At 44.9% G+C, this 144,179-nt stretch overlaps 1 protein-coding gene across 1 annotated transcript; it reads left to right on the top strand.

Annotated features, from left to right (window-relative positions):
* The first annotated feature begins 7,332 nt into the window (after window positions 1-7,332).
* On the top strand, window positions 7,333-95,424 carry LOC138520278 (uncharacterized). The gene is made up of 14 exons (XM_069632730.1): window positions 7,333-7,430; window positions 60,987-61,048; window positions 61,559-61,667; window positions 63,230-63,317; window positions 63,423-63,507; window positions 66,535-66,641; window positions 72,142-72,307; window positions 75,551-75,576; window positions 78,208-78,382; window positions 79,484-79,584; window positions 81,641-81,748; window positions 85,702-85,771; window positions 89,962-90,054; window positions 93,353-95,424. The coding sequence occupies exons 1-14, from the start codon at window positions 7,333-7,335 to the stop codon at window positions 95,164-95,166; spliced, it is 3,102 nt and encodes a 1,033-aa protein (XP_069488831.1). The 3' UTR covers window positions 95,167-95,424.
* Window positions 95,425-144,179: the final 48,755 nt, after the last annotated feature.

Below are 144,179 nucleotides of genomic sequence, written 5' to 3' on the forward strand. Positions count from 1 at the left end.
TTATTCTTCATTTTCACACACCTCAATAGTCTGGTTCAACTCTTAATTGAACCACACTCCCTTTTTGTGTGTGTTGAAATTCCCTGTCTCACTTTTATTTGTTTGTTTTCTTATTTTTGAATCAGCAGGCAATTCAGAACCGTTATTCAAAGGTGATTCATGTGCATCTGTGTTTTTATCAGTGCAGGGATTATTAAATAGTCACTTATTGTCAGAATGCACAAGATCACTCCCTTGACGTTCTGCACCTTCACTTGGCTGTTGCTTTTGAACTGCACGTAGCTTTCCTATCTGTTCAGACAACATTTTGACTTGGGCCTCTAAGCATTGAAACCTGTCCATGTCTCTGAATTCCTCTGTTTGTGGCCTGGGCTGGTGCTGGTTAAAACCCTCCTGATTAGGCCTTTTCTGGTACCTCTCAGGAAATCAGTTTCTATTTGTGTTACCTATGAATTCATGTGACACAGGAGGTGGAGAACGCGTAGTGACCATCCTTTGACCATGGTCGACTGGTGGTGGTGACTGGTTATAATGGCGAGGGATATAGTACATAGTTTGTCTTTCATTTGGTGGGAATTGTCTCCTATGCTGATTTCCATTTTCAATCAATCTATCCACATGTCTTGGTCTTTCTTGGTGGCCATGCACCATAGTATTAAGGTCAAATGTACTCTGAGTCCCTAGAGTCTGGTATGGGTCATTGTACATTTGATTTTGATTGCTATTTAGGCCTGACATAGCGGGGCAAAATCCCACGCTGGGGGAATTACCCAAATATCTAGGGCTAAGAAGCCCTATTCCTGGGATCAACAGATTGGAACATAGGAGTTTGGGGTGATGTCCTCTGTGGAGGGAGGCCCCTCTGGCTAGGTGTCATGTTGTTGCTTGTCTGAGTCTGGTCTGATTCAAGCAGCATCTTTACGGATTTTACCTCCATAATGGCTGGTGTGGGTTCTTTAGATTTTGGTTTTGCATCCTTACTCTTAGGTACTTCCTCTCTCTGACCAAACATCACATCATATAGTTTGGTCCCCTGTTCTATTATCCAGTCTAGTAGTTTTTCCCTGTCAAATTCACAAATGAACTGGGATACAGTTTCTTTTTGGAGTCCTTAAAAGTATGCAGTCTTAAATTCTACAGGATTAGGGTTAAAGGCCACACCAAAGCGTGAAAATGCTCTTTTCAAATTTTGAAGTTATTGGTGAAGGGACATATCTGGCTTCACAGTTGTAGTATAAGCTGTTTATTTGGCATCCTATATTGACTGATAAAGTGAGAATTGATGTCTAACCTCCTTCTCAAAGTCCTCCCATGACACATTTTCCTGTTCATTTAGACCCCGAATGACACTAGCATCTGCTGAATCAAGCGTTAGATGAAAGTACTGTCTATATTGTTGCATAGGTATCTGGAGAACTTTAAACATATCGTGAACTGTTTCTAAATGTTCTTGCATGCAACAATCGCCTCCCTTTTTGAATAGTTGAAACAAAGTCTTAATAGACTTCATGATTTTTCTTATCTTTATTTCATTCAAACAAGTACATGTAAGATATAATACAAAACGAAATCAACATAGAATACAGTATATCTTATCATATACATCTATTAGAAATCACCATACCCCAAGAAAATCAATAAAGAGATATTCATAAATTAAAGAAAAATATATACATTGGAGTCATAAAACATATTCTAATAATAACCAGTCCTATACAATAGATATATCCAAACTTCTTAACATATAGACAAGAAACAAGACATAGACAAATAACTACATACACACTAATTACAACAAATAAGACAAGTACTAGTGCAAATATTCAATCACTTAGAATAATCGGTCATATATTTAATGTACCATTACCATATAAATCAATAAAATATGTCCATAGAATCCAATAAGTCCCCTCTTTACCCTTTCTCCTATACATGACTAATTCAAAATCAGACTTCATGATTTTGATAGGACAACATGGTGTATTCTGGTGTGGGTCATTTTGTTGCTCATTTCTGTTCTATTGTGGTCAGGAATGATTGTAACTATTGCATAGTGATTCTTATCCCACCACTGCACTATAACCAGGTGTGGCTACAGGAACAGCTGTTGATAAATTGTTTTCTTGGACAGAGCTGTGATTGATTTCAGTTCCATTAAATGTGGTGCCTTGTCGCTTTTCCTGAGATTTTAGACTTCCTGCATTAACATGTGTTGGGCGGTAGCCCTTAAATGCAGTGGTAATGCTATAACCACCTCATTTAAGGTTCTGCCCAATCTCGAGTTGGCAGCATTTACCTCCAGCTGTAAGCTGGCATTAAATGTGCCAGGACAATTCGAATTTTCTGGCACAATTAGCGTGCGCTAATTGCGGCGAAAAATCCCCATTGGACCCAATGGGGAATTATCGTTATTGCCCAACCTGTGATTCGTCGGTAATACCGCCGGAGGGTTGGTCGGTAATGCTAATACAGTTGGGCGGAATCTCAGTTGGGATACCGCCCAACTTGTGATGAGGCCCTAAGTATTTGCTGTTGTAAGTTCTTGCACTGTCCATGAAGCTGTTCTGCCTCATGACAGAGACCAGAATTGTCATCCCTGACCTTATTGGTTATTGCTTGCACTGATCTGTGTCTGCAACTGATTAAGTGCCCTGTCCTTTTTGTAATTTTCTTCCAACAATTTGAATATCTCCTATTGCGCAGAATTCTCTGTCTTTTTCTATGTTATGTTCTCTAAGGGTTTGTATTTCCGAAATAGCAACATCTTTGTCTTGTCTTATTTCATCTAAAATCCCTTTTAAGTGGGTTAAATCTTGCTCACTCTCATTAAACTGTTTCTCTTTCTGAGCCAATTGAGTAGCTATATTGCTGAATTTAGATTGCAATTCTGTGTCTATTTAGATTGCCATTCTGTGTCTAGCTTCCTCTGTCTTAATTCTGCTTTGAGCTGCTGCACCTGATCACATTCATTGTCCAAGCTGCACTGTAACATATTCATAACTTCACTGTCATTTCCCTGCATCTTTGGGGATCTATGCAACCAAAACCACAACTTTGCACACATTCTGATAAGGCAGTTTTTCTCCTCCTTGTGGTCTGATGCTCAGAATAGCCCCATGAGGCACACCCGCCCAATGGTCCCTTTTTCAAAAATGTTTCCAATTGCCTCTTTCTCTACCTCTGTGGTAATTCTGTTCTTCCATTTTTCTGAAGACCAAGCTGCATGGGCAAAATTTTTTGTTTATTTGCTTTTATTGCACCGGAACCCACAGGCATCAGGGCTCAGAACATAAAAAAACAACAGTATAAAACAAATAGCAGACTAAACAAATAACAATGTTTTAAGATTTTTCCTAAAGACGGAAATATTTAGTTAGTATTGCGTGAGTCAAAAAAGCACACAGTACTGCACCACTTCACAGCACTAATTCAATTAATGGGTGTATTGTATGGTCATGCTTTAGAGCACAATGCCATGTCCAGTAACTGTTTTAAAGTTTGCCAATGGCCAATGTACCAAAAATGTTGGATATATATTTTGGGGTTATGCCTATCACTTTGTGGGATTTTTTTTATCATGGTGGTAGCAGTAACTTGTTGAGGTATTTTTATCGGGGTGAGACTAGATTCAGAATATTACTTGGATCACTAACAACAACACATTACTGGACTTCATTCACTCTAGTTAGAGAGCTTATGCCCCCTCCTTGCAGTATTTTATGTACACTACCCCTCTATGCCCTTGTGGCTGAGTTTCAAAATACATTGATAAACACCCACACACACGCATTCCCACCCCCCACCCCGCCTTTTGAAAACAAACATGTTTCTATCACAAAACTTGTAAGTATTTCTCATGTACATTATGTGCTACTCAATTACTGTATCATTAACTAAATCTGTTGCCGATATTTCTATCTCAGCATGGCACTGAAATCTTCCCCGGCCCCCTTGCCTGTCCTAGTTAGGGTAATTAGATCAAGGACTCACTCCACATCAAACTGCCCCCAGCTCTGGATTCCGCCTGCTTGCCAGCTCCCTGTCACCTCTGTCTCTGCCCGAAGATATCTCTCCCAGAACTTAAAGATGTTTGACCCAGCTACACCCACTCAAAGCCATTTTAATAGTTCCCTCCATCACTTGAGGGAACACCTCCCCTTGCTATCATTCCACATCACCTGATCTCCTCTGTGTTTTTCCTCATTGTACTAACTACATTTCTGAAAAATAAATGTAACGTTTCTCTTTCGCTTTCTGATTCAACAATGCTTCGCCTCAGCAGAGCGGAACTTCATATTTGTTTAACTTACTGCACAAACTCTGTCTGCACGTTTGAATTCCATTTTACAAAGCATCATGCATTTTCCAAAATTGTTTTCAGGTTATTTCCACAGAGACTAATTTGTATTAAATGTTATTAAGGGAAATGTTACTGGGGTTGGATTAGTATGTTCCTATATTAGTATTAGTTTTGACTGCAACTCAGTCAATTGAAACATCATCCTGAAACAATATGCAATTTTAAGCGTGTGCTCTGTGCATTTTCCATCAGGCGCCTTATGCATTGGCCAAAAATCTGTTTAATTCCCTTGATCCCCTATTGCAGTTCAAAACCACGCTAAGATATGTATGCTAAAATGATGAGCTACATGTTCATGCTAAAATGATGAGCTGTTTGAGATGCTAACATTCAGAGTCCCTACCATTCAGAGCCCCTACAATTCACAGTCCCCAGCTACTCCTACCACTGAAAGACATGCGGAAGCCCACTGTAGGAAGCAGTTCAGCAAAGCTGCTCAAGCAAGTTGGTAACATCACAAATGGTACTTGGGTTACCATAGCAGGTGGTAGAGATAGAAGAAAATGAAGGAGGCAGTTGGGGCAGGCTGAAGAACCCCATCTCTCTCGTACCAGTACTTGGGAAAAAACTAAGAGACAGTTGAATGAAAACCAGTGCCTGGCAGGTTAGTGAAACAGGCCTGGGTACTGCATATGATAAAACTGAGAGAAGGGTCTGGGACCCATACAAAGAAACCTTAGCCCCCCTTATCCCCCCCCCGATACTTGTGAACTGTGTTTTCTGATAAAATGATCAACAGTCAAGTCTGGCAGGATTGTGAACCAGACTTGATACTACGTTTGTGAACTGGAGAAAAGAATAGGGGAAGAGACCCCCCCCTCACCCCTCCAGATAAGCGGAAAATGTGTTTTTGTGAAGTAAGAAGATCTACAGTCACATCTGCCAGGACAGTGAACCAGACTTGATGTTATGTTTGTGAAAGAATGGGAGAAGAGATCCCCCCGGCCCCCGCACTCTCAGATACCTGGGAACTTTATTCTATTGTAATTAAAAGAGACTGGGAAAGAAAAGAAGAGGGGAGGCAATTCCACGCAAATCCTGTTGTGTTTTTATGTTGTACGCATGTGGAAGAACATCCAACATCAAGAACTTTTAAGTTAAAATAATCAATCATTGTGCATATTTGAAGTAACATCCAGAATGAGAGAAGCCTCTGTCTGGAACAAGAAGACACTAAGTTTTTCCTTAGTCTAGAGTGTAAGGGACTGAAATAGGTTTGGACACAGGATGGTTGAACATTTTACCTTCATGGACATGCTGACCGAGTCCTTAGTCTTTTTGTTGAGGCAGGGCAATCCCTCATAGGAAAAGGGCAAGGTAGGTTAAAGGTCTTTGCTAACAAACATACCACGACTGTGTCAGACTCATACTTCTGCACCCTTACACCACCCTATCGTTCTAAGCCTGTGAAAGAGCAGATTCTCCACCCTTTGAACTGAAGAGTCTATAAAATGGCCATGCCCATGTTTATCTGCTCAGTATAACTCAATTAAATAAATAATAAAAAAAGCATAGTGCACAGCTGTATGTGCTCCTGTTTACATGTTGTTTATCTATACATGGGTAGCTGTATCTATGCATTTTCCCTTTGTGTGTTGTGAATGATAATTATGTAAAGTTTAATAGCGCTGAACATAGATGATATTCATAGATCATATTTACATACAACAGCACCCAACTGAATTTGGTGCTCATTTGATCTCAGTAGGATGAAAAGCAGAGTTGGCCTTAGCGGGATTCGAACCTGCGACCTGCAGATCATGCATCAGAGATCGCACGACCTGCTGAGCTATCGCTCCGGCATGTATCCATGTTGTCTCTGTGTAGTTGCTGTAGTCTGTCAAGGATCTTAAGAATGCGGCACGTTTCTCACTGTTCGATAAACATGTTTCCTTAGGGCTTTTGGACAGCAATCATGCTAAATATATGAAAACATAGGTTGGTAGGACAGGGCTTTTGACATGCGAGGAAAAAAGAGGTGCCCGCTTATGAGTTCTGGGAGGATCACTGGCTACACGTTAAGTGCATCTGTGTCTGCATGGGTTTGTTTGTGTCTGCATGGTTTGGCTGGGGTCCATGTGTGTTTGTTGTTTTGTCCGTGTGTGTGGGTGTGTGTATGCATAACAACAAACACAGACCTATTGGCTTTGCAAATGTGTGTTTAATCACAGCTTGGTCCAACACTGAAGTTGAGGCACCACGTCATAGGGAAGACTTAACAAACATCTTAATCCTATTCACTTTGAATGTGAGTTTATATTCAGCGGGAGGGGGCGTACAATGATTTTTAATTGAAATTCAAGACAAATCTACTTGCCCTCAGCACTTCATGGGTGATACACTGTAGACTCTAATCAGGAAACTCATCAAATTGAGCAGCTCAAAGTGTGACCCGTTCTTACAGAGGCGTGTGCCCTTTTTTATACATGGTTCATTTAGCAGGGACCAGGAAATTTCAGCACTAAAAAGTAAACCGAAAAAGCACCATTTATTATTACAGGCACTTTACCATAGGGCAGGAGGCCCTTCAAGAAACCTGGAGTATGAGGTGGTTTTGCCATAGGTTCAGCTGACGAAGTGCAGGAAGATGGAGTGAGAGCTGAGAATGGGTGACCTTACAAAAGAAAAGGTCGTTCAGTGATTCTGGTCTAAGTAAGTGGGTTAGGCCATGACTTGTCAAAGACAGGTGATGATTGCATTGATGACATACCCTTTAATACTGTTTTCCCCAAGTCCATGGACAATATAGTCACCTGTGCAGGCCTGATGGAAGATTCAGACCTTCATCGCCAACAGAAGGGATTCATGTAGATATGAGACTTTTACACTGGAAAGATGCCGTACCTGGAAAAACTAATAGCAGCGCTGCTGCTATAGAGCGAATTAGTTCCCAGAATTAAGCCATTGGTGAAAGATTGAGCGATAGCTACAGAATTTAATAGAAAACAGAGTGCTGAATGGAGAATCGGATGATGGAGTTGCTGATGGAGATCATGGACCAAAGCCCCAGACCAGGCTTTGAGGCCAATGTTGCTAGCAATAGCAGCATCCCTGAGCTGATCAGCCAGCAGTACTGTGACACAGTCAATGACATGGCAGGCATGACACCACTTGTCAAATTGTGACATTGCTTTTGGCTAGCTTATACCCCTGAGCCAAAGGTAGGACTGGCACTTCAGAGCTAGCCTTGCTCACTCCAGGAGCGCATGTTTCTAGATGAGCAGACGTAAAGCTGAAGCAGAAGTGCATTCTCTACTTTAAAGGAGCAGACACAACCAGATAAGTATGTTGATGGCTCAACTTGGTAGTCGAGTTTGCTATGTATTTTTATATTTTGCGTGTTTAAGGATTTCACTTGGGGTGTTTCTGTAGACTAAGCTACCAATGTGAAAGTACAGAAAGTTTTATCACGGTGGCATTGGACCACATAAAATGGCAGATGTAAAGACCCGATAGGAGAACTGCCATGAACATTAGCTAATTGTTTGAGAAGTGCCTTTTATAGCTATCAGCATTTCTGCTGGCTTTCACCTATAGCATAAAGGGTGTGGGTGAAGCCCCCTTCTAGCAGTGCTGGATATTATGTGCATGTATGCATGGTAGGCTGGCTGGTGGGGCATGGGGTTGGCTAACAAACCACAGACTGATGGTGATGTGCAATTATTTGTTATATGCATGTGATATTAGAAACAAGGAGTGGTTATCTTTTATGAACGCTGATGTTTTTGCAGGGCTAATAGTTAGGGTATCTGCGTTCTCAAAGATCTCAGGTTTCCTGTAGCCCTGCGTGAGAAGGTCACTGAGTCCTGATTTTATTTCCACTTCGGATTCTGGGACTTGTATTTTTCTACCCATTTGAAATTTATGAAAACTACAAGTTCCAGAATTCCAATCAAAGACAGGAATGGATGGCCTTCATACTCATAGCCACGGGGAACCTGAGAGACCTGGTGTTCTGGATGTCAGTTACTGGCTAATTGGCAAGGTTCATATTTTGGCTGCATAGACTGGATCAAACCACCCTGATTCATCAGATCATCTGAGGAGGCTGAGCAAAGCGCCTGGAACAGACCTTTAGGAACCCGCTAACTATGTGGATAGCCAGAGAACATAGGATTACGTTTCCTGCACGTCACTTGAGCAGGAATTGCACTGGAACATTGCCCATTGCCCATTAACATTGCTCTGCTTCAACATATCTTGTGACTGCAACTTAGAAAATGTTCCAGCATCAGAGACATCTTTATTGGAAGCCAAAAGGAGCACGTGCCCCGGACCTCACCGAGGGCCCCAACATTTATGCCTGATGCAAAGAAGTCTTTGCTAATTTTTCTATCGAAACATCATAGATAACGCATGCCAATATATCTTATAGTTTTCTGGTGCAGTTATTAACCTGCTGGCTGTTGTTGACAAGCACATTCCTTTCAGATTAATTAATCATGTAATGCAACCTGTGTTTAGGGGAAACTGATTGTGCATCTATTATGGTATAGTACAACACCTACAGTGTTTTTCACTTTGTGGGCAATATATTGATAACTTAAATAACCAAAGTTTGAATGGATAGTGATACCTCTGAGGGTCACTATGGTCCAGAAGAAAGCGCAGTGTATTAGGCACTCAATACAGAGAACTTTGTTCTACTCTCAGTCTATGCCCCGATTAGGCCTGGTCTAACCTTTTTTTCTAACCGGCTTTCAAGATTTTCAAATCACTTTACTGTGTTTTGAATCAAGGCTGTTTTTTAAGCGGATGAGGCTGTTTTTTAAGCGGATGAACCACAGCTCGAAAACTCAAGCTGACTCCCAACCTTTCAAAACATGTCAGCATATATATGTTGGTCTGCAGCTTTTAGAGTCAGCTCGAGCATTAGACTGTGGGTAGTGCCTTTTGCCTAATGACATGGCTCTGTAAGATTCGAGAATCTTTAATCCAAAGCTCATACTTTCAAAGTCACAAAATCAATCCTTTCAAATCCCCCGTCTTCCTCAACAATGTATATACCCTCCTTATGCTTATTATTAAACAATCTTAAAAAAAGAAAGTATAATACTTCTATAAATAAGATAAAAATATGTATCTATATATTTAATCAAAAGGTTTAGTTAAGAGAGGGTTAAGGTGAGCTCATTTTTCACGACAAAACCCTTGCAACTGAGGCGGTGTAGGAAGTGATGACAATCTCGACTCATCAGTCCCCTTTAACCCATAGATGTCCACAATGATATTTTGTATATCGTTGTGAATTCCTTCTGTGATGTCATGTATATGGACTTTACAACAGGGAGGAGTGAGAGCACTTGATTTTTTTTTGCCAAGGAAACACTCCCATTTTGTCTCTGAAAATGTCCTCCCTTGAAAACAGATATACTCATACTGAAATCAATAATTTGTTTCTGTAATTAAGCAGAAAATAAAAAAGGATCAACTGAGTTATAGATCCAGGGGCCAAGTCCCCTTTCGTACCTATTGAAGTCTGTCATAATCCCAGCACCACTCCTACGGCCTATCCACTTCTCCCTCACTTCCCCCACATCGATTCAGCCTTATTGTGTCTCCATTTATATGTCGTAGATATCTATTAATTCAAGCTTGTGGTAATGCTATCAAGCTGAATGGAGGTAACTGGCCGTTGGAAGAGTAGAGACATGTGGACTCTTTTTTTTGTTGTTGTCCTTTTCGGACAATTAAAAGATTAGCCATTGATGTATTTTATTTTATTCTGTGCACGTTATGTTAACCTTAGGAAATACCAGGTTTACCAATTCTACAAGATGCTGCCCTTAGACAATGACAATGCCACCCTGCGTTTATTGCATTATTATGGGCTAATAATATGATATCAGCCTAGGCATTAGTAAAATATTTGAAGGCAATATTGTATGTATGAACTAAATTATTAATTGTTTTGAATCCCCGAGTGTTTGACATGAACATGTGTTTGTTTTATTACTGTATATCAATCATGCTTATTTACATTATTAATAGTGAGAGTACAATGTTGCTGCTATGAATTGTTTGTGCTATTTGCTTTTATGGGAATAATCCCGAAATAAAACTAATGATGATGATGGCAAAGATGAAATAACAATAATGGCATGGCAACTGCCAGGTAGAGTTACCATTGGTTCTGAGAAACGGGCAGGATTGTGCTGTTTTGCATTGGCAGATGTGTTTCTGGTATATTTAGGTGCTGCTCCATAACCTCCACTTTTCTCAGAAGTTTGATAGGTTTGGTAGATCAGGACACAGATAATGTGACTGGTAAGAAGTTTATTCATTGTATGGGTTTCACTCTCTAAAAGGGACTTTAAACCAATATATGTTCATAATTTGGGATCGATTACTTACATCAGATTGGATATGGAATTTGGATCTTACTAGCTTGTTCCAAAATGACCCAAAGATCCTCCAGGTTCTTTTGCCACTGGACAATTGGCAGTTTTCTTGCATTGCATTAAATTATTTTAGTATCGTAATAATACCATGTGCATATATCTTTTTAGATTTTAGAGTAAGCTTTGCTAGCTTGGCCATGTAAATTGACATGTGTATCCATCACCAGACCCCATCAGCTTAGTGGCTAATTAAAAAATGCCATGGCAGTATATCTTCTATAAAGACTGTGAATCATTCATAGAATGAATGTTGGCTGCTTCTCAAAAGATGGAGATTGGAAGGCCAATAGATGACTCAAGAAAGACTGTTCCCAAACTCCATGTGAATAAAATTACAGTTAGAAGAGGGACTTGGTGGGGAGCCTGAGTCTAGTGGCGATGAAGATATCTTTAAATTCCTGCAGCTGTGCTTGCTGGCTGATCCCTTTGTTTGCGTGATGTGAGAAACCAACAACACTGAGTTGCAGGATCAAGTTCAATACGTTATATTGTCTATAATAGGATAAGATGGATCAAGGCCTATAACCAAAAAGACAAGGCTTATTAGCACAGGGTCATGATGGGGGTCTAACAAAATAGGCAGAAAGACGGTTTAACTTAAAAAGGACCTAATGTCTGAGTCCAAATCCAAATTCCCTAGTGCCACCTAGGACAATCCCAATGTTCTTAAGTCTCAAATAAGATCTTACACACAACGCGCAATGCTTCTATTTCCCCAACAGTGGAACAGTGCGGCTCCTCTCCGGTTCTCCTTGTCCTTGATGACAACCATGACTCTGGATGTGACTTCATGGGCAGCATTTTTGGAATTTGCTGCGCCCATGACCTGAGTTCCACCTTTTTCCACCAGGCTCATCAGCTGAAAGAATGCAGAACATAATGGTGTCTGAACTATCTGCACAAGTTGTAGGTTGCAAGATTGAAGAGGAATCTGTGGAAGGACTGATTCTTCCAATAAACCATTAGTGAAGTTAAGTAATTTGTTCTTCTAATGGATTTCTTCATCCCCGTGCAATTACTGAGGAGAGAGCACAGCAAGAACGACCATCTACACCAGTCAATTCTGGAGCACTGCACAACCAAAGGGGGTACCTTGACTCAATAAGGAATCCAGGCAAACGTGCTTTGCAAACTTGTGCCAAGAGAACCACATGGCTGCCTGACAGATGACAAACGGTGACAAACCTCTCTGAAAGGCATAGGCGGTGACCGGGGGCATGGTAGAATGGGTCCAGTTACTTTAAACTGCACCTCTTTCACTGCCAGATTGCAGCACTCTGAAATGCAGAAAACTATCCACCTGGACAGGGCTTCCTTGGTAAAAGTTCTGCAGAGCGAAGGAGCTGGTCATCATCCTTCCTTATGTAACCCTCCAAGATGCATCGTGGCTGAGAGCTAGCTCGAGGTCAACAAAAAGAAACCCCTCCTAAGCCTTAGATGAATTAGGTGAAGGGTACTAGACAGGATTGTTACTCTTTTGGGGGAGATGTACATCCGAATCTATAAGCATTCCTTGCAGGGTGTTCTCACCAAAAACATGTTTGTAGAATCTGGCTTCAGTGATGTGGGGAAAACCCCTCACTGTTCCTGGTCCCCCGCCTATTCCCAGAGGAGAACACGTCATATGACCTGTTTATACTGGAAGGAAAATGGTCTAACTGATGGGTCCCTCTAAAGCTAAGATATAGCCCATCACCTTCTGGCAAAGCCTCTCTTGTGGGAGTCGGAGGCCTGTCTACTCAAGGCATCCATTCACTATACCAGCAAGATGGGCAGCCATCAGAGAGACATTGTTCTCCAGAGTTCAGAGCCACAGTCCATCACTTAACCTAAACAGGGGATTTGACCTCCCACTGCCTTTCTTGTTGAGCTAATAGATGACAGCTCCGCTCTGTTCTCCATCATATTCTGGTGCCAATTGCCCTACACTCGGGGCAAGGAAAGCAATCATTCTAGCCTGATGTCCCACAAACTACAGAATTACAAATTACAGAAAAGCATGTTGCTTTGTTGCTGGGTGCCATAGGCTGCTTACTGCAAGCTTGTAAGAGAGTAGTCCATGACCATTGGTAGTTGAGACCAAGGGTGCTGTAGGGCAGGGGTCTGCAACCTTTGGATCTCCAGATGTTTTGAACTACAACTCCCATGATTCCTAGCCAGTATAGTCAATTATGAGAAATCATAGGAGTTGCAGTGCAAAACATACGGAGAGCCGAAAGTTGCAGAGCCCTTCAAATATCCATTGAAGTGATCTAATTTGCTTATTGGGCATAGGTCACCCCAAAAATGCAGGATGCCATAAGACACCGAAAAGCTGAGACAGGGACTTGGCGTTGGTTCTGGAAGACCTGGACGAGGGAGGGACACTCCTGGCCAAGAGCCTGTTCAGAACCATCTCGATGAACTGGAGTGATTAGGATGGCGTGATCTGACGTGTCTTAAAGTTCAGGGAGAAGCCAAAGCTGTACAGAAGATGAGAGGTGAGGTGTGCTGCAGGTAGGCCATCCCCAGATCCGAGCTGTGGGCTCAAATGAGTTTCTTGTCTTCCAGGAAGGGGAAGAAGTAATTCCTGCCCTTGATGACATGAGCAGCTACCACCGCCAATAGCTAAATCTTGGGGCTGAGGTTTCGTCGAAGAGCAGGATCTTAAAATGGTCACAGGTGGTCACAATGATGAACTTCTGTGTTTTTGATGGATTGGCACATTGAAGGATCCAGGATAGAACCGTGAAACCCCTCTTTCAGCACCAAAAAACAAAAAGGAGTACCAATCCTTCTCCACCTACAGGGTGGGCACCAGTTACTTGGTGACCTTCGCTAGGAGCTGCAGGACCTCCCTCAAAAAAGGATCTGTGGAGTGTCAGTCGCATGAGGGGGGGATGGTCTGGGGGTGTTGGAGGAAATGGGAGACAATATCCCTTTCACATGACCCGTAACGCTCATTGCACAGAAGTGATATGGTACCACTCCTTAACTTGCAAGGCTTGCCTTCACCCCCAACTAAAGAGGTTTTGTGCCTGGGTAGCTGTGGGCATAATTGATGCATTCAATTGACTTCCCTGTCCCTATTTTAGTGGGGGAAATACCACTCCATCAGCTTTCCCCAGGGTGCCTGCCCTGTGCCACAGTTGACAAAGGAGCGGAAGGATTGGCCTTTGAAGAACACAGAAGAGGGAGAGTCACTAGGCTGTTGAACAAACAAACCTATGGATTTCACAGTTGTCTTCGGTGCTTTAAACGTCTCTTCCTGCTCATCATCTTTGGCCAAAAGAAGTTAAAACCATCAAAATGCATGCCAAACATTTTAGTCCGGTGTACAAAATGGGCGACCATTTACATCTCCCTCTGATTAGGAAGTATAAAAACAGGAAAACAAAAGGGATGATGGTTGGAAGGTTTAGAATTCATCCTAGCCTGCGGGATCGCATTTCGCGGGCCTTCAGACAATGTCCTTCAGCCTGCACAGCCATTACAGAAAGGTGAACCATATGCTAATCAGGCTTGGTCCCACCCCGAAAGAGTCAGTCCAGCCCGAACGGCATGGCGCCCTCCCTTCCGAACAGGACCACAAGCAACGTCAGAGAGGTTCTGGCCTCATTGGGCGTCATCAACGAGGTGTCCCCTAGCCTTTATATGATCAACGACCACCCAGGCCCTAACTTGCAAAAGTGTGTCTAATTCGTAAGAGTAAGGCATTCAGACAATAGAGTTAAGAAAGATGGATTGGTTTAATGTTTGTCAAGCGGTGGTGAACTCTTAACCAGACGAATTAATATAAAAACATAATTACTTACCTTATCTGTTTTCCATTAGATGTAGTACCTTCTATGGTGAAAATCTATAAAAAGAAGCTTCAGGGCTTCTAGCACCAGTTATTCTAGTTCAGTTGTGATGTCACAATGTCTGTTGCTTGAGCCAGCACAGAGCACAATTCCAGCTGTCCCTGAAGCAATTAATTAAAGCATTGAGAAGCTTTTCTAACTCCTTTCCTGTAGAATAGTTTTCTGTGATATTTTACAGCCGTTATCTGATGAGGAGCTGTTCATGGAAGCATTTGTATGTTGTGCACTGCTGGAGAGCATGAATCAGCATGGCATTACACCTTTTAAAGAACAAAACAAAACGGGGTTGCATGCATTTTTATTAAACTGCTCAAAATATTTTTCTGCATCACATTAGAGGCTGCATCTTAGTTTTTATTTTTTTTAAAAACAGTACATTTATTATGTTTCAGGAACTTAAGAAGGTCTCTTACATTTAATTAAGAGACCAGCTATTAAGGACTTCACAGTGAATGATATGATATGGTATATATATATATTATATGAAATTTTATTTTTCATAACAATCACACCAGAACCCCCCCTGAGTTCTTTGCATAGGTTACTCCATCAGGGACCCATCTTCTTCCCCACAGATCGTCATTAGGTAGCCTTCCATGTTTTACGGTTCCATCAGGGGCAGGCCAATCCACCCCCCCCTTGTCCTTACTTCCCCTCCTGCCCCATTTCTTCCTCACCTCCCCTACATAGTGCCCAATCCTTCATGGTGGTTACAGGTCATTGGATTTCAATAGGTCCTTCAACAGTGACTCCAATGTACTGTCACACCCTCCCTTTCTGTCTAAGTTTCTGCTCCCTGCTGTATCGGCAGTTCCGCTTCCCCCCCACCTACAGGCATCCACCTGCCTCCACCTGCCACATCGTAATTGCTGGGCCTTGAAGGCATTGCCACGCGATAGCTACTCGACGTTTTGGTGAGTATCATTAGGAATCGAATCATCCTATTCCGTATTCTATGTTTTTTCCCCCCTGGGAGAACTCCCCAAATACATGTTCCTGGGTTGCATTCCAGCTTAGCCCCCAGCAAATCGTTCACCTCCTTCACCACCCTTTACCAATATTTAGCTATTACTCCACAGCCCCATATCATGTGCCTGAATCCCGCTGGACCCCTGCCACACCCGGGGCTTTCATCCTGCAACTCGTTATACATTGTCCGTAGCCTGACTGGGGTCTCATATGTTCTATGCATGATGTTAAATTGGATCAGTTGGAACCGGACATTACGTGATAGCTTCCGGCCCAGTCCCCAAATCTGTACCCAGTCTTTTTCCGATATCTGGCATCACATATCCGCCTCCCATTTTTCCTTCACCTTCAGTTCCCTCTCAGGTTCCTCCTCTCATTGGGCTTTATAGATCCGTGACATCCTTGCCATGCCCCCGTCTGGACCAGCAGCACCCACATCAGTGGGCTCACTTCCGGTTCCTCTGGGATTCCCTCCCATATTTCTGCCAGCCTCTGGACCACCGTTCCATATGCCAGGAACAGGCCCCATGACAGCCGGAACCTCAGACACCAGTCCTCGAAGATAAGCAGCTTCGCTCCCTCAAATAGATTCCCCACCATTGCACTCCCCTGTTCACAAAGCCTCTGTATTACTGCCCTTCCAATCGACTGCCATAGTTTCAGATCCATACCCCAAGGTAGATTCCCATCATACAGCCCCCCAGGGCCTTATCATGCAAAGGTACTTCTTCCACGTCTCTCTCACCGCTTCAAACACTATTGACGTCTCCTTGTTGCCCATTGGATACCACAATTCCACACCTCTCTGATGTAGAGGCAGGGCCCCTATTAACCCTTTCAGATTGCCCCCCGGCTGATCCCACAGCAGCAGCGACCGATTGTAATTGCGCTTCCACAAAATATTTGCCGTAGTCTGGCAGATCCAGTCCACCCTCCGCCGTAGACCTTCCCATTATGGCTAAGGATACCCTCCTTTTCCCCGTATTCCACAATAGCTCCCCCACATTGCTGTCTAGCATTTTGAAGAAGACTTTCTTAACCAAATATGGTATATTGGTGAAAAAAGTAGAGCAGCCACGGCAAGATCACCACTTTGCATAGTGCCACTCTGCCCATCAAGGAGAGAGTCAAATCCTTCCAAAATTGAACTGAATCTCCTATATTCGAAAGCGCCCTCCCTTTGTTATGCACAAACGTCTCCTCCATTTCGTGAAATACCTGTATCCCCAAAAATGTAAAGGACTCCCTCTCCCATTTTATCCCCAACCTCGGTAGATCCTTCAATTGGCAGACCTGTAGCCCTCCCAGTGGAAACAATACAGATTTTTCCTCATTAAGACGGAAGCCGGACAAGTGACGTAAATTCTTCGGTATTTCCAATAGCTCTGGGAGGTACACCTTCAGATTTGATGCATACAAAAGCAGGTCAACCGCATATAGTGAAACTACATGCTTCAGGCCCCCTACTTCAATCCCGGCCTCCATCATTTCCTGCTGCATAAATGCCGCCAGGGGTTCCAGGGCCAAAGCAAATAGAATTGGGGAAGCCGCACATCCTTGCCGTGTCCCCCTTCCCAATTCCCATGTCCCAGACACCCAGCTATTAGTCCTCACGATTGCCATCAGCTTGCTATATAGCAGGCCAAACCATTTACAGGCATTTTCCCCAAATCCAAATTCCTTTAGCACACGAAACAGCCATTTCCACTCCAGCGAATAAAACGTTTTCATGGCGTCGAATGAGGCTATCGCCATATCTTGGTTCCGCGTCTTCACTTGGTCCATTACATGGTGAAGGCGAGTAATATTGCCCTATGTATTCCTTCCCCCAACAAACCCGCGTTGACCTGGGTGGACCAGTTGCAGCACCACCTTCGCCAACCTGGCTGCCAGGATTTTCCCCAAAGATTTTCCCATCGACATTCAGTAGGGACATTTCAGAATTACTGTAATTACTGCCTCCCTCATGGACTCTGGGAGGTGCTCCCTCTGAAAGGCTTCCTCATACACCTTCTGTAGTTGTGGGGCCAGAAGATCAACAAACGTGGAGTAAAACTCTATGGGAAATCCGTCACTGCCCAGAGCCGTGCCTTTCCACATATTACGTATTGCCCATTGGATATCCTCCTCCTCAATTGGCCTCCAATTCCTCTCTCTCACCCTTCCCTAATCTCGGTAGACATATTAACCCTAGAAGGTCCTCGACTTCCACATCCACATACCCATTTTCACTTGTATATAATTCTCTATAGAAGGCCACGAAAACGTCATTAATCCTCTCTTGAGTACCCGCTATCTCTCCCGAATCGGCCCTAATTTGGGTAATGACTCGACTCGGGCTCTCTCTGTTGATCAACCAGGCCAACAACTTCCCTGCCTTATCTCCCTCCCAGTGCAGTCAGGCATCCCGCTTGCTATTGTCAAAATGTGACGGATTGGCCAGTGTCTTATGGTAAAGCTCAAGCTTCTGTGCCAGTCTTTCCCCTACCGGGGTACCCCTTGCCGCTTCCCTATCCAATTCTGCCACCTGGGCCTCCGCCCACTGCAGCGTGTCTTCCAATCGTTTTCGCATGCCCACCGTCGTGGAGAGGCACACCCCTCTTATATTTGCCTTGAAGGCCTCCCAGAGCGACTTTCTTGATTTCACTGATCACTCATTCAACTCAAAATAGGTTCCGATCCCCTTACGGATTTCATTAATAAACACCCCATTCCCGAATACATCCCTCTGCATTCGCCATAACCGATGGGGGGGGTCTCCCACTTATTCCTAATAACTGAACCACCAGGGGGTAGTGATCCGACGGAGTATGCCCCAGATATTCTGGCCCCTCGAAGCACTGATTGTATTCCCTCCCCGTTAAGAGATCGTCCAGGCAAGAATATGACCCACGCACCCCCGAATAATATTAAAAACCCCTTTCCTCTCCATGTCTTTCCCTCCATATCTCCACCAGGTCCAGCTCCTCCATTGCCCTACGGAGTGACGCCGTCATGTGCTTCTTACTTGGCCCCCTCCCCCGAACCATCCAAGAATTCATCCAGGTGATAATTCAAATCCCCTCCCAATATGATAAGTTCTCCCTTATACGCCCCCATCATGTAAAACCAACGGGAAGTACTCCTTATCAGTATTCAGTGCATATATTAACCAAACACAATGTGCATTCTTCCCATAAACCCACTATCAGCACCATTCTCCCTATCTCCTTGATCCAGATCCCTCCTCCATTGCGAGTCCTCATTACCGAACCTATTTCCCATACTGCACCCTCCTCTTAGTTCCTCTGTTTGCCCATCACTTCCTCCCTGACTCTTAATCTTATCCCCACTAACACCCATCCCCAACTTGGTGTTTTCAACACCAACTCCTCCCCAACTCTCCATCTGCACCCCAACAACCTCCCACCTCTTTCCCACTCCCTCCCTCTCCCACCTTCCCCAAATGCATCCCATGGGCATCTCCCAAATGGGTTCCAACCCACCAATCCATTCTCCCAACCCGTATTGACAGGATGTCGCCCCCCTGGTTCCTTCCCACCTCTCACACTTTGTAGACCCCTTGACTAGCTCTCCCCACCTCCCCCTTCACTCTTGTGGGTAGCAGCCAATGGCATCAAGTCTCTAGGGGGAGCTTTACATTGCCAGCGTCTCACTGCGTCATATGTCCTTCTCTGTTGTCATACGTCCAGTGTGAAGTCCGGGAAGATGCGTAGTTTCATATTTCCAATCTAATCGCAACCTGCTTTACGAGCCTCCTGTATGATTGCATCACAATGCTGAAAATTCATACTCTGGGTCACCATCACTCTCGGTGGCCTGCCCGATTGGGGGGGTCTGCCCGGCACTCTGTGCTCTTTCCACCGTAAATAATTTCGATAAGCCCTTAATCCCGAGTACCTTCAGAACTAAGCTTTCTACGAACAGTTCTGCAACAGGGTCCCTCTTCTTTTTCCGGCCCCACGACCAGCCTGATGTTGCAGCATCTGGAGTGGCCCTTTGCATCCTCTGCTCTCACTTCTAGGGTTCTGGTCGCTTCAATCACACCTGCCACCTGGTTTTTTGAGAGTCTGGATGTCGTCCTCCACCACACTGACTCTTTGTTCCACCTCTGTGTCTCGTTCAGAAACTTTGCGGCGGTCAGCCCTAATCAGAGAGACATCCACTCCAACCTCCTTAATGCTCCTTAATGCTCCCTTCCAAGGAGGCTTTGGATGCCTGTATTGCCTCCGAAAATGCGTCCAGGGCGACACCGCACCCAGCTCCGCTTGTCGCCCACTCCTCTGCAGTTTCAACCGCTCCCAGGTGCTTCTCCGATTTATCCCTCACTTCAGCATACTTCTCCATTCTTTGTTGTCCTTTCACCATCTTGTTTCCGGGTTTGTGTCCCCTCAGATTATATTCCCCTATTTCCTGGTGCTATTAATTGCCCTGGGATAAGTAGGCAATGTGTGCCCTGTTGTGCAGTCCGGAGGCGGCCCTTTGCTCCAAATGTAGGTTATATCATATTCCTGTGCCGTGGCTATTGCTGCCCCTTGTCTGGGCGCGAATGTAGTTTGTTATGGCCTCTGTGGGGCCGGGTAAGTTCTCTACTGTATATCAGCTTCTCCTACCACTGTCAGACAGACTGTTAGCGTGGCAAGGGACCGGCTTCCCCCAACCCTGGTTTACTTATCAAAGCCCCCAGGAGGGGGGCCTTGATTCCTGTGCTCCTTAGCATGCAGCCTCTTCCCATGAGCGCTGCCAGAAGGACCCTTCCCCTATCCTCCGGTTGGACTCCCTCCGTCAGTCACTCACAAGGTGCGATCAGTGGCTTCACCGAGGAGGCGGGGTGGGGTGTCTGTGGGATCTCAGGCTGCCCTTCCCAGGCCGTGCACCACTGTGTCTATCTCCCGGGATCCCAGTATGGCTGGGGCTCACCCAACGTCACCCCGACTCTCAATGGAGGCGCGGTCTACACTGCCTACCTCAGCGCCGTTGCCAGCAGCTGCTTCCCCTTCTTACCTGCACAACTTGTGTCTTCCACTCCGGTCCAAGTCCTGGAACAGCCTCGTCTTGCCGCCAACGTGGTTGAAGGGGCAAGTTGTGGCATCCTCCCAGGCCAGCTCTGCCGGTAGCTCCTCCGGGGGACAGTGTCCGTCTTTGCTAGCAGCCGCCGGGAGCACCTCCCATCCCGGTCACTCCCCTGGTGTTCTGAGGGATATCCCGGTTCCGTTTCTCTCCCCGATGTGAGTCGTCCTGCTCATGTATCAATCCTCCAGGATTGCCACTCGTTCTTTCGATCAGGGATCCACCACCTCCCCCGCTCTGGATCACTGAACTGCGGAGGCCATTTTAGACCTGCAGTACGCGTCGCACCCATCCTCTTCTTCCTCCACATTCCGGATCAGATAAGGGATCCCAGGCTCCCTGCAGCCTATTATGCGGAGCCCATGGTGGTTCCACTTTCTTCACCTTACCAGGAGTCTTCTCACAGGGTATTCAACACAGATATTTTGCAGGATATAAGCCGGTGGAGCAGGAGCTCTCCAGAACTACGTGCTCATTGCATGCTGGCTGGCCATGCCCCCCATGATATGGTATTTATAACGTGCCTATAGACAAGTGTTTCAAGGCGTGAGGAGGCAAGGAAGGGGGAACAGAGGGAAGACAGAGACAAGGATCTTACTAGGCCTGGTGACATCGAGATCGCGTAAGTGCAGGGGAAGGGCAAAATAGCGCGGCCAGAGGGGGCAGTGCACTACATGGGATTGACAGTAAAAATAAGTAGTTTAAATAAAAGCAATAAGTAAGAAGTGCGGCCAGCTGGTGGCAAGTGCAGACATCAGGTGTCAAGTGCTGGTAGGGGACTTGTAGGGATACAGAAAACAGTCCCCAAGAGCGAGGGTTGCCAGGGGGGCAGTGCAGGTGTGCAGTTTGTGCAGTTTGTGCAGGTGGCAGGTGTGCAGGTGGCCAGGTGACCAGTGCAGTTTCAGACCGGAGTTAACAGGGGAGAGGAGGAGAGAAAGCAGAAGCAAAGAGAAAGGTTTTGAGGTGCTTCCGGTACCAGAGATGGTTCTCAAGTTGCAGGGAGGCAGGGAGGGAGGGAGGCCCCAGCCGAAGAAAGAGATCTACCACCAACTCATTGCTTGGAGAAGCGACTGACCCTGAGGGAGTTGAAGGCGGATGAGCGAAGAGCTCGAGAAGCATGATATTTAGGAAGAGAGAGTTGAAGGTATTGAGGCCCCAGAAGGCCTTGTGGACAATGCAGAGGGTTTTGAACTTAATCCTTGCAGTAACTGGGAGGCAGTGCAGAGATTTCAGTCTTGGGGAGATACAATCTCTGGGCTTGAGGCCAACGACAACCTAGAGAGAACCAGAGCTCTGGAGACCGTGAGCTTTCTGGGGAAAGGAAGAATACCTCTGAGGAGGTGCAGCTGGTAGTGAGACTTCTTAGAGACGACAGAGATGTGAAGAGAAGAGAGTGTGGAGTCGAAGATGACCCGAGGTTTTTAGCCTCACAGGTGGGAGCAGAAAGTGTGCTAAGAGGGGCTAGCCAGAGAGTGACGGAAAAGGAGGGAGTAGGTGTACCGATGAGGAGAATCTCGGTCTTACTGGAATTAAGGCAGATATCATTGGTGGCACACCACTCCTGCATAGCAGACAGACATTCAGAGATGAGAGAAGGAGAAGGGGCGGAAGGGAGCCTGAAAATTAGTTTAGTGTCATCCGCATCGCACTGCAAGTTTGGGCAGAGATCAGCAATGCTGTGGGTATGAAGTGCCAGGTATTGGTTCAACAGCCAGAGAGAGAGGGTAGACCCCTGGGGAACACCACAGGCAGAGATAGAGATAGAGAGGAAGGACCCAAGTTGAACCTGGGAGGGTCGATCGGAGAGGAAAGAGGTCTGCAAAGCCAGGGCCTGATCAGTGATACTCAGATTATCACAGAGACGGTTGAGCAGGATGGCATGGTTGACCGTGTCAAAGGCAGAATAGAGATCAAGTAAGATGAGGACACAGGGGGTGTTGGAATCGAGGTTGGAGAGCAGGTCTTCACCGATGTTCAGGAGAGCATTTTTTATACTTTTGGCAGCTCTGAAGCCAGACTGATGGTCATGGAGACAACCAACAGATTCAGTGTGAAGATTAAGCTGGGAGATGGCCAGCTTTTCCAGGAGTTTGCCCAGGAAAGGATTGATGGAGATTGGGCGATATTTAGCCAGACAGGACGTGTCGGCAGAGGGTTTCTTAATGAGAGGGTGCACAAGGGAGTGCTTATGGGGGGAAGGGAAGACTCCAGTGGTGAAGGAGTGGTTGCAGAAGTCAGCAAGAGCAGGGGCCAAGGTGTCAATGTGGTCATTGATAGTTCTGGAGGAACAGGGATGAACCTGTTTTGATGAGACTTTCATAGATCAGCCTTGTATAGAAACCTAGTCAGAGGAGAACAGGGGAAAGACAGAGGAGGGAGGAGAGGTGGCCAAAGAAGGGCCAGAGGAAGAGCAGGGAGTAGAGGGGGCTGGCGGAAGAAAGAGAGAGGAAAGTATGTCCTGAGTTTATGAGATGAAATGAGAAGCCAGGGCCGTGCAGAGGGCCTGGGAGGGGACGGCAGAGGTAGAAACTGCAGCAGGATTGGCCAGCTCCTTGCAGATTTTAAAGAGTTCGGCCGAGTTGTTAGATGCCACAGAGACGCACACTTGGATGTAGGCTCTCTTCTTGGAGCAGGTGAGAGGCCAGTTTGTCATAGGATGTACCGGAAGCACACCATTTCCTCTCAGCCACCGATCACTTGAGTTTAAGGGTGGCAAGGTCTGAGTCGTACAAGTAGTTGCACTTGGCTTTGGGCTTCAAGTGGATCCTCATGACAGGGGCAAGAACATCAAGAGTACCAGAGATAGCAGAGTGGAGCATGGAGAGGGCTGTGTCAGGGTGTGAGTCAGCCAAAGGGGGAGGAGAGGGGGAGAAAGTGGGGCGAAAGCCTCAACTGACACACGCTTCATGGGTCAGATCACCGAGAAGGAAGGTGGCAGTGCTGGAGTAGGCTTGACCTGAGGGATTGAGAGAGTGAGCTGAGAGGAAAGGAGATAGTGATCACTCCAGGAGAGAGGAGTGGTGAAAGGAATAGAAAGGGGAAGGTCTGAAGAGATCAGAACATCCAGAGTGTGCCCTACCGAGTGAGGCAGGCCGGAAGGGAGAATAGAGAGTGAGAGTCCCAGAGTTCGCAAAAGCGTCCTGAGGAAGGTCTTCAAGCATCCAGGTGGAAGTTAAAGTCTCCAAGAAGAAGTTGAGTGGACAAGACCAGGAGGAAAGAGCAGAGGTCCGCCCACTCAGAGAGGAAGGAGGAGATCTGACCAGGTGGCTGATGGATGGTAGCCGCAGTGAGGGAATGGCCAGGAGTGAGAGCCTGCAGATGAGGCATTTGAAAGAGGAGTAGGCCTGCATAGGAATGACAGAGGAAAGGATATGATATGATCGTTTATTTATATAGCGCCTATACACAATGTGTTTCAAAGCATTTCATGACTCAGGGAAGATCAGGGCTACACCTCCTCTGGTACAGTTGGACCTGGTTGCAGAGAAGATCTTGTAGCCATACGGGAGAAGAGTGTCAAAGCTTGAGACAGAGCTGGCCGTGAACCATGTCTCAGTGAGACCAAGGACATCAAGGTCAAGTTCTTCCAGGAGACGACAGATGTCAGAGGAGTGTTTGACAGCAGAGCGAGAGTTGAGAGTGGCAATATGGAGAAGGATGCCATCCTTGAAACACTTCTGGGGGAGGGGTACAAATCAGAGGTACGTCCTGCGGAGGTGTAGAAGAAGCCCAAGGGGGGGGCAGAACAGGAAGCAGGAGAGGGCAAGGTTTCCAAAGAGGAGACAGCAGGAGGAGGCAAGGGAGCCGTGCAGGGAAGAGAGGGGATAACAGGAGAATGAAGGAAATTGATGAGGCACGGGAAGCATCTATCAAAGAGGAGATTGGCATGAGGGCCTTGGACCAAGAAATTACCATTCTGGTAAATATTAACAATGACCTTAGAGGTGTCGAAGGAGGACAGGAGGGCCTCCCACCGGGTGTCACCATTAATGGGAGAAGATAAATGAGAAAGCACAGAGACCATATGAAGAGTCCATAAGTCTGACGAGGAAACGACAAAGAGGATGTTGGTGAAGGTTTGCCTAGAGGAAGCACTGGTATAGGTGACAGCGATAGGGAGGCCTGGGTTGGAGACCAGGCTGGCCTTTTTAAACTTCTTCCTACCAGAATTAGTGAGGAGAGCAGGATAGTCGATAGAGAAGCAGTTAGAAAAGCTAGGAGGGACAGAGAGCACCATAGAGTAGATGGGGAGAGGAGAGAAGAGGAAGGGGGGGTGAAGGGGTGGGGAGAACACTAGGGAAGGATGCAGGCAGATGAGACGAGACAATATTAGACAACTGAACAAAACGACAATGGCTAGACAGTAGTAGAACATTTGCTGGTGAATGCTATGCTAAGAAGGAAAGAGCCAATGATGCACTCATTTCACAATGTCGTTTAACAACGGAGACAGCACACCTAAGTCTGAGAGTCTTCTAAGTGGGAGAAAGGCCTAGGTTTCACAATGCAATTTAAATACTTTCACAATGCAATTACATAAAAACACACTTAGGTCTGAGAGTCCTGTAAGTGGGAGAAAGGCCTAGGTTTCACAATGCAATTTAAATACTTTCACAAATGTCATAAAGCTATTCCAGAGTGGCACAGGCTAACAAAACACAGTATTATTCTAGTATAGGCGAGGTTGCTATGTGGCAGGGTTTCAGGGTAGAGTGAATGCTCTATTCCTGACCCGGGGCCACTCCTACCTTACTAGTTGCTGCTGGTTTATGGCTGGCTACTGGCTTCCCCAGCTGACACCTGCAGACACTAGCTGGAGTTGCGTCTGTAGGAGCCGCCCTTTGCCTACGGGCCCCTAGCCACAGGGGCTGCTTGGGCAGAGGGCTGCCCTAGGAGGGTCAGTTATATTCATCAACTAGCCAATCATCGGGGAAGGATGTGCTGGCTGGGAGGTGGGAGGGAAAACGGAACAGGGAAGTAGATGGCGTGGGAGGGAGTGGGAAGGAAGGTGTGCAAAACGGGTGCAAAACGGGTGCAAAACGGGGCTACGGCCTCGGCAAGCGGGAACATTTTAAAGTAACAAATGCCCAGGACGGTCTAAGAGGCACTTGCGCTCACCAGCTTCAAGAATGCAAAAAGAAGCAGGCCCAGAGTACTGCGGGTCGGGAGACCTGGCAGTGCACGAACAAATAACCAATCAGGGAAGGTGGGCGGGGATGGGAGGGGGGAGGGAAAAGGGAACCAGGAAGTAGATGGCGTGGGATGGAGCGGGAGCGAAACGAGGCCTCGGCAAGGGGGACAAAGGTCCAGGAGGGTCTAAGAGGCACTTCCACTCACCAGCTTCAAGAATGAAAAAGAAGCATGCCCGTATGATAAGGAAAACCATATCCTTGGTTTTATTTTTAATATTTGAATAGCTAGGTTGTCTTTATAAGGTAAGCATTTTAAATGGGAAGGAGTAGATTTGATTCACCACAAAGATTTTAAAAAAGTAGCAGGGTCTGTAAAATAAAGAAATAGAGGGTTTTAGCAGTGTAAACAGTAATGTGGGAACGAATATATCAGATGTTAAGTCAGGTTAGATCCTGTCAGATTAACTCTGGAGATGACCTCATATCATTATCAAAGAGAATCCCCAAGTTGTGAGCCTTTAGGCATGGGTTGAGGCGATCGGGTGGAAATAAGATAAAAAAGGCATGGGGAACTCGGAGTGTGTGAACAGAAAGCCCCAGTCCCTTGGTCCTGAGGCAAATAGGACAGCATGGATAGGATATCACACTATTCTTGGAGTCACAGGAGATCATGCATTAATACAGACCAACACTGAAGGTGGGAGGGCTATCCTCATAAAGCCGGGGACCAGCACTGGCCAAAAAGTCTTATGCCCAACCCTTCTACAGATAAGCAAGAGATTGACGAGAACACCCGACTCATCAAGAAAAAGTCTGTTTTGAATTTGTATTTGGTAATAGGGTGGGAGGTTGAGGAGAACAAAGATATACGGAGAAGTGTATAGAAATGTACAGGTTTTTAAATGTCATTGCTCTAGTTTCTAAAGTTGGCAAATCGAGAGAAGGGACAGGATGTTGTATTTGATGCTGGAGCATCACGGAGCAGGAAGCCCAATGCACTGTTCATTATACACTGTTCATTATATGGGCTAGATTTCTACATTCTCCTAGTTTTTATATGTAAAGCTATAAGGTGCAACAAGGCAACATTTTTAGCTTAGACCACACTGGTCTATTCAGCTTCAATGCCAGGGCTAGAATCCATCATCTAAGCATGTGGCTGCTCCCCATCCATGCTGAGAAAGTTAGTGAGTTTAAGGACTCTCCTAATCTTTTATATAAAGCTGGGCAAGATTAAGAAATTGGTTCAAATGAACATGGCTGCTTCTTTCGCATGTTCATTAATCATATGTGTTAACCAAAATCATGTGTTTATTTTAATGGCCATTATTCATTTTAGGGCTTTCCTCCTACCTAATCTTCTGTTGCCTACCACCGTGCCAAGAGTATTGCGGTAGACGCTATCTGGTGCTTCCAATCATGGCAAGGAAGAGGAAAGGTGAGATGATTGGGAAAAAACACTGTTCGCAAAACCCCAAATCGTAGGCACCCCAAAATGTCGGCACACAGGGCATATTAAGTGGGAGGAGGAAGACTAGCAAGATAAAAAACTAGATGTCCTTTCTCAATCAGACAATGAACCTTATCATTTTATTTGCCTATTGTACACATTTGTAGCTCCTGATCCAAATGAGATTGAAAAAGAGAACAACAAAAGGTATGTTTATTTTTAATTCCCTCATCGCCATTAAAGATAGTGATAACTTAAGTAGTGATTTCTCTAGCCATAAGGTATGTCTGAAATGTATTAATTGAGCTGCTTTGTGGATAGATTAAAAACAATAACTGAAGATGGCGAGGCATTTTCCTGACATCACAATGCAAATATGTGACACAATCTTACTCCAATAGCCACTTCAAGATGGAAATGTTTATTTAAGATGTAATGTTAGAATTCACCCATATCACACAATCACTCAACCTCTAAAAAATGCTTTTGTTTTCGATTTTCAGCCAAGCAGAGCATCTCTGATACCTAAGTGCTCTTCTACATTTGCAGAAAGTAAGCTTTCCTCCTAATTCGTGTCAAGGCTGTCTATATTTATGCCTTAGCCAAAACACTTAGACAGCCTTCTCAAAGTTAAATATTGTGCAACAATGACCTTGCTAGCTTTGTGTTAGAGTATTGAATCCACACTACAATGAATATTGATCCATAGCTAGAGATACTTTGCAGTGTCTGTTGGATATTCCAAGGCCCAAATCTGGGTTACTGGCATACCAATGTTCTTCAAGTACCATTCTAATCAGTGTCTGTTTTAAGCTACCTTAGTTTGCCTGATTCTGACGATGGTATCACTCGGTTCCCTGAATTAGCCTTTCCTCATGTGGCCAAGGGATGGCAGCTGCTACCTGATCCTAAACCTGGTGGCAGCTATATGATGGAGAGCAACATGGAGGGAGGTGAACCTCAGGGGGATGACATGGCGTCATCAGAGGAAGTCACATATCCCTCATTCCCACCCTATCTCATGACTTTGTTTATTGTGATAGTTCCCACCAACAATCCACAAAAATAATGAAATGTTAAGAACTGCCTATCATTTCCACGTATAGGCTGCCAGAGCGTCTTTCTGCCTTCTCACTCTAATCATTGTGCAGTGTTTGGATCCTGGAGTAAAGCCTGGCTGTATTGTGCTAATAGAAAAGAACAGAATATGGTAAGATTGAGCAGACAAGGAATGAAAGGTTAAAGGTTAAAGTCAGCTTTGTAATCTAGGAATCGTACTGAATGGTTTGCAAGTTCTGCGTCATGCGTGAATTGGAGGGTGATCTCTGAGATTCTGTAGAGGCTCTAAAATAAAGAATGGAAGAAGTGGACATAAAGAAAAGAAGTATTTAGGTAAGTAGATTGCAGGATTCAAAGAAGGCGTACTTACGGAGCATCCAAAGAAAAAGAGTAGCGACGTGCGGGGTCGCTGGAGGAGACTGAATATAACTTGTTCTAATGCTGACACATGAGGAAACCAGGAAAGAAACTGTTGAAACTACTAGACCTGCAAACGGCGCAGCAGGCGCCATCTAGAGTGAAGACAAATGGCCCGAATACCTCTCTACCTATGCCAAACAGAATGCCGCCGTACCTATGGATGCTGCAGTATGCCCTCCTCCAAGAGGATACATACCCGGTTTATTGGGATGGAGCAGTGAAAAATCTGAACCAGTCTAGGAGCATGAACTAAAGAAGCTGGTTCCCAGGTCCAATCAGCAGGAGAATACCCCTCCAGTCCACCAGATACTGAAGCTGGCCACGATGGAAACGGGAATCGCAAATACCAGACACCTTGACCTGCGGTCCTGAAACAGTGTCCACTAGGGGATGGCGATGCACTCTGGTGCGACGAAAGCGTCCAGTATAACTGGCTTCAACTGTGAGACGTGAAACACAGGATGAATCCTGGACCAAGAAGGAGGCAACTGAAGCAGAAAGGCAGCCGGACCATGGCAAGCTAGCACCTTAAAAGGACCAAAGAACCTGGGCGATAACCTGGAAGGGACCAGATGATGGGGCAAAAAACAGGATGCTAGCCAAACCATAGCACCCCACAGGATGACGGATGTTGGCATGCGATGATGATCAGCGGACCACTTGGCCCTGTCCTGCGTCTCCTGTAAGGCAATGCCAGCAAATGAATGACCCTGTTGGATATCTGAAACTGGAGCCTCGACATCAGGAAACATAGTAGAGGACGGGGTAGCAGTAAAATAACAGGAAGGATCGAATACATGAGTGCAAAAGAAGGGACTGGACTTCAAAGCAGCATGCTTAGCATTATTATATGCAAACTCAGCCAGAGGCAGCAACTTGTTATAATGTTATACATCACTCCGTTCCACCCGTAATGAAGAATGTTTCCCCCCCCCAAGTTCCACCACGGAACGCCTCATGTCATTTCCCAACTGGCAGCCCTCGCCTCTGGGGGCCGTGCAATAAAGCTCATCCCTCACTTACTTCCGCCTCACTATTTATTTCACAACTCCACCCAGTTATCTTGAGTTGAGGAAATTAAACAGCGTAAGTAGCCCTCAAGTGTTTGATCCAAGCGTTCCTTCTGGCCATTGGTCTGGGGATGGAACCCAGAGCTCAAACTCCTTGATGTGTAAAATAGAGCAGATTTGCTTCCAATACCAGGAAGTGTACTGAGGACCTCGATCAGTAACAATAGTGTCCAGCAAGCCGTGTTGAGAAAAGATTGTGTCAATGAAGATCCTGTCCATTCTAGCGGCAGATGGAACCTTGGGTAATGCATGCTATTGAGCGAGTTTAGTGAAATAAACAATGGTTACCATGATGGCAGTGGAACTTTTAGAGCAGGGTAGATCCACCATGGAATCCATAGAGATGATCTGCCAAGGTCTGGTGGGAATCAGCATCCTTACATCCTTACTAAGTGTCCTAGATGAGGTTTCCTGGGAACCTTTGTCTGCAAACAGGTGGCACAAGCAGAGACGTAGTCTCGGATATCCGGAATCAAAGAAGGCCACCAAAAATGCTGACGTCAAGATCCCCAGGGTGTTAACGAATCCCTGATAACCTCTGCCACCGAGCCATGACACATATGTAGGGCGTCTTGTTGTAGGCCCGTGACAGGAAGAAAAACCTTTCATGAAAAAAGTATCCATCTTTGTACAGTAGGTTGTAGCGGACAGCGGTCTCTTAATGGGAGGTGACATCAGCAGCACAGCCATTTCCCTCTTCACTGTAAAGAAGAAATCCAAAAATGCATGAATAAAGACGCTTTGGGAAAGATGCGTTCCGGTTGGAAATGGGTTGTGGCCGAGTGTCCTTCCTTGATAGTGCATCAGCCAGAAGGTTGGACCTGCCAGGAATGTATGTGAAAGTCACGTTGTAAGGGGAAAAAAAAATAAGCCCACCTAGCTTGCCAGCTTTTCTAAGTTTCGGCATATTGAAGGCTTTTCAGATTCTGGTGATCCATCCTGACCACCACACAATGCTTGTCCCCCAACCGTAGATGTGTCCACTCCTGAAAGGTGCGTTTTACCGCCAACAGTACTTTTTCAAGAACAGAATAATTCAGTTCTGAGGAAGACAGAGTCTTGGAAAGATATGCCACCTGGCATTCCAGTCCCTCATCCGAGACTTGCAGTAGCACAGCCCTTAAGGCATAATGAGATGCGTCCGTTTCCATGATGAAACCCCTGTTCTGATCAAGAGTCTTCAGTATGGGAGCAGAAGAGAATAGGGTCTTTAGCATAAAGGCGATCTGCACCTCATCGGTACAGAGAAAGGAGACTCCCTTCTTCAGAGTGGTAACAGGGCAAATCGCAGAGGAATAGTGTGAAATGAACTTCCTATAGAAATTAGCGCAGCCCAAGAAGCGTTGGGAATGTGGACACCTTCCTTGGATCCATAGAGGTGCCCTTGCTGGTTAAATCATATCCAAGATAGGTAACTTCTGGTTGGTGGAATTCACCCTTTTCCAATTTGCAGAACAGACGTTGGTCTTGCAGTCTGGATATCACTGTACAAACGTTGGAGATATGTTGTGTGTTCTGTCATGGTGTGCAAAAAAACAATAATGTTGTCAAGATAAACTATGACATAATGTAGTAGTAAATTGAAAAAAAGGTGGTCCATAAACCGTTGAAAGATTGCAGGAGTGTTGGATAAGCCAAAGGGCATAACCCTGTATTCAAAATGTCCGGAGGGGGTGCGGAATGCCGTCTTCCATTCATCTCTGGACTTGACCCGAATGAGATGGTAGGCCCCTCTGAGATCCAATTTAGTGTTAATGTAATCACCCTTGACAACTTCTAAAATGTCTGGAATTAAAGGCATGGGATACCGACCTGGCACAGTTATCTTGTTGGGTCCACAGTTGTCTATGCAGGGCCACAGTTCATCAGTGTGTTTCTTGGAGAGAAAAAATAATGAGGCTCCTGTGGGAGAAGTGGATTCGGTAATAAGCCCATTCCGACGGTTGATGTGCAAGTACTCCTTCAGTATCGACCTCCTTTTTGGAAAGAATACATATCCGTCCAAAGAGTATTGGATGTTCTGGAAGAAGTGATATAGCACAATTGTCTTGACCGTGTGGAGGCAATTCTAAATATTCAGTAGCAAAAATCCCTTGGAATTCTCTGTAGGGTTTGGGTAGGACCCAAATGTTATCGATTTGTGTGTTAAGTGGGTACCTGGTCACTGAGATCAAAGATAGGTGAAAAACTACAGAGCCTTCAGAAAGACAGTGACTGATGCAGTGTCTGAAACCCAAGAACAGGGAGCCAGCTGTCCAATTTATGTAAGGATTGTGGAACCTCAACCAGGGTAATCCCAGAATGACTGGATAGTGAGCAGCCTTGATTATGTCAAAGGTTAGTTTTTCCTTGTGGGAGGCTATGAAAGTTAAGATGGGGACTATCTGTTCAATAATGGTACCAGAAACTAAAGGATTGCCATCAACCCCTTCTACAGGAATAGAAACCTCCTTGGGGGTGTACGTGATATACCATTCATGCTGGCCCATTGGTCATCGATAAAGTTACCCGCCACCCCGCAATCTAGTAAGGCGAGAATGTTGCGTATTTCAGAACTGGAGAGAATGAACTTCACTTTAAGCAGAACCATAGAAGTATCCGGATCACAGGATCCTTGTGGTAAGGGGGGCTGCACTGCATGTTGTAATGGGGAACCAGCCTCTTTCCCTGATCATGGTTCCCCTAGGATCAGGAAGAAGCGTTTCCCTGTCGTCTAGGAGGAGCTATCAAACATTGTCAGACCAAATGCTCCTTTGACCCAAAATAAATACACTGGCCCATGGACCTTCTATGGTTTAATTCCTCCAGAGACAGGGGACCAAGTTTAACCCCCAACTGCATGGGTACATCAGGTTCACTTGCTTTCGTGACTACAAGAGATGGATCGATAGGTGGTTTCATAGACTTGGCCTTTCTCCTCTCTGCATTTGTTCTTGCAGATGATAGTCCAGCTGCATAGTGAGAGTAATCATTTCTGCCAAATTAACAGATCTAGGGATACAAGCAATCTCGTCCTTTAAATCATCAGATAATCCCATACGGAATAGAGTGATAAGGGCATTGTCTGGCCATGCTGTGTCAGAAGCCTTTTGTTTCAATCTAGTAATGTACGTTAAAATATCTTGGGAGCCTTGTTTGAAGTCAAGAAGTTATTCTTGAGAGGAAACAGTGATCTCTTATCTGCCAAGCATCGCCTTTAGGCAGTGGGAAAAGGCTTGATGTGAGTCTAGAATAGGGTTATTTGTGGTGACTAGAGGAGTAGCGCAAGCAAGGGCTGGGCACATGAGATGAGAAATCATGTAGCCAACTCTATCCCTATCAGTAGGGAAAAAGGCAGTCTTAAAGGAGAACTGCACAGTGCAGGCATCCAAAAACTCCTTTACTTTATGGGGATTTCTGTCATATTTACCCCCAGGGAATGGCTCTGGCGGCATGTCGATGATAGGGGAGGGGCAAGCTATCTGCTGTCGAAGCAGGACATCCTCTTGCTTTAAAGTCTGTACTTCTACAGCCAAGGATTGTACAGTAGCTACCAGTTTTTGCATCTGGTCCATAGTTGCAAATCATATATAGTTCCTTTTTGGCATGTTATGAAAACTGCCTAGGAAACTACAGATGAACCAAAGGAACTTAACATGCAGATATATACAATAAGCAACTAACCCAATCAGGTACGGAGTGGTGGGTGATGAAGAATTCCCCAAGACCCCTGCTCCCTGTAAAAGAAAGAAGCGGCCTCAGGGAAACCCTCTGGGGAAGAAACCATGGGTATTGGGAACTGTAGGGCCTCAGATCAGCCTTTCCTTATGTCATCAATGTGGATGTTATGCGGGTAGGCTGCCAGAGAGTCTTTGTGCCTTCTCAATCTAATCTTTGTGCAGTGTTTCGATCCCAGAGTAAAGCCTGGCTGCATCCTGCTAATAGAAAAGAACAGCATAAGGTAAGATTGAGCAGACAAGGAATGAAAGTAAAAGTCTGCTTTCTACTCTAGGAATCATAGCGAATGGTTTGCAAGTTCTGCGTCATGCACGATATGGAGGGTGATCTCTGAGATTCTGCAAAGGCTCTAAAAGGAAGAATGGAAGAAGTGGATATAAAGAACAGCAGGTAAGTATAGATTGCAGGATACAAAGAAGGTGAACTCACGGAGTGTCCAGAGAAAAGAGTAGTGACGTGCTGGGTCGCTGGAGGAGACAGAATAGAACTTGTTCTGATGCTGAAATGATAGGAAACCAGGAAGCCAACTGTTGAAACAACTAGACCTTCACACTACGCAGCGGGCGCCATCTTGAATGAAGATAAACAAATGGCTTGAAACCTCTCCACCCATGCCAAACAGAAAGCGCCGTACCCGGCATGCTACAAAGCCCGCAGCAGGGGTTTGAGACATTGAGTTGAAGGTGTAGAACTGATGAATGTGAGAATGGGTAGGGGGCCAAATGTCTGGGGAAAAGAGAAACCAATTGGAAGAGTGCAGTAATGAGAAAAGGGTTACGAACCTGGAACCCACACACAAATGTGAAAGAGTTGTATTTCATGAGAGAAAGCACAGGCAGAAGCGTATACCAGGCAAAGTCACGTTTGGAAATGTGTGGAGTGAACAACATGAGAGGAACCCCCCAGAAGGAGAGTATACCAGGCAGCGTCAAGTTTGCAAGTGTGTGAAGAGAACCACATGAGATAAAGCCCTAGCAGGAGAGTATACCAGGCAAAGTCAAATTTGCAAATGTGTGGAGTGAATCACATGAGAGAAAGCCCTGGCATGAGAGTGTACCAGGCAAAGTCAAGTTTGCAAGTCTGAGAAGTGAAGCACATGAGAAAGCCCTGGCAGGAGAGTATACCAGGCAAAGTCAAGTCTGCAAGTGTGAGAAGTGAAGCACCTGAGAAAGCCCTGGCAGGAGAGCATACCAGGCATAATCATTTATGCAAGTGTGTGAAGTGAACTACACGAGAAAGGCCTGGCAGGAGAGTATACCAGGCAAAGCAAAGTGTAGGAGGTGAATCCTAAGGCAGACCCATGCCCATAGAAGTATATTGAATGTGAAAGAAGCCTGGCAGGGGAAAATACCACATGTTCTGCTAGTAAGGGACCTGCACCCAAGTTATAACATGATAAAAAGGGAATTGAAAGGAAGACAGATACCTTTGAAATTCTGAATTGCTTTGAACTGTTTGTGTTGTGGAAAGAAACCTGGGGTAGGGAGTCATCTCCTGGAACTGAACATTAACCATGTGGAATCCTTTTGTTGAAGTTAACCTTTCTTTTGAACTTGAACATGGCCAGAGACAACAGCCTTCGCACCTTATGGTTACTTTTGGAGTGTGAGGGATAGGATAGGATTTCAGACACAGGAGATTTGGCTTTTGGACATCTTGACGAAATACAGTAGACCCTTTGCTTTGGTTGAGGTAGGAAAATATCTACTAGAGAATGGGAAACACAAAAGTAGAACAACAAAAACGGTTATATTGGCCTTTTGACAATCTTGCCGTACACACATGACAAGATGGTAAGTGCAAGGGAGGATGGAGTAGAGGGAGAACTTCAGGAGTGTGGTGCCACCAAGTGTGGGGGTGGGCAAATGCTGGGTGGGCCAATAGCGGCAAGTGCCAGGGGAAGAGTGGCGGAAGGGAGGATGAATGCGGTGGACAGGGTGGCCCAAGTTGTACTAGTCCGGCAAAGGGGTCCCAAAGGCAAGTGCTGTCAAAGGCTGCTGGGGGACTAGTATGGGGGGATTTGACCCCTGTATGGAACCGGACCCCAGTCGCAGCGGCAGAGGGCAAAATTATCACAGCAGGAGAGGGAAGGAAAAGGAGAAAAGAGTCTTGAGAAGTTTCCAGAACGTAAGAAGATCTGGCTCAATTCAGAGACGGGGGCGTTCTAGAGGGAGGAGCCAGCCGAGGAAAGGGATCTACCTCCCACTCTCTGCTTGGAGAAATGTTTGACCTGCAGAGAGTTGGAGCCAGGGGACCAAAGTACTCTGGCCGGGAGGTATTTAGAGAGGGAAGCTGGATGTAAAGAGGTCCTAGGCCCAAGGGCACCTTGTGGATGGTGCAAAGGGTCTTGAATATGATCCTTGCAGTCACCGGAAGCCAGTTGAGAGATTTTATGGCTGGAGAGATGCAGTCCCTGTGCTTGAGGCCAAGGATAAGTCTTGCAGTCCTAATCTGGATTAGTTGAAGGGGGAAGGGAGGAAAGAGGCAGAATGAAGAAGAGGCTGCTGATGTAGTCTAACCTAGAGAGAACCAGGCCTCTGGAGACATTCAGCTTCTGGCGGAAGGTGAGGAAAGGTAGAATGCCCCTGAGGAGATGCAACTGAAAGTTGGACTTCTTGGAAAGGTCCATGATGTGTGGAGGGAAAAGAGAGAGACGAGTCATAGATGATCCCAAGGTTTTTTGCCTCACAAGTGGGTGAGGGGAGGGGATCCAGGGAGTCAGGCCAGAAAGTGGTGCGGGAAACAAGGACCAGGTGTCCCAATGAGAAGGACCTCTGTCTTACTGGCATTAAGACACAAATCATTTACAGAGCACCAAGCCTAACTAGCAGTCAGGCAGTCCGGTATGAGGGAGGAGGAGGAGGAGGTAGAGAATGGCATCTTGAAAGAGCTGTGTGTCATCTGCATACCACTGAAAATGATGGGAGAAAGTGGGGTTCAGGTGGGCCAGAGGGGCCAGGTAGATGTTGAAGAGCCATGGCAATAGGATAGTGCCATGAAGGATGCCATAGGTAGTGATTGAGGTGGAGGTGTGAAAATGACCCATTTGCACTTGGGAGGGTATGTTTGAAAGGAAGGAGGTAAACCTAGTGCCCTGTCTGCGATGCCCAGGGTTTCATGCAGAGGGTTTATGAAGATGGAGTGGTTGACTGTGTCAAAGGCAGAAAAAAGATCGAAGAGGATCAGAACAGAGCGAGTGTTAGAGTCCATGTTAGAGAGTAGGTCTTCACGGGTGTTCAGGAGAGCAGTTTCCATGCTTCTGGCTGCCCTGAAAATGGACTGGTGGTCATGGAGGCAGGCAGCCATTTTGGTGTGGAGGGTCAGTTAGGGTATGACCATCTTCTCTTCTCCATGAGTTTGCCCAAAAAAGGGGTGCTGGATATAGGGTGATTGTTAGCCGGACAAGAAGGGCCAGCAGACGGCTTTTTTAGGAGAGGGTGCACAAGAGAGTGCTTAAGGGGTTGAGGGAAGGAGCCAGTGGCAAATTAACGGTTGCATAGGTCAGCCAAGTCTGGTGCAAGAGAGGCAATGTTGTCCCTGATGTTTCTGGAGGAGCAGAGAGCACCTGTTTAGAGGAGACTTGCATAGAGTGGACAACTCTAGAGATCTCAACTGGTGCAATGGGAGAGAAATAGTAGATTTTGAGGGAGCTCGAGCGGGGCAAAGGGGAGTGAGAGAAGGGAGGGAGAATATGACAGATAGGACAGGATGTCCAGACTTTTGGAGGAAAAGTGGGTGGTCAGTGTAGGGAAGAGGTCCTGGGAGGGAGGAGAAGAGGAGACTGCAGTAGGATTGGCAAGTTCCTTGCAGATGTTAAAGAGTTCAGCCATGTTGTTGGTGGCTCCAGAGATGCGGGCTGGACTTGAGCCCTCTTCTTGGAGGAGATGGAGAGACAATATTGTAGGCATCAGGCCAGTTTGTCAGAGAATGAGGTAGATGCCTGCCACTTCCACTCTGCAGCTTTGCACTTGCGTTTAAAAGCGGCCCAGTCAGAGTCATACCAAGAGTTGCACTTGGAGGCAGGCTTCATGCGGATCCCCATGATGGGGTAAGGATGTCCAGAGTGTTGGAGATAGAAAGATGGAGGTTAGCTAGGACAGAGTTAGAAGGGGATTCAAATGAAGGGGGAGGAGGAGGGATAAAGGAAGAGGCGAATGCAGTGACCGACACACGCTTCATTGGTTGAATGACGGAGGAGGAGACTGGCAGTGCAGGCAGAGGCATCAGGGGACAGGGGAGATCAAGGTGGGAAGAGAGGAGACAGTGGTCAGACCATGTGAGAGGGGTAGTAAGGGGGCTGGAGGGAGGGATGTCTGTTGAGATGAGAGCATCCAAGGTGTGGCCGGCAGAGTGGTTTGGGCAGAGGGACGGATAGTGAGGGAAAGGGTGTCACAGAGGTCGCGAAAGAGAACAGTGGCCACATCAGGAGAGTCAAGATGCATGTTAAAGTCCCAAGGGAAGATAATTTTGGGGAAGGAGGCAAGAAGAGAGGAAGACAGGTTGGCCCCTTCTGAGAGGTAGAGGGAGGTCTGTCCGGGAGGCCTGTAGATGGTAGCGAGAGTAAGAGAGAAGGTAGTTGAGACAGAAAGCATGCAGACAAGGCTTTCAAAGAAAGGATGAGTAGGCGTGAGTGGGGATTATAGAGGCAGGAACCCACTAAGGGAAGATCAGATTCACTCCCCCACCAGGGCGGGAGGACCTGGGATTGGATAGGATCTTGTAGCCCTAAGGGAGAAGTGTCAAAAGCAGTGACAGAGCTGGCCTTGGACCACATCTTGTGAGGGCAAGGACATCACAGTCAAGGTCCTCAAAGAGGTGACAGATGTCAGAGGAGTGTTTGATTGCAGAGCGAAAATTGAGGGTAGCAAAGAGAAGCTGGTTGCTCCCTTTAAAAGATTTGCGAGTGGGGGCACAGGGGTGAGGTGCCAACACTGGGGGAGGGAGGAGTGGAGAGGAGGGATAAGAGAAGGAGAGGTGGGAAGTTAAAGAGAGATGGAAGAAGCCAGCCAAGAAGGAGGAGGTTGGGCTGAGAGCTCTGGGCCATGCTAGTGCCATTCGGGGAGGAAGGATAGCTCAGGGGCAACAGGTTTGTCTTGGAAGTAAGACAATGCAATGCAACACAGGTTTGAATCCCGATCTCATGCTTAGAAACCATTTGTTGGTATTAAGCGCGTTATAAAAGAACAATTGTGAAATTATAAATTATGATAAATATTAATGGTGCACATGGAAGATGCAAAGTGAACCAAGAGCACTTCCCACCTGGTGCTGTGAGGAGGAGAAAGGGGAGAGGACAGAGACCATGTGGGGGGTCAATATGTTAGAAGAAGGAACAGCAAAGAGAATATCAGTGATAGTCTGTCTGGAGGAGGCATTGATGTAAGCGTCTGCGATGGGCAGAGCAGGGCTCGATCTCTGGAGTGCCTTCTTAAGTTTCTTCCTTCCAGACTTCCTGAGGGGGAGGATATGAGATGGAGAAACAGTTAGAAAAGATAAAGGGACAGAGAGCACCATGGGGGCAGAGATAAGAAGGGGGAGTCAGAGGATAGCAGGGGAGAGGGTGAAAAGCTCTATGCAACAAAAGAATCTCAACAGGTGGCCAAAAATCAGTGACCAGCCTGGAAATGCCCAGATTAACAGATCATTAACAGATTAGAAAGCACACCTAGGTTTGCCAGAAAGTACTCAAGAGGAGTACAAAGTGGTGGGTGCACAGTTGTAAGCATATCTAAAATTGATTATTTTTTCATTTTTTGGCATTACATGGTTACACATTACAGAAAAACCTTTTGCCATTTCATCCTTTTAACATAAAAGTTCGAATTTCGCCAGAAAGCACTCAAAGGCAGTGCAAAGTGGTGGATCCACAGTTGGAAGCACACCAGTGAGAAAAAGTTTTAAATAATTATTTTTTTCTTTTTGTAACAGGGAATTAAGAATGCAGTAGATAGGCAACCAATATGAGGCACCACATGATGCAGAGTACAGTTGGTGTAGAGATTAGAAGTTATAGATTAGGCAGGTAGGAAAAGGAGCAAGCAGAATTTGAGCAGTCATGGTGTCCAAGGAAGGTGGGTGGACTAATGAGATCCATATTGCTTACCAGGACAATTGAAGTCAAGAATTTGCTTGTGGTTAGTGTGTGCAGGGGACCAAGTCAGTGTGAGTCCATGAGATATTTGCAGAGTAGCTGCAGGGAGAGGTGCTCCCTCCAGCTCCAGAATGAGTCTGACAGTGGCCTTAGTGGTGGGCCTTCATGATAGGGGCCGGCACTCACCTGCCAGCTCCTGATTGGCCTGATGTAAGCTGGCCAATCAGATTAAAGGCAGAGCAGGCATCCGAGCAATCAGTGCTCAAGGGAGGCGGTTGCCATGATGGAGGTGCAGATTGGCAAAAGCACTGCATGACCCAACTGGTCAAAGCATGATTCACTGCAGGTATGCGATCTTGGAGCGTGGAGGGGAGCACAGCGTCCCAAAAGCAAAGCCCAGCAGGGCAAGAAAAAAGAAATGCAGTGCTTGCCTCCTCATACGATCTAAATGCGAGAAATGAGCCATAAGCCATTCAGGGCTTACAATGAATGCAGCAGTGCTCTTTCCTCTCCCCCTGCTGCTTTGTGCAGGCAGTAGTTCTGATCGTGCTGAAGTGAGCACAAAAGCAGCCAGACAGGGGCCTTAGTGGTGGGCCGTCATGTTGGGGGCCGGCTCTCACCTGCCGTCTCCTGCTTGGCCTGATGTTAGGCTGGATGGCCAATCAGAATAAAAACAGCGCAGGCATCCAAGCACTCAGTCCTCAAGGGGAGATGGTGGCCATGATGGAGGTCCAGATTGGCACAAGCAGTGCATGGCCCAACTGGTCAAAGCACTGGTCACTGCAGGCACTCGATCTTTGAGGGCGGAGGGGAGCACAGTTTTCCAAAAGCAAAGCCCAGCAGGGCAAGAAAAAAGAAATGCAGTGCTTGCCTCCTGACACGATCTAAATGCAATAAATGAGCCACAAGCCCTTTAGGGCGTGCCTTGAATGAAGAAGTGATGGTTCCTCTCCACGCCCTGCCTCGTGCAGGCAGCTGGTAGTTTCTTCTGGTTGTGCTGAAGAAGTGAGCATGAAGTGAGACTTCAATTAGTAAGTCTTACTGGGCACAAACATTTCCTTGAATGGATCAACACTACAAACTAAATTAAAGATTGGGAAGATGGCTCTTTGCAGATTGGAGAGTCTTTAACTGGAGTCTTTCCTAATTTAAATGTGCAGCTATCTTATCGTATTCACACCAATGTCCCTCGTAGCCACCAACTCCTGTACACCAACTCCTGTGATTGAATTTCCTGTTTCTGAAGTTGAACTCTAGGCCAGAACTTCACAGGAGCCACAACAAACTGGACCTTCGTGCTTGAATTAGCTCAATGAAAGGCAGTTTAGAACTCTAGCTGACTACCCCGGTTCAAAACTCAGCCAATCAACAATCGGCAGCCTCTCCACCATCTTGGCTTGGGACACACTCCTGTCTCCAATTAAACAGATAAGTTTAGAGGAGGAGCCAAATACCTCTACTAGAAGCCACGCCCTTATGCTGCCCATATGTTGGGAACCAGAAATGCCGACATACGCAGTGCCAGTGAGGGTGCCTATACTGCAAAGAATTCTTGAGACAAGGTATCTGTTGAGAGAACCCTATATGCATGCACAAATAAATAACGGTCTTCTAGGTAAAGTGCCGGAAGAAGTGTGAAAATGAACAAGCAAAAAGACTGGTGATGTCATGCGAAGCAGAGATGGTGCACCTAAAAGAAATTCCAAATGAAGAAAGAATATAGACATTATGGAAAACCTGAAGATGAAGTATCGAAATAAGTAACATTTGAGGATCGAAATGAAGATTGCCCGTGTGAGAAAGCACTGAAGAAAACACAAAGCCATTTTACAATTGTACAGACGCAGATGCAGCATCACAAGTAGGCAAAGTAATCGTGACTCTGGCTATGTAGTAAATAGACTGCAGGCGATGCGCCAATATATATTCAAAGGAATGTATAGAATCTGGATGTTCCACCATGCACTTTAGCAAACTTGGAACCCATGAATGGAAAGGGCTTGAAGTGTGGCCCAGTTGAATAAAACAGCTGATGGCGAAGGAATATTCAAGAAAGACTGGCTGGCCCAGCTTCAAGAGTTGGGGCCGCCGTGAACCTGATTATCTGTTCAAAGGATACATGAACGTGAGAAATAAGCTGAGCTCCTGTTTGAGGGTTAATGGAAAAACACTGAAAGTGCCAAGGATTCATCATTTAATAGTATGTTATGCAACAAAAGAGCTCAAAACGTGGTGGTGTACAGTCATATGGGCAGATGAAATTAGACTTTGGGTCGAGTTAGACCAAAACCAGAAGATAAGGCCATGCCTCTTCTTCCTTTTATTCTCAGGCACAGTGAGCCTTTGCACGGCCAAGTTCAAAGATTTAATTGAATGATAGACCGCAAGAGTGATGGTGGATGAGGGCTAATTGGGTCAGGAGGCATGACGAGGCCGACCCTCCCAGCACCTGGAGTGCTAGTTTGCGTGCTGCTAGCAAGTGGAATATTCCAGAAAGGTACACGCGTGCCAACCAATTGCAGAAGGCCACGTAGTACAGAGCCCTACGGTTTGAGAAGCCAATAGGATGTCATTTATTAGTATGACACAGAAGATGGATTGCACTTGGGATGGGCTTAGTTGTCCACCTGATCTTAGTAACCCAATCAGTACCCTTGTCCATATAGAACGTATACGTAGATGTTTCTTATAAGCCTATCACAGTGCAGCTTAGGTTTTCTTACTTTGCCACGTAGGATGACGTTGGTAGTGACACATTTTAGTATAAACCCTTTTTATTTTCATGTAATGCTTGGATCAGAATTGACTGAGCGTCTGTTGATGATCGTTGTAACTCCCTGTTTTAGATAATTGTTAATAAAACAGTACCGTGTTTTGCCAGCTTCCTGAGTCGGTCTGATTATTGATGTATGAGCAATACCTGCATCACCATCTCAAGTATTGCTACCTCGTCTTAAAGGGCCCCAAGTCCTGGGGTTCATAAGGCCTAACCAACCTGTGAAAGGATAGCCATAGAATTACCATCTCTTACCGGAAAAACATCCCTGCACCCTGTGCACCATCCGAGGAAGTACCCATAGTACACTGGACCTGACAGTGTACTATTGACAAAATGTTGAAACGCAAAACAAGATTTTAAGGAGCTTCTCAGAAGAAAACAAGTTTTGACGAATCTCAAGATTCAGTAATTTCTCTCATGGGGGGAATCCTTTCTCTGTGAGGCTAAGGAGGTGAGCATGCTACGAGATACCCTCCCTAGGGGTAGAGGCAAGTGGGACCTCACTGGGAGAGACTCCCTCTTTGGGACAAGGACCACCGTTTCAAGGAGGAACTCCCTAAGTTACTCACCCACAACCCACCATTAACAGCTACAATCCAAAGAAGACAATAAGGTCAAACTGCTGTGGTGTAGTGGCCAAGAACCATTGATTCACCATAAAAGGTATTGTAATAATACTTAGAAGAAGAGTCTCCGCGTATTACAGAACACTCAGACAAAAGAAAGGACTATGAGGGTCAGATGGTGAAGGCCCAGCAGGGTGTCTTAAATACAGGAGGAGGGAGCTCTATTGGAGGGAGACACCTGGGAGTTTTAGATCAGCTCCCCCAGAAACCTTGCTGGATTTCTAGGACTTTACATTTTACCTGGAAAGAGTGTAAGCCTTTTTTCCCCCATTCTTTCATGTATTTTGAGGTGTGCTTTACTTTTGTGTTCTTTGCATATGGAGTTTTAGACAACTCCAATGTCATCATCTTTTTCTTGTGTGTCACACAGCACCATCAGTGCAGTGGCACAAGGATGTCCTTCAGACTTCCCAAGGTTGAAATACCTTCTCTGGGACTCACTACTGTCTCCCAGTGAATGTAAAGTTAAATTGACTTTGCTAGTCTTCTTAAATTGCTAGACCCAGCACACACTGCCTTACAGCAGAGTGTGGAGGGAATACCTAGTAGTCCCTATGCCTAGAAAACTCATGTAGCCCTCAAAAGCTACCCTATCCTCTCACAAACGATGGTGGCAGTGGTATTACCATGATTTTCCTGACCGTGAACCGTTTAAACGCTCTGGTAGCTGAAATCCACCAGAGCAATGTTTTTCAAGATGCCGTCTCAGCCCCCTCTGTAAAAACAGGTTCCGATCGACTTTTTTCGCCATCGTCCGGTTTCCTTTATTAATTCCTCTTTATTTTCAGGTTTCCTTTATTAATTTCCCTTTATTTGAGGACTGTAGATTGGTTTTGTGCGGGTTGGAAGTTTTCTACTTTGGTTGGTTTGTCCTTAACTTCTTAATACAGAATCCTAGTTCTGGCCCAAGGCAAGATGGAGTTTCTCAATAGAAGCTCTGATTGGCTAGAGAGGACAGCAGGACAACAATGAACATTCTAAACTGTCACTCTGCCTTTCATCGTCGTAGCCCCAGCTGAGAGGACGTGTTTTGTAGCTGCTCCTGCTGAAGTATTGGGCCTTGTGGCTTTGAACTTTCAGGTCCTTTGCAGTCCAGCGGCTACTCTTTTGGGGTTTCAGGAGAAGTATCCAGATTGTCAGGAGAATTCTCTAAAGACTGGTAATCCTGAAGTTCTTTGACAACCATTCTAAAGATAAGTGACTTTCATTTGGACATTTAAATCTGCTCAGATTTTCTTTGAGTCATTTTAAGAAAGAAAAAGTAAATTCGAGCTTTGAACAGTTCTTTTGCACTGTTTTAAAGAGTGCGTGAATTTTGGCATTCATTTGACAGTACACGCAAGGTTTGGCTTGTGAGTGCTACGCACTTAGCACGTGTGACGTTTTTACATCCTCGCGTTCGATTGGACACCTGCGCGTGCAAGAACTCTTCTACAGGTGCGTGTGGATTTACTGTTATGTGTGCGCATCAAATTTGCTACGTGTGCTCTCCAGCGTGCATGTTCTTCAGCTCGTGTATTCTTCAGCGTGTGTGCACATCAAATGTTGCTACGTGAATTCTTCACTGCGTGTGCGCTTCAAATATTGCTACGTGTGTTCTTCAGCGTGTGTGTTCTTCAGCACGTGTGTTCTTTAGCGCGTTTGGGGTGTAGTTAACAGAGCTGAGTTTAATCTGGTTCTGAGAATTACACTTAAGCGGGATTGTCTGGGTTTTAGCAGCTTCCGCGGACACAGGAATACTCTCAGTCTGACAAAATGAAAGGCCAATAACTTTAGTCCGCCTGAGCTGTCATGAACCCAGACGAGATCCCCATGGAGATCTTAGGATCTTTGATCAGGGAGTTATGGGATGAGTTGAAAATATACCGTAATGAGAATGCTTCACTTAGTAAAAAGGTGGATGACGTGAGTGTAAAAGTGACACAAATTCAACAGATGGGAGAAAGGAGAGAGGATGAGGTGTCTGGGGGTGCTGGTTCTCCACCAGAGTTAGAAAGGGAGAGAGGTGACCGGTTACTCCATATATTACGGACCTCACAAGCAAGTGAAGGAGTTACAAGTTTAGTTATGCCGGTTCCCTTGGCGCCACCTGAAAGTTATCAAGGGGATTCAAAGAGGTTTAGGGTGTTTTTAGCTCAATTTCAGTTACATTTTATGAGTAGACCAGAGATCTTCCCTACGGATGACTCCAAGGTAACTTTCATGTTGTCTTATCTTACTGGGGAGAACCTCTGCTTCGGCAGGGTTGTTGGTGAGTCAAAGGAGTGCAGTCTGGGAAATGATTCCAGTTTTTTTGAGATTTTCAGAAAAATGTTCGACAGAAGGCAGATATCTTTGGAGGTTGATGGGGAACTTTTAGAGCTGAAACAACGTAATAGAGAATTAGTTGCTTACATTACACAATTTAAGACCCTTGTGTTAGAAAGCAGGTGGGCCGAGGATAAACAGGCCTCGTTGTTTTATCGGGGCCTTAGAGATGAGTTAAAGGATGTGTTGTCAGGAATTGTAGAACGCCCCTCTACTTGTGATGCTCTGTTAGATTTGGTGATCCAATTAGACTTTTGCTTGAGTGAAAGGAAAGTGGAGCGGCGACATAGTCAGAGTGATTTTAAGTCTCTAGTTAAAGTGGATAGACCTAAAGTAGAGATGAAGACAAAAGGGAATGATCCATCTTCCAGGGTCCGGGGTCCTTTAACCAAGGAAGAAAGGGCTAGGAGGAAAGATAACCATGTGTGCTTATATTGTGGAAGAAGTGGCCATTTCTTAGGGAATTGTCCTTACACTTCAAGAAAAACTTCCACTTCAACGGGCAAAGTGCAGCAGATCGCCAACACCGTGCAGACTTCTGTTTGTTGGGGAGAAGTTGGACCCCCACCAGGGCTTCTGGGGGTCCCAGCTATGGGAGGCCCAACACCTCCCATTTTTCCCAAAGAAATGAAGCAGAGTTCCAAGCAAGCAGCAACATGTTCCAAACTGCGTTTATTTCTGGGCAGCAAAAAAACACACAGAGGGCTTCGTCCACAGCGAAAATCCAGGCACCGTCTCCCTCGGGGCTGGCTTGCAAGCCAGCTTTGTAACACACTGCAGGCTGACATCACAGAATTGGACCAGCTCCCAGAAAGCTATCTCATCCTGAGATTGGCTGCTAAGCTGGTAACCTATAGTGCCCTTATAGGACGCCTGACCATTGGACCTCTGGACTTTGGTGTCAGAGGGCTGGTTTAACTGTGCCTCCCCCATTACCTAATTCTAAAATTGCTGCAATGTGAAATTGTTCCCATTAGTTTTAGCTTGAACAGGCTTTCGCCCCTGGGCCCTCAGCGTTCATTGGCCAGAGCTGAGCCATTCTTGTTACAATTATGTTTCAAATGATGTGTGGGTCTTGCGAAAACGTGTTTCGTTCCCAGAGAAACAACACTGGGCCCTGGGTGTTCTGCTCTGACTTACTCGTATTTGTGAAGAATTAAAAATGCTTGTCTGCCAGAGTTCACTGTTGTTCAAGGAAAGGAATCTTATCTTACTGTAAGACCTTGGGCTGCTCCTGGGTTTGTGAGGCGCATTGCTGAAGTCAGTGCGTATCCCCACTGCGGCTGGTGTTCAGTGAGACAAGTGTACTTGGCTGTAATTTTCCTGAAACATGGCTTTACACTGTGCCATTTGATTAGGTTAATTCATATAAACATCTGCACGCCTTTAAACAGGAATTCTTGTGTTTTGTAGATTCTCGTATTGGTGCATTGAGGCTAATGTAGCATATAGGTTGCAATGTTGGTGAAGTGGGTGTCTTTCAGCATATTTGTCACCCATGGGTGCACTGGATCCTGGTGCAATGATGAGTGTGCTCCTTATTCTTCCTGCTGTTCTGTCTGTTGATGTGCCTGGGGTGAGGGGGCAGGAGTTTGATCTCGATTTTCCCTCTTCATGTTCCTCATATCACAGTGAATGTATCCTTGTATTTGGAGATGGAGTTTAAGGGAAATGGCCCAGTTATGGTAGACTCAGGAGCCACTGGGAATTTTATGGATTGGGGTGTTGCAAAATCTTTGGTAATCCCAATTATTTAGAAGAAGGCTGTTGAGCAAGTTAGAGCTGTTGATGGGACTTCTTTCTTCTGGTCCTATTACCCACAAGACTAGCTCATTGATTTTGGAGTTAACATAGAAAGGATATCTTTTGAGTTAATTGATGCTCCTTTGTTAAAGATAATTTTGGGAATGCCTTGGCTAACTATTCATAATCCTTTGATTGATTGGAGTGCCAGGACAATTGGCATGCAGTCCCGATTTCTGGCAAGAGAATTGTTTCTCTGGAAGGTTTTTTGAGGAAGATGTTAAACAGATTAATTCTGTGACTAGTTTTTTGGCTGAGTTTGGGGCTGGAGGTCATGCTCTGGGGGCAGTTGTTGGACAACTTCCACAGTGTTACCAAGACTTTTGGGTTGTGTTTGATGAGCAAGTGGCGGGAGAATTACCACCCCATAGGACGTTCGATTGTAAAATTGAGAGCCAGGAGCAATTTTGCCAAGTAGCAGAGTATATGCTCTTACAGAGAAAGAAATTGACTATTTAAAAGAATATTTAACCGAGAACTTGGCTAAAGGTTTTATCCGTCATTCTAAGTCACCTGCAGCCGCTCCTCTATTTTTCGTACCAAAACCAGATGGAACCCTCCGAACTTGAATAGATTATCAAGCAGTCAACACAGTCACAGTTAAGAACCGGTATCCTCTTCCTCTCATCTCAGAAATGCTAAATCAAATTCAAGGACCCACTATTTTTTCTAAATTAGATTTGTGGGGAGCTTACCATCTAGTGTGTGTGTGCAAGAAGGAGATGAATGGAAGACAGCGTTTAAGACCAGTTTTGGGCTATACGAATATCAAGTGATGCCATTCATTTTATGCAATGCTCCAGCAGCTTTCCAATTTTTTATTGACAAAGTTTTTAGAGAATTTTTGGATATTTTTGTTCTTGTGAATATATAGATGACATTTTGATTTTCTCTTCAGACTTTGATCAACATCAGAGACTTGTTCGTCAGGTTTTGCAAAAATTGCGCGAAAACCATTTGTTCACCAAGTTGGAAAAAAGCCAATTTCATACAGATTCCTTGGAATTCTTGGGTTTTATAGTTTCGCCTAAGGGTTTGGAAATGAATCTAAGGAAGGTACAAGCAGTTCAAGAGTGGCCTACACCAACAAGGGTTAAAGAAATACAGAGTGTTTTAGGGTTTGCAAATATCTATAGGAGATTTATAGAAGGATTTTCTTGGCTACTTGCTCCTATAACAAGACTGCTGAAAAAAGGAGTAAAATGTGAATGGGATCTTGAATCAGAAAAAGCTTTTCAAGAATTAAAGAAAAGGTGTGCTACCAGTCCGATTTTAATACATCCTGATCTTTCTAACCTTTCTTTGTGGAGGTGGACGCTTCAATTCTAACAATGGGGGCGGTGCTTTCACAGTGACATGAAACTACGGGTCAGTTACATTCAGTAGCTTTTTTTTTCAAGAACATTTTCTGCGGCGGAAGTGAATTATACAATTTCAGATCGTGAGCTGCTTGCTATCAAGTCCGCTTTTGAAGAATGGAGACAGTTTCTTAAAGGGGCAAGACACACGGTAACTGTACTTACTGATCATCGAAATTTATTGTTTTTGAAATCTGCAAAAACTTTGTCTCTGTGAGAACTTCGTTGGTCCTTATTCTTTGCAGACTATGATTTTGTTGTGACCTTCAAACCTGGGAGTTTTAACAGAAAGCGGATGCCTTATCTCGTCAATTTCCTGGAAGTGAGGCGAGAGAGGTTCAGGAGCCAGAACCTCTTATTGCTCCAGAACGTTTTCTGTTAGCTGGAGTTTTTAAAAGCATGGATGTGTTGAACGAAGTTCGCCAGTCTATGTCCTTGCAGAAGATGGAGGAGTGGGTGAAACTGGTTCCAGCAAGGAGCTTAAAAGAGGGTCTACCATTTTTTGATAACAAGCTTTATTTGCCCACAGAGGAGTTAAGAGAAAAGGTTTTGAAGAATGGCCATGAATCGATCTTGTCTGGACATCCAGATTTTAGGAAAACGCTGGAGTTAGTTCGAAGACATTTTTGGTGGGAGAAGATTCATCAAGATACATTGAACTTCGACAAGACGTGTGCAGTTTGTGCACAGGCCAAAAGTCAAGTTGAGAAGCCGCATGGTTTATTGGAGCCATTACCTGTTCCTCCTTGTCCATGGCACACTATTTCCATGGATTTCATCTGTGATCTTCCTCTGGATAAGCGTTGTACAACTATTTTAGTTGCGGTGGATCTTCTTACTAAGGAAGCGCATTTCTTACCGATGGAGGGAGACGTTACTTGCGGAAAAACTGGCTCATAGTTTCTTGCAAGGAGTGGTTAGGCTGCATGGAATTCCTAGTCAAGTTATCTCTGACAGGGGGTCTCAATTTATCTCAAAATTTTAGAGGGCCTTCTGTAAGAAACTTGGGGTAGAGGTTAGGCTAACTTCTGGGTATCATCCAGAGGCTAATGGACAAGTAGAGAGAGTCAACCAGGAATTGGAGACATTTTTAAGGTGTTATCTACAAGCTGGTGAGGAATGGGTTGATTTGGTGTGGTTGGCTGAGTTTTTTTTACAATTGTGAAAAGGATGCTACTTCTATGTCTGCTTTCTATTTGGGTTGTGGGTTTCATCCTCATTTTTTGAGTTTTGATGTGTTGGAAGATTCAGGGAATCCTGGAGTGGAAGAATGTTTGTTGGTGATTGTGAGGTTGGCACATTCTTACTTACATTGGGTCAGGAGTTACATACATTGACATATTCTTACATACATTGGGTCAGGTGTGGCACATATGTAGTATGGAAGGGTTTTGGTGTGTTATGATTGGTTTTATTTTGATACAATTTAGCCTTAACCTTAATTGCAGCCTTTGGAAAAGGCCCCAAGCCAAGATGGAAGGGCTCAGCCTAAGTTTTGATTGGCTGTTGATTGTTTATAGGAAGGACAGTGAACATTCTAAACTGCCTTTCATCGTCGAAGCCCAGCTGAGAGGACGTGTGTAAAGCTGCTCCTTCTTAACTTGATCAGGGGCTTCAAGTTTCAAGCAGTCGAGCGGCTTCATTGAGTATTAAACTGGGAAAGAGTTCGGAGTTCGTTTGGACACAGGACAGGAGTGAGAAAATTCCATTTAAAGGGAGAAGAACTTTTCTAAGACTCATTGAAGAGATAAGTGCTTTCTGTTACTTCCAAGTGGAAGAAAAAAGTTTATTACAGAACTATCCTAGTCTTACTTAATTTTTTGTAAAAAGGTTCATTTAATTGAAAAGGTTCACGAGCGCGAGCATGTTCATCTTATCCACACATAAACTGTAACATGCGTGCATGTTTTCATAAGCTACGTGTCTCTTCAGAGCTAGCGCGTGTTTGAGCCGTTTAAATAAAGCAACAGTGCGAGTGCGAGTGCTTTCTACTGGAGTCAACTGCGCGTGCGTGAGAATACTGCTACATTGAACAATTGCGCGTGTGCGTGTTTTCTGCTACGACGAACAAAAGCGTGTGTATGTGATCCCTGCTACGTTGAACAATTGCGCGTGTTCGTGTTTTCTGCTACGTGGAACAAAAGCGCATGTACGTGTTTCCTGCTACGTGGAACAAAAGCGCGTGTGCGTGTTTTCTGCTTCGTTGAACAATTGCGCATGTACGTGTTTCCTGCTACGTTGAACAATTGTGCGTGTGCGTGTTTTCTGCTATGTGGAACAATTGTGTGTGTGCGTGTTTTCTGCTGCGTGGAACAAAAGCTCGTGTACCTGTTTCCTGCTACGTTGAACAATTGCGCGTGTGCGTGTTTTCAGCTATGTGGAACTAAAGCGCGTGTACGTGTTTTTCGGCTACGTGGAACTTTAGTGCGCGAGCGTGTGATTACTATGAGAATTCCCATCGCAAGTTTCAAGCTCTTCTTCATTAAGAGACTAATGCTTAGCATACAAAGACTTTACCAGATTGGATTTTGTTGGAACTTCCTTTACTTCATCTTAAACTTAATACGTTGTTAAAGTTAATTGAAGAATAAGAAGTTACAGGGGAAGATTGCTAAAGCATTCAAGGACCTATCTAAGAAGGCTGAATGAACATTAAGTTTCCTGGCAACTAGTAAGGAAGTCTTATCTACTAAATCACTTCTCAGGGCATCTTAAGGAGAAGTACCAGGTATGGTCTTTTAAACTATTTAGTAAAGGATATAGTTTATGAGTTCAGTGACTCAATGAGCAAATGTGGTGTTGTATATGCTTATGTCTTTACTACAGGTGAAGAACCAGCTAGTCAATAGCTTCCAACCTGGAGTTTGTTATTTTATCCACTTTCCCCCTTCCCCCTAGAAGTGTGATAAACTGAGTTTAAAAAAAATTCAGAGCTCGGAGTACTATATTTTGGGTGGATTTCGGGGTTTCAGCAGCTTCCGCAGACGCAAGATCAGAATCTCAGCCTGACAGAAGATTTATTAAGGGATTCTCCAGTTTAGTAGCTCCAATTACTAGGCTTTTGAAGAAAGGAGTTCCGTTTATTTGGGAGAGTAAGGCCGATGAGGTTTTCCAGATTTTGAAGGAGAGATTTGTTTTCAGTCCGATCTTGATTGATCCAGATACATCTAAACCATTTTTTGTAGAGGCGGATGCTTCCAATGTGGCAATGGGAGCAGTGTTGTGACAGAGACATAATGTGACTGGATAACTACATCCAGTGGCCTATTTTTCTAAGAGGTTTTCACCAGCTGAGGAAAATTACACCATTTCAGACCGTGAGCTCCCTGCTATTAAAGTTGCATTTGAAGAATGGTGACATTTCCTTAAAGGAGCACGTCACACGGTGACGGTATTAACTGACCATCGAAATATACTTTTTTTGAAAACAGCAAGAACTCTGACACCTCGCCAACTTAGGTGGTCATTATACTTCACCGAATATGATTTTGTAGTAACTTTCAAGCCGGGAAATCAAAATAAAAGTAGTCTGCCCGAGCTGTTATGAACCCCGATGAGACAACCATGGAGGTGTTGGGAGTAATGGTTAGAGAAATGCGTGAAGAGTTACGGGTTGCTCATCAGGAATATTCAAATCTTAGTCAAAGGTTGAATGAGTTAAACTTAAAGGTAACTCAAATGCAAGAAGTAGAAGTTTCGTGGGGTGCTGGGTCTCCTCCTGTGTTGGTGAGAGAAGGGGAAGAACACAAACCTAGGCTTCCAAGTAGAGTGGAGGCGGTGGGAGGTTTAGGAACTTTAGTCATGCCTGTTCCTCTGGCTGCCCCGGAGCGCTTTTTGGGAGATTCTAAAAAATTTCAAATATTTCAGACTCAGTGTGAATTGCATTTCTTAAGTCGTCCTGAGTTATTCTCCACGGATGCCTCAAAGGTGACATTTACTTTATCCTATTTATCTGGAGAAGCGTCTGCATGGGGAAGAGTCAAAAGAGTTTGGCATTGAATAATTATTCCCTTTTCCTGGCTGAATTTTTAAAACATGTTTGACAAGAGACAGGTATCTTTAGAGGTTGATGGTGAACTATTGGAGCTTCATCAGGGAGGTAAGGAGTTAATTTCTTATATCACTCAATTTAGATCTCTAATTCTAGAGAGTAGGTGGCCAGAGGAGAAGAGGGCTTTTTTATTTTATAGAGGTTTAAAGGATGAGTTAAAGGATGCCTTGGCGGGAGTTTTGGAGCGTCCTACCACTTTGGATGCTCTAATTGATTTTCGTCTAACTGAAAGTCGTCTTGAGCGTAGATGTTCTCAGGGAGATGTAAGGTTTCAGGGAAGGATGGAGAGGTCTAAGGTTGATATGGTGAACAAAGAAGTGAAGCCAAAAGGGAATGAACAGCAGAGTCGGGTGAGGGGTCCATTATCCAAGGAAGAGAAGGCTAGAAGAAGGGAGAATAATTTGTGTCTATACTGCGGTAGGAGTGGCCATTTTCTTGGAAACTGTCCTTTTGCCCCCAAGAAGATCTTCAGTTCTTCAGGCAGAATGCAACAAGTGGCTAACACTATACAGACAGCTGTTCCTCACATAACTATGAACGTATCCTTGCTGTTTGAAAAGGTGATTTTAGGTTCTGGGCCAGTTATAATTGATTCTGGGGCTACAGGTAATTTTATGGACAAGGGATTGGCAAAGACGTTAGGGGTTCCCTTGGTGGCAAAGAAGGAGGTGGAGCAGGTCAGAGCAGTTGATGGAACATCTCTTTCTTCAGGTCCAATCACTCGTACTACAGCGCTACTCGTGATGGAGTTGGCTGGAGGTCATAAGGAAAGTATCTCTTTTGAGTTAATAGATGCTCCAATCCTGAAAATTATTTTGGGTATGCCCTGGCTTACCCTTCATAATCCTAGAATTGATTGGGGTGCAAGAACTGTAGCGTTAGAATCAAAGAGCCTCGTCAGAAAGCCGTCTGGATTATTGAAGCCTTTACCTGTTCCGCCGCGGCCTTGCTATTCAGTGTCATTGGATTTAATTATGGATCTTCCGCAAGATAAAGGGTGTACATCGGTTTTGGTTGCAGTTGATTTACTCACTAAAGAGGCACATTTTATACCGATGAAGGGAGAGGTAACCGCCGATAGTTTAGCTCACAGTTTTCTGCAAGAAGTTGTTAGACTACATGGAATCCCCAGTCAGGTCATCTCGGATAGAGGGTCTCAATTTATTTTGAAATTTTGGAAGGCTTTCGGTAAAAGGTTTGGAGTTGAGGTATGTCTTTCATCAGGTTACCATCCCGAAACTAATGGTCAGGTGGAAAGGATAAATCAAGAGTTGGAAAAGTATTTGAGGTGCTATCTACAGGCAGGTGAAGAGTGGGTGGATTTGATGTGGGTTGCTGGATTTGCATATAACAACTGCAGTAAAGATGCCACGTCTATGTCCCCTTTTTATTTTGGATGGGGTTTACATCCTCGTTTTTTAAGTATTGAGGTAAATAGTGATTCAGGAAACCCTGAGGTGGAAGAAAGACTAGAAGTGATGAAAAGAAGTTTGGAGAAGGCTAAAGGTGTGTTGGTGGAACGTAAGCAAAAATACAAAAGGTTTGCTGATTTTAAACGAAAGGCAAGTCCTCAGTATTGTAAGGGAGATTTGGTGTGGTTATCAACCAAGTTTTTGAGAATTAAAGGAAAGAATAAGTTTAGCCCTAGTTTTGTTGGACCGTTTGTTGTAGAAAGGGTGATAAATCCTGTGGCAGTTCGGCTTAAGTTACCTAGACATATGAAAACTCACCCAACTTTTCATGTCAGTTTGTTAAAACCTGTTGTTAAAGGAACTAGATTAACACCTTCTCCTTCGGCAGTTGTGGTTGAGGAAGATGCTTCAGAAGAATGTTTAGTTAAGAGAATTTTAGATTCGAGAAGAGTGAGAGGAAAGTTGAAGTATCTTGTTGATTGGGAAGGCTTTGGACCGGAGGAGTGCACTTGGGAATAAGCAAGAGATATGCATGCTCCTCGTTTGGTAGAAACATTTCATAAGAAATTTCCTTTTAAAAGTGGCCCAGGGACTGGGCTTTAGGAGGGGGGTACTGTCAGGTTGGCACATTCTTACTTACATTGGGTCAGGTGTTACATTGGGTCAGGAGTTACATACATTGACATGCTCTAGGGTCAAGGGTTACATACATTGACATATTCTTACATACATTGGGTCAGGTGTGGCACATACGTAGTATGGAACGGTTTTGGTGTGTTATGATTGATTTTATTTTGATACAGACAATTTAGCCTTAGCCTTAATTGCAGCCTTTGAAAAAGGCCCCAAGCCAAAATGGAAGTGCTCAGCCTAAGTTTTGATTGGCTGGTGATTGTTTATAGGAAGGATAGTGAACATTCTAAACTGCCTTTCATCGTCAAAGCCCAGCTGAGAGGACGTGTGTAAAGCTGCTCTTGCTTAACTTGATCAGGGGCTTCAAGTTTCAAGCAGTCGAGCGGCTTCATTGAGTATTAAACTGGGAAAGAGTTCGGAGTTCGTTTGGACACAGGATAGGAGTGAGAAAATTCAATTTTCAGGGAGAAGAACTTTTCTAAGACTCATTCAAGAGATAAGTGCTTTCTGTTACTTCCAAGTGGAAGATAACTTTATTACAAAACTATCCTAGTCTTACTTAATTTTTTGTAAAAAGGTTAATTTAATTGAAAAGGTTCACAAGCGCGAGCATGTTCATCTTATCCACACATAAACTGTAACGAGCGTGCATGTTTTCATAAGCTACGTGTCTCTTCAGAGCTAGCGCGTGTTTGAGCCGTTAAATAAAGCAACAGCGCGAGTGCGAGTGTTTTCTACGGGAGGCAACTGCGTGCGCGCGAGAATACTGCTACGTTGAACAATTGTGCGTGTTTTCTGCTACGTGGAACAAAAGCGCGTGTACGTGTTTTCGGCTACTTGAAACTTTAGCGCGCGAGTGTGTGATTACTACGAGAACTCCCATCGCACGTTTCAAGCTCTTCTTCATTAAGGACTAATCTTAGCATACAAAGACTTTAACAGATTGGATTTTGTTGGAACTTCCTTTATTTCATCTTAAACTTAATAAGTTGATAAAGTTAATTGAAGAATAAGAAGTTACAGGAAAAGATTGCTAAAGCATTCAAGGACTTATCTAAGAAGGCTGAATGAACATTAAGTTTCCTGGCAACTAGTAAGGAAGTCTTAACTACTAAATCATTTCTCAGGGCATTTTAAGGAGAACTACGAGGTACGGTCTTTTAAACTATTTAGTAAAGGGTATAGTTTATGAAGTCAGTGACTCAATGAGTAAATGTGGTGTTGTATATGCGTATGTCTTTACTACAGGTGAAGAACCAGCTAGTCAATAGCTTCCAGCCTAGTGTTTGTTATTTTATCCACTTTTCCCCCTTTCCCCTAGAAGTGTGGTAAACTGAGCTAAAAGCAATTCAGAGCTCTGAGTACTACATTTTGGGTGGATTGTCGGGGGTTCAGCAGCTTCCGCAGACGCAAGATCGGAATCTCAGCCTGACAGTGATGAAGAATAATTTGGATAGAGCAAAAAAGGTGCTGGGGGAAGGCAAGTTGAGATATAAAAGGTGTGTGGATTTGAGGAGGAAAGACGGTCCTAAGAACGAGGTAGGAGACTTAGTGTGGCTTTCTACCTGGCATTTAAAAATTAAGAGGAAGAATAAATGTAATTTGTAGGCCCTTTTGAGGTTGAGAAAATCATGAATCCCGTGGCAGTGCGGCTGAAGTTATCGAAGCAGTTGAGAGTACATCCCACTTTCCATGTTAGTCTCTTGAAACCAGTTAGTCCAGGCACCAGATTTAGAACTCCTTCTTCTCCTGTGATTATGGAGGATTTTCCTGAGGAGTTTGTGGTTAAAAAGATCTTGGATTCCAGGAAAGTGAGGGGAAAGTTGCAATATGTGATTGACTGGGAGGGATATGGGCCTGAATAACGTACTTGGGAAGATCCTTCTAATGTACATGCTCCTAGGATAGTTGCTAAGTTTCATGCTAAAAATCCACATAAATTAGGCCCTGGGACTGGGCATTAGGAGGGGGGTACTGTCAGGTTTCCTTTATTAATTCCCCCTTATTTTCAGGTTTCCTTTATTAATTCCCCTTTATTTGAGGACTGTAGATTAGTTTTGTGTGGGTTGGAAGTTTCCTACTTTGGTTGGTTTGGCCTTAACTTCTTAATACAGAATCCTGGTTCTGGCCCAAGGCAAGATGGAGTTTCTCAATAGAAGCTCTGATTGGCTAGAGAGGACAGCAGGACAACAATGAACATTCTAAACTGTCATTCTCTGCCTTTCATTGTCGTAGCCCCAGCCTAGAGGACGTGTTTTGTAGCTGCTCCTGTTGAAGTCTGGGCCTTGTGGATTTGAACTTTCAGGTCCTTTGCAGTCAAGCGGCTACTCTTTTGGGGTTTCAGGAGAAGTATCCAGATTGTCAGGAGAATTCTCTAAAGACTAGAAATCCTGAAGTTCTTTGAAAACCATTCTAAAGATAAGTGACTTTCATTTGGATATTTAAATCTGTTGCTCAGATTTTCTGTGAGTCATTTTAAGAAAGAAAAAGTAAATTGAGCTTTGAACAGTTATATTGCACTGTTTTAAAGAGTGCGTGAATTTTGGCTTTCATTTGATAGTACGTGCAAGGTTTGACTTGTGAGCGCTAAGTACTTAGCATGTGTGACGTGTTTACCTCCTCGCGTTCGATCGGACTCCTACGCGTGCAAGGACTCTTGTACTGGTGCCTGTGGATTTACTGTTACGTGAGCGCGTCAAATATTGCTATGTGAATATTTCAGCGTGTGTGCGCAACAAATATTGCTACGTGTGCTCTCCAACGTGCGTGTTCTTCAGTACGTGTATTCATCAGCATGTGTGCGCGTCAAATATTGCTACGTGAATTCTTCAGCACGTGTGCGCGTCACATATTGCTATGTGTGCTCTTCTGCGTGTGTGTTCTTCAGCGTGTGTATTCTTCAGTGCGTGTGTTCTTTAGTGCATGTGCGCGATAAACTTTGCTACGTGTTTTTGGTCAAGTGTGCATGTGTTCTATAAATCCACGTACTTTCATCAGCGCGTGTGTGCAGAACTGTTTATTGTTCTATAAATCCACGTGGTTTCGTCAGCACGTGTGTGCAGAACTGTTTATTGTGTGTTTTCTATCGCGGTTGCGCGCGTTCTTCAAGAACCAACGTACTCTATCGTCGTGTGTGTGTTTTAAACTCAAGTGAAAAGAATGAAGAACAGCATTCATTAAAGCCTATCATTTACTGGAACTATATACAATTTAAAAGGCAAAGGTCAAGGCTCATAAGGTTTGCTTAATATAAAGGAGTTGCTGTCTACTTCAAGAGACTCAATAAAAGAGGTAGCAAGATTTTCAGAAATTTCTTCAGTCTTCTCAGAGATATTTTAGAAGAATCAGGTATGATTCTTTACAATTTAGTTAAGGATTTAGAGTCTTTAACCTCGATGTCAAGTAAGTAATATGAGGATTTGTGTTTGATTATGTATTCACTGCAGGTTCAGCATCAGCTAGTCTTGACGTCGCCAACCTGGTGTTTTTTATGTTATCCACTTCCCTCTTTCCCTTTGGGGTGTAGTTAACAGAGCTGAGTTTAATCTGGTTCTGAGAATTACACTTAAGGGGGATTGTCAGGGTTTCAGCAGCTTCCGTGACACAGGAATACTCTCAGCCTACAGCCATTTCTTTTTGGAAAGGTCCTTCTAGTGTTTGTCTCTGCGCGCCAAACAAGGTTTGGTCTCTTTGTTCGTTTGCCTTTGGCAGGCTTTAGTACTGAAGCACCGCTCTGGCGCCTGAGTGTCTGGGGTGGACTGGATGTGAGGGAGGTGCCCGAAACTCCCCATGCTTAGACTACTTGGACACCTGAATGCACTCTGATGTGATTGACTGGCCGACTGTCCGGCAAGGACAGACACCCTGCTGGGTGAGTTACAGCTATGCTGGAATGATTGGGAGAAACTGTTTAAAAGCATGTCTCTGGGACTTGGAAGGCAGAGTCGACCACTGGAACGAAAGAACCGAAGACGAGCTGAAGGAAGAAGACTGCTGCAACTCCTGGACCGTTGGTTTGCCCGGTGAAGCCCTGCTGCAGGTCCGAATAGCCTGAAAATCCCTAGACAGAGAAGCCCCTTCTAGGATGACTTCTTCCCTTGAGCTGGTTGGAACAACCAACTCACAAGCCAACTGGAAACCATCTCCATACTGGTCATATTTTCTTCAGAGTGCTGTGGAAAACTGGATAGCCAGTGAGAAGGGTACCAGTTTTTGGACTTTAAGGCACTCACACCTTAAAACAACATTTTGCCAAGCTTGTGGATCCTTCCCTGTGCAGTGCAGGAACCTCCTGACATCCTCCCTCTTGTCCCCACGACTGAGGCCTAGGAACAGCAAGATCTGCAGGAACATTTGCCTCAGCTACAGCTTTTTTTAATACAAAGGTACTGTGCAAACTCGGTTGAGAAATCCTCTCTGCCATGGTGAAAGTTTGTGAAACTTTCCCAGCTTTGGAGTCTTGTTCGCTCCTAAACCGACACACAACTCTTTTTCGTGCAAACTACTTTTAAGAACATTGGCAAAGACTGAACCGTTTACTGCCAGAACTATGCTATCCTATCCAAGACACTGATCCATTGAGTTTGGCCCAGGCCTATTGAATTGAATTGCCTCTTGTAGTGACGGAAACTATTTTCCCTGCCTGAGAAAGTATTTGTGTTTAATTCTTATAACCTTTGTCTTTTTACCCCTTTTTGAAAGTTACTGAAGTGCCATTTTGCTCCCACTTCAGGGGAGCCTAACTTGTTCATACACTTATTGGTTTGGTACTGGAGTGTATTATAGTGTGATATTGAGCTGCTTATTACTAGAGGAAAGTTTTCTAACTGTGTAAATAAATTAAGATTGTTTTACAAAGAAACCTTGAGTAAGTGTTTGTTTGAGCCACTGTGATTGCCAGTCTTTTGTGTAACACCTTGTACTGCTCACATCTCTCTTGAGATAAGCCTGGCTGCTCAGCCCTGCTACCACACAACTGCCTAGTACAGGCTTATACCAAAGGTGAGATTGTGCTTACACCTGTAGTCTTAATTGTGTGTAGTGTTCCCAAAGGGTACTGCATGTAATTCTGTCTAACAGATACCAAATCCTAGGTGGTGGCATGAACAAGAGTCGGTGGACTATGCGGTCGAGCGACAATGCAGAGACCACAGACCTGCTTCCATCATGGGCAGACAGCGAGCGAGAATAAGGGAAGCAGGGAAGCCCGAAGCCAACTTGATGATACAAGAAAAATGCAGGTCTCGTGACGCTAACCCCAGTGAAAAGAGGTAATGTGGAATGCAGAAGACCCGAAAAGGATCATTAATATAATATAATGAGTGCACAAATCATACTCGTCCCAGTAAGAGTGAAGAGTGGAAATCAAGTGAAAATCATTACTGGGCCATTCATGCACGTCCCAGTAAGAGTAAACAGCGGGAAACATGTGAGAAACATTAGTGGAGCAACCATACGCATCCCAGTAAGAGGAAAGAGTGGGAACCAAGTGAGAAGCATCATTGAATCATTCATATTCATCCCAGTAAGAGTGAAAAGTTAGAATCAAGTGAGAAACGTTACTGGGGCATTCCCACTCTTTCCGGTAAAACCTAAGAAATGGAAACAAGTGAACGTATTATTGGAACATTCCTACTGGTCCAAGTGAGACCAAAGAGAATGAGAAAAATGACAACCGTTATTGAAACCTTCATACTCATCCCAGTAATTATCTATTGAAGGAGGGAAGTGGAAATCCTCTTGAAGGAGGGAAGTGGAAATCCTCTTGAGAGTGTCTAACTCGTCCGGTCAGGAAGGAATGTGGACATTGTGTATTGAAAAAGTAACCCATATGATAAACCAAGGGAGAGAGAGAAGAAGAACCTCAGAAGAGGAAAGCAAGGCATGATAGAAGAACTAAAGAACCCTATTTTGGACTTGTATGAACTGGTCAAAGTAGTTGCCAAGAACTACCTGAAAATAACTTACTAGTGACTGTGCTGGAACCCAGACCACAGGAGAAGGGAGTCATCCACCTGTGCCTTATTCTATTTTTGATAGTGGTAGGGACATAATAAATTAGTTCTGGACAGAGGACAGAGCTTCCTTTTTGGTCTCACCACTGACTGACGAGCATGATTGTTAGTTTGTGTTAGGTAGGGAACCCCCATAGTTGAGGGATAGTCAGGAGTTACACCATTTCATTTACTCAATAAAATACTTATGGATGATATCTGTCTCTGTTCTTCTTTGGACCCGCCGCAATACAATGCATGTATGAGAACGCCACTTCATGATGATTAGGATTAGAACATCTCTAGCTCAGTAACAAAGGTGTGGCATTGAAAGATTTAATTTCTCAACCCTACCAAAAGTGCTTTTGGTATGGAAAAGCAGTAGACATTTCTCACTAAGTCTCAAACTTGCCTTGACCCCATTGCCTTTTATTCACTTTCAGGATCTGTTACAATGAAGAGACTGAATCTTCAGAACAAGAGCCTCGAAATGAATATAAGAAAGGTAAAGCTATCTCTGCCCAGGAGAAACTGACATTTACACGACGCCCGCTTCAACAGCTCAACAAACTCATGCAACAATGCTGTATCAATTTTCTTAGAAGGATCTTATCAGAATCTCACAATATCTTGCATAAATCATACTTCAAACTAATACGATTTTATAAGAATTCAATAAGTATTTCAGTGTCATAGGTTTTTATAAAATTCATATTATTGTTCTGAAAATCTCACACGTTCTTATAAGCTTCCTATAAGACTTCTCTCCGGTATTTTTGTATGGAAAGTTTTTTCTGATATGAAGATTAGGCTTCAGAGACACATGGTAAAAATAATATGGACTGAAAGGGTTTCTTGTTTGTAAATCAGAAGAAACATTCTGAGAAAGGAATATCATATTTATTTTTTTATAAACACTCCAACACTCCTTTAATGTTTATGTAATAGTATCTACCTGCTGTGGCCACTTTTTCTTTCAGTCACAGTAAGTCTTTTTCTGCTTTCCATTTTCCAGGTGGCTACCATGTAGTCAAATTAGGAGAGCTACTAAATAACCGCTACCACGTAATCCGAAAGCTTGGGTGGGGTGAATATTCAACCGTGTGGCTCTGCTGGGATTTTACGTAAGTAGTCACATTTAATGTGTTTAACAATCAAAGCTAGAAACATTTTTAGAAGCATTAACCGGTTTGTACTAACCCCTAAGGCAGTAGGACAATGCCTGAAGAGGCAGGCTAGCAGGCAAGTGTTGCACAGTTTTCTGGTCCAATTTGGGCCACTGTAATGATTTTGTACACTGATGACCTAACATTTCCCCACACCAATTTGACACATTGGGCCCCATTACGAGGTTGCAGGTAGCCATGCCGGTTATACTGGCATGGCTACCCCCAAACTCGGGTACGGCTCTGGCTCCCGCGAAAGGGGAATCACTGGGCCATTCTGATAGGGCTCAATGTGAATGGGGAGGATGGTAGCCGTGGTATAGTTCATAACGGTACCGTTGCTACCATCCAGTTCTGCTCGCGGGTGCCGCAAGCAGAACTCGTAATGTGGCGGTACAGTGACAACGGCGCTGGCAGCACTCCTGGCGCCGTTGACACTGTACCGCCACAATCGTAATGAGGCCCATTGAAATTATTTTGTGCACTGATGACCAGACATTTTTAAACAACATCCCCACACCAATTTGATTTAAATTCACAAATTATGACATTCTTATTTTCCCCCAAAATGTTTCTGCAGATGATAAACAGTTTGTCATAGAAAGACATGAATTGTGACTTGCGAATGTGGGTCACTTTGTTTTTGCGGACAGTACTATTTTTGTCCTAGTCCTACCCTGATCATTAATGAAAGAAAAAAATATCAAATGACTGAAAATTGCAACCACTACACTTTTCTCCACTGTCTAATTTATTAAACTAGTTCTATATATTTGAACATCCAAACATCTACTTAACCTGGCCAAGTTGCTATGTTCAACAGGTCTTATCAGGTAAACTGAGACGGAAACCAGATAAGTGGCATCCCAACACAAATGATCCTTGTTTATGGCCTCCTTTCTGGATATCTGCTATACCCTTTTTGTTTCAATGACCTGTTTTCCTGGAATTCTGCCACATTCCAAAATCTTGGGTTGATCCTTCATCTGGAGTCTCTCTAAATTTCATGGCTGAAAGATGCTTAGACACTGTAGCTACTTTTTTCAATACAACTCCTGTAAGAAGCACAAAAGAGACTGACAGAAGATATTATAGTGGAAGAAGTGTTTGGAAACCCCTTAGTATCCTCACTGAGAAGCACATGAAACTAGGTTCGGGAAGACCATAAACGCTCACAGAAAAGAGACTAACCATCTCTCCCAAGAGGGGACCCACCTCAGAGACCAGGGAGAGTTTTGTGTTTCCTTTGTCGCCTTTTGACATTTTGGCACATGCTGTATAGGTTATCACAAACACAAAACTAAAACCTATCTTTTATCTAGTTGGTCTGTTGACCCCTTGCCACATATCTGACACTGCATTGCTTGTTTCAATTCATATTTCTAAATGCAGTTCCCTTATTTATTTACAATTGAGTTTGTTGTACATTTTATTTTAATGTTTATATTTAAATTTGTGTCATGTTTTTTTTTTTTTCTTGTTTAATATTTTATGTTCATGCTCATGTCTTCCTCATTCAGAGATAACCGATTTGTGGCCATCAAAGTTGTCAAGAGCGGCTCCTCCTTTACATGTGCTGCTAAAGATGAAATCAAAATATTGAAATTGGTGAGTATCCAGACATCGGACATGGGCATATTTCTTGGCTTGTGAGAGCAGGTGGGTCTATTGGAAATGTTCTCCCCATTGACTTGTCCTCCTTTGCAAATTCAGATTGAAGCAGCGGCTATGAATAGCCCAAATGAGAGGGTGATCAGCCTGTTGGCAGACTTCGAGATCACCGGAGACAATGGAAAACGTATCCTTTCCAGGTTTTAGTGTTTGCATTGGTTTGGTAAACATGAACTGCATAATAATAGTAGTGTGACAAATGTGTTTATGTTAAAGCACTTATCACACCAGGTTGTACTGTTAAGGAGCACTGTTTACCCTATAAGGGTACACCATTAAAAGCCCTCTGAAGAATGATGCCAGAGTCGACACTGCTGTGATTCTAACCTGTGACCTTCATATATGTATGCATATATTGTTTTTCATTTAGCACAGACCAAGCTGGCAACCAACAGAGAGCTGTACAATAGGATACAGAAGAGCTATGCAGTAATAAGAATAACATAAGAAGGATGGAATATTATGTTTACAGTTGGAAGATTATGAGCAAAGGGAATACAGACGTTTACAGGCAGTGATACAGTCTAGAGAGAAAAATACAGATCCTGACTGGGCCAGGGAGGTTCAAGGGTTACAATCTGTGGGATCATCTTGCAATAGATGCATCTTCAGCCATGTTCTAAATTGCAGGAGAGTGCTACAGTCTGATGGATATGCTTCTGTGACGTTTTTAATGATCTGTTGTTCCTAATTACATTCAGAGGTGCAGAGAGCTGTTACTAGCTAACTAACACAAGAAATGAATTACACTACTGTGAGAAAGCATCGTTTCCAACAGGGGGATCTTCTTTAATAGAACATCTAAATTGCAGCAAGGGACCATGCCCATTTGCACTTAAGTGCAACATTCCCCTCCTTGCAGTTTCTGTTACTTCCAAACATTTAGTGAAAATGCAAAGAGTAAAGCATAGGCGAAATAGCCTTTACTCTCTGCCTGCAGCATTTGCAATGGATTCCTATGGAATCTGCCTGCTTTGACCAGGTGGTAACGTACGGAGGGAGTTCCCTGATCCTAAAACATCTCCTTCAGAAAGCCTATTCTAGGAAGTAGTGGGTGATGTGTTTTAAGATATAAACATTGTTGGTTAGCATGGGAATTGCCGTGTGGCACCTTGTTGCATAGTTTTTTTTTTCTTTCAATAATAAGGGGGTAGCCCAAAAATCTAGGGTCCTACAGGCTAAATATACAATACAATATAGAAAATGAACCCTTAGATAGAGGATGACAATATACACATTCTTTTTTTTAATAAATAATCACAAATGATTCAATCTTTCTATTTCAGTACCAAAAAATTATTTATTAGTAATATTTCTAAAATGCACTCAAAAAAATGTGCAACAAACTTAAAACATGATATACAAATCACAATTCATTTAGATCCTAATCTTTGTGGTTACAAGAAATGTATGCATGAATGTTAGTGTGAGAAAGTGATACAAATGGAACGTAGGGGTGAATGATTTTGTCGATCTAAATGAATTGTGATTTGTATATCATGTTTTAAGTTTGTTGCACATTTTTTTGAGTGCATTTTAGAAATATTACTAATAAATAATTTTTTGGTACTGAAATAGAAAGATTGAATCATTTGTGATTATTTGTAGAAAAAAGAATGTGTATATTGTCATCCTCTATGTAAGGGTTCATTTTCTATATTGTATTACCTTGTTGCATAGTCCATGAGGATTCAAATATATCGATCCCTTGCATTGGAGAGACTTACGCGGCTAATGACATCCACCCCAAAGTCTAGTAGTAGAAAGAGGTAGTAGGTGTGTCTTTCTAGCATCTCTACAGGCGGTCTTCTGATATAGGCATCATAGTAGACATTCCTGTGTGACAGTGGTCTTCAAACTGGGGGACTGTCCAGGAGTGTCCCCATACTCTTTAAAAATATGACTGTTTTAATAGAATATATAAGCAATAGGAAATTGGATAATAGTTCAAAGAGCCTGCCTCCCCTCCCCCACCACTGTACATCCGTTGGGAACCCTATGGGGGCCAATCCCTAGGTGCGAGGCTGTGAAACAAAATGTATACTCAAGGAAGTATGAACAAAGTTTGGAGACTAATGCTGTATGATCTAATGGTGAAACCTTGGCCAGAAGAATTGGCCAAGTAAATGGCCATGAGTCCAACCTATCCCTTGATGCCCTGCTGAGATATGAGTGTGGACTTAAATCTCCAATCATCTCCTCCAGATGACACTTCATCTTCCCGCAACATCTTTTCAGTGCTTTTTCTTGCTCAGCACGTTCTGGCTAGCTCATTCCACCAGCTCTTAGTCAAGCTCCCACTTTCTTGTAATAGTTCCCCCTCCTTGTGTGATGCTCAAGTGTATTGAGAATGCCTGTTTATTGAAGGTTGTAAGGTCCATATTTTGTTGGTCATGTGGTCTGGCTGGGAGGTACCTGGCCTGAGGTTTCATTAAGTCTTGCCATCAGGGATTTCAATGAAGCCCTGGACAGGTCTGTGGCCTGCTTCTCTCCTTTATAGATTACTGGTCCTAATGAATCCGTCAATTTGGGGACCCCCTGATTTCTTAGTATGTGCGTTTAGAGTTAAGAAATCCTGGGGCAAAAAGGCAACACTATCTGGTGAAGCCAGGGGACTGGGGTTTATTTACTTTCTAGTTTTTGTGGTCTCTGTAAATCCGTTCTTCATTGTTCACTGAAACGTCATAGCAATGTGGGACGTGTGAGTATGCATCACGATATAGAATGATTCCATCAGTCTCACCAGCGAGGGAGTTAATGCATTTACTTGCTCAACTGGGTCTTTGAACTGTTGCAACATTATTGCCTTAAAGCGGGGGTTTTCTCTCCAGAGGTTTTAGAGTGCAACTACTATGATCCCTCAGATCAATAATCAGACTACTTAAATAGCAGGAGCAGAAAGCAGGCCACAGCTTTCCATCAATATCCTAAGGCTTAACATTTCGAGTATAACAAGTGATGTCATGAATTAGATTGCCTAACAGGTATGAAGATAAGCATGTACATAGGAAGCGAGAACACTTGTGGACACAAGGAGATGGAGCTGACCACTTAGATGTTCTTGTAGCATGGCGATATTTCCATTCTCTTGTTTTCCGTAGACAACACTGGCCATATGACAGCGCATCCTTTATTCTGCCTTGACTCGATTCAGATATATGCATGGTTTTCGAGGTCCAAGGGTGCCATCTCCTCAAGTGGATCGTGAAATCTAATGAAAAGGGTTTACCCCTCCCCATTGTCAAAGCCATAACTAAGCAGGTACAGTGAGTGTATAAGTGAACAAGCTTATCTTTACAATGAATCCTGCAAACCCGGTTGTCTCTTTGGCAGCAAGGGGTCCGAAAACGTGTTGCTTGTCTGTTGTTGTGAAGATTGTGAATATGAACTCCTGCTTCTCAGAAATTAGTTCCAAGTATAACTGTACACTAATTAGAGCTGCATGTTTGGAGCCAGTCTGCCAATTAGAATACTAGGATTCCTGGAACCAATTGTTTTGATTCCTAGTGATGTGCTCAATGCTACTGTCATTGTTTCCGGTGTCCCTGTCTTCCCCAATTTCTCTCCACCTTCACGGGCATCTCATGGTTTTCCTATCGGCTGCCTTTATGTTTTTCATTGATAGCTTTACTGGGTCAGAAAGGGGAATGGGACTTTTCCTTTTTGCACTTACTCAGCAGCCACTAAGTATAACTCACATGCAGGCCATCTTGGAAACATGTTTTCCTTTGCTAGACCCACATGCCAATTAAATTAGGGATGGTACACTGAAAACTTTGCATACATTCTGCGGCTTAGTGATAAAAGCAATAATGCTTGTCCTTGTTCAACCTCTCCTTCTGCTCAGGCCATTAAGTGTGTGTGTGTTACTCTTAAGTGTATGTCCTTTCAGTCTGTAACAACTGGGAACACTTCCTTTACAATTTTATTTTTATACCATAGACAGAAGTATTTTATAGGAGCTCCTTATGACAAGTTGCTTAAATTGCACGAGGGGACTGCTTACTTTTGCACTTAATTTCACCTATGCAAATGGACTGTATGACCTGATGCAAAGACTGTATTTGTTGATGACAGCCCTTATCAACTCCAGGACTTAAAGGTCTGCTGGTCCCCCAAGTTAGGCCTACTGGTGCACGCATGTGGATATTTTCTTAACCCTGCTGGTCTTCAAGTTCCAGACCTATGTCAGCCATGACTACATAGCATTGGACTCTGACGAGGCCTTGATTCAAGTTGAAATCCACACTTGGTTAGATTGACAGCAAAAAGTCTGCAAAGTCTAAACATGCTACGAAATTCATTCCTGTAAATTGAGCCTGGATTGTGTTTGAAGCCGCAATTTCCCGAGCTCGGCGGACCTGGTAATTGCCCATTTGCGGGTGCCAGAATCAAGGGTGTCCTGATCCCCATTCTGCCCCATAGGGCTGAATGGTGATGTCGGATGCACCGCCACATTCAGAGTTGTGCCGGTGCATCCGACGTGCTCTGCTTGCGGGTGCCGTTACACCACCCAGGAAAAACCTGGCAGGTGAAACGGCACCCGCCAGCAGAGCACGTAGTATGGCGGTCAGGGAACTACAGTACCAGCATGCTTACCGGTCCCGTAGTTCCCAGACCGCCATGGTTGTAATGAGGCCCATTCACTTATTTACGGCAAATATCTTCCTTAACCCGAGGACCGTTTAGCACTGTATGCCCCACATTCAATCTCACAATCCTTAAAAAAGGAGACTCAGACAGGCATTCCCAGGATGATTCTCACACAGTGCTCTCTCAGTGCGGCGGAACGTTCACAAAGACCCTCATTGGTGTGAAAGCAAAAAAAATCCAAAACACGGTTCACGATAGCGACGGGTTAAGTCAGTTTATTTCTCACACTTGCAGAGGAACAGACAAAAAAAAAAGAGTATCCTCGTCCCAAAGAAATGGCTCCCTGCATACAGATTCAGCAGAATTGTATAGGAGTTTAGGCACCAAAAATCATACATCAGTGCATGATATGTTTAGTTAGTTGAATTTGAGTACTATGATTCCTAACAGAAACTCTTATGACCTTAGGTGCTCTGTGACCTTAGGTGCTCTGTGAGCTTTGACAATCTCCTCCATGATGGCTACAAGATCCTCTCTGCGGCTAGGCCCAACCATTCCGGCTGGGGTGTAACCCTGATCTTCCCTGAGTGGATTCCTGCCTCTGTCATTCCTACGCAGGCCTACTCCACTTTTGAATGCCTCATCTGCAGGCTCTCTCTCTCCTAGCCATTCCCTTACTGGGGCAACCATCTATCAGCCACCTGGTCACATCTCCTCCTTCCTCTCTGAGTGGGCTGACCTCTCCTCTTGCCTCCTGGTCTCGACCATTCAATTCCTCCTTCTTGGAGACTTTTAACATCAACCCGGATGCTTCATATCCTTACTCTGGACTCTTTCGCGACGTCTGCAACTCTCAGTCTCAATTCTACCCCCTCTGGCCTGACTCACTCTGCAGGACACACTCTGGATGTTCTGATCTCTTCCGACCTTCCCCTTTCTATCCCTTGCACCACTCCTCTTTCCTGGAGTGATCACCTCCTCCTTTCCTCCCAGCTCACCCTCTCCACCCCTCAGGCCAAGTCACCTGCAGCACTGCTACCCACCTTCTGGGTTATCCAACCCATGAGGCGTGTGTCAATTGAGTCTTTCGCCGCCACTTTCTCACCCACCCTTCCCCCTTTGGCAGACTCACAACGTGACACAGCCCTTTTTATGCTCCACTCTGCTATATCAGATACTCTTGATGTTCTTGTCCCTGTCATGAGGATCTGCCTGACGCCCAAAGACCAAAGCTCAAAGCCAAGTGCAACTTCTGGTACGACTCAGACCTCGTCTTCCTCAAATACAAGTGAAGGGTGGCTGAGAGGAAATGGCGTGATTCCAGTACATCCTCTGACAAACTGGCCTGCCGCCTGCTCCAAAGGCAATACCGGCTCTCTGTCCGCACCAAGAAGAGAGCTCACATCCAAGCCCGCGTCTCTGTGGCATCTAACAACTCGGCCAAACTCTTTCAAATCTGCAAGGCACTGGCCAATCCTGCTGCAGTCTCTTCCTCTCCTGTCCTCTGCCAGGCCCTCTGCATGGCTCTGGCTTCTCATTACATCTCTAAAACTCAGGACTTCTTGTCCTCTCTTTCTTCCTTTCCCCCGCCTCCCTCTACTCCCTGCTCTTCCTCTAGCCTTTCTTCGGACACCACCCCTCCCTCCTTCTCTACCTTTATCCTGTTCTCCCCAGACCAGGTTTCTATACAAGTCTGATCTATGAAAGTCTCGTCAAAACAGGTTCACCCTGTTCCTCCAAAACCATCAAGGACCACATTGACACCCTGTCTTCTGCTCTGGCTTACTTCTGCAACCACTCCTTCACCACTGGAGTCTTCCCTTCCCCCATGAAGCATTCCTTGTGCACCCTCTTCTTAAGAAACCCTCTGCCGACCCGTTCTGCCCGGCTAACTTATCACCCAATCTCCATCACTCCGTTCATGGGCAAACTCCTGGAAAAGCTGGCCATCTCCCAGCTTTATCTTCACACTGAATCTGTTGGTTGTCTCCATGACCATCAGTCTGGCTTCAGAGCTGCCAGAAGCATGGAAACTACTCTCCTGAACATCCGTGAAGACCTGCTCTCCAATCCTGATTCTAACAGCTCTCCAACCTTGATTCCAACACCCCCTGTGTCCTCATCTTACTTGATCTCTCTTCTCCCTTTGACACGGTCAATGATGCCATCCTGCTCAACCATCTCCGTGATAACCTGGGTATCACTGATCAGGCCCTGGCTTGGCAGACTTCCTTCCTTTGCGATCGACCCTCCTAAGTACAACTTGGGCCCTTCCTCTCCTCTATCTCTATCTCTGCCTGTGGTGTTCCCCAGGGGTCTAACCTCTCTCCCTAGCTGTTCAACCAATACCTTGCACTTCTTGCCCACTGCATTGCCACTCTCTGTCCCAACTTTCAGTGCTATGCGGATGACACTCAGCTAATCTTTAGGCTACCTTCAGCCACCTCTTCTCCTTCTCTCATCTCTGACTGTCTGTCTGCTATCCAGGAGTGGTGTGCCTCTAAGAAGTCACACTACCAGTTGTACCTCCTCAGAGGTATTCTTCCTTTCCTCTCCTTCCCCCAGAAGCTCACTTTCTCCAGAGCTCTGGTCTCTCTAGGCTGGACTACTGCAACAGCCTCTTTCTAAATCTGCCTGCTTCTTCTCTCTGCCCCCTGCAACTCATCGAGAACAGGACTGCAAGGCTTGTCCTTGGCCTCAATCAAGCCCAGGGATCCTATCTCTCCAAGTCTGAAATCTCTGAACTAGCCTCCTAGTAGCTGCGAGGATTAAGTTCAAAACCCTCTGCATTATCCACAAGACCTTCTGGGGCCTGGGGCCTCAATACCTTCAACTCTCTCTTTCTAAATATCTTCCTTCTCAAGCTCTTTGCTCATCCGCCTTGAACTCTCTGAGTCAGTTGCTTCTCCAAGCAACAAGTTGGTGGTAGATCTTTCTTCGGATGGGGCCTCCCACTGGAACAGTCTCCCTGCCTCCCTGAAACTTGAGAACCATCTCTAGTTCCGGTAGCACTTTAAAACCTTCCTCTTTGCTTCTGCCTTCTCTCCTTTCCCCTGCTGAACTCCTGGCTGAAACTGCACTGGTTACATGACCAACCCTCTGATCTCTGGCCCAGGTCCCCTCCCCCACCAGTTGCACACCTGAACTGCCTCCCAGGCTACCCTCACACTGGGGGACTGTTTTCTGTATCCCTACAGACCCCTACCAGAACATGACACCTACTGTCTGCACATACCCTTGCACTTGCCACCAGCTAGATGCACTTTTACTTATTGCTTTTATTTATTCTATTTATTTCTTTTTACTGGTGATCCCATCTACTGCACTGTGCCCACCACATTCCCCTCACACTATTCCCCTTCCCTTGCACTTGCACAATCTCAATGACACTTGGTCTAGTACGATTGTTGACTCTTTATTCCCTCTGTTCCCTGTCCTTTGCCTTGTCGCACCGTGCTTTTGTATAGAAGCGTTATAAATGCCATATCATATCATATTATACCGGTGCTGCATGTCTTGTTTATATAGTTCTACCTTCCAAATTATATATGACACATTCTCGCTGCACAAGATGGGTCATACCAGTGTATGGTAAGCATTAATTCCCTCATAACAGACCACCCACTCATGAAATATTCCTTTCTGCGTCTCAACATCTCTAGGTCTGATGCTCCGTCAGTTCTGTTACCAGGAATAGCTTAATTCAGAACAGAGCCTCGTTTTACAGCCTCAACGACTTAGTCGCTATCATATTCGAGCTAAGCAATGATTTGAGCTCCACCGCTTTAACCGTTAATAATCATGGCGTTAATAATCATATGTGAAACAGAAAATGTTAATTCCGCACCTACAGGCTGAGCAATGTATCCTTGTGATGAAGGTATATTTAGGCAGTTTGAAATGTTTATAGCTTGAAAAAACAATGTTTCTCTTTGACTGTTTTTTGTCACAAATTATATTGCTAACTCTTTTTTCATTCCTACTTGCTGCAATGTTTGCCTTCTTGAGAGGTGTATACATGTTTGCATTGTGAGACTTCATGTAAATTTATTTGATCATGGAATGACCTCACATAAATTCTCTCTTCTTCCTTAGTCATGATCTCTCTGGATACCACTTTACTAACGTGAGACAACACTATAACGTGCTTGTTCTGGTTTGGTTATAGATCCTGGAGGGCCTACATTTTCTACATACACAGTGCGGGATCATTCACACTGATTTAAAACCTGAGAATATTCTGCTCTGCGTCGATGATGAATATTGTTGGCGGCTGACGGCGGAGGCCATTAAATGGCAGGAAAGTGTGGACTCCTACCCACCAGAATCTGCAGGTACATGTCATTTTGTTGCATATTTCCTATTTCATGTTCGACAGGAGCCAGTAAGCATGCTGTTCATGTCTTGTAAGGGGGCTTGTCAAAGGGTCCCAGATTTGGGAAGAAGTAGAACAGACTAGTTGTGGGTGCAGGCAAATGTTGCAGAGTTAGCATTAATGTTTCCAAAACAATTATTGTTTTATTAAACATTTGCAATCAACTGTGAATTTATTCTTTGGATGACTGGAAGCATATGTTAGGCTTCCTTTCTTTATTATCTTAGAGCAGCCACACTTTATCAGAGTGAAAGATTCTCCAGCACATTGATTGTAGTTGTAATATATTGTATTACACATATCTCCAGATCTATTCATGTCCCACCAGTCTGCTACACTTCCTCCTTCCAACTGCTCATTACTTAACTCTCAACCTTCCAGAGTCCACATTCTCCCTGCACATTCTGTATTCCATACCTCATCATCTGCAATGCTTGCATATAGGATGCTACACATCTCCCTTGTTTACTATTTAAACAAAGACATTTGCAACTATATTAATTCTTACACTGTATCTAACTAACAAAATCAACCAGACATATGCATGAGAAATAAATATTACACTATAAAGTAGACAAAATGATGGATTTCCTAGTTGACTTTTTTTGTTAACTAATGACAAATTCATAAACATAACAATATAATAATATAACGGTGGATCCAATTTTGGACACAGTTTTAACTAATTATTTGTTTACATACATAAAACAATTCAGATAAGAAAGTTATATGTGCGAATAACTAACTTTTTGCTTTTTACTAGGTATACTACTAATTCACATAGTCCCTTAGAAATGAATGCCTTCCACATGTCCTGATAGGTAATACCTTCTTTTGAACACCTTTTTGATCCTCTCCACACACTCTCTTTAGTTTACAATTTGCTTTGAGTAATTATTCACTATCACCCTTCCTCTGAACATTCTCTTTCTTTTTTGAAGATCCTCATTCATTTCAGCATATCTACATATCCAATTTGCATTCCAAACTTTCCCATCCGTAAGTCTACAGCACCATTCATTTTTCCAATACGCTAAATAGCTTTTGACCATCTAGAACCTCCACTACTTTTATTAATTGGCCACTTAATACATATCCAGTCTCCTTCTTTAATAGGCATTTGTTTTGCTGCCTCCCTAATGTCGAAGCTTTCTTTGTTGAAAATGTGTTTATCTTGAATCTTTTCCTTCAAAAGGTTCATGTCAAACCTTTTCTGACAAGCTCTGCCCAACCAACCTCGGCACACTCTAGTATTGGGCTTTCTCCCACGTAACATATCGAAAGGAGAAACGTCTCTGGTAACATGAGGGGTAAATCTATAGGCAACCACTGTATCCTCTGCAGCCTTTCTCAAATCATATCCTTCTGACAAAGCTACCTTAATTCTATTTTTGATAACTCTGTTAAATCTCTCCACTATCCCGTTTGTCTCTGGATGGTAGACAGAACTAGTCTTGTGCTCAATACCATTGGCTTTTAGAAAATCTTTAATCTCCTCAGCCACAAATCGCACACCATTGTCTGTTCGAATGGAAATGGGATATCCCTCTCTTCTAAAAATGTTATCAAGGAATTAAATCAAATTCTTTGCACACACATTTTTTAAAGAAGTAAGTTCTACCCAATGGGATAGCATGTCGACTAGAACTTTGCCATACCGACAAACTCCTTGACATGTGACAGAGCCTACAATATCCAATCCCACTCTCTCTCCCAAGGCACAGAAGGGATGGACATGAGAGTAATCGGCTCAACTCTAGCAATGCATCATTTAGCTGCGTTCTCATAAAACGCACACTCCCTGACCAGCCTCTCGACTTGTATATCCATTGCTGACCCACCAGTATTCTTGTCTAATTAACTGTTTGGTCTTGGTCATCCCCTGATGACCCTCTTGCACCACTTCTACATTTTTCTGACTTACTCCTGCTGGTGGAATAATTTTGTCTCCTCTTAAAATCAACCCATCCCTCATGAGGAGCTCATCTAATACATTCCTAAATGGATCAGATATGGTTCCTCTCCTGATTTCAGAACTCCTCATACCTGCCTCTAACCTTTCTTTTACAACTCTCTAGTCATGGTCAACTGACATTGCATCACACCACTCTTTTTCAGACACAGCCTCCTGACAAACATTGAAAACGTGTTCATATTTATCTCCTTTATCACCCTCATCCTCTACAACATAAGGCTGTTTGGTTTGTTTTTGAAGCATACCCACACTAACTTGCTGCTAAATGACAGTTCAATTGAACCTCGCACAGTAGTTGCAGTACATGTGTTATTGCTTAAGAGTACCTTGTTTGAACATGCAGTGCTATTTGAATTGTTTAAACATGCACATGCTACTTGATCAAAGCTGAGCTTTGTTCATTTTTGAGTGTCGCTTTAATGCTAAATGTGCTCTCTGTCCCAATGCACATTTAAAATATCAATGCCTTTAACCTGGTAGAGCCACCCATATCAAAGTCAATTACTGCTAGTGCTCTCATCTTCCTATAGTTGAGCTCAGCCTGCAGGGTTCTCTGCATCTTTTGGTCCATATTGCACAGTGCTCCTTTCTTTCATTCACACAGTTGCAGAAGATAAGTGCTGGTTACCTTTTGTTTTCTGATGAACCCTCTGTGTTCAGCAGTGAATTGGAGGTATGGCAAAATGGCTACTCGGGTGGGCGACTGTGGTATCTACTGAATTCTTTCATCCTCATTGCCATTGAAAGTTTCTCCAACACATTGATTGTAGTTGTAATATGTTTTATTACATATATCTCCAGACCTATCCATGCCCCACCGGTCTGCTACATTTCCTCCTTCCAACCGCTCATAACATTACTCTCAACCTCAACCTTCCAGATTCCACATTCTCCCTACACATTCTGTATTCCATACCTCACCATCTGCAATGCTTGCATATAAGATGCTACACAGAGTAAAATAACTACATTTCCCATGCTTCTGTGGAAATCTTTCCTTTAGAATAACACTTTGTGACCGTCTCTGTCCCTCAGCAGTCCATGGGCTGCAATCAGTATCACATGCAATCCCAAATCATCATTTGGTGACACTTTAAAAATAGGATTTATTTACAATACTGCATGTTTGTATCCTTACCCCCATACACCTAGCATGACAATGTATGTCTCACTGAATTTGTGTTTTAGTGTACAACCTAATCTTTTTTGTCTCATTTTCTATTTCAGTCAGTACCGTCCTTTTTTACCAAAAGGTAAGTGTAGAAAATAAAACAAAAAGATAGACTGAGCCCATACTTAGTACCTAATTATGAATTTGGTGGTCGGTCCCTGTAAATGATAAAGGGTCTTCTCGTCATTATGATGAGAATGTGAACATGTGTTACTTTAAATACCACTTTCCTTTAAAATGATATTTTAATTATAAATTGAGATCACATGGGATGTTTCCCACCTTGACTATGTTTCATCTGCTCCCCTCCATGACACCCTCTCTGGTGCCCCCCTTGACTCAACTGTGTCTGTCGGAAATACACCAAAATGTGGCCTCTGAATTCCAACTCCCGAAATTCTGACTTCTTTTTTTACCCCCCCTTAAGCAACATACATATATGGGTGGAATGTAATATAATAGTATTATAGGGAGCTGCAGGGGGTCTCTGTAAAGGGGGTTGGAAAAAAGTCAGCATTTCCGGATGTTAGACTTCTGTGGGTCGTACTAATCACATAGATCTGTGTCTGTCCCTCTCCCCATCTTTCAATGATGGGCCCTTCATCTTCTTGTTCCCTCTTCGCACATCCCTATTTGTCCCCACATCCCAAACCTTTTAATGAGCTATTCTCTGCACAGAACATTCTTTGGTGCCCCCCTGACACGGCAATTTCTTCACCAGTCCCCATTCCTCCTCTTTATCCCTCTGGCCACACCTAAACTGCTAGGATCAGCCCAATTCGGTAGGTCATATCCCTTATCGAAAAGCAACCCCAGACATGCCTCAGCCCCATTGGTCATTGAAAATGAGGTATAGCTTGGGTCTCTCAGGATGCCAAACTGTGGTCCCTTGTCATACCTATCTGAAGGGTTGCCTAGATCAATGCCAGAAAATATGATTAGTTCAAAAACTTTCAGACATCACTCTTGAATTTTGTCAACATTTTCTGAGTTAGCAGGCAGTAATGTTATTTCCCGGAATCGGAGAGCATGGCAGTATAGTGCTTGATGAGATAGCCATGGGTAATCTAGTGATGTATGAAGACAATACATCTATCATCCAAACTGCCGGGAAACAATCGTAAGTGGCTTAAAGTTTGCCTCTGATGCCTTCGATCAGGGATTTATCCCGGTCTACGTAAGCCAAAGTTAATTTTTGTCTTTCATAAATGAACTGGCTAATCTATAGATTGGTACTTGCCGCACCTACTTAGAAACACCTCGTGCCTATTTAGACCCAATGGATATGGCTTTTGAAGCCAACAACCTAGTGGTAAACAAACATTTGTAAGTCCTTTTTTAACTTTTGAACATCTTAATTATTGCCCTACTAAGTTAACATATTTTCTTCTGCTCAAATGCAACCAGCAAAAATGTCATGAGTGTCCCTGGTGCAGATGCTGACGATGCAAATAACAAAAGAAAATACAAGTCTACGTTGGGAAAACTATTTTGGCCTCATTACGAGATTGCAGGTCCGGAAACAACGGTACTGGTAAGCTTGCTGGTACCATTGTTTCCAGACCGGCAAACTACAAGTTCTGCGAGCGGATGTCTTTCCGCCCACCAGGTATGACTTGGCGGGCAGAACGGCACCCGCTCGCAGATCTTGACGGATGCACCGGCACTGTTGCACACAGTGTCGGTGCATCCATCCTCCCCATTCCCATGGGAATGAGGATTTTCTTTTTACGGCACCCTGCCGGAGGGACCGCTGGGCCGTAATGCCCCATAAGTCCCATTGTGGGGTGCCCGAAAGAAAATGACTCCGGCAGCAACCATGCCGTTTTTACCGGCAGGGCTACCGCCCGACTCATAATGAGGCCCATTGTTTCAAAATCAGAGCCATTAAAAAGCACACGAATTACTGATTCAATTGAACTTATGCAAGAGGTATCAGCTTCTGGCCCCTGTCCGATAGCCTGTTATTGACTTGATGTCCCAACTATTCAGAAATCGTCATAGTACTCCATTGAGGATCAGACGTTTCTCCTGCAACATTTGCTGTTGAACTCCTTCTCCTTCGATCTAGCCTCCATCACATCCTCCTTTTATCTACAGCACCTCCCTGTAGGATCTATTTATAGCCCTCCTCCTTGGGTTTTATTTCTCCCCTTGCCTCCTTGCCCCCCTCCACCGCAGGTCTTATCTCCATCCCCTCCACTTCTTCCCAACTCCTCCACTGCACTCTGTGTTCTGCCTCCTCTCATCCTCTCAACTGTCCTACCACCACCCACCTCTAAAAGCTTGTTTTCACCAAACTTCCAACCTGACCCAGGGATGTGCTTGACATACCCGAGCCTCTGATCTCAGCTCCAAGACGCATCTTCATCTGCTCTCTACTGATCATAAACTTCTCTATGGGACTCCACTGGAAATTCTGTTGAAGGCAGAATAAGGAAGGGCAAGGTTGTTCCGAACTTTTGAATTATTCTGGGTGTTTGTCAGCATGTTAAACCAACTTTTCAAAGTTCATCTGGCATTGCTGGTAAGATAGCTTGGCGGGTTGATTGCTCGCTGCTGCAATCTGAGTGTGATCTGAAAGTTATCCTTTCATCCTTTGAAAAATAAGTACCAACTTCAGTTGGGTGATAATTGTATGTAAATACATATCCAGTACAGTGCTTTCGGGCGCCATATAAATAACATCATTACCACTATCATTCCTCTGAAGGGTGTTAAAAAGACAAGAAGCATGAATAAAGCATTAATGATGAATGATGAAGACAGGATGGAGCGTATCCTGGCTATAAAAGAAATGCTTAATAAGCGAAGATGGCGTGAGCGACCAAGCACTTCAGGGTGCAGCAAATACGGACTCCGCAATGTCCACAATGAGCCTGAAGAAGGTAGGGAGAAAAGGATGTGGATGTAGCACTGGAATACTGATGGCTATTATTCTATTGACATGTCAAGAGTCAAGCAAACTAGTGCTATTTGACTCATTCACCTGCATTGCATGTGATACACACACACACACACACACCACATTAAGACATTAAGAAGGGACAGCAGTGACCTATGAGGTAGAGGTAAAAATAGGCAGAGACTGGCAAAATTCTGCCAGGACTTCATCTCAGAACCATTAATCCAGTGGATGGTCCTTTCGGCAGTATCTTGGAAGTAATGGTGGAATTACCATTACTGCCAAACTCATAGTGACTCAGAACACAGGTGTTCAATGGGCAAAATGGAAATTCACTTGTGTAATTGATGTGTTTCACTTGTAATGCAGTGCATCTAAAATGAGAAGATGGGAACTTTGATGGGAAGATGGTCCAAGGTATTGACTCGTTTTCCTTTGGATGAACATTCTACATCTAACAATATAATAAAAGGCCAGATATGTTTGTCTGATGTAGTAGCATCACCTGTTGTCATCGTGAGAGGAGTCTGTTGCCTTCGGAAAGGATACAGAATGGTCCAATTTGCATAGATTCACCTGTTGTCACCACTAGAGGTAGCTGTTGTCCTAGGATATATAGTGGTCCTACTGTGTCAATGAAAACTTGCACTTTGGCTCATGTACATGGGCCTGTACACTGGTATATATATATATATATATATATATATATATATATATATATATATATATATATATATATATATATATATATATATATATTTCTGGACCATGTTTGACAATGAAGAAGAGCCTGATCCCCTTAATTCGATGACAAAGCTCTTCATCTAAAGTTTCTAAAGCACTAGAGATGGAACACTGGGCCCTGGCACTAGAGCATCTAGTTGCTCCTCATTTATGCACATAATTATCAATATCATCCAGATGTTTCTCTGCTCACTGAAATGGCAGATGGCAGCTGCATTGCTGCCTGATTGAAACAGTGTTGCAATGCTAAGGGAATGGCATGGTGTCAGCTACCACAGGATGCCAGCTTATCCCTGGAGAAATTCTTCTAAGTCAACCTATGTGTGTTTTCCCTCCCCAGGACCACCAAACCAGGACAACTACATTGTAAACCTCCTAGAGCCCAGAAACGCATGGAGAATAAAAGTAAAAATCGCAGACCTTGGCAATTCTTGCATGGTGGTAAGTACCTAAATAAAACCGTGAGGTTCTGGGTAACTAATACCTCTCTTCTACGTCCCCCATTGCATGGGAAGTCATACCTATTTCACATGTGATTAGTCAGACAATATCTCAGACATATGCATGGCAAAGTCAAAATGCATGCATTTCTTTCCCTGTGCATGAGAGAGAAATGGGGTGGGAGGAAACTATCTCCTGCCAGAATTAGAGGAGAAGGCAGAAGCAGAGCATGAGACACTTGAGTAGAGAGAGCAAAAACCTTGAGACAGCTGGGAAGGCAGGAAAGGAGCCAGTGGGGACAGTGTGTGACAGAGCAAAGTGAGGATGTTGTACAATACTTTACAGAGGGGAGCAGTGGAGTAGTCCTTGGAAAGAAGAAGAATGTGTGCTCCTTGATACCTGCACCAAGTGTGTAGTCCTAAACTAGTGCAGATCGGCCATATCAAGGGCCAAAGTAAGCCTCGAGTCAAGTACGTAGGGAAGGGGTGACCACAAGTATGACCTACGCCGAGTGGAAATCCGAATGGTAAACTGTGAATTAGGCTGGGCTGCAACTCTGCATGCTGTATCCGTTGCCCACCTCCATCGTGCTACCCAAGAGGGCTGAATTGTGGTGCCTGGTAACTGAGTGTTCTATACGACCAATAGGAGAGCCTGGCAACCACTGTGCCAGCCAAGAAAGTTGAATTAAAGAAAGAGGTGTTTGAGACATTATCAAATCCCAGAGACTGTGAGTGGTTGTTTGCACCACCTTGGAGGTGGCTTTGAAGTAAGCTGGTGAGGTAAGGGCATCCATGGTTAACATGGAAAATAAGGAACTAGTTTGGTGCTAGAGTAGTCGGATTGTTATACTGTTTTTAACCGCCTCAGAGTTGATACTGTTACCCCTGATCCCTTTGGCAACAATAATACATTAAAGAAAATAGGGCTCATTATGACTCACCCCTGATCCCTTTGGCAACAATAATAAATTAAAGAAAATAGGGCTCATTATGACTCTGGCGGTAGCCGTGCCGGAAAATACCAGCACGGCTGCTGTCAGAGCCATGAATTTTCCAGTGCCAGAGAACGGGCAATTACCAGGGAATTATAGCCCCTCCGGACCCGCTAATTGCCCATTACCGGGCGCCGGAAAATATTACTCCCTATTCCCATTTGAGTCCCATTGGACTCAATGGGAATGGGGAGATCGGATGCACCGGCACCATTCGTGAATGGTGCCGGTGCATCCCACATGGTCTGCGAGCGGGTGCTGTTCCGCCAGGCCGAAAGGCACCCGCTCGCAGACCTCGTAGTTTGCCGGTCTGGAAACAATGGTACCGGCAAGCTTACCAGTAGCGTTGCTTCCAGACCGGCAAACTTGTAATGATGCCCAATGTGTTTATAGGGGATTGTTGATCATACTACTTTGATGGGACTGCCTCTTCTGTTTCACTCTGTGTTTTCAAACAAGCATGGTTACAGTGATTGTTTTTTTTTGTGTCCATTTTATTAATGCTGTCAATATATATCCTGTTGTTTTTTCATCAGGTTACTCAATATAATGACCTGTGTTTCCAAGTGCTAAAAGTAAAGGGCCTCAGGCTAAATAGAGATAAGGGTGACTATGATGACAGCCTAGAAGAATGCTAATAACTTCCTGAACTATTTTCCCAATGTAGCTAAGCATGTAAGGAACCACCTATGGGTGGTACACACCACCCAGATGTAGCAAGGGTTTGTCCTTTGTAGATTACTCATGTTTCAAGTTGAGGAAAGAGTTTTCCAACATGGCCCCTTCTTCTACTTGGATGGGATGCCGATTTAATTGTATCCATATATTTTGAGTGCTGCCCTCACTATATCTATCTCCTATGAATATACAACTCTTGCTCATTATGAAATGATGTATTTTGTTCAGAGAAAATTAAGTTATAAACCCTGAGGACTAAGCCATGATAGTGTGTGATTATGTTTTGAAGCACTTCACTTTCTGGGACAGTTCTTTTTTTTTATAAACCACTATTTGCCACCCAGACAGGGTACGGGACTAAAATCCCCTCTACGTCTTTCCTAGAAACATCAATACTCGGATCTCATTCAGACAATGCCTTACCGCTCCTTTGAGGTGATCATCCGAGCTGCATATCATACATCTGCGGACATTTGGAGCGCTGCTTGCCTTGTGAGTAAACCTTTCCTTGATGCCATTCTACATGTAGATTGGGGATTCTTGCTGTATAGAGTTTGTCTAGTGTAATAGATTTTAAGTGCTAACATGTCTACAATACAATTGTAAGTGCCCATAAACAAAAGGTTTTTGTAATGTACTGCATCCTCCCATGGATTCCTCCTCCTAGATGTTGATTCCCACGATCAGCTGTCTTATGAAAATGTTCCCCAGCTGGGTGCAGAGTGGGACTTTCCGCACTTCAGCGCTATCAAACCCATGGCCTTGCAAGTGACACCAACAGTGATTTATATGTAGCACACCATGCCCCCTGATCTTGGTTCTTTTTTTATTCACCCAGTGAATTGTTTCAGAACATTTCTTGTTTTTGCCTCAGAGAAACAAAAACATTGGGTATCATTAAGGGTCCAGCAGTAACTGTGCCGGTAAAACCGACTGGAAGCCGCCGGACCCGTAATGAATTACCGGCACCTGACTTCCCAGTAACACCAGGGTATTACAACACTGGTGGCTGAGAAATCGGGTGCCAGTAATTCTGTTAGTCCCCATTCCATTTGAGTCCGATAGGACTCAATGGGAATGGGGACCACGGAAGCACGAGCACCGTTAATAACGATGCCGGTGCTTCTGTGAAACTGCGGGCAGGTGCCGTTCTGCCCGCAAGGTCTGACCCTGGTGGGCGGGATGGCACCCACCCGCAGAGTCGTAGTGTGCTGGTCCGGAAATAACGGTGCGGGTAGACTTACTGCCACTGTGGTTTCCAGACCGGCACACTCATAATGAGGCTCATTGGGCCTCATTAGGACTCCGACTAATTACCACCCCATTCCGAGGTTGGTGGGGCGGTAATTCCCCATGCCACCGTGGCCCTTCCCATTCCCATTTTTGCCCCATAGGCCAGCCGTAAAGCTCTTCCCTGCATCAGAGAGTGGCAGGCATTTTTACTCTTGCAACTTTCAAGCACCAAAGAAAGACTGGTGAATTTGACCCATTTTGGATTTGAGACACCTGAACAAGATTCTCAGGCAGGACAGGCATGGCCAACCTCACCCAGATTCCTTTAGGATATATAGCTTCGGGACAGGTTGCTGTCTGTGGATCTCCCGGATGCTTTTTTGGAAATTGTAGAGGTTTGTGATGGAGATACCTCATCATCAGTTTTGAATAATCCCCTTTGGCCCAAATTTGTCTCCAATGATTTTCACCAAGTTGATGATAGTGGTGACAGCACATTTCAGGAAGCAGAGAGTGCATGTTTTCCCTACCTGGGTGATTGATTCATTTAAACAACGCACTTCATGACTTGCCTCAACCCATGTTTGGAATTCCTTCCACCTCCTGCACCCTTTAGGCTTCTTCATTTTAAAGAAGTCACAGGTGACATCATCCAGCATCTTGGGATACACTTTATCAAGTTCGTCCGGGGCTTACTTGGAAAAAGATTTTCCACCATGGATATGGTCAGAAAGGGTCAGAACTATCTAACAAATGGTCAGCATGTTTCAGACAATCCCTCACTTAACAGAATCAGTGTTTACATGCCTCCTGGGCCTCATGGAATCCTTCCAATCCCAGTTCAAGAGGATTGGTTTAGAATGTGGTTGCACTGTCAATGGTCCCCATTTTCAGGTAGCACGACAGTTCTGCTGCTGAAGGTCTCAATAGGATTATCGCAGGATCTCCTGTGGTGGGTCCACTGGGATAACTTGCTGATGGGAGAGCCTTTATGGCAGTCTTGTCTCAGATGACAGTGATAATAGATGTATCCTTGACAGGCTTGGTGGGGGATCATCTTCAGGATCTGATGGTGATGAGACCTTTATTTATAGCAGAGTCAAGGCTCTGCGTCAACCTTTTGAAGTTGAGGAGATCAGGTATGCCCTAGTTCACTTCCTTCCCTTGATTCAAGGAACGTGCATCCTGGTGGGCACCACAATGGCCACACACTACCTTACCAAATGAGGAGGATTGGGGTCACTCCTTCTGGGCAGGGAGGATTATCTGCATTTAGTTCTGGGTCTTGTAGAACAAGCTCTCTTTGTTGGCAACCCATCTTTTTGGGGCAGAGTGTGTGGTGGAGGATGTCATGGGGAGGCATGGCTCAGTATTTGACAAGTGGGAGCTGTGCCAGGAGGTATTACAGGTCAAGTAGTCCTCTTCACCTCTAGTGCAAATGCACATTTTCTGTTCCAGGATCATTTCATTCAAGAGGGCCACTGGGGATGCATTGATTCTTATTTGGAATTTCAGTCTCCTTAGGGCTTCCCATGAATTCTTATCATTCCCTGGGTTCCTACATGGTTGTGAAAGTACAGGAGCACCATGATTCTGATTGCCCCAGATTGAGGTTGATGGAACTTCTGGAACTTCTCAACACAACCAGCTTCTGCCCTTGGCAGCTTCTAATGAGGGTAGATCACCTTGTGTTTAGGATGTTGAGTTCTTCACCCACACCTCAGCAGCCTAGTCTCCATGACTGGCTGCTAGGTGGTTGGGAGCAAGGGGTTGGACCTGTCAGATGACATCTTCGATGTACTCCTCTCTGCCAGAGACACATGACCAAGTACTTGATGCAGGTGACTGACATCCTCTTCTTGGCATCTGGTAAGGGATTGGACACCTATTTGCTGTTCTACTGATTCTGTTCTAGAGTACCTGCTTTCCTCAGCCCAGTAGGAGCTGCATATTGGCAAAATAAAGTGATTTTTGGAGCCATCTCAGTATTTAGATCGATGCCTGTCCAGGCTCCTATTTTGCCATTCCAACTGTTACACAGATCTTGTAAGATTTAACGAACATGTTTTATCTGCCTCAATTTATTGTTTCAGAGCAAGAATTGAGTCTACTGTTCAAATTCTTATCACAGTACCCTTCGAGCCCTTGAACTCATGTTCACTGTGCCCCTTTTCACTGAAGGTGGTCTTTCCAGAAATGATCGCCTAGGTCAGGATAGTTAGTGAACTTCGGATTTTGTTGTTGAAGTACCAATACTTGGTCTTCTATGAAGATAACATTTTCTTATGAGTTACACTCTTGTCTTTTTCCCATATGTAGCTTTTGAATTACACTTCTCTCACATGATTCACCTCCCAGTTTTCTTTCCTGCTCACTCTATCAAGGTGGAGGAGAAAATGTAATTGTTTGGGCCCTGAGACAGCCCTGCATTGCTGTTTTCTTGAACAAGTTAGTTAAGAAAAGATGACCAGAATTTTGCATCCTTTACTGGTGCTCAAACACTGTACAGATGGATTGTGTTATGGTTTCCTGAATGCTCCAAGTTGGCTAAAGAAGTGGTGTCCGAAGCTCTCAAGGCTCATTCCATGATACGTATAGTTGCTACATCTGCATTTCAGATATCTGTAAGGCAGCAAGAGGGGCTTCCTTGCACACTTTTTCCAATCATTACTGATTAGATTATTTGTTGGCCAAGATGCCCATTTTGGAAGAGCTGCGTTAGAAAACCACCCAGTTTTGTTGAGAAGCCTCATGCTCCTGTCTCCTTTTTTTAAAACTGTTTCTAATAATTTGTCGATGGATGCAATCCAAACGAATAACACATTCTCACCTTCAGCAATGTTATTTTTGATGAGATTTTCCTTCCACAGATTCCACTTCCTTCCCCTGTTGGGAGGCATCAATCTAGCCTATATTTCCTCATTTTCAGAGCCCTGTGGCCAAAGGGGCAGGACTGAGGTCACAGGGCACAGTGCGCTTCCCATATACAAAGGGTGACTTCAGTTTAGGAGTCAATGACACCCGACAGTAGTTGAACTGTGCACCCTTCCTGGGGAACACATTTTTTGACACAGAAAGCTGATGCTACGACCAAACATCTAAGATGAGGAATCTGTGAAAGGAGAATCATAGAGGAAAATACCAAATGTATGAATTTCACCTGAAGCTCACCCTATTATATTTAATTTAGGATCTGCTTTCTTTGGTTTCAGGCATTTGAATTGGCTACAGGTCGTTGTTTGTTTCAACTCAAACCTAGTGAGAATTTGGATCAAGAAATTGGTAAGCTCCTCTGACAGCAATCTTGTATTTAAGGTTTGCCTTTATGAGATATTCATTACTATTTATTAATGCTGGATGTTTCAGGCTGTGTTCTGTCTGGTGAAATAGTCCTTTAGTGTAGGCCTTTGATGGAGCCTTGAAACTCCCCTAGTGCGTGCCCATCCTAGCCTTGAGACTAATGGCCTCTGTAAAATTCGATGTTGCACATGACATTTTCTGGAATCTGGCAGACAATAATAAATTGCAGTTTCTTCTGAGTTTTCCCCACTGCATGAGATACATTTCGTGCATGGTGATATAGTAGTTGAAGGATAGAAAAGTTTGGAAAATCAATCGACACACCATGTCGCTGAAACGTTTTCTCCAAAGAGGGGCCACAGAAGAATGTGGAGTGTTATAGATAGCCTTGGGTCGCAGTAAAATGCATTCTGAGACTCTGGATTAACACTTCTGCCTTAATGTAAATGGGCCTCATTACAAGTTTGGCTGTCTGGAAATACAGATGCCGGTAGCAACGTACCAGCACCCTTTTCGGACCACCAAACTAAGTTTTCTGGTAGGCCCCTATCGGCATGCTTTTCCCTGAAGCACCAGCACAGTTACTAACGTTATCAGTGCTTCAGATTTCCCCTTCCCATCCTATCAGACCCCATGGGAATGGGAAATATCCATTCTGCCGCTGCCTATGATATCCCGGTAGCACCAGCAGGTTACCGCCAACTTCATAATAAGGTCTATTGTCTTATTTTGCATTTGAAACAACTATGCCTATATTTTTCTGTTATTTTATGTTTTAGCTCACACTAAAACTTGCTTTAGTGACACCTGATGGGGTTAATAATATTGGTAATAATAGGAGAGTTGGAAATGTATATGAATTGTCTTGGTGATCTATTTTTTTTCTCCTCTTGTTGTATGTGCATGTCAATGTGATTTGGTGACAGATGAACAATTCATGTGTGCCTCTGCTGTCGATTTCATGCAAAGAGACTCAGATATCTGAGGAGTGACAAAATTGTGTGTCTTTTTCTTCCCTTTCTTTGTTTGCAGTGAATGCCTTCTTTGTGCTAAGTTCTGTAACAGCTGTTGTCATTTATACAGTGCATGCTTTTTGCTATCGTTTAATCATGACATAAGTTTCATTGAGTCATTTCAAGCTGCATTTTACAGGTGACACCCGTAAAACGTTGGACTTGCCAAGGTTTTTGTTCTTTCATTACTGGCCTAAAATTGATACTAATAAAATAAACGGAAAGCCAGATAAGCAAATGCTTCTTAATTATTCCAAAACGAGTTCTCCACCTAGTGTTAAGTGTTCTGTGACCCCAGACATTGGCAGAGATATTCAGCATTAATGAATAATTTAATGGAAAATAAGCATGATGGGGAAACGAGCACTACAAGACATTTTTCCTTTTGCAAAGTGAAAGCAAATACTTCGGGACTGTGCCTTCAGTGGAGGTTTTTATGTTTTACAACACTTGTGTATAAATAGGCGCCATTGAAATGCCCAATAAATAAATAAATTAATGTGAGGGTTAAAGAGGGTTAGGTGCTGATTCCCAGTCCCTGGAACAATTGTTGGAAATATAAGGAGACATTTCTATGGATAGTTTGGCTGGAGTATTGTTTTGAATGAAGGAAGATTCAATAACATGGGCTGAAGTCAGTAGTCTGATAAGATGCAGCCAGTGAAAAGGTCAAATGTCACGGTATCACACAATCAGAAATGCTGCGTGGGTAGCCAGACTGGGGCTATTAGGGATGCAGAGAACTTTCATATAATTAAGACTGTTTAGGTGATGGTGAGATGGCAAAAATATTGATTTGCGGTTTTTGTTGAAATTCCAAAAAGATGCTATTGGAGTTTGCATAGAAGATGAGCTACCATTGCAGATTCAGCCAGATGCGAAGAGGGTATCTGATAGTGCATGGTGTCCTTTGTATTGTGAAGCTCTGTGGGGCTGGGTTCTGTTCAAAGGTCAGAGATGAGAGTTCTATCATGCCCTTGTATCATGCTCCTTCCCTATACTGTGTGAGACGTCAGCATCCTTGGCACCAAAACTAGAAACTCTGACCGAGCACTGAAATCTGAAAAGGAAGCCAAGATCAACACAAGAGCCTGTTCACCTACTCAGAGAGTTGCGCTACAGTCCAATATTTTCAAAAACCAATGGCACCTGCCACACATGCTAAAAATGGTCCTGCCGAGAGTTATGGCTTACTACATTTGGTATCTAACAGGCTTAAAAAGGGATTCAAATGAAAGTATACCTACATAGAAAAATATTGGAAAAAACCATGCATGAAGTCGATATTTTAGTTGTGTTTTGCAGTGTTCCAAGCCAATTTTAACTTTCTTCAGAAGAATTGATGACTCATCTCCTTGACCCTACAGTAGTCTCCAGCTCAGTCTGACATTGATTTTTAACCCCAATATATTTGTATCTTCCTTGCAGGGTCAATCGGATTATCTGGTGTGCCCTCCACTGCAGAGATTGCAACAAATAATCTAAAATCTTTCCTATATCACAGTTACTATACTTACTTCATATATCAGACTAGGAATGATTTTTAGACCTAAAATAAATAACTAGTTCACTTCCCCTTAATTAAGTCATAAGTCTCTAGTTGGTATTACTCTAAAATATGGCAGACCATCACTACGAATCTGAAAAGGTTGAAGCATTAAAGCCATTTCACTGTGGGGGGTGAGTTAATTTGATAATGAATGGGGGGCATATAGGGGGTGGGGTACAAGAAAATAAAATTAGTATTTTCGGATTTGCAGTGTTTTTTTTATATTTTCACATAGATCCCGCTAGTTCACTTCCAAATAATCCTATTCCTTTGGCATCAAAGGTTTGTTGCTTTTCATGTCCTAATATGTACCACACTCCTGCACATGCTCTGTTGCCTAGATCACATCTCAGTTTTTCTGAGGTTCCATTTTAGAGCCAATTCATGACTTGACAATCTAAACCAGGATTGTGAGTGGATTTAAGAAAACTATACATCAATGTTAAATTCCATTATGAAAGCGTAAGATACTTCTCTCATTACTCCACTCTTAGTGGATCTTATTGTAACACAAGAATACAATATTGCCAGACAGGATAATTCCTGATCCAGTTGGAAATTGGCTGATCAAGACAGCATGCAGGCATGGATGATCAGTAACAGCTACCTTCCGCAAATATAGAATTTGATACCTTTATGACAAGAACAGTGTGTTGGATGGGTCTCAACGTTCCTCCATAACAGACACTGATAAAGGTGCTTAGAAATATTCTGTAATACCTGAAGAGTGCAACAAAGATCTACTATCGTGTTTCCTGATGGGATCTGAAAGTTGTACCAACAATTATGATATGATATGTTATTTATAACATGCTTAATACCCAGAGGTTTCTAAGCGCGGACCCGGGGATCGATCCTGTATTGCTCTGTGTCGTCTTGCTTCCAAGGCGAGCACGTTGCCATTGAGCTATCCTCCTGAAACGAGCCAGCCAATAGGAATCTGGATGTGAAATCTAATCATCCACATAAGTATATGATGTAGTGATGTGCTCATCTCCATTTTGAAACCCTGATTGTGTGATCAGCTATCAGAGACGCTAAACATGAAGTCTTCACCTGTTTCTTCTTTTGAGAATGGAAATATGTCTTTAGACCAAAGTGGTCAAATATTACTTAAATAAAAAATCTTGAAACTACTCTAAGAGCATATGCCACATTTAATCAGCACACTCTAGTGCATTATGGTTAACTTTCTCTCACTCAGCAAACTACGACTCTTCTAATTTGTCCCTTATGGTAAGAGAAGCGGGTGAGAAGGACTTTGAAAAAAAGTACACATATCTCACTGTAGTGACTATGCTTCTTCAGTCCCCAGTCCCAGGGGAGTCAATTGATGCAGGAAGGAGGTAGGGCTAAGCTTGAGCATGCCCCTTGGCTTCCTTCATGCATCTCAGTGCTCAGCACAACACTTTCTGTGGTCTCTGTTTGAAGTACACAAGCAACCCTGCACGCTACATGTAAAGGGCTACTACGAAATTTCAAGAACGTAAATCGGTATGTTGACTATCATAGACATTGAGCAGCTAGAGAGTCCAAGTTATTTTGTCTTTTTCTCTAGTCATATACGAGTGTATCTCCCAATTATTGTCTTTCTGCTCTTCTTATTTCAGATCACATTGCACAAATTAGAGCATTGTTTGGCAGCATCCCACGGTACGTTGCACGCGCCGGACGATATTCAAGAGATTTCTTCTCTCAAAGAGGTAATATTATTGATTGATTGATTTGTTATTATGAACCTATACAAAAGAGTTTCAAGGCAGAACAAGGAAAGAGAGGGGGAACAGAGGGAGGACAAGACAACGATCTTACGAGGCCATGTGTCATTGAGATTGTGCAAGCGCAAACACAAGAAGCGCAAGGGAGAGTGTACAGGGAGAAGTGCACCCAGAGCAGCAGGGCCCATAGTTAAGTGCTGGGAGTCCCAGGGGCAGTCATAGCTCTGTAGTGCAAGGTTAGGCAGGAGGCAGTGCAAGTAGGGCCAGGCGGCAAGTGCAGGTGGATTGGTCAGGGGGGGCTGGTGTCCTGTAAGACTCAGAGGACAACCAGGCAGTCAGTCATCAGATGGAGCAGGAGCAAGGGGAGGTTAACAGGGTAGAGGGAGAGAGAAAGAATAGGAGAAAAGGTTACTTTTAAGGAGTTTCCAGAATTTAAGGCTGTCCGGCTCAAAGCAGAGAGAGGCAGGGAGTATTGCTACTCTCTAATGATCCCCTTGCTTTCTCCCTGCTTAATATTATTCTATCTTTAGGAGAGATAGTGCAACCTTCACATCAGAAACCCCTACCTTATAAAGAATTCACTGTTCATCAAACCAACCTCCTTCAGACTCTCTCACCTCTTCGCTTTTGTGGTCCCATCCTCTCTTGAAAGTACTGCTTCTTGGCTGTCACTCCATCATCTGGCACCTGTTTCACCTTCTTCTGGAATGGTTTCTGCAAGGTCCTGTTCTTGCTCCTCTCCTATTCCCCATTCAGCATCCCCTGCCTCTGCAAACATACCTCTCTTCCTTTGGCTTCTCATATCATATATTTGCAGATGATGCTCAAGTCTTCCTCTAATTCTCCTCCTTCATCCCATGATGTCCTATCACATGGCTAGCTCTGCTATCCATCTATGAGTGTCACTGTATTTCCTGATTCTCAACTCCTCTAATCCAAAGTGATCTTTCTACCAGGCTGCAATGCCACAACCTTTCTTCCCTCTCCTGTATCTTTTCCCACTGACCTCTTTACCACTATCAGAGGCCCATAATCCAGGTGCCGTCTTTGACAATGTTTTAAAACTTGAACACGCCATCCCCTCAAGCGCTATGTCTGCCATGCATAACACCCACAACCCATGTAAAATTAGCCCCCATCACTCCTTACACTCTGCAATAACACTCAGTACCAGATTCCGGAAGCTTCATGGGAAACCCATTCTCCTCATTTGCTTCTAAAACTTCTCAACAAAATATTGCCCTTTGCTACCCTCGTGCAGTGCAAGCTCCCATGATACTCACCCCCTCTTTACACCACGTTCACACCTAGAGGGTATCCAGGCAAAATCTCACCCAATTTAAACATCTTAAATTCACCAATGAGCTAGGTGTCTAGCACCTCCTGAATATATCTCCTGCTGCTCCCTCCTTCGACCCTACACTGCTAGGTTCACCTCAGCCTACCTGTACCCTGTTGTCCCACTGTCACTACTTCACCCTGCTAGCGCACCATGACTGAAATACCTACCAGGTGAAAGTAATGACCTTCCAACAGGACTGGACTTCAGTTCATCCTTAACAACCACCTTCTCTCCAGGAGTCAGATTTAAAGTGCTATAATCATACCTCATACCCTCGGGTCTGGTGCGCATTACAAATGAATAAACTAAACTATATCACCCTCCCCCCATGAAGCACGACCACTGCAAGCAGTGGATTGAATATCTTATACCTGAAATTAACTCTGTAAATAAAGTTATTACTAAGGTGTGTTTAATGTATGTCTTGTGCTGCCCCTTTCTACTGTGTCTATCCCAATGGGCTGAAACCTGGGGCTCTCCAGATGTTTTGGACTGCAATTCCCATGATTCCTCCCCATTGAGTGTGCTGTCTAGGGTAGATGAGAGTTGTAGTCCAAAACATGGAGCGCGGAAAGCTGTAGACCCTTAGTTAGCTCCTTTCCAGCCATGATCTAGTTATGCATCGGCTGTTGTATAATGACTATGTCAAGCAATGAAACTCATCCACCCAACCATATGCCCTTGTAGATTGTCTGTTGTGAAAGACCAATTCATTCTCAATCCATCAATGCAATAATTCCTACATTGATCTCTCCATCCATCCATCCACTTTCCCATTTCATAAAAATGTAAGTTGCTGTTCAGCTTTTGCTTAGTTTGTTATGGACGAAATGTATTCACCTTTGACATGGCCTCCAGTTGCAATACCCAATCATAAAGGTTTTCCAAGAAGCCATGAATATTTTCCTGAAACACTGATAATATAATGTTGGTAGGATGTATCCATTAATAGCCCAGTATTGTGATTTGCCCAGGGACCCCGACACATACACAGACACATACAAATCGATAACCCAAGTGAAAGTCTAAGGCCATCAGTATTAGGGGAAAGTGTATGGACGAGGAAGCTAGGGCACCTAAGTGTCCTAAGACCCAGCATTCATCAGCTGTGTTCCGATTAATATTGAATTTCATGAAGATTGCACTGCGCCCCAAATTAGTTTTGTCTTAAGATCCTGAAGGCACTTACAAATCTAAGAGATACAATGCCTTCCAATATGTAGCTTTAAAAGAGGCCCATTACCACCAGAATGCTAGCAAAATTTAGTCAACACCAGCAGTGTCATTTCTTGACTTTATCTGCATAGTCCATTGGTTTTTTTGAAGTTAGTTGATTCATAAGAGTCCCACGTGTTACAGTCAAGAGTTAAGAGTCAAGCATGTTACAAAGGGAACACATAGTGATGCCTGTGTGTGTAGACGTTTCCCAAAACAGAATTGCTAAAACATTTTGACTCCCTGGATACATTTGGATGATATTTTCCCAAAAAACAGGTTTGCCACAGGCTCCCTGTCTTAAAAGATGATATTATGCTGTTTTTGGCCTAAGTCCCATTCATAACAAATTGTCTTTTTGAACAGCCATAGTGCAAAACCTGCTGGGTAGATCTGTACCAAATGAGAAACAACTTGGGCACAAAGCTTTCACAGTCAAAAATATAGCAAGCGCCTTTGATTGTTAATCCTGAAGATCATAAAGTTTCAATTGTGCCTGTAGACTCTGATCTCGACTGATCTGTAGTGTTTATCGGGATTTGCAAGGAATAAAAAACAATAATTTGCAATCTTCTAACAGTATTCTGGGTGTGACCTAGTTCTTTCATTTACTAATTTCTCATTAACGATACTGGGATAAATTAGACAACTGCATTGTAAGTTGTGATTTTCGAGAGTCAATCACATTGACCACCTCCACTGACAATGTTCTTCTTTCTTGTGCAGGAGAATTCAAATTCAAAAAAGAACATGAATCCATGCCCCTTTTAAACCTTCTTCAAGATCAATATGGCTGGAATGAGGTGGATGCTGCAGCGTTTTCCAACTTTCTCCTGCCAATGTTTAAAGTAGATCCTAAAGAACGAGCTACTGCTGCGGAGTGTCTTAATAGCTCCTGGCTGCAGGGTACAGTGGTCCCACATGGCTCCCCACTTTCACTGTACTTGCAATCATCAATTCCAGGACGTCAAGGACCCAAAAGCTTTTCAATACCAGCAAAAAACCCAGAGCCCCCTCAGACCACATCTCCATATAGACACAAAGGGCTCACGACAATCCCATTCTCTTTAGCATCACAAAGAAACCAGATGCCCACTCCTGCCTCTGGCTCAACCCCAGTTAGCATCCAGATGCGGAAGCCCAGCACATGCCTCTCTACAGGAGTACAGCAGGTTCACAATATGCCCTCATCTTCAGCAAATCCTATGAAGAAACCGCGACTTGCTCCAACTACAAACTCTGGGACACCTGAAAGACATCAGTTGCTCACTTCGACAACTTTTTCACAAGCACCAGTACAACATGAGGTGCTCAATACAACAACAGGCTATTCAACATCAATGGGGCAGCAGGTGCTTAGTTCGAACACCTTTTTACCAATACCAGTAAGGAACCAAGTGGTCACTCGGACTACGTCCTCAACGCCAGTTAGCAACCGAGTGCTCAATCAGGCCACGTGTGTCACAACGCCAGCAAGAAGCCAAGCGGTAACATCAATTATGCATCCCATGACATCAGGGAGAAATCAGGACCTTTTCCCAGCTGCTCGTTCTTCAGTAGAAAAAAAACAGGAGCTTGCAGGGAACTCATGTTACACAACAATAAGTAGCCAGGCCCCACCTCAACCCCCATACTATTCTGCCCCATTACAAAACCAGGCATTCACTCAGGAGACGTGGTCCTCAGGAAGAGAAAGAAATCAAGCATCTCGTCAAGTTGTGCGCTTTTCAACACCCATAAGAAACCAAGGGTGCATTACGACACCAGGATCTTCTATACCGCCAAGAAACCAGGTGCTCCATTTATCGACATGCCACTCAGGATTAGCCAGAGACCAGGCAAACAATCTGAATTCATTTCCCTCCCCACAAGTAAGAAACCAGGCATTTCCATTCATTGCAAGCTCCTCAAGACAGACAACAACCCATGCTCTCACTCAAACCAACGGTTCGCCTATAAGAAACCAGTTACTCGGTCCTACCACACATTCGTCTGAAATGGTAAGAAACCGGACACACACTCCGACCACTTGCTGCTCAACACCAGTTCCCTCGTGCCTCTCAACCCTTGAAAGAAACAATGGTCTTTCGACACCTAATGCTTCAATGCCAGTTAGAAAACAGATGATTACTTCTGCCCCGTCCTCTTCACTAGTACAAACGCAGGTGGTAACTGTAGCCACCTGTTATGCAACAGTGCCAAGAAAACAGACAATTTCTCAGGCCACAGGGGTTCGAGGACCAGGTTTTGCCACAATCCCCAAACGAGCAGCAGGTCCGTCATTTAGAGGAGGAAACCAGGATGCAAATCTGACTGCATCACCAGCCTTAAGAAATGAACCTACCTGTGCATCAATTTCCTCTTCACCACCAGGAGGACACCAGGCACCAGCTTTGGTGCTGCGCACAGCCCCATTTTCAAGGATATTGGATCCAACACAGTCCTTGAGTACTTACCCACCCACCTTCACACTACAAGGAGATGAGGAGTCTACACCAACACTGCACTCCTCACCACCACCACCATCAACCAAGAAGTAGTCACCAGTCAGGATTGCATCCTAAAATGTCTTCCACGGTATTGTCTATTCATAAACACAATGCCTATATATATATATATATATTTACATATATATAGACTACAAAAACATGTGAGGGGTGGACGATCCAAAATTCAATCTGTTCCGGTGTCCGGCGGGTCAGCATAAACATGAAATTAAACATAAACAAGGACCTTGGATTATTTAAGACAAGATATTTTGGACAAATAAAAACCAAAGACAATCTTCACAAGCAATTAACGCATTTTTTGAAAAAATAAAAATACATGTATTGTGACAATTAGTCTCAGTTATTAATTAATATAAAACCGCAAAGCATACTGCCAAAAGGCATACAAATTCGAAGGACTGTATAATCCTCAAAAGTAGCAAATACACAAAATCACTGACACCAATAGTGAACCTATCACCACAAAATATTCAAATGAACACCACATATTTCAATGCTTTTGTGCAAAACAGCTTCACTGATTCTCATGCTTTATTTGGAGCACGTGATTCCGTGGATTGGTTTACCAATACGCCGTGCCGATTGTTGTCTCTAGGAGACAGAGTGTTGTAAGTTTCAAGATCTATTGGAAAGCAGAGATTCTTAGAGAACTGAATAGGGATTCTTGTCATGCAGAAGATAGAATGGCATGATGAATTCTACCATTCGTGATACAAGTTATACAATACAAGATTCTTGAAAACACGTATTTTTAACAGACAACAATAAGGGGCAGACTAGTGGACAACAAAAATATAATTTTGTGTCCTGATGAAGGCCGAAGATAAGTGTTGGGACCGGACTTTTGTATCTGTACCCATATGTGATGGACGAAAAACAGTTGTGTTAAGAGTGTTAACATATCATTCCATTGGTTGTTGTGTAGATCAAGATCACCTAGGGTAATCCTCTACTAAACTGATTAGAGGCATTACCAATCTGAGTCAGAACATATTTGTTGAGGTCTTGAGATGTAGTTCAAGTGATATAACCAGATAATAGGATGTTAAAGTACTCAGCAATTCTGTAATCGATAGGTTTTGGCATAAAATCTTAAAAATGACCGGTGCATGCTGTAATTGACTGGGTCCCATATGTAATAACCCCTATCGCAAATGCATTCTAGATTCTGATTTTATTTTTGTGAGTTGATGAGTGTATTTTAACAAGTGTGTAGATGATGAATAAAGATTTTAGACTGAAATGTGTGTGGACATTTCCCTTCTGAAAAGGTAGGATTAGGCGCGCAATAAGAGTGCATTAGGTCCGGGCGGGGGCTAGGGTTCAAGGTCCCCGTTTTACTATGATGGAAGGTAATAATCAGCCATCAGGTAGTTCAAGATATGAACGCTGTCTCAAGCATTTAGCTCTTATTGCGTTTGCATTTTGTTACTCGGAAAGCAACTGTCACGCTTTTTTCCACGGAAGCTGCTGAACCGCCACAGTCCCCTATGAATGCTGACCTCTCTACTGATTACTAACAGTGTAGCTGTTAGCATTCCCGAGGGAAAGGGGGAAAATAGGAGAAAATAACAAACTCCAGGTCTCGTTCCGCTTCTTGAAACCACTCAATCTATTGGGGAAAAACAATATAAAAAACATTTGTTTACTAACCTTTAATTGTTCCAAATTCTAGTTCCTCTCCAAAACTATGGGCCTCATTACATGGTAGGCGGTAAGGGAATAGCGGTACCGGTAACAGTTTACCGGTATCGCTAAATTCCCTAGCTAATCACGACCCTGAGTGCCTGCTATTAGCGGCACTGCTAAGAACAGTGCCACTAATAGCGGCCAGTCCGTGGGCGCGCGACCCTTCAGCTCGGAAATAGCGACATGGTGCTAATAGCTCGCTATTACAAGGCATGCAGGCATGCAAATAGCAAATAAATTGCTATCTATGTGTGTCTGAAACTCCCTTTGGTACATTCTCACATTTATAGTGTTTGTGTATCTTTCCTGACATAATAAAAATAACCCAGGCCTACTTAAGTCAAATAATAGGCCCTAAAAATGTTATACGACAGAACAGCCCCCCACTGTTGATCTAGTATATTTAGCCCTTTGTTCTGCCATAGTCGGGCTATCCCTCCAGTTACCACCGGCATGCAAATAGCGGCATGGTAATGGCCGAAAAAGCCCATACCGGCAAGGCGGAAATACCGGCATCGCAAACCACACGTTAAGAGACCTGAGTAGTGTTCCCACCTGCCACAGGTGGCCACAACGGCACAGTTGGAGGCAATGGAGACTGGGGCAGCACAAAAGGAGCACACCACACCCCTTCCCACACTGAGATGGTTGCAATACTTGCAGCATTACATGGGCGGGAGGACATGATAGCATTGCAGCACCAACAACAACAGGCAGCACAGAGGAGTCGCAGGAGGAGAAGGATGGCGAGACAGCCCAGCAAGCCCCACCAGTGCACCCAGTCATACCACAGAGGCAGCCAGCAATCCTGTAGGATTATTTAGCATGTTTTTGGAGTGCAGCGCCACTGCATGGGATCAATGTATAGCGTGTTTTTGGTGTGCAGCGCCACTACATGGGATCAATATATAGCGTGTTTTTGGAGTGCAGCACCACTGCATGGGATCAATGTATTGCTATAATGCGGTACAGCAAGCCATGTGTTACCGGTGTAACATATGGATATGTAAATGAAGACAGGCTACTCCGTCAAAAACACAATTTTTTTTCACATTTAAAAACGCACCATTTTTTTCTCTCAACTGAAATGCCTCTGTTGCAGGAGACACATTAGCGGATTAATGAACTAATATAATTAACAGTATTAACATGATTCTAACTTATTAATATCATAATGTGTTCTCCAAGTGCAAAATGAGGCAGGCTGAAACTCATTTTAAACAGACATTCCAAATGTTTTTTTTTCCTTTCTCTTTCTCTGTGCTTTTCACGGTCCTTGCTAAGGAAACAAAACTCGAATAAGCAGGAAATTAGTGGATACAGTTTCTTACTGAAAAAGTGAGCTATTGTTTGAAGAAGGAGGGTATGACATGATAGATTTTTATTGGATGCACGTCACATTATGGGCTGTAACAGAGGTCTCTTGGTGCATCTCGGGGAGGAAGAAAGGCAGTGGACATTTTGCACAGCTTCGGTGAGGACTTGGTGGGAGTTGCTGTAGGGCTGCCTGATTGAGGGGCGTCGTTCCAGTGTACTGCTGACCCTCATAGGCTGGAGATTCCAGTCAATTGGCACCGGCTTGAGGACCAAAGAGTGCAGATTGGAACTGCATGTCCTCGCCGGGTGCTCTAAAAGGAAGCCCCGAGCCATTTAAAGAAAGTGACCTGTCCAGAGAGTTCGCGTGCTGAACTGCTACAATTTTGCTGGTAATTATCTTACACAAAGCGAGAATGTGGTGTGTGAATGAAAGCTATTTCAGTCAGGCAGCGTACCGATAGCTGCATTCTAATGTTGCCATTCAGAAATGCAAGTCAACTGATGCACTGTTCTTTTTATTGTTGCAAAGAATCTAATGAAATGCCATGTATTTTGCAATTGCTTCTCTTATGTTTATTCTAGAAAAGACTGCCTCGCAAAACTGGTCATGTATGATTTTTGAAATGAAACTGATGTAAATCCCAATTTGTGTAATCATTTATAAAGCAATTGCTACTGCAGTTGATAATACATTCAGTGAAATTGTCCTGGTGACTGATTCTGATTACGCACAAATTAGCTTTGTGGAATATTTACCTGGCTGGAAAGCGAGAGGCATGATTACATACAACAAAAAGCCACTTAAACATGGAAAAATGATACAAGCCATAGACAAATTGGTGTCAGAAAATGATTTAACAATATACTGGAGGAAAATTCATGGGCATTTAAAAACTCCAGGAGAGGATAAGGAGGGAAATGATAAGGCAGATCACCTGCTAAAATTGGGTCTGTGATGGGAGAATTGCTACCTATTGAATGTCCCAAGATGTAGAATTATATACTAGAGGATGTCTAGTATGTGCCCAATTTAAACCTGCTTCACCAATGCATAGGGCTCCATTAATGAAAAGAGGCCTAACTCTTCCATGGTCAGATTTGCAAATAGACTATGTAGGACCTGTAAAGAGGTCGAGCAGGGGGAACCGTTATATTTTAAGTGTGGTGTGTTTGATGTCGAAGTGGATTGAGTGTATTCCTGCACCAGATTGTAGTGCGCAAACAGCAGCCACATTGCTGGTGAACCATGTGTTTTCAAGGTTTGGGTTGCCACAAAGAATAGTATCAGACAGAGGAAGTAATTTTACAAGTGCTCTAATGAGTAAGGTATGGCAAATACTGGGTGTGAAGAGAAAGCTACATATCGCATATCGGGTGGCTTCTTCAGGTGGAATTGAACGCAGCAATAGGTCTGTTGTGGACATTTTAAAGAAATTCGTGGCAGAAGCAGGTTCCAGCTGGGATTTACGCTTACCTTTGGTTCTGATGGCAATCGGATCAACTCCTGCCAAAGCTACAGGTATTAGCCCTCATGAAGTTTTAAAAGGTAGGAAAATTGTGTTACAACAACACCTGCTATACAGGACACATGAGCAAACACTTGTGAGCGCATCCACAGTTCATGAATACATTGATGAACTGAGGAAGCATTTACAACATGCATTTGCTTTTGTACAAAAAAAATTAGAAAAAGCTGCTGACAGTGCAGAGTCATATTATGATAACAAGACGTCAGTAAAGGAATATTGTGTGGGCGATCAGGTGTATAAATTTCATTTTAGAAAAGGTGAACAGAAAAATTCCAAATTTCTAGCAGCCTGGCAGGGGCCATTTCGAATTATAGATAAGGTCTCTCCTGTGGTCTGTAAAATTTTGAAGACTGAAGGTGAAACAGCAACAGAACAGTTTGTTCATGTGAATCAAATTAAACCATGCCACCCCAGACATGAGATTAAACAACTTGAGTGTGTAGAAACAGATAAAGTCCCTTGAACATAAAAAGGTAAAGTGAATGGGTCTAGTCAGAAGGTAGTGGCAGAGAAGTTAAATAAAGATGGTTGACTATAATAATGACACATAAACACTGTAATATATGTAAATATATATATATATATATATATATATATATATAAAAAAAAAATGGAAGCTGAAATTTATGAAGTTGGTGTGCAAAATGAAAATGTATTATATATTGAATGTTGTTTTATGTATGTTTGTTTTTTCTTTAACCTGTGCTTAATTTCAGAAGGCGAGAGAAAAGGGGCGAAATGTTTTACAAAGCACGTTTTATTTTTGGCAAAAGTGTGAAGTTAGTATTGTGCTATATGCTATGCTTAATTTGTTTCTTTTCTATTTGATTTAGAATATTAACATATTTGTACTTGGAGGACACAGGACCAGAGGACACGGGAGACGATGGAGACTTGGAGTCCCCTGGAAGAAGATCAAATGATGCCTGCCTCTGGGTGGAGGTGAAGACAAAATAACCAGAATGCCAAAGAAAAGATGACTTCTATGGAAAAAGGATCCAGGAGTGCCAAGATGGAAGAGCACCCGAATGAACCAAATGATGTGACATCGCCGGTCGGGACATATCAGAGGCGGACAAGTGTCCCGGAGTATGGAGTTGCACGTATTTATTATTTTAATTATTTTAATCTGTTATGTTAATTATTTATTTTATTGTTTTGTGATTAACTTCACAAGTATAAATTTAAAACACTGGACTATGGGCACTTACATTGGGAAGAGAAATATAAAATATTTTATAAGAAATGATGGGCTCAAAGATGAATTTTGATATTATGATGATTGAACAGTGACTTTTCAGTTTCATTTCTTCACATATGAGTATTGATTTTGTTGGATTGTTACATGTTAAAAGAAGAAAGGGGGCGAGTTGGATTTCTTCCAATTGTGGCTTGGACCATGTCCGAAATTCTCAGAAAAAGGAGGGGATATGTAGGATTATTTAGCGTATTTTTGGAGTGCAGCACCACTGCATGGGATCAATGTATAGCGTGTTTTTGGTGTCAAGCGCCACTACATGGGATCAATATATAGTGTGTTTTTGGAGTGCAGCACCACTGCATGGGATAAATGTATTGCTATAATGCAGTACAGCAAGCCATGTGTTGCCGTTGTAACATATGGATGTGTAAATGAAGACAGGCTACTCAGTCAAAAACACATCATTTTTTTTGACATTTAAAAATGGTGTTTCATTCAGGCAGCATAGCGATAGCTGCATTCTAATGTTGCCATTCAGAAATGCAAGTCAACTGATGCACTGTTCTTCTTATTGTTGCAAAGAATCTAATGAAATGCCATGTATTTTGCAATTGCTTCTCTTATGTTTATTCTAGAAAAGACTGCCTCGCAAAACTGGTAATGTAGGATTTTTGAAATGAAACTGATGTAAATCACAATCTGTGTAAAGGTTTCTATTTGCTTCTGTTTTTCTCTGGTGTATTTAGCACATATCACCTGATAAAAGGGGAGGTTATTAGGTAATATATGCCAAGCATCCCATGTGGAAAAAGTTATGTTATGAGTAATTATAAATCGCCATGTGCGTGGTTCCACTCAGTGTATATGTGTGTGTGACTTCTGAGTGGAACACAATCTGATAGTCTGCTGGACGTACATGAGTCAGCAGAGAGAGAGGCCTCTGGAAATAGTTTCACTAATGTAAATAAATTAGTGATTATACCACGTTATTGTGAATACTTTATGGAAGCATAGCTCACTGTAGAAGCCCAAGGCCTTTAGAGATCACAAGAACAGTCTAAACAAAAGAAAGGGGTTTTGTATGTTGTGGTCACAAATAAAACAAATAAATTATGCTCATCACTATACCACAACAAAATGCATACCAACTAAATGTATCTGTGTACTGAAATAATGCATAGCCATGATACCACTATAATAGCAAACCCAATCTGAATGCAAGGAGTGATTATTGCTAAATTACTTTTATTCTTGGTGGTAAGAAAATACCGCTAGGCCCCAAATCTACACAAAATACCCAACAATCCCCAGGATTCGAGCCAGTCCATTCAATGTAATCCCTGAGCAGATGCACACCCTGTACCGCCTGGACCGGAATAACATCAGCAACATTGTGGACATGGTTCACAATGATATAGTGAGCCACATAGACATCCGTACTGCCATCCCCCCTCCACTGAAGGTGGTAAATGTGCTCCACTACCTGGCCACAGGCACCCAACAGCACACGGTAGGGCAGATGCATGGCATTTCACAACCAGTATTCTCACGCACGTGGACCCAGGTGCCCGATGCCCCCCTGAAGCACACAAGTGAACACATATCCCTGCCACGGGCAGCCCAGGAGATCTCCAACGACAAAGTGGGCATCAATTCACTGGCATGCATCCCAATTAGCATCGGGCAATCGATTGTATCCATGTGGAAATGGTGCCCCCACATCACAATGAGGCTGTCTAACGAAACAGAAAGCATTACCACTCCATCAATGTCCAAATAGTATGTGACTTAAATAAGAGAATAACACATTGCCGTGACCGATACCCCTGATCAACCCATGAATCAATGGTCCTGCGGAACTCAATGATATCACGCAAGATGGAGCACCATGCTGGACAAACATTGTGCCTGCTTGTTGAGTAGCAGGGCAGGCACATGGCAGTGTGATGTGGGTGGTGTTTGGGGGGGGGTAGAGATGCATACTCCAACTGGTTGTGGACTGTTGTCCGTACAACAAAGGGACATACAGATGTACGCCAATGTCCACCAACGCAGCACACATTGTAGAGGACACGAAACCACATGCAAGCAGAAAACTGCACAACAAAGACATCAATCCATAACCCAATACATGACACATCTATCCACATGCACATTGCACATGACACAAAGCTGCTAAATTCAGCCAATATGCATAATGTAAACGTGCATTGAACAACATTACAACAGATATGCGCCCTTGAGTGCATGCAAAAGGATCACCTGTAGCCATTGTACACAACCACACCCGTACACCACTACTGATATGCCGCTTCACAGCATGGGGACATTGGAATCCTATTCGCAGTACACTAGCATTGTCGTACAAAGGTTGTCTGGGCCTATGAACACCTAGGACCCATCCACACCCAGAACATGGGAAATACTGCTGGAGGCATGCATGGTGCACGTCCACTTGCAGGGACTAACTTAACTTCCCACATTGCAGTTACACTGATCGTCTCCATGCATGCTGGGATTCGTGGATGGCAATCAGAATGCTAACAGAATTAGTGTGCAATTTCACGGTTGCAATTGAGGTGATGAGTAACAAGGCCACATTGTCCCAGCCATGCAGGTGATGCTGCCTATCCCCTGAAGATTTGGCTCCTTACCCCTATACGGAACCCACAGAACAGGCATGAAGAGGAATAGAACCTTGCACATAACCGTACCCGCGTCGTGATTGAGCAGGGATTAGGCCTTCTGAAGACACAGCTCTGGAGCCTAATCTGGCCGGGTGAGGCCCTCCTGTACAGCCATGACAAAGTGACAAAGAGAACTATGGCATGTGTCATGCAGAACAATGTGTATCAGACGGAATGTGCCTATGCCCCCTGACATTGACATGCAACCACTTGATGAAGATGATGTAGATGGGGATGTGGATGGGGGAAATGGGCTGCCAGGACATGCAAGAGGCGATGGCCAGGGGGGACACGATGTGCGTCAGCATCTGATTAAATGAATATTTTGAGAGACAAGGGTCAACAATTTTGGATGGAGATGGCCATTGTTGCCCTGCTGTATGTGGTGTGGCGCAAATGGACCCTGTCCCCAATAAAGTACACATACACAATGATGAAGACCAAGCCTGTGTTTCAACTTGTCAACAGTGTATTATGAATAAATCATGAAAAAAAGTGTATGGCCCCAACTGTGCAAACACCCTTTCCTCCCTCCCCCCAAAACCCTCCCAAAAACACCCTTTCCCCTCCCCCTAAACACTACGAAAAACACCCTTTCCCCCCTCCCTCCTAAACACTCCCAAAAACACCCTTTCCCCCTCCCCCAAAACACTCCCAAAAACACCCTTTCCCCCTCCCCCCAAACACTCCCAAAAACACCCTTTCCCCCTCCCCCCTAAACACTCCCAAAAACACCCTTTCCTCCCTCCCCCCAAAACACTCCCAAAAACACCCTTTCCCCACCTCCCCCCACAACACCCCAAGTGTGGCTTGTAGTGCATAGGTGTCCTGCTGCACATGTGCCAGCTAGTTCTTGCTGGCCCTACTTCTCCTGCCCTCCACCGCCATTTGGTGGTTGGGATGGCGTGCGCCTCATGATGCGCAAGGAGCGGCGGCGGGGGCTTGTCTGACGGGAACTCGCAGAGGAGGAGGTGCCCAGTTGATCCTGTGGTGGTGGGGGATATTGTCGCTCCATGGCGTCCGCAATGCGTGTGAGGACCTGCCTCAGTTGGGCCATTTCCTCACACTTCCTGTTTATGCAGGCCTCCATGCCCTCTCTTGTCTGGCTTGCATACGACCTAACCTCCTCCCTCAGACGGGCTGCCTCTTCCACGTGCTGGCCAACCAGCATAGTGATTTCAACCTGCCTCTGGCTGATGGTTGTCCAGTCATGTTGACTGCGTGCAGCTGTTGGGGTGGCTGCTGCGCCCTGGTCCATGCCTCTGGCATCAGGTGAGGACACCTGAGGACTCCAGCGCCCTTCCACGGTGTTGTTGCCTGATTCTCCATGGCTACTTGATTGTGATGGTGGCCTTGGGCTTGGCTCAAGGGATTGCGGGGGGCTGGGGGTCTGCCTTTGAATTTCAACATCAATTGCCTCCTCCACGTCCGACAGCGGCGCAGTGGCTGCTGCCTCACCAGTGGAACTGGTGGCAGCAGAGTGCGGGCTCTCCATGCTTGTTTCCAATGACATGGGGAACACTGCCGTGGGTGCAGCAATTGGAGCAGCCGTGGCTTCAGGCCATGTAGAACTGGTGCTCTTGCTGCCTTTACCCCTCTGCTGCTGCTCACTCCTCCCTGTGCCCCTTGAGGTGGTGGCGGTGTCCCCTGTCTCATGTGTCCTGGTCTTTTTCTTTGCTGGGGGAGCAGGTGTCACAGAGCCCGGTTCATCACTGTCTGTCTGTGATCCTGTAGGGGACAAAAACAGGGAATATCATCGTTTATGGTTCTACGTGCCTTATGCAGAATGTTTACGTCATGCCGCTCTATGCATCGGGACCTCTTTAGTTGGGAATCCGGTAATGGGGATGTTGGGTGGGTCATGCATGAATGGGTCTGTGTTGCACGTGTATGTGGTGATGCGTGCATGTGTGTTTGTTGCTGGATCCATGGCCTGATTGTGGACTCAGATTTGGGGGGCCCCTCACCCTTCACAGTGCATTGTTTCATGTGTTGTAACGCTCACCTTACTCCCACGGAGGCGCTGGTCTAGTCTGGGTTGCTGTGGCCTCTTCGAGCGTGATGCGCAGAACTCGGAACACCGACTGAACAGGACCTTCAAATCTTGCTTGTCTGGCCCGTAGGAATATCCTTCTGCAGATGAGAAAGGGGATTAACAGTCTGCAGAATAGTGTGCTTGCTCCCCCCTTCCCCCCTTCGTTCTTCTCTAACTTCCTCCGAAATCCCCGGTTGACGCTCACCTTATGGTTTGAAAGGATGAACTCTCCATCCTGCTTCTGGTGCAGGGGCGCGTGTTTGTCCAGTTACTTCACTGGTTTTCAGAATGGCGCTGGCAAAATCCACTTGACTTTTCAGAGCGGAACGCTGTAAGTATGAAGATTACAAAAGTGCAAGTGTTGAGCGTGCTTTTCTGTTGCCTTCCTAACCTGTGATCTGTCCTTTATTTCAGGTGCAGAATGAAGGCGATGCGTTGAGGGATTGAATTGCCAATGGTAAACTCAGGTGAGTTAGCGATGGGGGCGATCCCTCTTAATGTCTTTATATTCCTCCAGTAATGCCTTTTTGTGCTTTCCCCATAGGGGCCGGGGTGCGGTACCTGCCAACGATGCGGCGCCGACCCGAAATGAGGAATGGTCCACCAACAGAAGACCGGTAAGTGTTATGGCGGAAAATTAGGCTTTCCTCATATGGTCCTTCTGCTCACCTTTTGTCTCTTCTTCTCTCCCCTAGGCGCAGAGATGTGGCGACCGGTGCAGACAGTCGCGGTGGAGCCAGAAGAACTCCCGAGGACAGGTGAGTGAAGCGCGGCACTGCAGCGAGCAACGCGGTGCTTTTAAATGAAAGTCTTTTCTCAGGAACGCTGGCGTGAAGGTTCCGGATGCAGGTAAGAAGTTTGATAAAATTCTTGGTTTTCACCTTTCTCTTCTCTTCTTTCCTTACAGGTGTTCCAGGATCGAGGCGGGCGTGGCTGGAGACCAGATGCAGGAGCAGACACGGTGAGCGTTCAGCTGCTTGGATGCAGAACAACGCGAAGCGTGAGCTACTGTCTGGGCGTGGCTTAAATAGCCCCCAAAGTAGTTCCAGGTAAGTATCTTTCCCTGGCCACGCCTGAGTGGCAAAATAGTCCCAATGAAAAAATAGTCCCTTTCAGGTCTCAGGGAGGCCTGAATCTTGCAGCATGGTCTGCATCAGGTAAGTGCACAAAACACCTTCCTTTATGAGCCTGGCACCTATGGCGCCAGGACTGATGTCCAACATGAGCCTGGCGCCAACAGCGCCAGGACAGAGTCCAAAGAGCCCCTATAAGGGGCCGCTGGGCTTTTACCCGGGGGCATGATGCCTGCTCCCGGGGGTGCTGGGCCTGGCCTGGTGCTCCGGGGGTAGGCATCATGACAGCACCCCCCACCCCCCCAAGGCCCCTCCCAAGGTCGTTCCCTCTGGAGGTTTCGGTTTGTTTGGGAAATTCCGATGGAACCTTTTTACCAGCTGAGGTGCATGTACGTGGTCGCTGGGTACCCAAGACCTTTCCTGAGACCCTTTCCAATCAATTAGATAGAAAAGTTTTGATTTTGAGATCTTAGAATCCAAAATGTTCTTCACCTCAAATTCAGGCTCCCCATCTATCTGGATTGGTTATGGTGGCTTTATTAATCTGGTTCCTGGTTGCACTGGTTTCAAAAGTGACACAAGAAAAACGGGGTGAATCCGCATGTTAGCTGGTAGATCGAGCTTGACTGCCACTGGGTTAATTATAGCTTTGATCGAGTAAGGGCCCAAATACCTTGGATTAAAAGTTTGAGGTCCCTTGAGCAATAAGTGTTTGGTAGCTAACCATACTTGATCCCCTATTTGGTATGGAGGCGCCTCACTCCGATGCAGATCCGCATTCTTTTTGTATTTCCCTTTCACTTGTTGCAAATGTGCAGTTGCATCCTTGAAGGCTTGAGTTATTGTGGAATGCAAATGGTCCACTGCGGACATTTCAAGGCTCAGAGGTGAGTCCAGGTCTGAAGTACGAGGGTGATGTCCATATAGGGTATAAAAGGGGCTTTGTCCAGTTCCAGAGTGTACCGAGTTATTGTATGCATATTCGGCCACCCATAAAATATCCTTCCAATTACCCTCCGATTGGTGCAACATACATCGTAGGTATTGTTCAAGGGTCTGGTTCGTTCTCTCCGTCTGACCATCGGTCTGTGGGTGGTGGCTGGTTGAGAGTCTTACGTCGATTTGTGCCAGTTGACAACACTTTCTCCAAAAATGAGAAATAAACTGGCTTCCCCGGTCGGAGACTAATATGACGGGAATCCATGCAAATGGATGATATTTTCGAGGAATTCCTTGGCTAGGACAGAAGCTGAAGGTAATCCTTTCAATGGAATAAAATGGGCCATCTTGGAAAATAAATCCACCACAACCAGAATAGTATTGTATCCATTACAAGGGGGCAGGTCCGTGATAAAATCTAGTGACAAGGTGTGCCAAGGTGCTGGTGGAAAGTCTAAAGACTGAAGAAGACCGGCGGGTTTTGTCTTTTGGCCTTTGTTTTGGGCGCAAACTCCACAGGACATCACGAAAGATTTAATATCCTTTCGCCAGGAAGGCCACCAGAATTGTCGTTTAATTTTTTCCTCAGTTTTGGCAATGCCAGGATGTCCTTCCATCAGGGTATCATGATGACGGGAAATAACCAGTTCTTGCAATTCCTTTTCTGGCAGAAATAAGCGTCCTTGGAAGTAAGGTAGGCCATCGTTGACCGAAAAGTAAGACTCCCTTTGGCTCCAATCCTGCAAGGCTGTAGAGTCCAGGAGTTGTTTTACCCGTGCTTGAATGTCTTCAAGGGTTTGTAAAGAGGTTATCCCCAAAATTCTTTGTTCGGGAATTATCGGCACAGGTTCTGAGTTTGTGTCTATTTCTCCCATTCCTATTCGAGATAGCGCGTCCGCTTTGCCATTCTTACAGCCGGGGCGGTAAGTGATTACAAAATCGAACTCAGCAAAGAATAAAGCCCATTGGAGCTGACGTGACGATTGAGCCTTGGCAGTTTTTAAATATTGTAAGTTTCGGTGATCAGTGATCACGGTGATGGTATGCCTGGTGCCAAGAAGGTAATGCCGCCAAGCCTTAAAGGCGGACTTAATGGCTAATAATTCCTTGTCGGTGATTGCATAATTTACCTCAGGCGGCGAGAACTTTCTGGACCAAAATGCAACGGGGTGCAGTTGGTTGGTTTCAGGGTCTCTCTGAGACAGGACAGCTCCCATGGCTAAGCTGGACGCATCGGTTTTGACTATATAAGGGAGATCGGGACGCGGGTGCTTCAAAATAGGTGCGGACGTGAATTTAGCTTTCAATTCCTGAAAGGCCTGTTCGGCTTCCTCGGTCCATTCGAAGCGTTTATTTTTTCGCAAGAGTGCAGAGATGGGTTGTACCACACGTGAAAATTCCGGGATAAATCTGCGATAAAAATTAGCAAAACCAAGCATGCTTTGGACACCTTTCACCAAACTAGGTGATGGCCATTTGAGGATGGCATCCACTTTTCGTGAGTCCATTCGGACCCCTTTAGGTGTCAGGATGAATCCAAGAAACTCAACCTCGGTGGTGTGGAAAACGCACTTTTCCAGCTTTGCAAACAGTTTGTGCTGGCGCAATTTCTCAAGGACGGCCCTGGCATGCTTTCTGTGATCAGATTCCGAAGAGGAGTACACAAGAATGTCATCGATATATACGACAACACAAACATCGATGAGTTCCCGAAGGACATCGTTCATGAAGAATTGGAAGGCAGCAGGCGCGTTGCACAACCCGAAAGGCATCACCTGGTATTCGAATAATCCATATTTTGTACGGAAGGCCGTTTTCCATTCGTCGCCTTCTTTTACTCGCACCAGATGATAAGCCCCCAGAGATCTAACTTGGTGTATATGTAAGCGTCCTTCACCTGGTCAAGGAGTTCAGGGATCAGAGGCAGAGGGTAACGGTTTTTAACAGTTATCTGGTTCAATGCGCGGTAGTCGATACAAGTTCTAAGGTCGCCTTCTTTTTTGGACACGAAGAACAAAGCCGAGGATGCCGGAGACTTTGACGGGCGAATGAAACCATTGACTAGGTATTGATCTAAATATTGTCTCAAATGCAGATTCTCAGGTTCAGTAAGGGCATAAATCCTGCTACAAGGGGGTTGTGCACCGGGCACCAGATCGATTTGGCAATTGTACGATCTGTGGGGAGGTAACGTGTTGGCCTGTTCCTTTTGGAAGACGTCCTGAAAGTCTTGGTATTCCGGAGGTAGTTGCATGGAGACAGAGGTTACAGACGCTAGACTAATCTTCAGATTTTCTGGGTAGCAGGTTTGTGCACAATCCGGGAAGGTTATTCTCTTCGCTCGCCAATCAATTCGAGGATTATGTGTCTCTAACCAAGGGATTCCGAGAATAACCTGAAACTGTGGAGCCTTGATTACATCAAACACAACTGCCTCCCGATGGCCGTCCGGACCTATATGTGTCACCTCAGCAGTGGAATGTGTTACCGGTCCAGAGGCAATTTCGGTTCCATCGACTGTGGTGATGACATCTTTGCTGGTTTTAGGACGCAGAGGGAGGTTAATCCTAGAGACCAATTCACGATCCACATAATTTCCTATAGCCCAACTATCGATGTATGCCTTTATTGCATGCAACAGCGGTTGCATGCAATAAAGGCATACATCGATGTTCCGGATCTACGAGGACCATTGGTACAATGAAATGCGAGGTCTGAGAGTTAGTTTTCAAGCTCGGCAAGCGGACCCCTACGCTTGTCGGGCATGGTCGTTTCCCGAAACAGAGTCTTCATGGTTTTTATCAGCGGCTCCTACCACCTTCTTGGGCAGTTTTGCCGGGCAATCTCGTAAAAAGTGTCCAGAGGACCCACAATAAAGACATAATTGCATCTGCCGTCTTCTTTCACGTTCTTTTTGAGTTAAAGGTCCTTTAACCCCTCCGATTTGCATAGGCTCAGAGACATCAGCACCCTTGGGGTTAGCGTGGGGTCTTGACCAACACCCGGGTCTCAAACTTGGACCGATCTGCTTTTCTGTTTTGAAGTCTGTGATCCAATTGGACCACTAAGTCTATATATTCTGTGCATTCTTGGGGCGGATTTACAACTTGGGCCAGGACATCTTTAAGTTCTCTGCGTAGACCTCGATAAAATAACGTCATTCTTTTATCCTCTGGCCACCCAGTTTCCACAATTAGTCTATTAAAGGTTGCAATGTAGGGTAGGAGGTCCTTATTGCCCTGTCGCAGGGATAGGAGTTCGTCATCCAGAGCCTGCCCCTGAGAGTGTCGAGCAAATAACCTTTCCATGCTTGCTTGAAATCCTTGAAAATCACGGAGAATCGGGTCATCTTGAGTAACCAGTGGAACTGACCAATCAGCAGCACAACCGCTGAGATATGACAATACAAAGGCTACCTTGGTCTGGTCATTAGGGAAGGCCCCAGGTCTGCATAGGAAGTGCAAACGACACTGATTCATGAATACAGCGAATCGTTTGGGGTCCCCAGCAAAGCGTTCGGGTGGGGCCAGCGGCATGTTTCCAGGTAGATTAATCTGCACAGGGTTACTGGGAATCACAGAAGCGGGGTTCCCCCCGGAACCGGGTAGAGGAGTGTGTCCAGCTTGACCTTGCAAAAACTGTCTAGCCAGGTCATCAGTTCTTTCCTTTGATACAACACTTCCCTCCTGAGAGCATTAGTCTCTTGACGAGCGGCGTGTACTTCGGCCCGTAATTCCCCCAGTAGTTGGGCCAACTGATCACTCTCAGAAGTTTCCATTGCGCCTGGGTGGGAATTTGTAGGAAGGCTTCGCGTTCTGTAACTCTCACCTGATTCCCACGGAGGCGCTGGTCTAGTCTGGGTTGCTGTGGCCTCTTCGAGCGTGATGCGCAGAACTCGGAACACCGACTAAACAGGACCTTCAAATCTTGCTTGTCTGGCCCGCAGGAATATCCTTCTGCAGATGAGAAAGGGGATTAACAGTCTGCAGAATAGTGTGCTTGCTCCCCACTTCCCCCCTTCGTTCTTCTCTAACTTCCTCCGAAATCCCCGGTTGAAGCTCACCTTATGGTTTGAAAGGATGAACTCTCCATCCTGCTTCTGGTGCAGGGGCGCGTGTTTGTCCAGTTACTTCACTGGTTTTCAGAATGGCGCTGGCAAAATCTCTGAGCGGAACGTCGTAAGTATGAAGATTACAAAAGTTCAAGTGTTGAGCCTGCTTTTCTGTTGCCTTCCTAACCTGTGATCTGTCCTTTATTTCAGGTGCAGAATGAAGGCGATGCGTTGAGGGATTGAATTGCCGATGGTAAACTCAGGTGAGTTAGCGATAGGGGCGATCCCTCTTAATGTCTTTATATTCCCCCAGTAATGTCTTTTTGTCCTTTCCCCATAGGGGCCGGGGTGCGGTACCTGCCAACGAAGCGGCGCCGACCCGAAATGAGGAATGGTCCACCAACAGAAGACCGGTAAGTGTTATGGCGGAAAATTAGGCTTTCCTCATATGTTCCTTCTGCTCACCTTTTGTCTCTTCTTCTCTCCCCTAGGCGCAGAGATGTGGCGACCGGTGCAGACAGTCGCGGTGGAGCCAGAAGAACTCCTGAGGACAGGTGAGTGAAGCGCGGCGGTGCAGCGAGCAACGCAGTGCTTTTAAATGAAAGTCTTTTCTCAGGAACGCTGGCGTGAAGGTTCCGGTTGCAGGTAAGAAGTTTGATAAAATTCCAGGTTTTCACCTTTCTCTTCTCTTCTTTCCTTACAGGTGCTACAGGATCGAGGCGGGTGTGGCTGGAGACCAGATGCAGGAGCAGACACGGTGAGCGTTCAGCTGCTTGGATGCAGAACAACGAGAAGCGTGAGCTACTGTCTGGGCGTGGCTTAAATAGCCCCCAAAGTAGTTCCAGGTAAGTATCCTTCCCTGGCCATGCCCGAGTGGCAAAATAGTCCCAATGAAAAAATAGTCCCTTTCAGGTCTCAGGGAGGCCTGCATCTTGCAGCATAGTCTGCATCAGGTAAGTGCACAAAACACCTTCCTTTATGAGCCTGGCGCCTATGGCGCCAGGACTGATGTCCAACATGAGCCTGGCGCCAACGGCGCCAGGACAGAGTCCAAAGAGCCCCTATAAGGGGCCGCTGGGCTTTTACCCGGGGGCATGATGCCTGCTCCCGGGGGTGCTGGGCCTGGCCTGGTGCTCCGGGGGTAGGCATCATGAGATGTGTTCACTCACCTCCATCTGATGACGTGGGTGCACCATGTCTCCAACACCCTCAATCGATTCCACACCAATTGTCCTGGCGCAGGTCTCTTCCCACTCCCGGAGTTTTATTGGGGAATCAGCGCCACCTCCTGTGGCCATAGCTAGGTTGCGATTAGCAGCCAGAATGCTGCGGACCTGGAGCCGTAGGTCATCCCACCGCTTTCTGCAGTCCTTGACAGTGCGAGTGGTGGTGCCCAACGCACTGACTTTGTGGGCAACCTCTGCCCAGATGGCCTTTTTCTTAACGAGTGTCTCACACCACATGTCATTAGCGAATACAACACTGACATTTGCCGCAAGGGTCTTTGTTAGCATGATCAGCTCCTCGCTGGTGAATATTTCTTTGCGCTGCCAATCCGCCCCTTTCTTGACGGCCTTTAGCATCTTCAGGGTTTCTGGGATGATTTGGTGTTGGAGTCGTGTGGAAACAGGTCCTGGATGCAGAGGATGGCAATGGATTGTGTTTTTAAAGATGGCCACAGTGCTCTTTCCCGTTCCTGTGCGATGACGCCATTTCCGGTTTCACAATTTTACGGTCACCGCTATTAGCTGTGACCGCTATTTGCGTGTAGAGGGAGGGCGGAAGTGCTATCAGCACTTTCGTCGAAGCCGGTAAGGGATTTTTTGGGGTCTTTTGCGGCATGGCGGTAGGGTCAATACCGGCATGGCGCTATGCTCGTGTCCGCCTACTCGTAATGGTACGCTATTACCGCCCTCTTGCCAAGGCGGACACGTTAATAGCGCCATGCCGGTAAATGTCGATTTTTACCACACAACGTGTAATGAGGCCTTATATCTCAGATTTAAAGAAGAAACACTTCACCATACCTGATATCCTCTTCACATTACTTGAGGATTAGATTTCTTACTGTGGATTGTTCAGAATGTCACTATATAGTATTCTCCTGTTAAAAACTCTTTACTGAAAGGCTGCTGAACAATTTCCTTGCACCCAAATTCAGATTGAAGACTTTCTAAAAAAAAAGTACTTGTAAAATCTTCTTCTATCTTGTTATTAAAATAAAAAGAAGTAAGATAAATTTAGTTTCTTCTTTACTCAAAATTGGAAGGAAAACTCTTCTGCGCATGCGCAAATTCTTAGTTTCTTACTTGAAAATGTTTGCACATGTGTAAACAGTTGATCTTGCCGAGAAGCAACTTTAGTTTAATACACATGCGCGACAGGAAAGCAGTTTTCAATCATAAATGTTTAACTAGAAGTTGTTGCATCCGCGTAATGAATGGATTTGCCGGGAAGCGTCCTTGGATTTGTATGCATGTGCGGCAGAATACTGTTTTCAGTATTAAGAAGTTTCCTTTACGCTTTGTGCCTGCGTAGAGAAATAATCTTGCCGGAGAGTGTAGTTGGCCTTATACGCATGCGCGACTGAGCACTGTTGCGGGAAGTGTCTTTAGTTTTATCACGCATGCGTGTGTGGAAATGCTGTCATCTGACTGTAGCAGGTGATTCACTTGAATGAAGAACACGCGCATAGGTTAGATTGTTAGTTTAAAGGTGACGAACAAACAAATTGTTCTCAGCAAGAGTCTCCAATACTTAAAACCTAACACGCTGTCACTTGCGCAGACAGCATAATACTTCTACCCAAAAACTGAACGAAAAGGAGCACAATAAAATTCACTGTGCTTTGAATATAAAATAAGTTAAACTACTAATTGCAATCGCGCAACGTTAACGAAAACCCATAAAGATAAAAAGAAAAACGAACATGCGCATGCATTACATCCCATGTTCTTAACGCAACGCAGTTAATGAGGGAAAAGATTGAATCCAAATGATGAACGCTCTCAAAAATACTTTTCTTCCTTTAAGAATAGATTTTAAATGTTAAACAAAAAGGTGAAAATAGAATTAACACAGGAGATTTCAATAAAATGAGCTGATAAAGTAAAACAAAGTCACTTAGCTTGCTTCTTTCTCCATAAGATGATCTCAGGAATGATTCCAAACTCATCCAACCAAACTCCAAAATCCTGATGATTCAATTTTAGAAAAGGCTCAAAAGTAGTCTCAAAATATACCAGCTCTTCATACATAGGACCTTTCTGCTGGGCTGCTGACAATGAAAGGTAGTTTAGAATGTCCTGACAATGCCTTTTCTAAACCTCTGACCAATCAGGAATGTTGCTTGAAATCACCATCTTGGCTTGGGAATTTCTCCACACTCTGTACTTCAAGATTAAGGCCCAAACCATTTAGCATATTAAACACAAATATACTTCCCCACAATCAACCACAGCTCCTGAAACCTGACAGCAACCATCATTACAATTATGTTCAGCAGTCGTGGCTCGAGCTGGCTTTCAGTCAGACTAGTGCAGTGTGCGTGCCGTGGCCGGTGCAGCGCTGCCTGCCGGTGGGCGGCCCTGCCCACAGCAAGTCACAACCCGAGTGTAGCCGCTCGCCTCAGCGGAAGAGGGACTGGACTGGGCACTGGGCAGCAGGCATGCACTGACATTTTCTGCAGAGTCACTGCAGCATAATAATTAATCAAAGCAAGGTAACAGAAATGGTGTTACCTTGCTTTGATGATTGCATCATGCATGCATCATAACTTATTTATGATGCATGCATGTTGCAATGCTTGCAGTCTGCAGACGCACATCATGAAGATCAAGGTGGCCACCGCCCGCCACCACTGCAGGGGCCGACGCTGTGCCATGCTCGCTCAGCGGGGCGGGCCAGCTGGTGCTGATTTCGCATTGCACAATTAAGCAAAGCAGCAAACAACACAACCAAGTGAGTCCTGACCCTGGGGGGCTTTCACGGGGCAGAGACTGCCTGCTTGCAGGGCTTGGCTCAGAGGCGAGCTGGCTGGGCCACCTGGGGCCCGAGTACTGCCACTTGGCATTTCACACTACCGTTGCTTTCAACTTTGCAGGAAGTAACAACACATTGTTGCACTTTTTTGCAAAGTTGAAAGGCAACTTGTGACTGGGGCTCAGGGGCCGCCAATCCCTGGAACAACAGGGCGGGCCGGTGGCCGAAAATTCAGCTGCAGCGGGCCACCACGATAGACTCTGTGCCGCCAGATCCTGTGCACGTGCGTCACCGTCAGTCACACCACGTGATTGACTCAATTTGCTGGGAGTTGGGCCTCTGAACCAATACCTGGGCTGGGCATGATTTTGCCCACATGCATTCGCAATGGCACAGACAGTGAGTCAGACAAGAGAGAGAGCAAGACCCAGCTGAGCCACACATACTGCAAACCAGGAGGACCAAAAGTGAGAGCGGACCACTGTCGTCCATCACCAGGCAAGTCGGAGTGGACTGGATGAGGCCACCAGTGCATGCCCACAGGAGGACGAGGACTGCCCAGGCCACAGCTGAGTGGACCAGGAGGACCACAGGCGAGTCCGAGGCTGGCCTGGCCACCAGTAGTGCCAACTTCAAGCCACAGCAGCAGGCAAGTGTGAGTACTACATTTCATAGAGGCACCGTTTGCTTTCTGACTGGAACTGTGAATTGTAAACCCTTGGCAAAAAAAGGTACCATCAAGGGAAGGGAACCCCATAGTGCTTGCTAAGCTATTCAGTCTTAACGTGGCACCAGTTCTCATCTCTTTAGATAAAAGCGTGCAACTTCCCCTGCCCTGTAAGTGGGCAAGGCAGGCTGGCCCTTTAAGGCCTGGGGTAAGATATTGAGGCCAGGCCCTCTAACCCTCGCAGCTAGTTGCCACCAAATCTCCAGCGTTCCCTCTATACCACTAGTACAGTCCTGCTGCTTATATGCCATTGTTCCCTATCTGTACTCTAGAGTAGTAGTTTCAGCTTAAAGATGTCACAAGAAACACCTAAATGCCCAAACTAAAAAGGTGTCCTTTCTTTCAGAATACCCCTTCTGCAAGCTTCCTTCTGGGAATGGAACTGGGTGAAGAATACCACCCTTCACTGCAAGCAAAGGGGTAAGCTACCGACAATTTCACAACTATTTGTAGCAAACAGCAGGCAATTGGCCGAGCACAGCATGCTATATTGCCTGAACAGTGCATGGATCTTCGGCAGTCACTGAGATTGTCTGGGTCTCCCAGTTAGCCTCTTAATTAGGAGGAAGGATGAGGGCTGGGGTGTAATTTAGTGGGTGAGTACTTAAATGAGCAAAGGCGACACATGGGAGGCATTCAGTCGCTTCAGGCCAAATAGATATATGACCCCAGTATGGTGGCCTGTCCGACAAGTTTGTTCTATGGTACGAGCCAATCAGGAAAGGTACAACCAAATGACAGCAGCAACAGGCCAGCCACTGAGTCACCAGGCCCAAGTTATAATGTGAGTCAAATGCCATGAACATGAAATAACAGACACCCTTTGGTTCCTGCAAGGCAGTACTTGGGGCCCGGAGCACTTGGGTCAAAGGTTTGCTGCTGTCCGGCCGGAGACAGACAGACAGACGGACGGACAGACAGACACAGACACAGAGACACAGAGACACAGACACAGAGACAGAGACACACACACACACACACACACACACACACACACACACACACACACACAGATTCACAGACACACACAGGCAGGCACACAGGCAGACACACAGGCAGACACACAGGCAGACACACACACACACGAGGGACAGGGGGAAAGGGAGGACAGTTGAGTTATGTTAAAGAAAAAAAAGAAGGTTGAGATTAGCAATGGCTCAGAGCGTTAGTGGTGAGGTTGTGGACGAGTGACTGGGGGAGCTTAACCTCAACAATGGGCGACGGGGCCGCCTAACCAAGTGTGCAGCAGGAGGGGGGCTCGCCAGCCCAGCAAAAGAAGAACGGAGCGGTCACCTGACGGCGGCAGAAGAAATACCAGCAGCAGGTCGGCAGTGCAAGAAGCCGCCGCCGAAGTGGTAGCCAGGAGTTTAAGGTCGCTGCAGTGGACACCAGTAGCAGTAAGGAACAGCACCAGAAAGCGCCCAGCAGGAGACACGGAGCGTCACTGAGGAGAACTACAACAACAGAGCCTGGCACCCAAAGAAGAGCCCAGCAGGGAAGGAAGGTCGCAGCAGGAGAGGAACACTGCAGCAGAGACCGAAGACGCCAGTGGAGACCCAGCAGCGTCACGAGTGGTCGCAGGAGCAGACCTCAGCATTGGAGGTGAGGATTGATGGATGCAAGCAGCGTACCGACAGCAGAGAGGAGGAGCCGCAAGATCAAATACCCGGCAGCGGGCTTAGGACGACGCGTGACATCAAACTGTGCTGCACGAGAACAAGGTAATGACTGCACGCCTTAGCAACACCCATACGAACCAGTGAAGGACTCATAACTTACCAATACGCAGCTGGCAATTTCATGCCAGCACATGAGCCTGCACATTCCTCCAAACACTGCGGCAGGTATAATTAAAGTGGACACACAAGCACAGCCAGTCCCAACCAACGAAGACGCACATACCCAATTGTGCACCAGCCTGCACTGCGCCAGCAAAAGGAACATTTGGCAAAACACCAGGCACACATTGTTAAAGCGCCAGTGCACGCCTTCTATCACTGCACGGCAAGAAAACGCGGGCACATAGTCACGCCCACCACCAAGCTCCCAAACGGACCCCCCCCCCCCATAAAAATATATAATAATAAAAGACACCAGATTGTGAAAACGGAAAGAGCACAGCTCACTTGGACTCACAAAACAACCATTTGAACACTGCTACCAGCACCAACAGAGTGACCACTAAACTCACTCCACTACCCAAGGTGCAACCATGACTGACCCAGGCCAGGCAACCACAGCACAGGCAGCTGCAGGTTCAGGGACACCCCCCACTGCCAATGCCAGCCTTACCTCGCATGGCAGCCTCATGAGGAGACCAAGCCCATTCACACTCAACCCTCACCATGGCCATGGTCAGCGGCACCCAAGACCCCCCCCCCTAACAAAATCAGCATCTTCACTAATGTTGCGGGAAGAGAAATCAAAAACATAAAGCGCACAATTCCCCCGCAAGACCACACCACTTATCCGCACCTTCTGGAAGACATTGATGAAAAACTTGCCATAACACCCAATCATGATTATGAACACTATACCTTCAACCAATGTGCTCAACTCCCCCACGAATTGATAGGGGAATTTGTCATCTGCCTCCTAAGGAAGATCATAAAGTGTGACTTCGTCAACTTCAATGACGACAAAGCGATTAGGCTGCGCATAATACAGGGATGTATATCTTCAATGTTCAGGAAACATCTTCTGAAAAAGCCCCTATCCCTCAAAGAAGTACTGGACTTGGCCAGGGTGCATGAAAGGATTGATGTTCAGGCAGGAGCCATAGAGAACCCCAAAAATGGTGACGTCATTGCAGCCATAACCCCTTACACCCGATACCCGAATGCCCAGAGAAGACCAACTCCCAGATATTCCTCGCAACGTACACAAAACGATCGACAATGCTACCGCTGTGGGTTCGAGTACCCACACAGGGGACCATGCCCCACGATTGGCCAACGATGAATGTGATGTGGACAAGAAAACCACTTTCAAGCCATGTGCAAGGAACAACTCCCTGAGGCGAGCACAATCCGCCAACAGAATGCCGGTCGCCCACCGGAGATACACAGAGAACAGCATGACCAGCGTACCACAAACGCTTACCAACGCCCCAGCACAGTGAGAGCGCTAGAAGGACTACAAATTGAACCCGACAGGAAAGCTCATGAGCTCTACGACTTCCGTCACCGTGACCCAGAGCAATTGGCTGCGCAAGAGAGAACGTATACAAGAGAACTCCCGCCACCTCACGAACAAGACAGTCATGTCCAGCCGTTCCCACTGGACATCGACTGTACGATAACTCTCCACCAAGATATCATCAGGAGGAAGATATGATAGGGAGTATGTCCGACCCCTCAGCATCGACATCGAGGACACGCCAGCCCCTAGAGTCACGATACAAATGGGAGACACCAGGAACCAATTTGTCTTCGACACCGGGGGGGACAGTGGATGTAATGAACGAAGAACTATACTATGAGATTGCAGCCCTCTACCCTCTGCGGAAGTCCAGAACACACATCTTCCAATGGGGTGCAGCCCTGCCCATGACGTCCAAAGGACAATTTCAATGTGACCTGACGCACCGCGACCTCACGATAACCACCACAATACACGTCATAAGGAGCCCTTCCGTAGGACGCTGCCTTCTCAGCTACAGAATGGCCAGAGCCCTGGCACTCATCGACCTGCAATACGACCAAACTGAAATAATAAAGGGACACCCGTCAGAATGCGATGCCATCATGTCAATAACATGCCGACCCCTCACCAAAGAGGAGCTCAAGGCTCAGTTCCCAAAATTGTTTGAAGGGGTAGGAATGCTCAAAGACTCTGTTGTTAAGCTGCACATCGACCCCAAAGTCACGCCGGTGCCTCAACACCCCCGCAAGGTGGGTTTCCACCTCCAGGCACAAGTCTCAAAGGAGATCCAGCTCCTCCTCCTCAAAAACATCATTGAAAAGGCAGAAGGACCAACACCATGGGCATCCCCCATAGTAATAGTACTGAAGGACAATGGACGCCTACGCATATGTGTCGACATGCGAATCCCCAACACCGCCATTCAAAGGGAGAGGCACCCAGGACCAAGCCTAGAGGATATGCTTATCAGGCTGAACTAAGCGACGCATTTCTCAAAAACTAGACCTCAATCAGGGCTATCACCAGCTCGTCATGGACCCTGCTTCAAGAGCAATCACCACCTTTGTGACACACGAATGGCTGTTTAGATATAAACGGCTCAACTTTGGCATATCTTCTGCCGCAGAAATCTTTCAAGAAACAATCAGACGCCTAATATCGTCCAAGGTGAATGCCCGAAACTACAGCAATGATATCCTGATCTTCGGGAAGGACCAAGAACATGACAGGGCACTCACAGCTGTCTGTAAAATCCTCCAAGAGGCGGGCCTAACGCTGGGTGGACCCAAGTGTGACATCAACAAAACTAGCCTCAGATTCTTTGGACATATATTCTCAGACAAAGGCATAAAGGCTGACCCGGACAAGAGAAAAGCAATCACTGACCTTCAAGCTCCCACGACAACTGTGGAACTACGCTCGTTCTTAGGGATGGCAGGATATTATTGCGCACCACCTCCCAAACTATGCCACAGTTACTGACCCGCTCCGAGCTCTCCTCAAAAAGGACCAGCCATTCCTCTGGGACATACACTGCCAGACAGCATTTTCAACCATCAAAGAGAACCTTGCCAACCACCGCCAGCTAGCATACTTCCACCCGGAATGGCACACCATCATCACAGTTGATGCCAGTCCAGTTGGCCTAGGAGCCATCCTAGCCCAGACAGACACCAAGGACAACGCATGACATGTAGTTGTAGCCTATGCCAGCCGCGCCCTGTCTCACACCGAAAAGTCTTACTCCCAAGCTGAACGAGAAAGACTTGCAGCTGTATGGGCTTGCGAAAAGTTCCTCCACTTCGTAATTGGTCGAAAATTCACCCTCGTAACAGACCATCAAGCGCTCCTCTCGATATTTGGGAACCCCAAGACGAAAATGCCTCCCCAAATAGAGCGCTGGGTGATAATGTTACAAGAATATGACTATGTGATCATCCAGAAGCCTGGAGGAGAAGCTAACCCGGCAGACTACCTGTCAAGGCACCCACTGATGAGAAATGATGACACCCTAGCCCATGAGGCAGAAGAATAACTTTCATACCTATCCTCAAACGCCATGCCACCATCAATCTCAAACGCAATATTTGCGGAGCGAAGTAAGGCCGACCTGACAATCAAAGCTGCCGTGCATCTCACCCGCTCCAACAAGTGGAGAGAATGCCAAGAAAGAAGAAATGGAGGGGAGGGGGCGCAAAAGAAAGACCTAGACCGCCTAGCCAAAATACACATGGAACTGGTGGCCAATGATCAAGACATACTGTTACGAGGAAACAGGCTAGTGGCCCCAAAAGATCTACAGAAGACACTAGTAGCGCTAGCCCATGAGGGCCACAGAGGGATGACAATACAAAAAAGATCCTAAGAAACCACATTTGGTTCCCCTACATGGATACTGTAGTGGAACACATGAGAGCATACTGCAGGCCCTGCCAACTAGCAGCGAGGAAATCACCCCCAACCCCCCTACAGCCGACGACACTTCCGGAGAGACCATGGCAAAAGGTTGCAATAGACTTCTATGGACCCCTGGAAGAAGGGGGGTACTTGCTCGTGGTCATCAATGAATACTCAAGATTTCCTTTCATCAAACAAACACCCTGGACATCATTCTCTGAAATGGTGCCCATCATAGATGAACTATTCAGTGAATGGGGCATCCCCAACATCGTCAAGACGTACAATGGATCCCCGTTCCAAAGACGCGAGTTCGCCAAACTCGCAGACCATCTCGGCTTCCATCATGGGAAGGTTACTCCACTCTGACCCCAAGCCAACGGAATAGTGGAACGGTTCATGGCCACTATAAAACTAACCAGACAGAAGACCCTAGCTGAACAAGTATCTCAATCACAGGCCATCTGTGGCATGCTCAGAAGCTATAGGAACACACAACACGATGTGATGGGGAAAACACCAGCAGAACTAATGGTGAGGTACCGACCCCGAACACGCATCCCCCAGTGGGAAGACTACACACCGGAAGAAGACGCGGCTATAAGGGAACGAGATGCCAAAAAAAAGTGAAAAGCCGAAAAAAAGAGGAATGCAAAAGACCCCCAGCTAGAAGTAGGACAAACACAGTCCTAGTATGTCAAAACCATAGGAGGAAAACGGACACCTGTTATAACCCGGAACCTCGAAACATCACGGCCATAAAGGGACCCATGATAACTGCAACAGGAGAACCAGGGGAGTTAACTAGGAATGCGTCATTCTTCAAAATACTGTATCTCGATGATCAAGAGGCATCAGAAGCAATTGCAGAGGACCCAGCAGATGAGGAAGACGGACGTGAGCCCCCCGGTTGAAGCGATCAGCGAAACCAGAGAGTCTCCAGGCAGGGGGAAAGGGAGGGCAGTTGAGTTATGTAAAAGAAAAAAAGACGGTTGAGATTAGCAATGGCTCCGAGCATTATTGGTGAGGTTGTGGACGACTGACTGAGGGATCTTACCCTCAACACCAAACCCCTCTTTTTTGGAACAGTTTTTGAGTTAAGGGGCAAACTCATCGGCGGGGGACACCACACCATTCTGCCTATATTCCTGTAAACTCCCAGGCGGTGCTTTTCCCTTAAAAATAAATTAAAGGGAACCCCTCTGGGGGAGTGGACGTGGCCTGCAGGCTGCAAGCAGACGTGGCCTGCAGGCTGCAAGCAGATGCAGCCTGGGTTTGCACTTGGGGCCTTGGAATGCCACCAGGTGGCTCGTTTTCCTGGTAATGTCCTGTTTTTTAACTAGTAATTGACGCATAGATGGGTTCGGGCCAGCCTGGTACGAGCAACCGAAAATCATAAACCTGAGTTTCACCCCCACCCCTCCTGTGACTGTTTGCCTTCTAGAGTTGCCTTATGTTAGCATTGGATCGAAAGGCCTGGGTTTAATTGCATCGGTTTCCCTGGGAACTAATCTGGAGTATAGCCTGCCCCAGGCCAACAGCCCTTTGGTCTAAACAGGGGCCATGTGTGTAGAGTGACCCCATGTTCTCCAAATTCCCACACTAGCACTTGCGTTAGAGTAGGTAATCTAATTGAACTGACCCAAAACCACATTTCCCATGATGCCTTAATTTTCTACTGTAGTTGTGGAATAGTGGTGTTTCCTTTGACATGCTTGCAACTGAACCACTGGGCTCAAACAGGGCTGTGACTGAGTGTGTGAGTTCTCTGGTCTCAGTCTCCAAGTAGCTTACCCCGGAATTACATTTTCCATTTTCAACTGTTGTTCTTATTAAACTGCGACCTGCCATAAACGTATTCAATGTTAATGCGCTATGAAGACGTATTCTGTGGCAAGCAGCGCTGCAAGGTCATGTGTTGCTCTGAGAGTTTGCTAGAAAGCAGCATTGTTTAAGCACAAAACCAACACATTTTCTTTATAGAATGTTGTTTCCTCACTGCACTTCCCAACTGAACGACATGTTGGTATGATAGCTCAGCTGTTGAGCACTCGCTGCTGCACCCTGTGTTGGACCTGCGGCGGGTTCGAATCCCGGCAAGGCCATCTCAGCCTTTTATGATTCTGAGTTCGATAAATGAGTCTGTGCCAGCTTCAGTTGGGTGATCCTGTGTGTGAAGGCTCTACGCAACCGCTTCAAACCGCTAAATAGATTACAAATCAACGCAATGTAAGGTAACGGCTTTATCGGACACTTCTTGGTAAAGACTTTCAATGAAAAATAAAAGTAAGCAATCCATGATGTGATACCTTTTCTTAGACTAACTGAACAAAAATAATGGGATGGTCTGTGCGACTTGGCAAGGTAGCCTGTGTGTGCGTGCTGTGAGTAACCGAGTGGAGCGGGGTGGTTCCTCTGGGGCTCGGCGGGTTTGTGAGCGTGGGGCTCAAAGTGTGTTGTTGTTGTAGGCAGGTTTGCCAGTGCCTGCATTCTGTGAGACCCCCGAGGCTTCACTCGGTCACTGAGCAGTGAGCAAGTGGGTGCAGTGAGTATGCTGGGCTCTGGGCTGAGGCGGGACTGGACTGTGTGCGTGGTGTGAGTATCTCTGGGCCCAATGGAATGGCTTGCTTGTGAGTTTAGTGTTGTTGTGCTCCGTTCAGAGCTGAGGGTGAAGGGAGCCCGAGTTTGAACCCCCACTCAACCATTCCAAGAGTCAGGTATAAAGGTATTACATTGCATTCTTCTGAGTACATCTACATTGGCTTACATTAATAATTCTTTCCCTTCTATGAGGAAAACATATATATGTAAATGGATACGTTCATTTCCCGTGAATAGGCACATCTACAATACATTCTCTGCCATCGTGGCTCTTCGCTTCTTCATTCTCTGCCAACGGGTTTCATCATTTCTTGTATCACAACCCCCATAACACTTCCGAAATGACGGGACAGTATTCACTTCACCTTGGCCCTGCTGACACTTGCAGACTTGCCAGCATTCTGCGTTACGAGTCACGACTCGTAGCAAAATTCAGTCTGCGCGTTTGCGTATTTGTGGCACGCAATCGCATTGGCAAGCAAAAGTGTACACCGGCTATTTTGACAGTTCAGACTGGTACACTCATTTGCAGTGTAAATTATGCGCTCTTGAAATAGCACACACATACTAAGTGAAGCAGTCAAGCAGAGCATTTATATTGAAACCCGCCGAGCAAATACATTACTTGTGGCTGACTTCAATGCATTTATCATGACATACTTTGTTTTTTCTGTTCACTTATGAATTGTTGAGGCACCCTTTGGGCTTTTGTGTAGGCATACCCAAGGCACTTGCCATACACAGTCGACGCAGTGGTATTAACTGCCCATTGATGGTAGTAGGTGCAAAATAGTGTGAGAAAGTACCTGGGCATATCACAGCGTTGCCTGAGAAATGCCACTTGCGCACACGTCGAAACTGTTGCTTTGCCAATGTTTCTTTTTAACAGGACTTCAGAGCAGGTCACACAGAATGCCTATGAAACAAGTGGCTCTAGGATGACCTGGTTAAGACATTTTTTATTACACCAGTTGTGGTTTGCAACTCGAATTAAGCTATTAACTCTCAGAAGACGGCTTTGATAAACACTAGCAGACACGTCAAGTGCAAAGTTTGATGAGGCCTGATTTAAGTGAGCTCAAAGAGTTCCCATGAGCAAATGCGTTGCTAGGGAGGGTTTGGGGGGGCTGAGGAGGCCATAACCCTGGGTCCTCGTCGTTATAGCCCCTCCTATCCAACCATTGTCACCCTAACCCTCCTTCCCTGCTGGGGTTGCAGAGCCCTGTATAAGCATTGACTTGCAGCAGGTCCCAAAACTGCAGTGGACATGGATGGTTCATGCCACTCCTGCGCCTCGGAGCTGTGGACGGACCCTGTCACAGAACTGTATGCAAAGTAATGTTATTTTATGAGTTGTGTTGTAATGTAACAGACACATGAAACCTCCATACGTAGCATTTTCTGTAAAGTTGTGAATTGACACGATTCACTTGATGGTTTTTGAGGCGAGGGGTGGGCCACTTTATTTTTGGTGTCCGGGCTTAATTCTTGTCCCAGTCCGACCCTACCTGCACTGTAACAGTTCCCGAACTGGGTTTGGAAAGCATGCCTATTTATAGATTACAAACTGCTCAGAGGTCTATTGCTCGACCACAACTGCTCGGGCCTGCCCTGCTCACCCCTATGAGTAATTGCTGATTGCTCAAGCCCAGGTGGTCGATATGGACAATTACTGGCTTGTACTCCCAAAAACGATCTCTCCACCTCCCCTAGTTCCTCTTTACATGTCCCCCATGGGGTCCCACCTTTAACACCCCTTTCCTATGCCCCTATGGCTCCATGTGTACTCTGCTAACCCACTACCCCTGTGCTACACCACCCCTGTCCCCAATACCCTGAGTTACCCCTGCCTGCCAACCCTGCATCCTTCTCACATTATAAGCATACAACCACCATACAGTCCCTATCCCCTCCCACCCCCCTAAACACCTTACAAGCATAACCCACCATACATTACCTGTTATTTACCCCTGCCCACCAAACATTGCCCCTGCCCACATTAAAAGCATACCCTCATCATACATTCCCTCAACCCTCCCACCCCAACTCCCCTCAATACCTTAGAAGCATCCCCCACCATGCATTGTTTGTTACCCCTTCCCTGCCAACCCTACCACCCCTCCACATTACATGATTACTCCTACCTGCATCTCCTGAACTTCATCACCGACTACACCTGTGCTATACCACGCCCTCCCAGCCTTGCACCCATTGCCCCTGGCAGAGGAAATGTAATAGTAGCTCGTCCTAGTGCCATTCTTGGTCTCCCTGCCTATGCCCCTACAGAGGCCAGTAAGGCAGCTCCACAAATAAATCATGTGGCTGAACTTCTAAAACGGCCACAGGGTCCAATGATCACCGTAGTGTAAGCTGACTCGAACCAACCAATCATTCTTAAGACCATCCTAGAAACCACCAAGAAGAGAGAAGGGGTCTTGCTGTAGGGCCATAAACCCCATTGAATGTCAGACCCAGGAACACGGTCCTGATGAATGATCCACAAAAGCCTGGAATCAGCAATTAAGCCCCAAAGCATCTCCACTATGTGCACCCAGAAAGCCCAGAGGAGGCAGATATTATCCGGAAGGCAGAACCAACTAAACGAGACCGGCCCATCTGCCTGTGTTATGCGTGGGTTAGCTGTGACATCCGGCTTGTGTACGTACCACTTTAGTCTCCCAGCACCTGAACTGATGGACATAAGCTATTGTGATCCAGAAGGCACAGATTATGCAGACGACAACTAGTGGTTGGAAATAGAATATCAAGCTTCAAAGATAGCTTAATAAACTGAAATTCTCACCCTAAGGAATCCAGAGCACACTTATTATGGTCCCATCAGCACGTGCGATAACAAGTTCTTGCTTTGTTGGATTCTAGCAGCCAGCAGGTTACCGTTCAGCTGGATTTGCTTCTGGCTGACCTGGTAAATCCCCCTGAATTTGATGGTAGTTGCCTACTTCCGTGTAGATCATGACATATAGACAAAGGCACATCTGATGTTCAACATATGACAAGAGAAGTATGAGGCTGAAAGGGAAGTCCAAAGGTGCTTTGCAACCCCTAGGTATCGAATCATGGTAAGGGACAGGGTAGAACGGGATTATGGTTTGACTTGGGTATTAAAATGAAAAAGCGGGAACTCAATGGCCTGATTGGTAAAACAAAACGACGTACATCTATCTCAGGAGAAAACAAGGAATAATTATGGCTACTGCGAGGAACAGATGTAAATCCTGGCTCAGAAGTTACATATATGGGGAAAATTTGGTAGCCTGGATGTATATTAATCAGCTAATTAAGACAAATAATTCCCAGGAATTCTTGCACTTGTGGAAGTGTGCAGTATAACAGGAGCAATGGGGTGTATTTGTTAAAGACAGGTACTGTCTGGACTCTGATGTTAGAGAGAAGGGAGGTAATCTCTCGATGGGGCATACATTAGTCTTTGAGCACATCAGGGATGTAGACATGGAGGGCCTGATAACCAAAATGAAGGCCCCAAGGCTATCTGCCCTTATGGACTGTGTAATGAGGTAATAAAGAGCAAACCCATTTGTTGGGGCTCCTTGTTACTACACCTCTTCATGTTTGTGAAGGGGGAAGCATCCTGGTACTTGGAAAAGCTCAATCTTAATAACAGTACACAAGAAGGGACCACATAGCCAGCCTTCGAACTTCAGACTTCTGGCAATGCTAGATTGCAGCGCAAAGCTATTTGCATCTACTCTGCTTTCACTTATGGCTGACTGGGTAAAAAGGGAGGGCAACTGGGTAAAAAGGGAGGGCTGGTTGCCCTTCCACCAGAAAGGGAGTGGTACCTCCCATCCCATTTGGGCATTATGGACCTTTATATCAGACACGCACTCCTATTCAGGATTGGCTCTCTACTTCACCTTTGTGGACTAATCTGCATCTTTTAATAGCGTTATTCGATCAAGGCTGTGGGAGAAGCTGGACAGGTGGGATATATACCCCTTCCTTCTGTATTTCATTAAACTACTCCACTCTGACACCGAGGTGAGGGTAAGAACATCTCAGGAAGGTACCCTCACAGGGCCATTCGCTACAAATGGAGGTCTTAAACAGGGGTGCCCATTGGCACCCTGGTCATATAACATATATACAGCAGAGCTATCACTTGCGCTCAAGGCAGCAGATAACTTCCCTCCTCGCTACGGCAATAAAGTCCTGAATTGCCAGACATATTCAGATGACACGGTCATACTGGACCGCACAGCAATAGGTATGCAATGCTCCTAGCACGCATTGTACGTATATGCAACTGAGCCCAAACCCGACTAAAACCAAAGTGATTGTGGGTAGAGGGATATTCGGCACCCCATCTTTTAGGTGGACTCTTGGTGGGTTTATATTAGAAAAGATCTAAGAGTATAACTACTCAGGGGGTGGGAATCAGAGCCGAAATGACCTTGGCCTACTTAGCAGAGGGTATCAGTAAGACAGCATGGAGAAAGTGGTTGGCAATTAATAAGACCATTTAACTCACACAGTGGTCATTCCATTGAGGCGAAAATTAGAGCCTACAGACTTTCCATTATACCCTGCATTCTTTACGCTTTGGAAGTCTGCCCAGCAAGGCTGCCCCACTGGTTACCTAATGTAGGAAAAATGTCATGCTCTTTGTTGGGTGTACCAGCAATGGTACCAGTTGAGGCCTTGCGTCTTGAACTTGGTCTTCTGTCGCTAACCTTGCTGTGGAGGATAGCAACATTTAACCTATGGGCACAAATCCAGTTCCGTGGGCCTGTGGAAGTGACCCTGTTTAATATGAAGATTTTAGGCCACCAACATTTTCTGGACTTTAGGTGGTCTAGGATGTCTGTAAACCCCTTTTTGCGGCCTCCAAAGTTTTCTACATTTTTGCAGGCTTAAGATGTATTTTAAGGTCTTCTTTGGGCTGCTAACATATTCTGAATTTTCAGGGGTGTAGGATACATTTTCTGTGCCAAAAATATTGTTGGGAATTTCAGTGGTCTAGGATGCGGACTAATGCCCCTTTCAGGCTGCAAATGTTTTTGGGACATTCAGAGCTCTCTGACACAGTTTTTAGGCCACCAACATTTTCTGGACTTTAGGGGGTCTAAGATGCCTATAACCCCTTTTCGGGGCCTCCAAAGTTTTCTACATTTTTGCAGGTTTAAGATACATTTTAAGGCCTTTTTTGGGCTGCTAACATATTCTGAACTTTCCGGGGTGTAGGATGCTTTTTTCGTGTCAAAAATATAGTCGGGAATTTCAGTGGTCTAGGATGTGGGTTAATGCCCCTTTCAGGCTGCAAATTATTTTGGACATTCAGAGCTTTCTGACTCAGATTTTAGGCCACCAACTTTTTCGGGACTTTAGGTGGTCTAGGATGCCTGTTAACCCCTTTTTTGGGCCTCCAAAGTTTTAGACATTTTTGCAGGCTTAAGATGCATTTTAAGTCCTTTTTTGGGCTGCTAACATATTCTGAACTTTCAGGGGTGTAGGATGCATTTTTCATGCCAAAAATATTATTGGGAATTTCAAGTTCTAGGATGCGGGTTAATGCCCCTTTCAGGCTGCAAATTATTTTGGACATTCAGAGCTTTCTGACTCAGATTTTAGGCCACCAACTTTTTCGGGACTTTAGGTGGTCTAGGATGCCTGCAAACCCCTTTTTGCGGCCTCCAAAGTTTTCTACATTTTTGCAGGCTTAAGATGTATTTTAAGGCCTTTTTTGGGCGCTAACATATTCTGAACTTTCAGCGGTGTAGGATGCATTTTTCATGCCAAAATATTGTTGGGAATTTCAGTGGTCTAGGATGCAGGTTAATGCCACTTTCAGGCTGCAAATGTTTTGGGGACATTCAGAGCTCTCTGGCACAGTTTTTGGCCACCAACATTTTCTGGACTTTAGGGGGTCTAGGATGCCTGTAAACCCCTTTTTTGGGCATCCAAAGTTTTCAACATTTTTTCCAGTCTTAAGATGCATGTTAAGGCCTATTTTTGGGCTGCTAACATATTCTGAATTTTCACGGGTGTAGGATACATTTTTCGTGCCAAAAATATTGTTGGGAATCTCAGTGGTCTAGGATGCAGGTTAGTGCCCCTTTCAGGCTGCAAATGTTTTTGGGACATTGAGAGCTCTCTGACACAGTTTTTGGCCACCAACATTTTCTGGACTTTAGGGGGTCTAGGATGCCTGTAAACCCCTTTTTTGGGCCTCCAAAGTTTTCAACATTTTTGCAGGCTTAAGATGCATTTTAAGTTCTTCTTTGGGCTGCTAACATATTCTGAACTTTCAGGGGTGTAGGATGCATTTTTCATGCCAAAAATATTGTTGGGAATTTCAGTGGTCTAGGATGCGGGTTAATGCCTCTTTCAGGCTGCAAATGTTTTTGGGACATTCAGAGCTCTCTGACACAGATTTTAGGCCACCAACATTTTCATGACTTAAGGTGGTCTAGGATGCCTGTAAATTCCCTTTTTGGGGCCTCCAAAGTTTTCTACATTTTTGCAGCGATAAGATGTATTTTAAGGCCTTTTTTTGGGCTGCTAACATATTCTGAACTTTCAGCGGTGTAGGATGCATTTTTCATGCCAAAATATTGTTGGGAATTTCAGTGGTCTAGGATGCAGGTCAATGCCCCTTTCAGGCTGCAAATGTTTTTGGGACATTGAGAGCTCTCTGACACAGTTTTTGGCCACCAACATTTTCTGGAGCCATAACCCCTTACACCCGATACCCGAATGCCCAGAGAAGACCAACTCCCAGATATTCCTCGCAACGTACATAAAGCGATCGACAATGCTACCGCTGTGGGTTTGAGTACCCACACAGGGGACCATGCCCCACGATTGGCCAACGATGAATGTGATGTGACAAGAAAACCACTTTCAAGCCATGTGCAAGGAACTACTCCCTGAGGCGAGCCCAATCCGCCAACAGAATGCGGGTCGCCCACCGGAGATACACAGAGAACAGCATGATCAGCGTACCACAAACGCCTACCAACGCCCGAGCACAGTGAGAGCGCTAGAAGGACTACAAATTGAACCCGACAGGAAAGCTCATGAGCTCTACGACTTCTGTCACCGTGACCCAGAGCAATTGGCTGCGCAAGAGAGAACGTATACAAGAGAACTCCCGCCACCTCACGAACAAGACAGTCATGTCCAGCCGTTCCCACTGGACATCGACCGTACGATAACTCTCCACCAAGATATCATCAGGAGGAAGATATGATAGGGAGTATGTCCGACCCCTCAACATCGACATCGAGGACACGCCAGCCCCCAGAGTCACGATACAAATGGGAGACACCAGGAACCAATTTGTCTTCGACACCGGGGGGGACAGTGGATGTTATGAACGAAGAACTATACTATGAGATTGCAGCCCTCTACCCTCTGCGGAAGTCCAGAACACACATCTTCCAATGGGGTGCAGCCCTGCCCATGACGTCCAAAGGACAATTTCAATGTGACCTGACGCACCGCGACCTCACGATAACCACCACAATACACGTCATAAGGAGTCCTTCCGTAGGACGCTGCCTTCTCAGCTACAGAATGGCCAGAGCCCTGGCACTCATCGACCTGCAATACGACCAAACTGAAATAATAAAGGGACACCCGTCAGAATGCGATGCCATCATGTCAATAACATGCCGACCCCTCACCAAAGAGGAGCTCAAGGCTCAGTTCCCAAAATTGTTTGAAGGGGTAGGAATGCTCAAAGACTCTGTTGTTAAGCTGCACATCGACCCCAAAGTCACACCGGTGCCTCAACACCCCCGCAAGGTGGGTTTCCACCTCCAGGCCCAAGTCTCAAAGGAGATCCAGCTCCTCCTCCTCAAAAACATCATTGAAAAGGCAGAAGGACCAACACCATGGGCATCCCCCATAGTAATAGTACCCAAGGACAATGGACGCCTACGCATATGCGTCGACATGCGAATCCCCAACACCGCCATTCAAAGGGAGAGGCACCCAGGACCAAGCATAGAGGATATGCTTATCAGGCTGAACTAAGCGACGCATTTCTCAAAAACTAGACCTCAATCAGGGCTATCACCAGCTCGTCATGGACCCTGCTTCAAGAGCAATCACCACCTTTGTGACACACGAAGGGCTGTTTAGATATAAACGGCTCAACTTTGGCATATCTTCTGCCGCAGAAATCTTTCAAGAAACAATCAGACGCCTAATATCGTCCAAGGTGAATGCCCGAAACTACAGCAATGATATCCTGATCGTCGGGAAGGACCAAGAACATGACAGGGCACTCACAGCTGTCTGTAAAATCCTCCAAGAGGCGGGCCTAACGCTGAGTGGACCCAAGTGCGACATCAACAAAACTAACCTCAGATTCTTTGGACATATATTCTCAGACAAAGGCATAAAGGCTGACCCGGACAAGAGAAAAGCAATCACTGACCTTCAAGCTCCCACGACAACTGTGGAACTACGCTCGTTCTTAGGGATGGCAGGATATTATTGCGCGCTACCTCCCAAACTATGCCACAGTTGCTGACCCGCTCCGAGCTCTCCTCAAAAAGGACCAGCCATTCTTCTGGGACGTACACTGCCAGACGGCATTTTCAACCATCAAAGAGAACCTCGCCAACCACCGCCAGCTAGCATACTTCCACCCGGAATGGCACACCATCATCACAGTTGATGCCAGTCCAGTTGGCCTAGGAGCCATCCTAGCCCTGACAGACACCAAGGACAACGCATGACATGTAGTTGTAGCCTATGCCAGCCGCGCCCTGTCTCACACCGAAAAGGCTTACTCCCAAGCTGAACGAGAAAGACTTGCAGCTGTATGGGCTTGCGAAAAGTTCCTCCACTTCGTAATTGGCCGAAAATTCACCCTCGTAACAGACCATCAAGCGCTCCTCTCGATATTTGGGAACCCCAAGACGAAAATGCCTCCCCAAATAGAGCGCTGGGGGATAAGGTTACAAGAATATGACTATGTGATCATCCAGAAGCCTGGAGGAGAAGCTAACCCGGCAGACTACCTGTCAAGGCACCCACTGATGAGAAATGATGACACCCTAGCCCATGAGGCAGAAGAATAACTTTCATACCTATCCTCAAATGCCATGCCACCATCAATCTCAACGGCAATATTTGCGGAACGAAGTAAGGCCGACCTGACAATCAAAGCTGCCGTGCGTCTCACCCACTCCAACAAGTGGAGAGAATGCCAAGAAAGAAGAAATGGAGGGGAGGGGGCGCAAAAGAAAGACCTAGACCGCCTAGCCAAAATACACATGGAACTGGTGGCCAATGATCAAGACATACTGTTACGAGGAAACAGGCTAGTGGCCCCAAAAGATCTACAGAAGACACTAGTAGCGCTAGCCCATGAGGGCCACAGAGGGATGACAATACAAAAAAGATCCTAAGAAACCACATTTGGTTCCCCTACATGGATACTGTAGTGGAACACATGCGAGCACACTGCAGGTCCTGCCAACTAGCAGCGAGGAAATCACCCCCAAACCCCATACAGCCGACAACACTTCCGGAGAGACCATGGCAAAAGGTTGCAATAGACTTCTATGGACCCCTGGAAGAAGGGGGGTACCTGCTCGTGGTCATCAATGAATACTCAAGATTTCCTTTCATCAAACAAACACCCTTGACATCATTCTCTGAAACGGCGCCCATCATAGATGAACTATTCAGTGAATGGGGCATCCCCAACATCGTCAAGACGGACAATGGATCCCCATTCCAAAGACGCGAGTTCACCAAACTCGCAGACCATCTCGGCTTCCATCATCAGAAGGTTACTCCACTCTGGCCCCAAGCCAACGGAATAGTGGAACGGTTCATGGCCACTATAAAACTAACCAGACAGAAGACCCTAGCTGAACAAGTATCTCAATCACAGGCCATCTGCGGCATGCTCAGAAGCTATAGGAACACACAGCACGATGTGATGGGGAAAACACCAGCAGAACTAATGGTGAGGTACCGACCCCGAACACGCATCCCCCAGTGGGAAGACTACACACCGGAAGAAGACGCGGCTATAAGGGAACGAGATGCCGAAAAAAAAGAGAAAAGCCGAAAAAAAGAGGAATGCAAAAGACCCCCAGCTAGAAGTAGGACAAACACAGTCCTAGTATGTCAAAACCATAGGAGGAAAACAGACACCTGTTATAACCCGGAACCTCGAAACATCACGGCCATAAAGGGACCCATGATAACTGCAACAGGAGAACCAGGGGAGTTAACTAGGAATGTGTCATTCTTCAAAATACTGTATCTCGATGATCAAGAGGCACCAGAAGCAATTGCAGAGGACCCAGCAGATGAGGAAGACGGACGTGAGCCCCCCGGTTGAAGCGATCAGCGAAACCAGAGAGTCTCCAGGCAGGGGGAAAGGGAGGGCAGTTGAGTTATGTAAAAGAAAAAAAGACGGTTGAGATTAGCAATGGCTCCGAGCATTATTGGTGAGGTTGTGGACGACTGACTGAGGGATCTTACCCTCAACACCAAACCCCTCTTTTTTGGAACAGTTTTTGAGTTAAGTGGCAAACTCATCGGCGGGGGACACCAGACCATTCTGCCTGTATTCCTGTAAACTCCCAGGCGGTGCTTTTCCCTTAAAAATAAATTAAAGGGAACCCCTCTGGGGGAGTGGACGTGGCCTGCAGGATGCAAGCAGACGTGGCCTGCAGCCTGCAAGCAGATGCAGCCTGGGTTTGCACTTGGGGCCTTGGAATGCCACCAGGTGGCTCGTTTTCCTGGTAATGTCCTGTTTTTTAACCAGTAATTGACGCATAGATGGGTTCGGGCCAGCCTGGTACGAGCAACCGAAAATCATAAACCTGAGTTTCACCCCCACCCCTCCTGTGACTGTTTGCCTTCTAGAGTTGCCTTATGTTAGCATTGGATCGAAAGGCCTGGGTTTAATTGCATCGGTTTCCCTGGGAACTAATCTGGAGTGTAGCCTGCCCCAGGCCTACAGCCCTTTGGTCTAAACAGGGGCCATGTGTGTAGAGTGACCCCATGTTCTCCAAATTCCCACACTAGCACTTGCGTTAGAGTAGGTAATCTAATTGAACTGACCCAAAACCACATTTCCCATGATGCCTTAATTTTCTACTGTAGTTGTGGAATAGTGGTGTTTCCTTTGACATGCTTGCAACTGAACCACTGGGCTCAAGCAGGGCTGTGACTGAGTGTGTGAGTTCTCTGGTCTCAGTCTCCAAGTACCTTACCCCGGATTTACATTTTCCATTTTCAACTATTGTTCTTATTAAACTGCGACCTGCCATAAACGTATTCAATGTTAATGCGCTATGAAGACGTATTCTGTGGCAAGCAGCACTGCAAGGTCATGTGTTGCTCTGAGAGTTTGCTAGAAAGCAGCATTGTTTAAGCACAAAACCAACACATTTTCTTTATAGAATGTTGTTTCCTCACTGCACTTCCCAACTGAACGACATGTTGGTATGATAGCTCAGCTGTTGAGCACTCGCTGCTGCACCCTGTGTTGGACCTGCGGCGGGTTCGAATCCCGGCAAGGCCATCTCAGCCTTTTATGATTCTGAGGTCGATAAATGAGTCTGTGCCAGCTTCAGTTGGGTGATCCTGTGTGTGAAGGCTCTACGCAACCGCTTCAAACCGCTAAATAGATTACAAATCAACGCAATGTAAGGTAACGGCTTTATCGGACACTTCTTGGTAAAGACTTTCAATGAAAAATAAAAGTAAGCAATCCATGATGTGATACCTTTTCTTAGACTAACTGAACAAAAATAATGGGATGGTCTGTGCGACTTGGCAAGGTAGCCTGTGTGTGCGTGCTGTGAGTAACCGAGTGGAGCGGGGGGTTCCTCTGGGGCTCGGCGGGTTTGTGAGCGTGGGGCTCAAAGTGTGTTGTTGTTGTAGGCAGGTTTGCCAGTGCCTGCATTCTGTGAGACCCCCGAGGCTTCACTCGGTCACTGAGCAGTGAGCAAGTGGGTGCAGTGAGTATGCTGGGCTCTGGGCTGAGGCGGGACTGGACTGTGTGCGTGGTGTGAGTATCTCTGGGCCCAATGGAATGGCTTGCTTGTGAGTTTAGTGTTGTTGTGCTCCGTTCAGAGCTGAGGGTGAAGGGAGCCCGAGTTTGAACCCCCACCCAACCATTCCAAGAGTCAGGTATAACGGTATTACATTGCATTCTTCTGAGTACATCTACATTGGCTTACATTAATATCAATAATGCTTTCCCTTCTATGAGGAAAACATATATATGTAAATGGATACGTTCATTTCCCGTGAATAGGCACATCTACAATGCATTCTCTGCCATCGTGGCTCTTCGCTTCTTCATTCTCTGCCAACGGGTTTCATCATTTCTTGTATCACAACCCCCATAACACTTCCGAAATGACGGGACAGTATTCACTTCACCTTGGCCCTGCTGACACTTGCAGACTTGCCAGCATTCTGCGTTACGAGTCACGACTCGTAGCAAAATTCAGTCTGCGGGTTTGCGCGCTCTTGAAATAGCACACACATACTAAGTGAAGCAGTCAAGCTTATATTGAAACCCGCCGAGCAAATACATTACTTGTGGCTGACTTCAATGCATTTATCATGACATACTTTGTTGTATCTGTTCACTTATGAATTGTTGAGGCACCCTTTGGGCTTTTATGTAGGCATACCCAAGGCACTTGCCATACACAGTCGACGCAGTGGTATTAATTGCCCATTGATGGTAGTAGGTTCAAAATAGTGTGAGCAAGTACCTGGGCATATCACAGCAATGCCTCAGAAATGCCACTTGCGCACACGTCGAAACTGTTGCTTTGCCAATGTTTGTTTTTAACAGGACTTGAGAGCAGGTCACACAGAATGCCTATGAAACAAGTGGCTCTAGGATGACCTGGTTAAGACATTTTTTATTACACCAGTTGTGGTTTGCAACTCGAATTAAGCTATTAACTCTCAGAAGACGGCTTTGATAAACACTAGCAGACACGTCAAGTGCAAAGTTTGACGAGGCCTGATTTAAGTGAGCTCAAAGAGTTCCCATGAGCAAATGCGTTGCTAGGGAGGGTTTGGTGGGGCTGAGGAGGCCATAACCCTGGGTCCTCTTCGTTATAGCCCCTCCTATCCAACCATTGTCACCCTAACCCTCCTTCCCTGCTGGGGTTGCAGAGCCCTGTATAAGCATTGACTTGCAGCAGGTCCCAAAACTGCAGTGGACATGGATGGTTCATGCCACTCCTGCGCCTCGGAGCTGTGGACGGACCCTGTCACAGAACTGTATGCAAAGTAATGTTATTTTATGAGTTGTGTTGTAATGTAACAGACACATGAAACCTCCATACGTAGCATTTTCTGTAAAGTTGTGAATTGACACGATTCACTTGATGGTTTTTGAGGCGAGGGGTCCGGGCTTAATTCTTGTCCCAGTCCGACCCTACCTGCACTGTAACAGTTCCCGAACTGGGTTTGGAAAGCATGCCTATTTATAGACTACAAACTGCTCAGAGGTATATTGCTCGACCACAACTGCTCGGGCCTGCCCTGCTCACCCCTATGAGTAATTGCTGATTGCTCAAGCCCAGGTGGTCGATATGGACAATTACTGGCTTGTACTCCCAAAAACGATCTCTCCACCTCCCCTAGTTCCTCTTTACATGTCCCCCATGGGGTCCCACCTTTAACACCCCTTTCCTATGCCCCTATGGCTCCATGTTTACCCTGCTAACCCACTACCCCTGTGCTACACCACCCCTGTCCCCAATACCCCTGAGTTACCCCTGCCTGCCAACCCTGCATCCTTCTCACATTATAAGCATACAACCACCATACAGTCCCTATCCCCTCCCACCCCCCTAAACACCTTACAAGCATAACCCACCATACATTACCTGTTATTTACCCCTGCCCACCAAACATTGCCCCTGACCACATTAAAAGCATACCCTCATCATACATTCCCTCAACCCTCCCACCCCAACTCCCCTCAATACCTTAGAAGCATCCCCCAACATGCATTGTTTGTTACCCCTTCCCTGCCAACCCTACCACCCCTCCACATTACATGAATACTCCTACCTACATCCCCTGAACTTCATCACCGACTACACCTGTGCTATACCACCCCCTCCCAGCCTTGCACCCATTGCCCCTGGCAGAGGAAATGTAATAGTAGCTCGTCCTAGTGCTATTCTTGGTCTCCCTGCCTATGCCCCTACAGAGGCCAGTAAGGCAGCTCCACAAATAAATCATGTGGCTGAACTTCTAAAACGGCCACAGGGTCCAATGATCACCGTAGTGTAAGCTGACTCGAACCAACCAATCATTCTTAAGACCATCCTAGAAACCACCAAGAAGAGAGAAGGGGTCTTGCTGTAGGGCCATAGTCTAGTCTGTATAAATCACTCAGGAGCCATTTATATATGCATCTCTCTTTATATAAAGTCAACATGAATACTGGCTACATTCCAGAACCTTCCCCAACCATTCCTTTACACATTCCATGGCCAGCATTCTATAATTTCCCTTAACCTAGCAACATACCATTATTAATCATAAATAACATTACACAACAACCCCCCTTACTTATCATCTTGTTTCATCTCTATAAGATAACAAGTAAATTTGTACTTACAGATTAGCAGGTTCACAATTACATCTGCTCAATTAAACGGGTTGGTCTCCGACTCACCCTACAGGGACGATTTCCTAAGACAACATCTTGTAATTCAGGACTTATATGACCAGTAGATTCATTTCACAAAGAATTTTCTAACACAGGATCAAAATCCATAGAGTCATCCTCATCAAAAGGAAAACTGTCATCTTCAGGTCCATTAATCATGTATTCATCTGCAGCTTCATCATTTCCATCACGAAATAATTTTCTAAAAAATGAAGCATTCCTTGTTATCTCACATTCGTCCCCCATGGCAGTTACCATAGGGCCCTTGATCTCCACAATCCTCAACGGCAAAGGCCTATATCTAGAATCCAGTTTTCTACGTTGCCTTTGTTTCACTAAAACAGAATCTCCCACTTTTAGAGTATTTTCACGGGCATTTCTCTTGAGATCAGTCCATTCTTTAAATTTCTTCCTCTTTTTCTGGTCTCTTTCTCTGATTTCATCATCCTCAATAGGAGTGTAATCTTCTATTTGTGGAAGCCTGGTACGAGGTTTATATTTAATCATTAAACTAGAAGGTGTATATCCAGTCATTTCATGAGGAGTATTACGATAGCTTCTCAACATCTGAGATATCGCTTGAGGCATCGACATATTATCCACTAATGCTTTCTGTCTAGTTTTATTTAATGTATCCATGAATCTTTCAGCCATACCATTAGCTTGTGGCCATAATGGTATAATTCTCTGATGCCTAAACCCAAGATGAGCAGCAAATTTGTTGAATTCATGACTTTGAAATGGGGACCCATTATCAGTCTTGACAACATTCGGGACACCCCATTCACTAAACAACTCTTCTAGAACCACTGTAACATGGTGAAATGCAGTAGAAGCCAAATGCTTAACTAATGGAAAACGTGAATACTCATCTATCGCTACTAGAAGATATCCTCCTTCTTCAAGTGGACCGAAGAAATCAAGTGCCACTCTATTCCAAGGACCATCAGGCAACGGCACCACTCTAAGAGGTTCAGACTGCTGTCCAGACATAGTCACTTGACAAGCAACACAATGTTTTAAGATATCCTCAACAACAATATCCATATAAGGAAACCATACTTGATTTCTTAGAATTTTCTTGGTATTTGCAACTCCCCGATGTCCTTCATGGGCTAACATGACAAGTGCTTTCCGCAAGTTTTTTGGAGCCACCAATCGATTTCCTCTCATTAGTAACCCTTTGTCAGCCGACAATTAATTGCTTATTTTAGCTATCCTCTCTAGATCTCTTCTGTCCACCCCCTCTTCAACTTGAATCTTCGTCCAGCACTTCCATTTACCATCATTGGTAATCTTAATGGCCATTTGAATAGTTGGATCTTCTTTACTTTTATCTAAGAATATCTCTTTAGTTATCGCCACCGGCAATGCATTAAATGATAAATATGATAGATATTCTTCTGCTTCCTTTTGCATTTCATTCTCAGACACATCTGTTGGATGTCTCGACAAGTAATCTGCAGGATTAGCTTCCTTTCCTGGCTTATGAATAATGTCATAATCATACTCTTGTAAACGAATTCCCCATCTCTCAATTCTTGGTGGCATCTTAACTCTAGGGTTACCAAACAGAGACAATAAAGCCTGATGATCTGTTATCAAGATGAACGGTCTCCCAATCACAAAATGATGACATTTCTCACAAGCCCATACCGCTGCCAAACTTTCTCTTTCCGCTTGCGAGTACGCTTGTTCAACAGAACTCAAAGCACGACTTGCATAAGCCACAACATGTTGCATATTGTCTCTTCCTGGCTCTATCTGTGCTAATATAGCACCCAGACCCACCGGGCTTGCGTCTACTGTGACTTCAGTCTCCCATCCAGGATTAAAATACTCCAGTTGCCGTTCCTTTGCTAACTCTTCTTTTATCAGTTCAAAACTTGCTTTACACTCATCATTCCACTGAAACGGAACATCTTTCTTTAGCAACTGTCTCAAAGCATCAGTCATTGTTGCATAATTGGGTAAGTATCTCGCACAATACCCTGTCATCCCCAAAAATGACCTCACTTCAGCTACATCCTTAGGAGACTCTAGCGCTAGTATTGCTTTTACTTTTCCCGGATCTGCTTTGATACCATCTTCTAAGAATATGTGTCCAAAGAATTTTAAACTCCTTTTGTTTATCTCACATTTTGGACCATTTAACGTCAATCCATTCTCCTGAAGAATACTGCATATTTTCTCTAATGCCTCATCATGTTGACTCTGATCCATTCCATATACCAGGATGTCATCACTATAATTGAATGAGTTATTTACCGGAGCAATGACTCTTCTTATTGTCTCTTGAAATATCTCAGCTGCAGAAGAGATACCAAAACTCAATCTCTTATATCTAAACAGACCATCATGTGTCGTAAATGTAGTTATCGGTCTCGACTCTGGATCAATCATTAACTGATGATATCCTTGGTTCAAATCCAATTTCGTGAATCGGGTAGCCTTATTTAACCTAATCATCATGTCCTCAATATTGGGCCCTGGATGTCTCTCTCTTTGAATTGCTGTATTAGGAATTCTCATGTCTACACATAAGCGAAGACGACCATCCAGTTTAGGAACCACTACTAAGGGGGACACCCATGGAGTGGGACCACCCTCCACCCTTTCAATGATGTCATTATCCAGCAGCTGCTGTAGTTCCTTTGATACTTTGTCTTGCAAATGGAATCCAATCCTTCTAGGATGTTGAGGGACAGGACCTATGGTCGGATCAATATGCAATCGTATCATACTGTCTTTCAATTTTCCTACTCCTTCAAACAATTTTGGAAATCGTTCTTTTATTTTTTCCACATTCAACGGTTCATCTGTGAGGACACACACTTTGTGACATTTCGAAGGATATCCTTGTATCTTTTCTATCCGATCATATTTAATAGATATAAGTTGTAGTTCTGTAGCAGTCTTACAACTGATGAGACATCTTCCTACTACCGGTGTGTTTAGAACATGCATTGTGGCTGTCACACATTTTCCATCATGAATTAAATTACACTGAAATTGTCCTTTTGACATCAATGGTTGCTTAGCAGCCCATTGAAATATGAGTGCCTTCGATGGTTTTAAAGGATACACCGCTGCAATTGCTCTATATGCTTTGTCACTCATCACATTCACAGTTGCACCAGTGTCCACCAGAAATGGTATCTCTTGTCCATCCAACTTCACAGTGACCTTTATGGCTGTTTTTTCATTTCCATTATCATTTACAAGTCTCACATACTCCTTACTGTATCTATCATATTCTTGATATTGACATTGACTTTGATCTTCACTATCCTCTTTTAGTGTCGGGTTCTCATAAGGATCTTCCACCTGCTTTCCTTCTTGATTTTGATTATGATACAACTCCATAGGCACTTCTTGTCCTCTGTATCTTTGTCCAGGCATATCTATTTGCAAATTGTCCATTGCTCTCACAAACCCTTGTTGTTGCATTGCATTAGACATTTCGGGTATACCACCTGACCGTGTTGTCTCCCTTTCTGGGAATGTTCTTATGCCCAAACCTCTTTGACCCTCATATTTACGGTTTGAATTCATCTGTGCATTCGCTCCATATCCTGGGTTTATTATTCTTTCCCGGCACATTGTCTGAAAGTGATTTTCTTGTCCACATCGGATACACAATTGACCCATTGCAGTACATAGACCTTTGTGTGGGAATTCAAACCCACACCTATAACATTGTCTTTCCATTGTATTTCTTCCTCGCCAGTAGGGAGACATTGTTGTCCCCACATTGTTCGGATATTTTCTTTGCCATGGCACATTCTGCCCCATTGCAGCAACAGAGTCTATTTTCCTTGGGTTTTCAATATTTGCAGCTTGAGTGTCTACCCTTTCATATACTCTCGCCAACTCCAAGACTTCTTTCAGAGGAAGGGTTTTTTTTAGCAGATGTTTTCTGAACTGAGACGATAGGCATCCTTCAATTATTCTGAGCCTTATTGCTTCATTGTCATTGTAGTTTACAAAATCACAGTTCACTGCTTTGCGTTGTAGTCTTAATGCAAATTGAGCAATGGATTCATTTAGACCTTGTGTGCATTGATTGAATATATACCTCTCATAGTCTTTGTTTGTCAGAATGATCAGTTTGTTATTGATGGCTGTTATTAACAGTTGATAGGTAGTTTTCTCTTCGGCGGGTATTGTTTTTATTATGGTATTCAGCTCATTTCCAACTATGTTTATAAATATGTCCAATTTATTTACAGCATTTTCATTTCCCACAGCCCTCATAAATCTCTCAAATTCATCCAGCCATTCCTGCCATCTCTGACCTTGATCCTCCTGTGGTTCCAAACTAAAAGGATTCGGGCGTCTCAAATAATTTAATGGATTCATGGTCAATAGTGTTCCTGCCGACACTTGAACATTTTGTCTAATGTTAATGTCAATATGCTAATACTATTTCTCACTATTTGATTTCTATGTTTGTTCCGTTTGTGCTTGTTTTGTTTGATCCGCTTTTGCCCTTGTTTCTATTCTTGCACGCTTGCTTCTTATTTTGTCGCAGATGTTCTTTCTCCTCTATGTGCAGGCAGTAACAGGTATATAGTATGCAAGTATCATTCACATATTTGCAATGGACATCTTCTTGTATTATAACACAAATCCAGTAGGTGACGCCAGAGCCTTATCTATCCTCCACCAAACACGAGCACAAGTGAAGAAAATCTTTATTTCACCAACGTAACGAAATGCTTTTGATGTGAAATCACTGCTTTATGCTATACAGTCTCACCTCTCAAATGATACCAGTTTATATACGTTCGCTCTTGCGCAAAATTACTGCTTCATGTTTTTATTTCATAAATAATGTCATATTCCGCCTCTTCTCGTAATACAGTTGTCCATTGAACCTTGTTGCTATGCAACCCTTGGTTTATTCCAATATGGCTGCACGTATTTCCACGTACGACGGTCCTCTTTTCTAACTTCTAACGATGCTTCCGCATCAGACACACCATCTCGAGCCTT

Source organism: Ambystoma mexicanum, chromosome 13 (assembly GCF_040938575.1).
Source record: "Ambystoma mexicanum isolate Mex_15411 chromosome 13, UKY_AmexF1_1, whole genome shotgun sequence".
In the NCBI taxonomy this organism is placed as follows: domain Eukaryota; kingdom Metazoa; phylum Chordata; class Amphibia; order Caudata; family Ambystomatidae; genus Ambystoma; species Ambystoma mexicanum.

Bases quoted from the DNA above. Each gene is read 5' to 3' on its own strand.
- LOC138520278 (XM_069632730.1), top strand. From the start codon at position 7,333: ATGGAGTTGCTGATGGAGATCATGGACCAAAGCCCCAGACCAGGCTTT. The intron at 7,431-60,986 runs GTACTGTGACAC...ATTCACTTTCAG, and splicing joins CCTGAGCTGATCAGCCAGCA to GATCTGTTACAATGAAGAGA. The intron at 78,383-79,483 runs GTAGGGAGAAAA...TTCCCTCCCCAG, and splicing joins CCACAATGAGCCTGAAGAAG to GACCACCAAACCAGGACAAC.